This window comes from Morchella importuna, assembly GCF_003444635.1.
Source record: "Morchella importuna strain M04M26 chromosome Unknown Morimp01GS021, whole genome shotgun sequence".
NCBI lineage: Eukaryota > Fungi > Ascomycota > Pezizomycetes > Pezizales > Morchellaceae > Morchella > Morchella importuna.
The window spans coordinates 47,159-169,054 of record NW_025763418.1 but is presented as its reverse complement, the minus strand read 5'-3'; the positions used below and the strand labels follow the sequence as shown (position 1 = coordinate 169,054).

At 47.2% G+C, this 121,896-nt stretch overlaps 29 protein-coding genes across 29 annotated transcripts; 13 read left to right on the top strand and 16 right to left on the bottom strand.

Moving 5' to 3' along the window:
* Positions 1 to 246: 246 nt before the first annotated feature.
* Positions 247 to 1,642, bottom strand: LAJ45_06902 (uncharacterized protein; the record flags this gene model as incomplete). The annotated part of the gene is made up of 3 exons (XM_046116463.1): positions 247 to 1,164; positions 1,224 to 1,344; positions 1,437 to 1,642. The coding sequence occupies 3 exons, from the start codon at positions 1,640 to 1,642 to the stop codon at positions 247 to 249; spliced, it is 1,245 nt and encodes a 414-aa protein (XP_045970232.1).
* A 2,784-nt stretch (positions 1,643 to 4,426) lies between these two features.
* LAJ45_06901 (uncharacterized protein) lies at positions 4,427 to 10,097 on the bottom strand (the record flags this gene model as incomplete). Its single annotated transcript, XM_046116462.1, has 9 exons — positions 4,427 to 4,586; positions 4,889 to 6,065; positions 6,128 to 6,380; positions 6,442 to 8,560; positions 8,612 to 8,844; positions 8,904 to 9,367; positions 9,423 to 9,704; positions 9,801 to 9,803; positions 10,088 to 10,097. 9 exons carry the CDS (start codon positions 10,095 to 10,097, stop codon positions 4,427 to 4,429), a joined length of 4,701 nt encoding a protein of 1,566 aa, XP_045970231.1.
* A 2,635-nt stretch (positions 10,098 to 12,732) lies between these two features.
* On the top strand, positions 12,733 to 13,581 carry LAJ45_06900 (uncharacterized protein; the record flags this gene model as incomplete). The annotated part of the gene is made up of 2 exons (XM_046116461.1): positions 12,839 to 12,879; positions 12,942 to 13,581. 2 exons carry the CDS (start codon positions 12,839 to 12,841, stop codon positions 13,579 to 13,581), a joined length of 681 nt encoding a protein of 226 aa, XP_045970230.1.
* An 887-nt stretch (positions 13,582 to 14,468) lies between these two features.
* Positions 14,469 to 14,786, top strand: LAJ45_06899 (uncharacterized protein; the record flags this gene model as incomplete). The annotated part of the gene is made up of 1 exon (XM_046116460.1): positions 14,469 to 14,786. The coding sequence occupies one exon, from the start codon at positions 14,469 to 14,471 to the stop codon at positions 14,784 to 14,786; it is 318 nt and encodes a 105-aa protein (XP_045970229.1).
* A 1,422-nt stretch (positions 14,787 to 16,208) lies between these two features.
* LAJ45_06898 (uncharacterized protein) lies at positions 16,209 to 17,235 on the bottom strand (the record flags this gene model as incomplete). The annotated part of the gene is made up of 5 exons (XM_046116459.1): positions 16,209 to 16,226; positions 16,284 to 16,491; positions 16,642 to 16,658; positions 16,801 to 17,019; positions 17,200 to 17,235. 5 exons carry the CDS (start codon positions 17,233 to 17,235, stop codon positions 16,209 to 16,211), a joined length of 498 nt encoding a protein of 165 aa, XP_045970228.1.
* A 1,471-nt stretch (positions 17,236 to 18,706) lies between these two features.
* Positions 18,707 to 19,877, top strand: LAJ45_06897 (uncharacterized protein; the record flags this gene model as incomplete). Its single annotated transcript, XM_046116458.1, has 7 exons — positions 18,707 to 18,805; positions 18,854 to 19,152; positions 19,277 to 19,323; positions 19,385 to 19,450; positions 19,534 to 19,536; positions 19,628 to 19,748; positions 19,808 to 19,877. The coding sequence occupies 7 exons, from the start codon at positions 18,707 to 18,709 to the stop codon at positions 19,875 to 19,877; spliced, it is 705 nt and encodes a 234-aa protein (XP_045970227.1).
* Positions 19,878 to 20,166: 289 nt separating this feature from the next.
* LAJ45_06896 (uncharacterized protein) lies at positions 20,167 to 21,707 on the top strand (the record flags this gene model as incomplete). The annotated part of the gene is made up of 4 exons (XM_046116457.1): positions 20,167 to 20,558; positions 20,628 to 20,898; positions 20,973 to 21,351; positions 21,415 to 21,707. The coding sequence occupies 4 exons, from the start codon at positions 20,167 to 20,169 to the stop codon at positions 21,705 to 21,707; spliced, it is 1,335 nt and encodes a 444-aa protein (XP_045970226.1).
* A 2,299-nt stretch (positions 21,708 to 24,006) lies between these two features.
* LAJ45_06895 (uncharacterized protein) lies at positions 24,007 to 24,422 on the top strand (the record flags this gene model as incomplete). Its single annotated transcript, XM_046116456.1, has 2 exons — positions 24,007 to 24,087; positions 24,177 to 24,422. The coding sequence occupies 2 exons, from the start codon at positions 24,007 to 24,009 to the stop codon at positions 24,420 to 24,422; spliced, it is 327 nt and encodes a 108-aa protein (XP_045970225.1).
* Positions 24,423 to 24,718: 296 nt separating this feature from the next.
* LAJ45_06894 (uncharacterized protein) lies at positions 24,719 to 28,311 on the top strand (the record flags this gene model as incomplete). Its single annotated transcript, XM_046116455.1, has 10 exons — positions 24,719 to 24,880; positions 24,947 to 25,023; positions 25,080 to 25,657; positions 25,712 to 25,953; positions 26,013 to 26,482; positions 26,550 to 27,096; positions 27,156 to 27,363; positions 27,425 to 27,711; positions 27,767 to 27,912; positions 27,966 to 28,311. The coding sequence occupies 10 exons, from the start codon at positions 24,719 to 24,721 to the stop codon at positions 28,309 to 28,311; spliced, it is 3,063 nt and encodes a 1,020-aa protein (XP_045970224.1).
* A 2,019-nt stretch (positions 28,312 to 30,330) lies between these two features.
* On the top strand, positions 30,331 to 31,335 carry LAJ45_06893 (uncharacterized protein; the record flags this gene model as incomplete). The annotated part of the gene is made up of 1 exon (XM_046116454.1): positions 30,331 to 31,335. One exon carries the CDS (start codon positions 30,331 to 30,333, stop codon positions 31,333 to 31,335), a length of 1,005 nt encoding a protein of 334 aa, XP_045970223.1.
* Positions 31,336 to 32,857: 1,522 nt separating this feature from the next.
* Positions 32,858 to 34,474, top strand: LAJ45_06892 (uncharacterized protein; the record flags this gene model as incomplete). Its single annotated transcript, XM_046116453.1, has 6 exons — positions 32,858 to 33,004; positions 33,064 to 33,071; positions 33,150 to 33,166; positions 33,242 to 33,433; positions 33,490 to 33,993; positions 34,053 to 34,474. The coding sequence occupies 6 exons, from the start codon at positions 32,858 to 32,860 to the stop codon at positions 34,472 to 34,474; spliced, it is 1,290 nt and encodes a 429-aa protein (XP_045970222.1).
* Positions 34,475 to 36,099: 1,625 nt separating this feature from the next.
* LAJ45_06891 (uncharacterized protein) lies at positions 36,100 to 38,376 on the top strand (the record flags this gene model as incomplete). The annotated part of the gene is made up of 1 exon (XM_046116452.1): positions 36,100 to 38,376. One exon carries the CDS (start codon positions 36,100 to 36,102, stop codon positions 38,374 to 38,376), a length of 2,277 nt encoding a protein of 758 aa, XP_045970221.1.
* A 585-nt stretch (positions 38,377 to 38,961) lies between these two features.
* Positions 38,962 to 39,369, top strand: LAJ45_06890 (uncharacterized protein; the record flags this gene model as incomplete). Its single annotated transcript, XM_046116451.1, has 1 exon — positions 38,962 to 39,369. One exon carries the CDS (start codon positions 38,962 to 38,964, stop codon positions 39,367 to 39,369), a length of 408 nt encoding a protein of 135 aa, XP_045970220.1.
* Positions 39,370 to 41,102: 1,733 nt separating this feature from the next.
* Positions 41,103 to 41,969, bottom strand: LAJ45_06889 (uncharacterized protein; the record flags this gene model as incomplete). Its single annotated transcript, XM_046116450.1, has 4 exons — positions 41,103 to 41,368; positions 41,437 to 41,611; positions 41,669 to 41,841; positions 41,903 to 41,969. 4 exons carry the CDS (start codon positions 41,967 to 41,969, stop codon positions 41,103 to 41,105), a joined length of 681 nt encoding a protein of 226 aa, XP_045970219.1.
* Positions 41,970 to 44,583: 2,614 nt separating this feature from the next.
* Positions 44,584 to 46,439, bottom strand: LAJ45_06888 (uncharacterized protein; the record flags this gene model as incomplete). The annotated part of the gene is made up of 2 exons (XM_046116449.1): positions 44,584 to 45,183; positions 45,303 to 46,439. The coding sequence occupies 2 exons, from the start codon at positions 46,437 to 46,439 to the stop codon at positions 44,584 to 44,586; spliced, it is 1,737 nt and encodes a 578-aa protein (XP_045970218.1).
* A 2,423-nt stretch (positions 46,440 to 48,862) lies between these two features.
* On the bottom strand, positions 48,863 to 50,027 carry LAJ45_06887 (uncharacterized protein; the record flags this gene model as incomplete). Its single annotated transcript, XM_046116448.1, has 2 exons — positions 48,863 to 49,625; positions 49,864 to 50,027. The coding sequence occupies 2 exons, from the start codon at positions 50,025 to 50,027 to the stop codon at positions 48,863 to 48,865; spliced, it is 927 nt and encodes a 308-aa protein (XP_045970217.1).
* Positions 50,028 to 52,062: 2,035 nt separating this feature from the next.
* On the bottom strand, positions 52,063 to 54,129 carry LAJ45_06886 (uncharacterized protein; the record flags this gene model as incomplete). Its single annotated transcript, XM_046116447.1, has 6 exons — positions 52,063 to 52,576; positions 52,647 to 52,957; positions 53,014 to 53,151; positions 53,215 to 53,587; positions 53,662 to 53,866; positions 53,982 to 54,129. 6 exons carry the CDS (start codon positions 54,127 to 54,129, stop codon positions 52,063 to 52,065), a joined length of 1,689 nt encoding a protein of 562 aa, XP_045970216.1.
* Positions 54,130 to 55,299: 1,170 nt separating this feature from the next.
* On the top strand, positions 55,300 to 57,261 carry LAJ45_06885 (uncharacterized protein; the record flags this gene model as incomplete). Its single annotated transcript, XM_046116446.1, has 6 exons — positions 55,300 to 55,441; positions 55,496 to 55,579; positions 55,748 to 55,898; positions 55,951 to 56,401; positions 56,469 to 56,956; positions 57,018 to 57,261. The coding sequence occupies 6 exons, from the start codon at positions 55,300 to 55,302 to the stop codon at positions 57,259 to 57,261; spliced, it is 1,560 nt and encodes a 519-aa protein (XP_045970215.1).
* A 1,559-nt stretch (positions 57,262 to 58,820) lies between these two features.
* On the bottom strand, positions 58,821 to 61,693 carry LAJ45_06884 (uncharacterized protein; the record flags this gene model as incomplete). The annotated part of the gene is made up of 2 exons (XM_046116445.1): positions 58,821 to 59,776; positions 59,905 to 61,693. The coding sequence occupies 2 exons, from the start codon at positions 61,691 to 61,693 to the stop codon at positions 58,821 to 58,823; spliced, it is 2,745 nt and encodes a 914-aa protein (XP_045970214.1).
* A 1,438-nt stretch (positions 61,694 to 63,131) lies between these two features.
* LAJ45_06883 (uncharacterized protein) lies at positions 63,132 to 64,464 on the bottom strand (the record flags this gene model as incomplete). Its single annotated transcript, XM_046116444.1, has 3 exons — positions 63,132 to 63,138; positions 63,192 to 63,199; positions 63,253 to 64,464. 3 exons carry the CDS (start codon positions 64,462 to 64,464, stop codon positions 63,132 to 63,134), a joined length of 1,227 nt encoding a protein of 408 aa, XP_045970213.1.
* A 461-nt stretch (positions 64,465 to 64,925) lies between these two features.
* On the bottom strand, positions 64,926 to 68,321 carry LAJ45_06882 (uncharacterized protein; the record flags this gene model as incomplete). The annotated part of the gene is made up of 4 exons (XM_046116443.1): positions 64,926 to 65,900; positions 65,955 to 67,613; positions 67,904 to 67,985; positions 68,074 to 68,321. The coding sequence occupies 4 exons, from the start codon at positions 68,319 to 68,321 to the stop codon at positions 64,926 to 64,928; spliced, it is 2,964 nt and encodes a 987-aa protein (XP_045970212.1).
* A 990-nt stretch (positions 68,322 to 69,311) lies between these two features.
* On the bottom strand, positions 69,312 to 71,366 carry LAJ45_06881 (uncharacterized protein; the record flags this gene model as incomplete). Its single annotated transcript, XM_046116442.1, has 3 exons — positions 69,312 to 70,099; positions 70,233 to 70,677; positions 70,743 to 71,366. The coding sequence occupies 3 exons, from the start codon at positions 71,364 to 71,366 to the stop codon at positions 69,312 to 69,314; spliced, it is 1,857 nt and encodes a 618-aa protein (XP_045970211.1).
* A 3,561-nt stretch (positions 71,367 to 74,927) lies between these two features.
* Positions 74,928 to 75,410, top strand: LAJ45_06880 (uncharacterized protein; the record flags this gene model as incomplete). The annotated part of the gene is made up of 1 exon (XM_046116441.1): positions 74,928 to 75,410. One exon carries the CDS (start codon positions 74,928 to 74,930, stop codon positions 75,408 to 75,410), a length of 483 nt encoding a protein of 160 aa, XP_045970210.1.
* Positions 75,411 to 77,322: 1,912 nt separating this feature from the next.
* Positions 77,323 to 77,952, bottom strand: LAJ45_06879 (uncharacterized protein; the record flags this gene model as incomplete). The annotated part of the gene is made up of 1 exon (XM_046116440.1): positions 77,323 to 77,952. One exon carries the CDS (start codon positions 77,950 to 77,952, stop codon positions 77,323 to 77,325), a length of 630 nt encoding a protein of 209 aa, XP_045970209.1.
* A 7,730-nt stretch (positions 77,953 to 85,682) lies between these two features.
* Positions 85,683 to 86,641, bottom strand: LAJ45_06878 (uncharacterized protein; the record flags this gene model as incomplete). The annotated part of the gene is made up of 2 exons (XM_046116439.1): positions 85,683 to 86,313; positions 86,490 to 86,641. 2 exons carry the CDS (start codon positions 86,639 to 86,641, stop codon positions 85,683 to 85,685), a joined length of 783 nt encoding a protein of 260 aa, XP_045970208.1.
* Positions 86,642 to 95,517: 8,876 nt separating this feature from the next.
* LAJ45_06877 (uncharacterized protein) lies at positions 95,518 to 95,889 on the bottom strand (the record flags this gene model as incomplete). The annotated part of the gene is made up of 1 exon (XM_046116438.1): positions 95,518 to 95,889. The coding sequence occupies one exon, from the start codon at positions 95,887 to 95,889 to the stop codon at positions 95,518 to 95,520; it is 372 nt and encodes a 123-aa protein (XP_045970207.1).
* Positions 95,890 to 96,625: 736 nt separating this feature from the next.
* On the top strand, positions 96,626 to 97,375 carry LAJ45_06876 (uncharacterized protein; the record flags this gene model as incomplete). The annotated part of the gene is made up of 1 exon (XM_046116437.1): positions 96,626 to 97,375. The coding sequence occupies one exon, from the start codon at positions 96,626 to 96,628 to the stop codon at positions 97,373 to 97,375; it is 750 nt and encodes a 249-aa protein (XP_045970206.1).
* Positions 97,376 to 98,051: 676 nt separating this feature from the next.
* Positions 98,052 to 99,160, bottom strand: LAJ45_06875 (uncharacterized protein; the record flags this gene model as incomplete). Its single annotated transcript, XM_046116436.1, has 3 exons — positions 98,052 to 98,821; positions 98,875 to 99,012; positions 99,109 to 99,160. The coding sequence occupies 3 exons, from the start codon at positions 99,158 to 99,160 to the stop codon at positions 98,052 to 98,054; spliced, it is 960 nt and encodes a 319-aa protein (XP_045970205.1).
* Positions 99,161 to 100,655: 1,495 nt separating this feature from the next.
* On the bottom strand, positions 100,656 to 102,349 carry LAJ45_06874 (uncharacterized protein; the record flags this gene model as incomplete). The annotated part of the gene is made up of 3 exons (XM_046116435.1): positions 100,656 to 101,606; positions 101,667 to 101,782; positions 102,076 to 102,349. 3 exons carry the CDS (start codon positions 102,347 to 102,349, stop codon positions 100,656 to 100,658), a joined length of 1,341 nt encoding a protein of 446 aa, XP_045970204.1.
* Between the last annotated feature and the right edge of the window lie 19,547 nt (positions 102,350 to 121,896).

Genomic DNA, 121,896 nt, shown 5'->3' with positions numbered 1-121,896 from the left:
TAAAAAAGATAAAAATGCGCCTGAACATGAAATAGGTATTAGATATCGGCCATTACCGAAACCATCCACTGTGTATACGGGCTTCCACGAAGAGTTGGTCATGCTGAAATCCGAAACGGGCGTATCCGAAATTTCCCTTCCCCTCTCTCCTCTTTCCCCCTCAAAAAAAACCAAAAGTCCAATGGGGGAAAATAAAAATAAAAATAAAAAAACGCCCAACTCCTTCCTTCAAACCTCTCATTTCTTTTACAAAACGGTTACAATCTGGACGGCTCCTTCCGCCCCATTGTCGTATGTGATCCAGTTTTCCTTCTGGAGCCTCTTCCTCCACCTCTCACCCTCTCCCCTGCCAGCAACGACGATGAATCTTCCGGTTGGTTCCCCATCCCACCGCGCATCCTCGCCATCCTCCCTGGACTCGACCGTGGTGTTGATGGATGTCTGAACTATCACCTCAATGCGGCGGTTTCCGTCCGACATTGTTGGGCTTGGTGGCGCTGTCGAGGAGTTGGAGGCGGATGAGGAAGATGGTCGCGTGAGCTGTGGTGCCTCGATAGTTGTCGAAACGGTTGATTTCTTGAGCGCAGTGTATGTCCACCTTCCGAAAGCCCAGTTCAAGATATACCTCGGGGATGGTGGGAGCGGGGTCTCGAATGGAGGGGGTTCGTGAGACCTAAATGTGCCCTTAATTCTGTAAACTTCATCCTTAGGCGCCGTCTTGAGGAATCTTTCCAGCTGTGCAACGTCAAGGTATTTGCCTGCGCCATCGATCTGGTAGGGCAGCGTGATCGACAACACCTCAACCTCCCTCGAATGCTTGTCATTGTGGTCATGGTCATTGCCATTGCCGTTCGGCTGCAACAAAAGCTCCTTTGCCAGGCTGCTGTCAACCCCAAAGATGACGTCTTTTGACACACGCCCCTTATCGCTCTTCACGACCGGGGTCTCCTCGTTGACATCGCGGATCCGATCCATAACCTCATCGTCTCTTCGGGAATCGATGTTCTCCCATTTGTTGAGAACAATCAGGTCCGTGTACCGCGCTTGGAGCTTCGCCGTATATGATGTGTCGCTGTAGCCTGCCCAATTCTCGACATCGATGACGACAACCACGCCATCAAGGACAAACGCGCCGTTAGTTTCGGAGGCGATGCGATTAACCTCCTAGGGGGAAGTGTTAGCAGGGATCACCCAGATTTTGGGGGGGCCGGGGGAGAGCGAACCATCGCAAGGGTGGCCGGGAAAGCACTCCCGGAGGTCTCAATGACTATGCGGTGGGGCTTAAAATCATCGCGAAGGGCGATTAGGGCATCGCCGAGCTGTCCGACAAGATTGCAGCATATACTAAAGTCGCTCGGTGTCAATTGCGATGGTCAATGATATCAAGTGGGGGGTTTGGGGGTGGGGGCAGGTGAAGGGGGGGGGGTATCTCTAACCAGCCATTGAGCAATTCCGTAACTCCGGAGATTGATGCCTGCGAGGCAAGGCGAGAATCAATTTCGACATCGCCAAACTCGTTTTTGAGCAGGCAGAGGTTATATGATGCGGGGAGCTGGGGAAGTAGGGAGAGCAGCAGGGTTGTTTTGCCGGAACCCAAGAATCCAGTGATAATGGTAATGGGAATAGGAGGGGTAGCAGTCATCGTGGAAGATGTTGTTTGGGTTTGGTGAGGTAGCAGTTGCAGTGTTAGTGGTAGTGGGGTAGATTGAGATGAAGAATACTGTTGAGCCGAGTGCAATGTGGAGAGAAGTTTGATGTTTTATGAAGTTGAAGTTTACCAACGAGTAAGGATGGCAACGAAGATGTCAACGAAGAGGAATCTCAATGGTCGAGGATGATGAACGAGAGAGAATGATATTTGGATTTCAGCGAGAGGTGGAGGGGATGATGACTGGATAAAGTAGTGAAAGAGAAGGAAGGAGCAGAAGGGAAGGAGAAGAAGAGGAAGAGGTGGATGAGGATGAGCAGAAAGAGAAAGGATTGACAAGAGAAGATGGAAAAGAAGAACAAGAGCAACAACCCAACAACAAGGACTAGATTTAATTCGATAGGGATCAGATCAGAGAGGTCCCAAGCAGGCCAAAGCGATCAGATCAGTGAAGCCCGTGTCTGGCAAAGTATAGCCAGCAGCAGCAGCAGACACAGCTATACCCTGAAAAAAAAAGTCCCGATGTAGATGGGAGGACAGGCGCAGGAGTAACAAATGGGCACAGGCGAACAATAAGGAAAAAAAAGTGAAGGGTGTGAAAGAGTGTGTGAGAGTGGCAGAACGAGTGAGCGGGTGAGTTACTTGTGGGCAGCCAGACAGACTAACTAAAGGTGATGAATAATTAGAAGAGTGGGAGACGAGAAATACCTAACTAAAGGTGACAGTAGACAGCTAGAGTGCAGCAGGCAACGGATACACATACACACATTCCCTCCCTCCCGATACACAACCTGAACAGGATCTAGGCAATTGTTACAAACGGGTGCGACAAGCATCAATCAGAAGGAGAGAAAAAACGCGAAAGGAAAAAATAAAAAAAAAGAGATGAAAAAAATAAAAAATAAAAAACGATTATCGCTGTTTCTAGCACATCACATCTTCAGGATGAGAAAGAGAGACAGGCAGACAGAGACAGAGAAAAAAAAAAGAAGAAAAAAAGCAAGTTAATAGCACGGGACAGCCACTGGTCTTTTCACTACCATCACCCCCTCAATAATCCCGGACCCCCCCCCAAGAGAAAAAAAACCTCCCTCCTGGCCATGGACCGTATCCCCCCCAAACCCAACAGCACTCTGTGCCCTGCTTATTCGGTGAATGGATGGATTGGGAGCGTGTTTGAATGCAGGGCGAGGGACACAGGGAAAGAGTAAGAGATGGTTGAAGAGATCGGCCACATCGGCATTTGCCGATCATTCTTCTGCAACCCCCGAATGGGAACTCGAGGCCCTCAATTTAATCCCCCGAAAAAGAGGCTCCACCGTTGCAACCTCACATCAAATAAAACACTTACACCTGCATACAATACCTGTACCCATGAGTAGGAATTAATGTCATCTAGAGTCCATGCAGCTACTCTACTCTCTACTGTACATACTCCCTCTCTCTCTCTACCTGCAACGAACATCCTCGACTTGTAGATAGATGGATATACGTACGGCCATGCCCTCAAGGACTACACATAATATAATAAAGCCAAGTACAGCATGTCCATCCACCGCACCTCGATCTACCACCCCACTCCCCCCCCCCCCCCCCCACGAATTACAGGAGTGGAAGAAGTAATACAGTGGCCAAAATAAATAATACATGTTCCACACCTCCTATCCCGTTCGTGCCATAAGCACGCATCCACCGGTAAGATCGTGAGCTGTCCCGTTCCCGTTCCCGTATCCCGTCCTACGGGTCGGGTCAGGCTGTCTGAGCGGTGTATGTACTTACTCTATCTTCCCTCATCCTCCTCCTCCTCTGCTTTGGCAAAAGCATGTTCGACATGTGTGCTCTTCTATGGGTACGTTTACCAGCTTCTCAGGCATATGTGGTCCATATAGTTACAGATGTCCACCCTGAATCTCCACCTTCTGCTCCGGTCGAAAGCCCGAGAGTAAACTAGCTGGGGATATCGTATATCAGGTAAACTGGGGCAGGCATGGGGGGGTTTACGAGAAAACATTAATGTCAACTTGGCATGTGTTTAACCGGGCGAGACCTGGTGAACCAATCATATGCGATACAGGCAGTGCAGGTCACGTGGGAGTGGCTCGTGAATATGTCTAAGGGCTTGAAAAAGTACAGCGAGAGGTAGAAACAGGGGTCTAAAAACAGGGTTTCTGTGGCTGGGCAAGCCAATAGGACTCCTCCCATATTTCTACAATAATCTTACCGCAAGCTGTACTCGTATTTCTCTGACGTTTGTGGACGCGACTGATATTGCATGCCATACAAAAATACGCCAAGCTCATGATTTTGGGTGTATGCAATAATGGCCCAGTTCAAAAACGTCAGCGAATACTAGTACTGTCTGAATATTTTAATGCAGCCCCTACTTGGGTGCTGTCCAGTAGATACCTACATGTATACATAAAATACTTATCGTAAAGGTTGCAGTGTTCGCAACGCCTCAAACATGAGATATCTACTAGTGATGTAGGCATATAAATCGAGTAACGGGATTCTCCTTTTGATATACGCACTCTACCTACTATTACAGGCATATAAATCGAGTAACGGAATTCTCCTTTTGATATACGCACTCTACCTACTATTACAGGCCCCTAAGTTACAGCAAGAACAACCGATAAAACCCCCATTCTTCGGCTCTACCACTCATAATCATCCGATTTTGTTTCGCCCCCCGATTCATTACCATTCAATCTCATCTATTACAATGCAATTACTACCCTCATTTATATCCCCATACCTCGTATAAATATTCCCCATTTACTCCTCAATAGCAAAGAAATCCTCCCTTCTAATCTTACTCCTATCACACATGCCCCTAAATATGCCCCCTTCCTTCTCAAATAATGCCAATGGGGTGTCCATTTCAGCAATACGCCCATCGTCCATCACACAGACTCTATCGTATTTGATGATGGTTCTGTAGGAGAAAAAAATGATTACCGTTAGCTACAAAGTCCTATCAAGGGTTTTAGGTATGGGGTCCTGGGATGTGGATTTCCGAGACATTCGGCGCAATACATGGTTGAGGTGAAACAGCCTGTAGCAGTACCCAGTACCGTGGCACAAATAAAGTAGGGTTACACTTGCACTGAATGGGTATATAAAAGCGGGTGAAACAAAAAAACAGGCCCCGCAAGACTACAGAGGGTGTAAAGGGCCAAAAGCAAATAAAAATATAGAATTTTTCAAATGGAGTGAAGAAAAAAGAAATTGGCATACCTCAGCCTATGCGCGATGCACAATAAAGTCTTCCCCTCGAATCCTTCCACAATCGTTTTCTGGATTTTCCTATCTGTCTCAATATCCACACTACTTGTGGCCTCGTCGCACACGATGATCCTGCTGCCCCTCACCAGTGCCCTTGCTAGCGCCATCAGCTGCCTCTGGCCCAAAGAGAAATTCATTCCCTCCTCCTCCACAACCCCGTCTAATGTGATTCTACCACCGCTGGTACCGTCGGCTAATTCTTCAACCAGATTGGACTGTCGGAGTGCACCCCAGAGCTCTTCATCTGTGCGTTCGCCAAACGGATCTAAATTACTCCTAACGGTCCCGCGGAAAAGCGTGGGATCCTGCGGGATAATCGCCAACTTGCTGCGGAGGTCATGGAGTCCAATTTTGGAGATATCGACACCGTCAATCATGATGCTTCCCTCGCTGAGCTCTACCAGGCGGAACAATGCACTCATGATTGAGCTCTTCCCCGCACCAGTTCGGCCAACGATACCAATTCTCTCACCTCCCCTGACGTGCATGTCGAAGCCCTTGAGGACGAGTGGCAGTCCGTCTCTGTACCGCATCTTCACATCTCTCATTTCAATCTCTCCGTGCTCAGGCCATGCAGGGCGGATTGCACCTTTGTGTAGCTCGGCTTCTGACGGGAGGTAGTTCCCATAGTGATGAATGCGCTCAGTAGCGTTCATGGCGTTTTCGACCTCTGCGAGCTGGCGAATCATCCATTGGAACATCATAACGATTTGGAGAATGTATGATAGTACCACCCCAGAGATACTAGGGTTGACATCGAATCGGGATGTTACAACGAGGATACTTGTTGTAAAGACAAGCAGGTTACCAACCACATCAAGACGAAGGGATAACCAACGCTGATTGGCGAAGGTAACAAAGTATGCGGAGTTCATGCCATCGATAGCCTTGTCGATTTCGTGCTTGAAGCGCTCCTGGAGGCCATACGCGCGAATGCTGGCGGTTCCCGAGAGGGCCTCGCCGAATTTGGCGTAAACAACGGAGCGGAGCACAGATTCATGGCGCTTTACTTCACGCGCAGAGGCGCGGTAGTAGGAAGAGGCGAATATGAAGAAAATGGCGAGGGGAACAAGGGCGATTACGAAGTAATGGAAGTAGACAATAATAAGGACGAAGACGGACGAAATTACTAAATAAAAAAAAAAGTGAGTTAGCAAATAGACACAACATGCTTCGCCAAGGGCAACATACTAGCGATGGTAAAGAAATACATCCGAATGGCGTCTGTAAGATTGTTGTCCATAACGTCGACATCCTTTGAAAACCGGTTCACGATTCTACCGATGGGAGTCGTATCGAAAAATGACATTGGGGCTCGTAGTGTCTGCCTCATCGCAAGGTGCATAAGGACTCTGCTACTCTTCGTGCCGGCAATCGTTAAAGAAAATGAAAACAAAAACATGAGAAAACTTTGAGCGACTCCCAATCCCGCAAATACACCAATCTGATCATTACCCTTGTTAGTAAGTGCAATCATTGGTCAGGGTTAGGGTTAAGGTACTCACATAGGTTCCTCTTGACAGCCCATATTTACCGCTTGTCCAGTATCCAAGCCACATCGTAGTCATGATATTTGTTGCTTGCGAAAGGCAGAGAAGAAAGATGATAATCGGGGCGACAAGAATACTTCCGGAGGCTTTGATATATGCTTCGTAGACTTTCCATGGAACACTACTAACATTACGCTCCTCGGCCTGCATCAATGCTTTTGGTTGCTGGGGAGTCTTCTTTTCCTTCTCGCCCACTTCTTCGATCTCTTCCTCCTCTTCATTTTCTCCATCCGCGGCCTTCTCCACTTGGTTCTCTGTCGCGATCTCGCCCATCATCTTCGCAAACGCCGGATTCGTCCCCATAAGCTTATCGTATGTACCAACAGCTTGAATCTCGCCATCTTCCATCCAGATAATCCTGTCAACCTTGTTGATAACATGCAACTGATGTGTCGCCAAAATCCTACATTTGTTGTTGAGGAGCCCGCAAATTGCCTTGTCGAAGAGGTGCTTTCCGACATGCGCATCAACTGCCGACAATGGATCATCAAGCAGCACGATATCAGCATTGAAGTAGATGGCTCTTGCAATGTTCAACCGTTGTTTCTGCCCGCCAGACACCGTAATCCCACGTTCTCCGATTTCGGTAGCATCGCTATTGGGCAGCATGTCGAGATCCTGCTGCAATGCGCATGCCTCAACAACTTGTTGATACCAGGCCTCGTCGAAATCGCGGCCGAAGAGGATATTATCTCTGACAGAGGCGTTTTGAATCCAGGCGTATTGCGGACAATATGCAACTGTTGCTCCGCGCCTGATGACTCCACTGGTCTTCCTCATATCTCCTGCGAGGGCGGCAAGCAATGATGTCTTCCCACTTCCAACACCCCCGACAATAGCTATAAGTTCATTGCGGCCAACCTGGAGATCAATATTTTTGAGTTTAAACGGTTCCAAGGTACCAGCACTAGACAACGACGCTGTTTCCGGGTGCGCTTCACGCTCCTTGTCTTTTGCAGCTTCTTCCTTTTTATCTTGCTTGCGTTGTTTCCGATCTATTCTCCGTTGGGCTTTTGTTCTCTCGCCTTGAAATTTCTCCATCTCGTTCATGGATTTCTCCCACGTGAAGTCACCGCCCGAGATCTCAATTGCATGGGTCGAGTTATCGTCGATCTCCGCTTCATCTTTGATCTCCTCGGCGAGGAGGTATTCTTGGAGTCGCTGCAACGAAACCCATGCATCGATGGCCTGAGCAATAATCATTGGTAGTAAATTCAACGGCATTCTTAGACCATTGAAAAGTGCCAACGAAGAGAAGATAGAGGCAGGGTCAAGCGAGTTGTCGGTGAGCGAATAGGTGATGAAAGCCAACATACTAGCAAAAATAGGTAGTGATAACCCTACAGCTGTAACACCACTTCGAATACCAAGTAAAAACTGAATTGCGTTGATTTCACGACGACGAAGCTCTTCAAGACGTGATAGGAATGACTTCTCCCAGCCAAAGTACTTGACGAAACGAACACCCATTAGAATTTCCTGCGTTAGGGCTACTCGTTTGTCAGTGATCTTTGTCATTTTGCGGCGCCGCTTGGCGAGGGTCTTGACAACCATGGAGAGGATGGGAACCCCGCAGCAGAGAAGGGCAAACCCGGCAAGTGCTGAGTATGACAAATTGATGATAAGGAGAACGAGCGTGATAATAATTTGGATAGGTGAAGTCCACATAATATGAAACCAAGCAGCGCATTGATCGATTCTGTATGTATCCGTACTCATCAAATTCATGACCTTTCCATTAGACCAACCAATCTCATCATCACGGGTCTTCTCCTTCTTCATTGCCTTGAGCTCCTTTGCAGTCGGGGTTACGACCGGCTTGCTCGGGTCAATGCCACCAGCACGAGCTCGACCGGAGATCCTGAGAGACTTTGAATAGACCATCGCAATTATTCCTGCACGAGCTTGGCCGCCCACCATCATACTGTGATACATGAACTGGTTTACTGAAAGTGAGGCAACACATTGCATAAGTGCGATACCGAAAGCAAGGCCGACACCTTTTCCGATGTGGGGCCCAGCTGTTCCAGTTTCTTTAGCGACATAGGCATCGACAGCAAAACGAATGAGATATCTATGTCAAATTTAGAATATAGGTTTCTTAAATCTCGGGATAATGACTTACTTTAGGACAAACGGTGCAAGAACTAAGATGATATCTGCCATCATTCTACAAACTCCGGCAAACCAAAACTCTCGCCTGAAGACATCGTTGAGGGACCAGAGGAGGGGGTATTTGTCACCTCTCTCCCGTCGTCTGTTGAATGAAGCCGTAAGTTTCTCTGTAAGTATCGCCGATGACCTATCCGGCGCAACATGTGGGATATCCGTAGGTTCAAGAGGTCGTAGATATCCAACCTAAACACCAACGTCAGCAACCATTAAAACAAAATTTCAGTTCGAAACAGAGATCAAACCTTCATCAACGGCCCAATCCAGCTTAACGTAAGCTTACTGAAAAAGCCGGCAGCTGCCTCCCTGCTCACACTCTGCTTCTCTGGCACCGGAGGTACTTTTTGCCATCGCAGCGGGTTCAACTGCCTTTTCTTTCTCCACGCGCTGTCCTTCTTCGCCGCACCAGCGCCCTCTACATCATCCGCCGACGCGGGTGGAAGCCCAGCTATCTCCTTGTCATATGCATTTTTGCTCCATTCGTTGGAAGAATTCAGAGAAGAGCTATCGGGGGATCTGGTGGTTCCCGCGACATGAGCCTCTTTATTTTCTGGTGGTGGGATGTTGAAAGTGTTACCGGCGGAAGTAAGAGTATTGTCAGCTGGGGGAGCCACAGCTTCCGCGTGTGAAGTTGGTAATGACGCCAGTTTGTCGATTTTCACTAGTAGTGATCCGGAGCCGGAGGTCGGAATATGTTGGTACCGAAGAGCTTAAACAAGTGAGGCGAATACGAACTTTATCATGAAAAAGCGACAAAGTTACACTCTGGTATCCGCGGCGATGAGGGGCAAGAGGACAGCTAGAATTGATGTCGAGGGAGGAGGACAGTTTATTTTTCCTATCGACGTTGGTGGCGCCCCCGATGTTTTTATCTTGGCTATGATGATATAAACTCTCTTGATCTAAGGCGAGACAAGACTCAGATCTGCCTCGGCTAGCTTGCCAGGATCTGTATTGCTTTGCTATGTAAGCTTTTTTTGCGGTACGGGCAAGGGTTTGACCGCTTGCTATCGGCCGATAGAGGATCTGGCTTGTATAATTGTATCCTATTCGTTGAAGTTTTGTGTCAGACCCTCGCTCGGTGGATTATACTTGCCAGTAGCTAGGGTGGTAATTAATGAATCGTGACGAATTGTACACACCTACTAGTAGATATATAATCTTGATATATTGACGACGCAAATATCCTGATACCTTTCTGAACCCCTTATGACTCAAATACACGATCTGCTGAATCTCTTGAAGTACGCTGGCCTTGACTCACTGGTTGATGGAGCAATTAACTGGAGGAGAAGAACGGTTTTTTAAAGAATATAGAACACGTCCAAGATTGACTCAAAAGTCTATAAAACAGACAGGCAGAACCTAGTGCATGACCGCCCCCCTCTCTCGAATAAGGCTGCATGGGATCCAAATGAAGAGTACATACGACTGAGCATGATGGTTTGTCCTTCTCGATCATTCCCACCGGATAACACGGCAACACAATCGAATGCCAAGTTAAGTTGTTGCTTGCTTGCATCTTGAAGAAGGGGCCTCGGAGTCCGGACAAGGGGGCTCGGAGTCCGGACAAAGCATTCCGGGAGAGCGAGTGGCTTGAACCGAACGACATGGCTGGCTGGTGTGCGGTGCTCGCTCTCGCTATGACCGCCGTTCGATGAGGTGAACAAAATTGATTCCGGTACATACATGTAGTTATGTATGGACACACTCCGTCATGTTGGAAAATAAAGTATTGGGCTGGGCTTGGAAGCCCGTTTATTCGGCATTCTAGCGAACAGATGTAAGCTTATTTCATCAGATTGGTTCGTGGGCCTACACTTTGAACGTTTTGAATAGATCTTTTTACACTTTTTGAGTATTTTACTCTTGGTACTGCATGTACTACTAGAGTAGGTACCGAGATTGTGACGAGATTAATCTTTTTTGCCTACTCTACACTCCTCATAAATGACCATTGGCAGGGAATAAACGTACGGAAGCGCTCCCGCGACGCGGATATGCAGTGGCGTTTTGAGTGCTCTTTGTAGCCAATAAATAGAGCAGGTCCATTCGGCCTGCGAGTATCGGATCTGAGCCGAGTTTCGCCAGCATGAGTTGGCTGGTTCAGTTCGTAGAGTTTCACTGATTAAGTATGTACCGCTGCTTATCTCTGCAATTCCAACTAGATGGGTGGACGGAGTGGTAGAGGGAGGTACGGTTACAAGTGCACATAGGTTGAAGTTGGGGAATTCGCAATGTCAGGGAGGTTGGAGAGAAACTTGTAAGTACTTAGGTACTCTACCACAGGAAAAGAAAAGACCCGATGTAACGGCACTGGATCAACGGATATGACCGATCGAGGCTTGGTATCCGAACCCCGGGATTGGTAGAGCACCGCAACGAATGTGACAGGTTACATTGTGTACGGTATTCACCGCTCTACATGTGCATTTTTGAACATGATGAGCCGGTATCTCGGAATAACGAATTGGTAGTACATACATAGGTGAGAGAGAGTTTATTGGGGGGTCAAATCAAGCTGGGGAGTCTATATGCATTCTCGCAATCTAGAACTATTACATGTATGCATCAACCCGCCAAAAGCTGTTCCCCGAGTAGAGAGAGATACACACTACCTTGCGACTAGAATTATGAAAACGACATGTGAATTTCAAAATTGAGTAAATATATGTATATATCCCGATACTCACGCCGGTAAATGCGAAAACAAGGACAATTCGTAGATATTGAAGTTCAAGCATCGTATTTACCCCAATCATGAATTCTGATTGTCCCGATAATATACTTGATGAGTTGATAGATTTCGGGTGCGGATAGAAAAATTAAATCAACCAATGACTTCTGTTTATAAATGTGGCTGAATTTCATTGCTTTACACTGCCCATAATGCGGCTATTCGGCTTCGACAAAGATCAAGTTGAACGGGTCTGTATCACGAGGTCGTCGCGTCACTATATCATCTGTTGACCGCTAAACCGCCATTGACCGCAATCTCTGGCTCGAAAAAATTAAAGACTTTTCTAGATCGTGGGGGCCTTTAATTGGATTGAGTAGATGAAGTTCTTTGACTCCGGTTATAAGAAGGTGTATATACGATCGGTTTTAGAGGTTAATTCCGTGAGGAACGTGAGTGAGAGTTCATGATTTATGCTGGATGATGTAATCCAGGTAGGTGGGCTTGAAAGTGGACTAAGCCAGTTGCGGATGGAACTGATTCTTGTAGTGGGAAGTGCATGTACTCTACCTATCCTCCACTTGGCACTAAGGACCACAGCTCATGTGTTTAACCATCCTTCTCATCTGCTAAACCATCGTTAAAACTCAGCAGAGCAGACTAACACGCGGTTTGGCTGAAGACACCCAGCCGTTTGTGATTTATTGAGGTACGTAGCACCCAATCCATCATATCATGCACAACATTCCAGTGCTGCCTCAATCTTCTTGCTTATGCTGACAAGTACCTGTAGAGGACCTTCCGTCAATGACTTCACATGTCACAGTTCAGTTAAAGCGTGCGCAAAGCCTTTTATTTTATAATAAGTGCGGAGAGCCCATGAGCATGGCAACTGGATTCTTGCCAACTATGTCTATTTAAATTGCGGAACGCAAGTACTCGATCGACCTATGAAGAATTCATCTCCAATACGGGGCATCCTCGACACGCGTTGATTCGGGAATCCCTTACCTCTGAGTATATCTCCACCTCCAGAAGGACAGGCTTGGCAACACTGAGGACTCTGCAAGGCACGAGTCTATGATGATTGTTCCTTGCATAGCGGACGACGATCACCAACTCCCATAAGGGGAATTCACATTCTTCACATAGATTTGTCACAGGCTTCCCTTACTATTACAGAGAAACATGCCGAATGAAAACAACACATGCCGTGTTTTTCAGAACCCATAAATGTCGCACTATTCCGCACATCCTCTGTTGCAATCCCCTCTCATCCTATCGAACAGGCACTGGCAATTGCATTCTCTTTTAGTTTTTCTTCATAGTCACTCTTTACCTTTGCTCTGCAATAACTACACTCACTCATTACTCCAGAATCCTCCTCTCGATTCAAGATGCATTCTTCAATCATTACGCTCCTCGCGGTATTAACTGCTGCTGTCACCGTCACTGCCACCGCTGCGGAACCCGAAGTTGGTTATCCTTATAGTGAGGAGGACTATGACTATGGCTACGGTCTCCCGTATGCACCCCCGCGTACTGTAACCTCCCCCGGTAAAACCGTCACCCTCGATGGTAAAACCGTCATCATTGAGGCCACTAGAACTGCCTACTACCCAACCACAGTGCCAGTGCCAACCTACTACCCAACCAGTGTCCCATACACCACCAGTATCCCGTACACCACAAGCGTTCCGTACACCACAAGCGTTCCGTACACCACGAGTGTCCCGTACACTGTAAACTACACCAACACTTACAGCTACAGTTCATTGCCTTACACTGCGTGCTACACTACGGTCTACGATGCGATCTGTAAGACCGGGATGTGTCACAGCACATACACAGTCACGGAGCACTGTGCAACAGCCTGCCCGACGTACCGCGCAACTACGTCTATTCCGAAGGGCTTCACGACCACTGTGACAGTGTGTAAACACTGCGGGCCACAGCCAACCACTGTGACGCTTACTTACTGCCCTACCACTTACCCCACAGTATCGCCGAGCTACACGACAACCCCATCGTACACGACTATGACACACGTGCCGACCCACACTCCATGCCACAACTGCACTTACCACACAAGCATGACGATGACTCCGTCATATACTCGCCCAACTGTGAACACGACTACTCCATACGCAACACCATCGCAGCCAATGTTTACTGGTGGAGCTGCGGTCGTGGGTGTCAATAGTGCAGCAGCTGGTCTTATGGCGCTGGCCGCTTTCTTCTTGTAGGTGTGTATCTTGCATGGGGGGGGATTAGTATACTAGTGGTGGCAGGGGTAGAAGAGAAGAGGACTGTTTATTTTTCGTTTTAATTTTATTTTTTTCCTTCTTTTTATAAAGTACATGTGTCAGATGTTTTCATCATATTTTTGTTGGTGCTGTCCGGATTCTCACGGGCACGGTTCAAGCTTATAATTTTTTTTCTCTTCTTGCTAGTGAGTTGCGTGCTCAGCGGTAATTAAATGCAGATAATAATATAAGAACACGCCGCCAAGTAGATGAAGACTGGACATGGCGTTTCGCTTATTTTCTCTTCCTCATTGTTACTACAGTCATAACTGGTTTTCAGAATCTATGATATGGTCCAGCGAACTATTGGTGGGAAGTTCAAAGCAGTCCTGTGATTTACTAGTAGTGTCAGCGAGCTTAATGGGTGCCGATAGCACTGCCCATATAATGGTGATTAGTCTGGTGAGACACTATTCATGAAATATCACTCGAATGTCAAATTCCGCAGATCAGCAGAACCACAGGGTCTACCGTTGAAATTGCGGGACACGAGTGATCGGTTATACCGATATAGTCGACCTTGTTGTATTTTGGGTTCATATACAAGTGCATACCGCTGCTCAAGTCGCCAACCCAAGGAGTACATTCAAGAATCAAGAATCAAGAATGATGAACAATCTACCTTCAGTATCGCTAGACGTAGGGGATGAAAGTTTCTTCAAGCTAACTATCAACATCATCTTGATACCACAACACCCGTTAAAATGTCAATCTCCTCCAACAACTGAGAACCTAATCATACACCTACAATCACCACATCATCACTACAACCACAGCATCTCCATCAAAACATCCAACCACCAACTACAACCAAAAACTAACCCACAATGTCGCCCCTTGAGATCCTCCAAAAAGAGCTCCGAAAGCTCCACCACAAGCTCCACACCTGCCGCGAAGAGCACGCCAGGCTTTGCGCCATAGTCCCTGGCGAGCACCTCAGCCCCGAGGCCGCCGCGCTGTTTAGGCCGGGCACCGTTGCGCGCCCAGAGGAATGGAGGAGATTTAAGGAGGATCAGAAGAAATATGAAGAATGGGCAAGAGAGTATGAATGCACTATTGCGGCGGTTGAGGCGTTGATTCGTGAGTTGAGCGCGGCGCCGCGACACGTGAGGTGGGATACGACGGTGACTGAGTATGATTATTAAGCTAGTGTCGGATTTAGTATTAACCAGCTAGGTGACAGTTTGAAGACGCTGTTGGTGCAAGGGGGAAAAGGAGATTAGATCTGGCGCTTATGTTTGACCGTTTATGAAAATTAATGAGAAAAAAAATGGTGGAATAGCTTGACCAGGCGTGACGAAGCACGAGTGATAGGCCATGAAGGAATTATCCCCGCGGTTATTCATATAACTTTTAAAGCCATTCAACTCTAGGGCTGTAAAAGCACATAACTACAAAGCGAAAATCTCACAAAATGACGACGCAGAACGAAGTAATGTTGATTCGTAGTAGCCCCCATGCCACTAGTAAGACTAAAACCCTCCTTATTTTGGGTTTTTGGTAAATCGTCAAGATATATATTACGGACGCCCATGTCTACAGAATAATTACTTCACTTCTCAATAGTCTTCCTTACGATTGCCCTTCTAATATATACTGCCTCCTCTTGCTGGTGTTGATTTCATATATGATATTTTATTAATTTATTTCTTCATTGATTGTACCCGTGAAGCTGGCAATACCCACCGTTGCCTTGTTAAGTATATAGTACACCGCCCTAAAGATTTCTCTCAATATTTGTTGAGTCCTCTCAATATTTGTTGAGTCCTCTCAACAAACGCCTCAATTCTGCGGATTCAGTCACACTCTGCTCTCTCCTGTTAGCGTATTTCCAACTTCCTCAGGATACCGGTTTCTATGCGTACTTTTACTTATATAATTAATTCATTATCCGCATGGCATCGTTCTTGCTTAATCACGTGAAAAACTTCAGGGGAAATGGGTTAGCCTCTAAAAGAACATAAAAGAGCATATGGCCGGTTGGACAACGGTACCTACCCTATCGGAGGTAACATTTCCCGAGGTGGTGTTCCAGGTAACAGGCAGCAACCATATTAATCTATAATGGACGTCAGTGTACGTTTTTTCAATCTTTTCTAACCAGTCTCTGAACTAGATAGTAGTAGAGAATACTAACTTCATCTTGGCTGTCCGCCTTCTCAAAACGAGAACTAACAAAAATATGAGGGGATTATGCCATTAATGGCTATGTTTGCTTCGGCGATCGTGCAAAATTGTACGAGCCGTAGAGTTCGGGAAGCTTGAAACCTAGAGAGTACTCCCATGATTCAAAAAGACCCCGGCTCCGAGGACTCCCCTATGAAGGAAAAAAACCCGGTGATTCCCTTATGAGGGTGACTGATGATTGAATTCCCGAATGAATCGCTGAGGTTCAGGAGAAAAAGAGGGAGTAAGGTGGCAGTAATAATTACCTTGGTACTTGCGGCCGATGGTAGTATCATAGTCTACGCCTTGACCCTTTGGGATCTCTAAAACATCATTAATCCGGAATCGGTGCGGATAAGACCTTCAGGACTCTCTTATAAATGGGAAGAACCCCGAACCCCTTATGAATGACAGGTACCCTAACAATTCTCTTATGAATAATGCAACATTTAGGCTTGGGAGAGGTGGGGTTATACCTTGGTGGTGGCTATGTTTTGCTTGAAAATGATGCAAAATGGGCATCCCGCAGGGCTTCGGGGGACGTATCGGTATGTGAAAATCGAAGCTCCCCGCCAGCTCTGGAATAAGAAAATCGTGAGGGCAGCGGTTGAGGAAGGCCGAGAGGGGAGCTCCGGTAAAGACCCCGCTCTTTGATACCAGTGGAAGCTATGGTCAAACTTAAGTCTGCCCCCTCAAAATGAATCAGTTAAATCCATAAACCATAAACCAAAATCCTCCTACAAACTATCATGGAGATCGTATTGTTTCTTCGACTATCTGGGCTAACGCTGGGGGGAAGGGGGGGGGGGGGGGGGAGTGATGGTTGATATTCACCTGTAATTACAGACAAGCTGTTAACCGTGAAACTTTGTCTACTACTTAGGCTAAGAGTTGGTATCCCAACAGGCAGACGCCCAGAACCTATGGGGCCGTGGGCATGGTGATGTCTGTAGGGCGAATTCAAAGACGAATGTGATTGTCTTCGATCGGTACCGTTGGCCTAGTCCTGGTTTGGTTGTAGTAGCTGACGTGCAGCTGTTTCGGCAAGGGCAGCTCTTCTAGCTGGTCTATTTCTTTCCCCTGGGTTCCTATGATTCCAGCGGATATTGTCCATGTAGGGGAGAGAATGGGAATAGGGAGGAGAATATATGCGTTGATTGATGAGTAATTATCGAGCAGGAATTTGCTGGTCCCGAATTTTGCCTTTGTACGCTGTTTTTTTCGAAAAAATTTGCAGTACAATCGCCCTAAAAGAGATTGGCCAATCTCAGACCCCAAGAAATGGGTGTTGGAGATGTAATGATTAGATGGAAAGAATTAGGTTGAAAGTGAACCTATGATGCGAGTATATGAAAAGAAGGATGGGAATATGCAGAGAGTGGATGAACAAACCCCAGAGTTAGTGACTAAGATTGCTTTACTTGGCATGTTCGATAACAAAATGCACTAATTCGAGAGTTGTGTACCCTTATTATTGTTTGTACATACGCTAATTACATGTATGCAAGCGAACTGGTGCTGCTGCTTTCATTCTGAGCTGAGCAGATTTTATGTATTCATACGCTGATACAGGCCGCAACGTTTCCCGACAGTACGTGGTAGAAATCACAGCCCTATATATGCTATCTCAATCAATTAATCGATAATCATTAATCTATAATCATCAATCTATAATCATCAACCAGCCCTATGCTACCTTGACTACATGTATCTGATGGCTTTAATTAGCTCCATTTGTGCCTTGTACACGAGTAGTAGCAGGTTCGGGCGCGCGTATCTTTTTTTCATGTTACTTACTTACAAGTAAAGACTATCCCCATCTAATTTGCATATGTATTAACGCTAAAAGCAAATACTATATGGGAGTTTGTTTCACAAGATATCACTCGACCTATGAAGAACTGTCCATATCAATTCTAGCGGGATTCTATCATCTGCCATGGTACTAGAGATTTGCGAAATTTGGAGTAGCTGAAAATGCAGATGGGGAACCTTGATATTGCCTGTTGCTAAGCTACATATCAAATCCATGGCCAAACAACAATAGGTTCGGCGGCTATAAATGCCGATCCGACAATAAAAACCAATGACAAACTCTCTTCAGCCCAGCCTCTTTCAGTCTAAGATACGCGGTCGCTGTGGGGTAGAAGCACATTTCTGGAGTACATATATACAGGTAGATCGCAGGTTCTTGGTCTAATAGTGCGCTGCGGCTGGATGTATCGGATACATGTTACTTGTAGACCGATCATTTAAGTAATTATGCGAGAGGTAAGACTCATATCACCCCTTTTCGGTTCATCTGGAATAATTGAGTTCCATCATTTGGGGGGTGATTAGAGTATATACGCGTTAGATTAATTGTGTTATTGCAATCAACTTCTTATTACACGGGTAGTCGTGATTTGATATGCGAGGGCTTGGCGAGCCAAGTTCTAATGTATGGCATGATCCATTGTCCCCTTTCCTCTAATGGCTCTAATGGCCAAAGATCTAGATAGGTAGAGTCTTTCATGGCCATGCATAAGTCCTATGGACGCTGGGGGGATTTTGTCGGTATCTAACAGTCAGTATAAGCTGCTGGTAGAGTTGTCCGCAGTACGTAAGTACTACTTAGCTACTTCGTGCGTGTCTCTAAACTTATGGTTAATCCTTGTGTTGATGTTCGTCTATGACCAGCTGTATCCACAGATCGCACGTCCTGTTATATCCTGTTTCCCTGGAACGCCTATTAGCTACATCTCCCCAGATGTGTAAAATCCGGTACGACGAGTCCGGAATGTAGGGAAAACGTGTACGATGCAACAACACCAGCCAGATCATCCGCCCCCACGTAACCGCCGAATTAGTGGGCGTAATAAGAATAATCACTCTCTCATTTCCCAGGTATGTAGCTAGGATGGAGTCACCCAAAGTTAAGCTCAATAAGGCGCCAACGGCTATGTCGGCAGCTTTGTACCTTGTACTCGTTGAGAAAGCACATTTTCGGGCTCGGTTGGTATGATCCGGAGTCGAACGAAGCATGGTAAGAACTCAAATCATGAAGACAGCGGTGAAATTAATCCATCCGATGTTCTTACTTACTGCACCACCACCACCACCACCCACCACAGAGAGCAGAGCCTCAACTCCAAACCTTTGTCAGCCAACGTCTCTACTACTCCACCGTAACCGACCAACTGCAAGTGCTTGTGAGGGCTACCAACAACAACTTCCATATTTGTGCAGAGTAGAGTACTCTAATTGGCGGATATTGTGCACCATGGAGACTCCAAGGGCCGCCCTCACACCCGAAGCACAGCCGTTCGAAGCGAAGGTTTATTTTAATCCGCGAACCCCAAACCGGTTAAACCCTGTCGGGTTGAAACGCCAATAGCGTAAAGACACCGAAAATAATAAGGCTAATCTCTATCTGACATCTTGGGATGCGATAAGTGTCTTATGGGGGAAAGCTTAAGTGAAGGCACAGAGGACTGGGCTGCAGAGTTCAAGCGCTACATCTCGTCTATATCCCAGGTATCAAACATCAATCCGTTCTAGCAGAAGACGATGTGCGCGAGATACTTACCTACTCTAGGTGGTTGGGAGTGTGATTCTTCTGTAATGCATAATGCTGAAGCAAGACTAATACTACTCTGGCGTAGTAAGTAAAACGCACCTCTTCATGGGTTACAAATCAGGAATCTCATGTTTCATGCCTGATATAACTTACTAATAAACTGTCAGGACGTATTTGATCATGAAGAAAACCCCACAAATCTGCTGTGCCGGTTGATCTTGAGGGGGCTGGGGTCTAAAGGATATTTTTATCGACATCTAGCAGAGTATCTACACCCAGCACCGAAGAACCTGCTTCTGAAAAGATTTTATTGGACATGGATATGCATACGGTATAATGGAGGGGGTGGACTCAAGGCTCCCGGTGTCCAGTTACACATCACGTATTTATTTCGTATCGATCCTCAAACAAATCCGCTGATCGTTACCCACCTCATCATAGGATAGCTTCCATGCAGGAGCAGCAGTGTGCCTTGATGGCAAGGATACAGCAATATAGGGGCCCCAAGTAGCGGTATATCATCACAGCCCCTCGCTCGCTCGCTCGCACCATGTTTTTCCTCTGAGGATTTCCCCTACAGCCTTTAATTTGGATACCACCATCCTATCCGGCCAGCTTAGTCCCCGGTAAAAATTTGCCATATAATAATAATCGGTCCACACGTACCACTGGCCACCGCTTTATATTCTTACCATTGACTGGGGCTGCAACACTGCAACCAGCTGCCCATCAAGCAATAATAAACCCGTCTCTCCCAGGCGCTTTTATTCACGGTTCGCCCACCTCCCACAACATCATCAATGTCGCATTACGCCCAGAACGGAGAGGGGATGGAGGTCGATCTGACAAAGACTAGTCTTGGTCGATCGTCAAGTGTCAACCAGAAGATTCACTATGTTGGTGGCGAAAATGCACCAGAGGTGGTACCTCAAATGGAGCAGCAGCATGGAATGTACCAGGAGGGGGTTTATGATAATGTCTCAGCGCCGTCGTATGGGCAAGAACAGGTGGCGGAGAAGAGTGGGAAGGGGAGCACAATTTGTGGAATGCGGAAGAAATTGTTCTGGATACTACTAGGAGTACTGGCGTTGGTGGTTATAGTAGTGGTGGTGGTGGTTGCGGTAGTGGTGACGAAGAATAACTCAAACTCGAATGATGGATCAACCTCGTCGGGATCATCATTGGGATCAGGGTAGGCATATATACTATGAATGTGTAATGTGATCTATTCCATATACTGATATAAGTACTTAACCTATAGATCTGGCACATCAACAGCAACAGCAACCGCAACATCTAGTGGAAGTTCACCTTCAGCAACTGCAGGCGACATTATATCCGATGGGTCCGAATTCGCGGCAATAAAATCCGGAAATTCAATGCAATTTTTCTACCAAACTAATAACGGAAGTGTCTTCTATGAAGTCCAGACGGGAGAAAAGATCACCAGTGGGCCTAGTATCGTGCCCGGACTTACGGGGGCCAAGAGTGGGACACCGTTGGCGACTGTCAGTTGGAATGATGGAGCTGCGGTATGTGAATTTAAAATCTATATGTATATAGATTATAGAAGTACGGTTTTGCTGATTCTCGGGAATATGCACAGATCCGACTATACTATCTCAACAGCGACAATGAAATCCAGGAATATGCATACGATAACAGCACTGGCTGGTATAGTGGCTCCCTGTCAGGAGAGGGTATCCGTGCTGTCGACACCAGTCGGCTCGCAGCGATAAAGTATGGCGACAACCTTGAGATTAGGCTTTATTTCCAAGTCTCCGGAGGAGTAGTCCAAGAGTACACCTGGAAGGACGAAAGCTGGTCGATATCACAATCTCTACCAGTCGGAATCACTGGAACGGGCCTGGCAGCACTGTATTATCCGGACAATAACATTAGAGTTTACTACCAAACGAACGAGACAAGTAAGGTAATTCACGAAATATCATATGGATGGCCGAATTTAAAGGGATGGGATGAAAGTAAGCCTCCCCCCCAATTGAAGAATGAGATATTGCACGCGTACTGATATCTCCGCCTTTTAGCTGGTTTTGGGCCTGATAGAAACGCGGTTGCGACGGTAGGGAGCATAGCAGCTGTTTCATGGGGCGACACGTCCGATTGGCAGATGCGCATGTTTTACCACCCTCTCGATACACCAAGCTCGATAGCGACTTGGGCATGGAAGAATACGACGTGGGTAGGCCCAAAAACTATAGTTTCAGATACGACAATCGACAATGGGTCAATAAGCGTAATGAGCCCAGCAATCGACCAGTACAGGATTGTGTACCAGGATTCATCCAACTCATCCACAGATTTGCTGGTTCAAGAGTGATTTTACGTGATGGGAGTTGGGGTGAAGGGCTGCTTGCGGGCTACTTTTCGGTACATACATTCCTTCGTCATAGACATTTTTCTTTTGGCACTGGATCTTTTATAAGATTATTTTTTCTTTCTTTACCATCTTAATTTATGAAGACGAGAACGGACACCCTGGGGGTTGTGAACTATGTATACCATACCTATTTACTTAAGAGAGGTGAAAAATGTATGCAGGGACTCTGTTTGTATATGTGACTGTGAGCTCGATATGTACAAGGCTCTGGCATTAAGTGAGTGAACTAAATGGGGTGTTGACTGGTGAGGATCCATTCACTCACTTAATCCCAGAGCCTTGTACTAGATGGCCTACGCTTTATTTAGAAATCCCGCACAAACTTTGGAACCTTCTCAGTTTCATAAATGCGCGCATATTTCAAGTTTTATCGTGTGTACCACCTTACTCTAGGTATAAGAGAGGATTTGAAAACCCGAGCTTCCCCGAGTCCCCCGTCCCCGTCCCGGTCCCCCTTGAAGTGGGAAAAGTGAGAAAGATGAAGCCGAAAGTCTCTATAGAGAAACCTCCATGTTTTTCCTTGCGCCCTGCAGCCGTACCCTCGCGAATGGAATCTCAGTTGTGTACTACATGTAGTTGATAGCACTTTCTAGTAGCTTGTCGAGGTGTTTTAAAGACACCTGGGTACCTAATTTATGTTGATGTGAGTACATATATTAAGGTTTTCATGATGTGAGGACTTGTGCCGGCATGCGCGCTGCTCTGTAGCGGCCACGAAATAAGGTTTAATAGGTGCCTGAACTAAACTGCTTTCTGTTCGTAGTGTCGTGCCCTCTTTGCCAGCAATTGACAAATATTTAGTTACATGCGCACGTCACAATTCGAAAAAATACATGGCGCTAGCTGTCTCAGGTCGAGTATTGGGTAGATTACCGCCAAATCTCGGAGGGTTGCCAAGGGAAAAGCTGAGGATCTTCACAAAGAGAAGCGATCTTCAGGAAAACAACCCTCTTCTGCAGGATCTAAACTAAATGTGGTTTAGCAGGTGGCCTTGGCAACCCTCCGAATAACTCGTTGGGGTTCATTGTCCAGGGGCGCTCCGCCAGTAATTAACCTTTAGCGATTACATATTAAATTTAAACCTCACAGGTGCGAGGACAGATTGAGTTGGGATGGTCGCGTATCCCGAGCTTAATACCTCTAATTGCATCATTTGTAGAGCACACAGGATAAAATTATAAAGCACTTGATGACACAACATGGAGACAGGGCAGAACCGCTTCTAAAAACAATCATAATTACTTAAAATGACTTGGTCCAACTCGCAACATAAGAAATACACATGAACTTGGACACGAATAGTTTTATTTCCTCATCCCTTCGCTGGCAGCCAGGAGACAATGAAAAAAAGATATTCGCGTCAACTGGAGGCAGTGTAATACCAGTGACACAGTGGGACCATAGATGTGCAAGCACAGAGCTGTGGTCCCGAGGCAAACAAAAATAAGTATAATCAATAAATGGTTCCATAGAACCGTTTCAGAGATTAAACTGAAAAGAACAGATACTACACTTGATCTAAGCCACTGTGAGGGGGTTAGCAAGCATTCACGAGACATGATACATGGTGTTGAAAAGCCAAATGTTGGGGGTAAACTTACAAAGGCAAAGAGAGCTGGGGATCCAAGAGGGTGCGGGGACGAGGGGTATATATACCCCCATAGGACTTGGCGCCCAGCGAAAATTTGGCCGATGATTATGAATCGTGTTCCCTGTCATGCATGGGAACCAAGTGGTTGGATGACATAAGTACATGTATGTACTTACATGTATGTGCGTGTGCTGAGACACACACTGGCAACATTCAGCATTCGGAAGCGTTGGTTATTTAGAGCTGACAGCTGTCGATAAACTTGATCCACTGCGAGTATAATTCTTATTGCTTCGTATGCCAGATACGTATAGTAATTTGGATAGTTTTGCTCTGCCAAGTGCCAGGTGCCTAGGTAGAGTACATACACATACATCATGATCATAAGCACTTTATTATCTTGCCGGCATCATCAGCCGTTTCTCCAGACTAGCATGTGGGAAATCGACACCACTTCCCCGCAATCCTAACCTTCTTCCTTCCTAGATGACTTCGGTTGGCAGTTTTGTGAAGGGACGGCATGCACGCTGGACGTTCCGAGATAATAGCCACTACAATCATAGCCTAAGCAGTTGCTTAGGACGCCACTCCCGTACTTGGCTTCGAAATGATCGGCCGTGGAGCACGACGAACTTTGAAGAGGTCAGGATGAAAATACAGCCATTGAAAGGCGAGGGAGTATTGTCCTGCCTGAGCTTGCACGGTGTTCAACCTGGAGTTTGTCTGGTGGTACGTCTTGAGTGTAATCAACAATTGTTAATAATAACAGAGTAAGAATTAGGTTGGCTAACCTCCACCGACTTCGTTTTCGGGGACAGAGTAATTGCACTCGAAAATCAGCCCTTTTGAATCGTAGGAAGGAACGGGGATCGAGTCTATTCATCCTCTGGGTGTATCAGCTATCCCCGGTTCAAGTGGGAGCATTGACAACGAATATCGTACAACCCGATACTATAAAACCGGGGAAATCCTGTATTGGGGATATAGCCTGTGGAATAATATCCATTTCACACCTTATTTCCCGTAGATCCCTTTTGCCAAACCGGGATCTGACATTCGGCTAAACAGTGTAACGTGCTACGGTACCCCCGAAGCCTGGAAATGACATTTTTTCCCCGGGCTTGGTAAAGAGATTGATCGATCACCTCGGTGGAATGTTGTGGGGGATAGCGAACGGTTTGAATGGCGATGCGGGGTTTTCTCTATTGATTTTCGGGCTCGCCATTGTCCGAGTAGATATATCGGAAATCATTCAAATTGCCTTCAAGGTGGCAGTATAAAGTCTGTTGTTGACTCCATCACTTTAAGGTTTCCAATCTTCCCGAGCACGGTACTGTCGGTGCTGTCTTTATTGGTGAAAATGAAACTCTCAATGCGGAGTCTATACACCGCGGGATGCCTTTTGGCTCTCACTTTGGCCACGGTTGTGATTGCTTCTCCCACTGGTCATTCAAAGAGTCTTTTTGGAAGGAAGCCGAGTGATTATATCATTCAGAGAGATGACAATAACCTACAAACTATGGTAGGTGTCGATCAATGTTTCGAAATTGATCGAATTGTCTGCTGATAATTAGCTTGCTATAAAAAGGTGACATGGGACGAGCATTCTCTTCTCTTGAATGGCGAAAGAATCATGATCTTCTCCGGCGAGGTTCATCCTTGGAGGTAATTAAGAAGGGCTACCCGTGTCATGCAAGATTCGATATTGATCAATCCCTCAGATTACCAGTTGCTTCGCTCTGGCTCGATGTCTTCGAAAAGATCAAAGCCCTCGGCTTCAACGCCGTATCCTTTTATGTGCACTGGGGTCTTGTTGAATACAAGAAAGGCGATTTCAACTTCGACGGCATCCGTTCATACACCCCATTCTTCGAAGCTGCTCGCAAGGCCGGTATCTACCTTATAGCTCGCCCAGGGCCATACATCAATGCCGAGACCACCGGCGGTGGTTTCCCCGGATGGGGAATCCGAGTTGAAGGTGCTTGGAGATCTGAGAACGCAACATACCTGGCAGCCATGGAAGACTATGTGCGCGTGATTAGTGAGATTATCGCACCGGAACAAATTACGAACGGTGGACCTGTTATTCTGTTGCAGCCAGAAAACGAGTTTTCAGTCGGGAGTCCGTGGATCCCATGGCCCCAGTCGAAGTATATGCAAGTTCTACAAGATTGGTTCAGGGATTCTGGGATTGTGGTACCAATGATCTCCAACGATGTATGGGGTGGGTTCGCAAATTATGTTCCAGGCTCTGGAGAGGGTCAGGTTGATATTTACGGTTACGATTCGTACCCCCAAGGTGTGTCGTATGTCCTTAATCTTGAATGCGCATGCAGAAGCTGACCCTGTTAAGGTTTCGATTGCGCAAACCCCTACACATGGGTGGACGGCAAGATCCCAACGGACTTCTATGAAACCCACATGCGTGTTTCTCCAAACACGCCAAACTCGATCCTGGAGTTCCAGGGTGGTGCTTTCGACCCATGGGGAGGCCCTGGTTACGAAGCGTGCGCAATCCTTCTGAACCACGAATTTGAAAGAGTGTTCTACAAGAATAAGATCTCATTTTCAACCACCATCTTTAACATCTACATGGTGTGTTCTAGAAACCCTAACCCTATGGCGTCGAATAATCTCTAATCTCATTTCTTTAGACTTTTGGAGGTACCAACTGGGGAGGAGTTGCGTACCCTGGAGTATACACGAGTTACGACTACGCAAGTGCCATTTCCGAGAACCGTCGCATAAACCGCGAGAAATACAGCGAATTGAAGCTTCAGGCCAACTTCCTCAAAGTCTCGCCAGCTTACCTCACCACTGTCCCTCAGAACTTGATTCCAAACACCATTAACGGGTCCTTTACCAACAACCCCGCACTTGCTGTTACAGAAACCAAGGACGTCGTCGGAAACAAGACCGTTTTCTGGATTGTGCGACATGGAGCGTATAACTCACTCGAGAAATCAACCTACAAGCTCACTGTACCGACGAGTCTTGGAAACCTCTCCATCCCGCAGCTGGGCGGAAGCCTTACTCTTGATGGGCGCGATTCTAAAATCCATGTTACTGACTATACGTTTGGTGATAAGACGATTCTTTACTCATCTGGCGAGATTTTCACCTGGTAAGTCTTTTATTAACCCCGACTTTACTAATAATTGAAAGAGCGCAACTGACCATCTATATCATAGGAAAAAATTCGGCTCTAAGCATGTTCTCGTTCTATACGGCGCTTCAGGAGAAACCCATGAAACAGCTATCGCATACAAAGGAACAGCACCCACAATCAAGGTTGCCGATAAGAAGTCCCTCAACAAGACTCAAGCCAAGGACGGTGTACTCATCTTAAACTATGTGACCACCGGTCAAACTGTTGTGGAGATTGGAGACGATTTGCTTGTATACTTGGTTGATCGAAATGTGGCTTATAGACTGTGGGTTCCGGATCTCCCATCAGACAAGGGTGTTCCGGGTCCGGCGTTCAGCACGGATGATGCAGTTATTATCAAAGGGACCTACTTGATCCGTTCAGCGGACATTGATGGTAGCACTTTGCAGATTAGAGGAGACATCAATGTTACCGAGACTATCGAGGTAGTAGCCGGGTTAGATGTAAAGAAGGTCAAGTTCAACGGCGAGGATGTGAAGGTTGAAAAGAGTTCATACGGAACATTGTTAGGAAAATTGGTTTACAAAGAGCCTAAAGCAACATTACCAGCTTTGAGCAAACTTACCTGGGTACGAGTTTTGCTTTTCTTCTTTTCTGCTGGATTCTTGCGCTAATATCATGTTTGTAGAAATATGCGGATAGTTTACCAGAGATTGGCGACAAATACGATGACAGCAAATGGACAAATGCGGATAAGAAGAACACTACCTCTAGAGCGTTGACTACACCCGAGAACTTGTATGCAAGCGAGTATGGTTACCATACCGGAAATATCCTCTGGAGAGGACACTTTACCGCAACCGGAAAGGAAAACAGTTTTAATGCTTCTCTCATTGGTAGTTCACCGGTCATGAAATTTTATCTATTAAGCAAAATATTAATTGGTTCAATTTATAGGTGGTAATGCATTCGGATTCAGTGTCTGGCTGAACTCTGACCTTCTTGGATCGTGGTATGGATACGACTCTGGGGTTTTTGGAAATAAGACCTTCACTTTCCCCACACTCAAGAAAGGAAGCAAGAACATCATCACTATCTTGCAAGACCATCAAGGGTTGAGCGGTGACTGGAATGCCGGCACGGATGAGTTTAGGACCCCAAGAGGAATTTTGTACTATGACTTCAAAGGAAGCCCAGATACCACTGTCTCCTGGAAATTGACCGGAAACTTGGGAGGTGAAACTGTAAGTATTGATCAAAAATAGGTATGGTTGAGCTACACAGGCTAACAGACTTCAGTATATCGATCGCGCCAGAGGACCTTTGAACGAAGGCGGTCTTTATGCGGAACGTCAAGGATGGCATTACCCAGGATTCAACACCGATAAGTGGACCAAGAAGTCCCCCCTTGAGGGCATCGACAAGGCTGGTGTTGGGTTTTTCAGGTAAGCTCCTAATAGACTTTCTCAGTGTGTACAAGTACTGACACCCATCCCAGGACCGAATTTGACCTCAACCTGCCTAAGGACTATGATATCCCACTTTCGTTCAAGTTCTCCAATTCAACCTCGACCCCTAATTTCAGAGCCCAAATCTACGTTAACGGGTATCAATTCGGTAAATACGCCAACAACGTCGGTCCACAACTTGAGTTCCCCGTTCCAGAGGGAATCATTAATCATCAAGGAAAAAACACTCTTGGCGTTTCACTCTGGGCGATGGACAAGGAGGGTGCGAAGATTGACAGTTTAGAGCTTGTGGCAACTGCACTTATCCAAAGTGGGTTCGGGGAGGTTGAAGCGAGTGAACAGCCGAGGTGGAAGGAGAGGAAGGGGGCATATTAGACCTAAAAAAAATTTCTTTATGAGCTAGTCTATATATACTTTGAAAATATTTGTGAAACGGACGCCAAGACCTCTTTGTACTAGTTACTAATTCCAAACATAAGTCACGATAGTCATCTTGAAAGTGAGGAAGCTTCTTGGAGTAAGGTCCTTCGTAATATAAGACGGCCATGGCCAGATATCAATATTGAAAAATTCAAATATATCGGCAAATCTCTGGGATCTCTATCAAACCCGAAACAATCTAATAATTACTACTTCGTGATATCACTTCTTACTGAATTACGATGGGCTGCCGCCAGAGCAAAGCTACCTCCTTCTCCCCTCGTATATCAAATTTTACGAGTACTGCCAGACCACGCTTTAATAGTGTTTGGGGAAATAGCCAGTGCTAAGCGATAATTCTGTAGCGTTTAAACTGATGATATTGTAAACCGGGTTCCCTTGACTTGATGGTTGATGATACCCTCAAGTCTTCGGAGAATCAAGCCCTATTTATACATGTTGGAACCTATGCCAAGGCCCGCTTTCTAATACTAACTGATACAACGATAATAGAATAAGATAACGTTCCCGAAGATAACCCAGATAGAAAAGCGCCCCCGCATAGTCCCGTCCTCCATTCTAATTCCGACACGTAACCATGAACCTTGCAATTGCCAGTCATCGGGCTGTACCATACTATTATCCTAGACCTACTTCCCTAAGTAGAACAGCCTACAGCCGTAAGCCCCGCTTCCTATTCTATTTCCGGGTGAGACACCCAATAGCAAGCGTGCCGTCATAATAGTATAACACTAGTGTGGTAACATCGCGTGCTCCCACACTACCCGATACCTTTCTATGCTTGTCCTTTCGTTACCCGACCGTCCTCGCATCACAACCCGTCACTCGTATTCCTCACTGTCTTAAGTATTTAGAACAGTGTTCCGTAGTTCCTGTAACAAATAGGTCCACAGCCGCGGGCCAAAATAGACGAGTCAGCGAATATTCGTTTGCCAGGGAAGAGTGGAGGGAGTACTATAATAAACAGGCTCTAAAAGAGGGATATAGGTCACGCAAAACCACTAGTTTATATAATAATTATAGCTGAGCTTTATGTATCTCACTGGCTTTGGTTGTGTTTCTTTATTATTTATTCCTTTGATTTGGTATGTTGATAGCTGGTTTGGTGAACGGGGATTGTGAATCAATTTCTAATGATACGATTACCAATACTGTCGATAATTTCGGCTTGACTCGAAATCGCGTACTAGATGATTCGCGAAAGAGCTAGGAATTTATATACACTGCAAAATACATATAAATAGAAATCTAAGCGCTTGTCAATTAAGCATTCATTCACTGGTGGCTGCATTTAGTGCATAATCAACCCATTTTACCCCTCTCCAGATACAGTATGTATGCCTGAGTTTTAGTGCGGCCATGGAATATCGTTTGGCTCCTTAGTGAGGAAGGAGCCATTAGTGCCGTTACACTACATATGATATCTTATTAGATTTTCGGTACTTACTACACCCCAGCGCTCTACATGTTACGACTCGAGCGATGCTGACCTCACGCAGTTTAAACATGGGCACAGGGACAACTTCATCAATCTAAAGTATATCTCTCAAGAAGTCTCAGGTATTAGGCGTACCTATTCTACCTCTTAGCTACTCTACTCTATCCATACCTACTAGATCTAAGGTTCTGATCCCATAGAAAAACGCGCCAAGTCCACCATTTCATTCTACATAGTCTCATGCTCAGCGGCTGATCACATAAGACGTTGAAATTTCCCTATTTAGTTACTTTTGTCTTAGACTATACGCCCCCTAATCTTCAAGGCCGGACCCTATTGGGCACCAACCCTGCATAGCGTCAATGGATGATTGGTACCTCGCACTCCAACAACACAAGGCTAGCAACTGCGATGAATATATGTGGTGACCTTGCGCTCGGAACTCCCCGAAGACGAAGTCTATATAATCGTTAAACAACCACCCGAGAAATATATATCCTGCTACCCCCTCTTTCATGCAAAACCTTCAGTATCAGAATCAGAGTCCAGCGACATATACTTGCCCCTTCTCGAAGAATGACGAGTTGGTCGACGACCTAGAAAAATCTAATACTGGCAACACTCCAGTATGGAATGCGCAGAGCGTACGGGGTAAAGAAGCCGGCAACAACGAACCTGCTTTTATCCCAGGCCAACCCCTGTATCCGCTTGAGCACCAGCTGGAGGAAGTCACGAGATTTCTTGACAAGGACCTCAAAACAGAACTACTAGACAGCATGAGCCATATCCTCTGGCTGCTATCTAGTAAGAACAACATCAACCCGTTACACCGGCAAGCGATTAGGAACCGACAGATCCTGATAACGGAAGACCCTACACTCCATCTTGTCTGGTATTATGACCAGATATTTATCAAACCGATCCCTCGTTATCTCCTCAATTATGCCTTTTTCGAGACATATATATCCGGGTGCACTTCTTCAGAGATCCTCAAGGCTGCGAACGGGTTCCTTCGTACCTACTCGCGCCTAATAGTCTACGAGTCTGATTTCGAGATAGCAAAGGAAAAAGGGCTATTACCGAAGGACGAGCGTATCACTTGGCTAAAGTGGTGCAAGTTTATTCGAGAATTCCGAAACTTAGACACCGACAGTGTTACTGGTAGATATATGTATGGCGAGTTGCGACTTAGCAGGCTCAATTTTTATACCAAGGTTTTCGGTTATGGATGGAACTATTTCGATACCTACACGCAGTATTTGCAGTACTTTAGCCGGTTTATGGCGCCGTATTTGTTTTTCTTTGGAAGTATTTCTGTGATCTTGACGGCGATGCAAACATCTCTAGCGGCGGAAGCGTCACCTGAGGATATGAGGTATCATGTATCAGCAGCAACTTTTACAAGTTTTACTATATGGGCTACGGGTATTGGCTTGTTGTTTTTTCCGGCGCTTTATCTGTTCTTCCAGTTACGAGAGTTACTTTTTGCAATTACCACCGGGAATAATAAGAAGGATTGACCGGTTAGGTATTTCTTTCTTGTTTTCTTTTTCCGTTTTTCTCTCGTTTCTCTTTCATTTCGCTGGTTAAATTTAAAGAAGTCAGTTGATTTTCAGTTTTTACAAGTTTTGTTTAGAACTGTAGTCATATATATACTTAGAAATCTCAAATGGTTTTTGGATTATACGTTTTTGTTTAGAAAGGGCTTTAGAGAAAGCCAGGTTATTCATCTGTATTCTCACGCCTGTAAGGGCAAGAGACAAAATATCAATAGTAAGGAGGTTACAATCTGGTCTTTATTTGCGCACTCGAATTACGGTCTCCACGAGACGAGAAGCAAAGACTTTGTTGTGTGGAGCTTTTATTTCGGGCTTGGCTCACAACTACTCACTCGATGTCTCGAGATGAGTGAGACTAGATAAGATTGGGCCTGTAATTCACATGAGAGGGTGGAACTGGACTTGCCTGATGTTTCCTCAAACATTCCTGAAGAATGATATATCAGACCGCCGCCGCCACTGCCACGAATGGCTGCTTGAGAAGTACCCAGAATTGGGAACACTTGAATACAGCAAATTATATTAAACTTGAACCAGATTTCACAGCTTGTCAAGAAGCCCTAACCCTGTAAGCTTATTGCAAAATTTCGAGATGCTAGGGGATTACCACCTGGGCGCCGGGGTCTTTTCCAAAAAACATTTCTACTTTTAGAACATACATATATGTCCTCTGATATTGGCTCTCTTAGCTTAACTTTGTAGTCTCTTGAAGCCTTTTTTCCAATTGTAATAGACTACATCTAGCTTATATATAGCTCCTTTCAATGATCATAATGAGAGCGCCAGGTCTGGGGTTAGAGTTATAATACCGACACACTTCACTTTTCCTGACATATATACATCAAATTTTTTTATATCTATAAATACATGGAGACACGTATTATATACAGCCTCTCAGTCGCTCTTGTTTGTGAGCAAGACCAGTAAAATGACATGGTAATATCTAGATCTTTGTAGGAAGTGCCGAATGATGTCATGTCTTTAGAGAGTCTAGAATAGTGTTGAGTAATTTTCTTTTATCTTTCTTATGACTCTTCTAGCCCAGAGGGGAATGATGGGGAGAGGTTTTGTTTTGGTACTGCCCTGTAATATGTGAAAAGGTAAAGGACTAAAAATTAGTCAAACATAGATATACACCTGGCCGTCCGAAGTGTATCAAGCCATTCGCTGCAGGTTTCATCTGGGGGCAATCGAATGTGTGTATGAGCATTTTAACGAAAAGAACACATGTTCTCTACAGGGTATCGTAATTTATCTATTTATCAGGCGGCGTTAATTTGTGTCTTTGTCTTGACGCTACTTGTCCATTTCGCAGGTTCGTTGATTACGTCATCACTCATGCACCCCAGACTTTGAATTTAGGTGGCCTCATCCACTCTGTTCAGCTTAAGCTCAACACCCGCATTCGACATATAACACCCCCCGCGCTCCCCTTTGATTAAAACATACGAAAATCAATTCATTCGTCTATCATAATCGCATCATGGTTCTCCTCAGAGACGTTACCAGTGTTGTAGCCTTTTTGGCAATGGCACAAAGTGCCAGTGCCTTTTATTCAAAGACAAGTGGAGTCTTGAGTCTTGACCAAAAGGGATTCAAAAACGAGATCCTGCAGTCTGGACATGCTGCTGTAAGTCTTCGTGGAAAATGCAAACTTGGGACCTCAAACTGATCTGTTTTGGCACGCAGGTCGTAGAGTAATATAATTCTCACCCCACATTGTCACCTTATGCAAACCCAGATACAGAGAACTGACTTGTTTGCGATCGGCAAAGGTTCTATGCGCCATGGTGTTAGTGCCCCTCTATTAACTCTACCCCACCAAACTCCTACAATTACTGACCAAGCTCTTTTCTTCAAAAAACAGGCGGACATTGCAAAAATCTCAAGCCCGACTATGAGAAGGTTGCAAAATCACTGAAAGGCCTTGCCAAGGTTGCTGCAGTCAATTGTGACGAGGAGAAGAATAAGAATTTGTGCGCGGAACAGGGAGTTCAGGGTTTCCCTACGCTTAAGATATTTCAGCCTTCGGGGAAGAAGGGGAGTCCGTCTGTTATAGGTTTGTTTATCAGCTCTTTCCCCTTCAATCAAAGTTCTGCTACTAACTAAATTTAGATTACAACGGCCCTCGAACTGCAAAGGCTATTTCTGATGCCGTCGCTGAACGTATACCTAATCATGTTACCCGTGTCACCTCCAGTAAGCTTGACGATTTTTTCGCCAACAAAAATGAGACGGTGAAGGCGATACTATTCACGAACAAGGGCGTTACCAGCCCACTCTGGAAAGCTCTAGCTATTGACTTCTTGGGTTCTATTACTTTCGCTCAAATTCGTGATAAGGAGGCACAAGCTATTGAGGCTTTTGGAATCGACAATTATCCGACTGTAGTGGTTCTCCCCGGAGGAGACAAGGAGGCAATTGTTTACCAAGGGAAGATTTCGAAGGATGATTTGTTCGAGTTTTTCAAACAAATCGCACCTCCTGTGAAGGAGCCTGAAGCTTCTGCCAAACCAAAAAAAGAAAAGAGCAAGAAGACCGAGGAGCAACAGCCGATTGTCGTAGAGGTTAATGATGAAGATGCTCCAGTTAAAAACAAAGTTCCCGAACCGGAAAAGCGTATGAACAATCCTAACTCCTGATTACTCACGTATATTAAGGCTGACAACATTGAGTAGCCAAAGTAGAAGTTCCTGTTCTTGCCGACAAAGCTGCCCTGACTGAGGCATGCCTCTCTCCGAAGTCAAAAACTTGCGTTTTGGCTATTATTCCTGCCGAGTCAGAGTCTGAGACTTTCACTAGCATCTACAATACGCTTTTACACAGGACTGTCAATGCGTTCAACGTTTATAAGCTCGCATCTTCTTCGGAACACGCTCAGGAGCTTTTGGAAAAGCTGAACTTGGACAAGTCGTCCGGTGCTGTCGTTGCCGTGAATGCACGAAGGAACTGGGTTAGAAAATTCGAGGGCGACATTACGAATGAGGTCGAGATCTTGGCGTGGCTCGATGCTGTTAGGCTTGGAGAGGTGAAGAAGGAAAAGTTGCCAGCAGGCTTGGTTGTTGAAGATAAGGAGGAGGAGGAGCACGATGAGTTGTAAAACATTATTTATTCTTTTCCTTCTGCGCGTTTTGAGAAAAGTGTGATGAGAGAAACAAACTTTCTGTGGTTTTGATGCAATTTCCTTATATGATTTCTGCATGTTTCAATTGCAATTGACAAGTGGTGAAAGGAAGGGAATTTCACGAATTGCGACAAGACCTCGATTTAAGTAGGATGCAACAAAATTTCCGAATCACTCTAGTTCTAGTCTTACAATTTATCTACGTTTGCCCTTTAAATATCAAAAATTGTATCTTTGAAGTGACCAAGCTTTTGTAGTTACAGATACCTGTGTAGGCGAACCTTGGCATCGTTTCATCCTTTGCGGCACAGTAGGCACCCTGGTACTCTACTCAGGGCCCCGGGACATATGCAGGTAGGTATTGTAGGTACAGCATACAAATTATCCTTGCCCTGAGCAACTGCATTTTCTGGTTCTTACGCTGGTAAGCGTGTACATGTATATATGTAGGTACTGTCATTCACGGGGTATTGGCGGATACTGGGTGATGGTGGACAGGGCAAAAAAAGAGACAGCCAAGCCAAATTTTACCTGCAATTCGCCAATACCAATACCCCGTGAACGATAGTACTTAAGCCTGTACTACCCTACTTACAAGCCGTCTCCTTAAGAGTCAAGACCACGTTCGGAATCGGAACCCCCACTACTGTCTGCGTGCGTGGTCGTAGGAAGCGCAAGATTTATGGCGCATGTACGTACTTAGCGGCTCAAGGAAATTTATGAGGTATTATTCAAAACTACATGTATAATTAATATCTAACTGCACCTCAACCGCCTTTATTAATTTCAAGTCCTATTTCTTCGGAGTTAGAAGGATCTGGCTGTACTCCTAAAAATTGTCTAAGATACATATATGTAAGCATGTTACTAAATAAACTTCTAAGGTTACAGGGCTGAAAAGGTTACAGGGCTGAAACGGTCAAGGGGTGCAGCGCCCCAATCCCAATCGAGATCTACCTGCCTAGCATTCACTACTATAGAAGCACTTCAACCCACACAGATTGCGTAGAGTATCATAACATCTGCTACTATCACGGACATGGTCTCAGGCACAGGCCGTATCCTAAATCTGTAATCTAGCTAGTGCACTTCCGCAAATACCCTTGACCAATAAATCAGAGTCCCTAGTGTGTTATGCGTGTAACTATGTAGGTACTTAGAGCACTTTGTTTTTTGCACTAAGCAAGTCGATCCTTTCCTTTCTCCTTATCTTAACGAGAGCGTGATTCACTTCGCTGCCATCCTAGGTGTAGGTACTCTAAATTTTAGTTAGTGTGTGGAGTAGATGATTTAAAATACGTCGCCGGTAGGTAGGGAGTTGGACCAGGGTTCCTTGTTGGGTTAAGGTTAAGTCAAGTAGTTTATAGAGTACTACTCTCCCCACATTACTTGCTCTCTGACCGTCTTCCTCCAAAACATCCAGCAAATCTGGACTTCGAACCTATTTCCACATGTACAGCAGAGAGCGATCAGCAAGGTACCAAAGAATTAACCCCACCCCACCCCCCCCCCAAAATGCTAGCTGATCTTTTATTGCTATTAAATTTGATATTCAGGACATGCAGAACTGAACTAACCGGACGATGATTGACAGAGGAACGATGGCCAAACATAATCACACTCCAGTCCCTACAGTCGATACGGATCTACCATTACCACCCCCAAAAGACAATGTTGGCGGGGCCGGGTCTGCGGTGCCAGTGTTTAGAGAACCACGGGTAGCGACCTGGTTGAAGAGGACCGTAAACAAACTCGGCTACTGGCAAATGTCTGTTCTTATTCTCGGAAACATTGCTATCCTCTTTGCAGTCGCTGTTCTTTGCTATCTATGGATTTCGGTTAGTAGAAAGAGCGCGGAAGGAAAATCTGTCTGGGAAATGATCGTGTTCTCAGGCTGGATTTTGCGGGTCATAACTCTGACTTCCATTATCATCCGAACGGCAATGACGATGCAGGCGACGGTCTTTTGCATGGTTCTGGCCTCAATAACACTACAGCGCGGCGGTGTCCTTATACAGAATGCCGCAGCTGTGTCGATATACAGATTCACAAACTCGGGCCCACATAACATGATACTCCCACTGTTTTTTGCCCAGAGAGGATGGAAGTCGGATATTGCGATGGTTATGACCGCTCTGCTGTCCTTAACAACAGTGTGCAGTCAATTCACGTCGACGATTCTACTTATGGATCTTGGTCAGGCACGGATTCAGACACCAACAAGGAAGTTTGATGTAGCTTACGGCGCCAATGAAAACCAAAGTATGCTTTCAGGAGAATTCTACGTCAGCTCTTATACCAACAGTTGGACCGAGAGGCCGTCAAATCTACCGGTTTTTGCAGAGAAGACTAGTGAAAACATTGTTCTTCATAACCGGGACAACGACGGCGGTCTCTATGCAACGGGCTCCACCATTCGTGCATTCTTACCGCTCGACAAGAAAGATCGCGATGCACTCGCCGAATATAAAGGACCAGCGGCGATTATGGATTCAAGAGTTCTCTGCATGTCTCCTTACATTCGGGAGCTGAAATATTATGAAGCGGGGTTAAGTGTGATAAACGAACGTGGCGATAATTATACTTATCCCTTTATTGAAGCAACAGTTGGCATAGACACTTTTCTCGAGCACCAAGATGAACTGTTGTCCAAAGGTTTTCTGACTAGCGGAGTTGATAATCCGGCAAGAGATATCAAATTTTACTGCAAAACACCTCGCATATTGTCCTATCCTCCGCCATTCTATGAATGGCCACTCTCGCTCTGTTCTCCAGTTTACCCCGGGCTTCAAAGCCTCAATAGCTCGGGCGAACGCATCTTCGACGATACGTTTCAATATACCTGGGTAGTATTGAATATGACAGGCTACGACACTCTCTGGGCAAATTCTACAGTTATGAATTCTACCATTGTAAATGCTACAGCTGACGCTCAATCTGGTGGTTACGGCGACAGCGTCGATGGTGAATGGACGAAGTTCTCATTTCCCAGCCCAGACGTTGAGACGGCCGAGACACTAGACATGAGTTTAAGCCTTTGCTTCAGCGCAGTCACTTCTAGAAATGCCCTCATCACAGCAAGGGCTAACTGGAACCTTACTGAGCCGACGCTAGTCAAAGATGCCGACAAGGTCCGCTACAACTCAACTCTAATACGAAGATTCCTCGGCGTGGAAACCGGAACCAAGGATGACCTTGATCACGAAAGCCGTCAAATCGCTGATCTTGTCAACGTAGATGATGACAGTTCACTATTGGTGACCGATAATTGGATTACGCCTTCCCTGGTTGACGAGTTATTAAATCAGTACAACTTTGCTGCTGCAGCGGCTATGATGTGTATCTGGTGTTCACTCGATGTGAGTGTTCATGAAGGCTATATAAATCTTTTCGAAAACACCTTAAGAGCAACTACACATCCAGCACTAGCCATTCAAGCACTCTTGACCAGCCGCGCCCTGCAAATCTACGAAGGCCGCCGAACAGACCTTACGACCCCCGATACTGCTCTGTTGAATATCATTGAACCGTTTCAGGTCCCAATCAGGATATCTGGGCTTTCGTCTATCCTGGCGTTGATTGCTTTCCACATCCTGCTCATGATGTATGTTATAGTACTGTTCTTCAAAATAGAGGGACCTACGTCCTTGGGGCAGTCCTGGCAGGCAGTGGCGCAATTAGAGGGGGAGGAGACAAGGGAGACAATAGAATTTGCCAAGAAGGGGACGGATATAGAGGTTGGAAGCTGGTTGACGGAAAAGGGTATCCATAAGGAGAGGATGGTCATCAAAAAGGGGGCAATTATGAGGAAAAGCCTAGGGCCAACAGGAAGCTACGAAGAATACAGGCGCGCGCCGCATTCTGATAGCATGACGTGATTGCCTGTGGGGCATATATCTTGATGACTGACGAGCTATATAGAGTTTTTCTTTTTTCTTTTCATTTTTTCTATGTTTATTATATACCATATATAGTATACTATTTGTTTATATTTTATAGCAATCCCCTATTCAATCAGATATAATACTCACTGGGCCTTTCAATTTTAGGGTTCGGAACATATGACATAGCTGATCATGGGGACAATCTAATGAATTTATGGGTTGAGCCGGTCAAGTTCCTATGGGGTTGATTAGTACTTTAATAAGCGATCAACTAGAGCCCTGAGAGCCAAGACACATATAGAATGAGCTCAACAAGCTGTCTGCTACATAATACCCCGGGCCCAACTGCTAAAATTAAATTAAACTTTACCGCAACCCACAAAGTCCCACACGATTTACAGGCCAGAAGAGCACCATACACACAAGTGAATACTACCATCCTCCAACTGCACACCCCTCCTCACTATCACAAGCACCCCCACTAAACTCTCTAGATATCACACCAAAACACACCGCCAAGACCGAAACCAAAACACAAATCACTTCCTCCCTCCAACCCTTGCACCCACAACACACTCAATGGAGACAGTCTACACCATCGAGGAGCTCGACCGATTTCGCCTCAGCAACCCCGATTACGTCTACTCCCTCCGGAAGCGCTACACCACGCAGCAGGACCTACTTCTACGCCTCCGCTTGCAGTTGATCAGCAAGAGTCCATTCTACGGCTCGGGGAGCACGGAAGAGCTAAAGGATCTGCTGAAGGGATCAAAAGGTCGAGAGTCCTTGGTGCTACCGCGGAAGGATGATGTGAGGTGGCATACATTTACGACCAAGCAGCATAAAGAGGCGAAGGCGTTGGTTGGGGCTATGAAGGAGGGGGAGAGTGAGATAGAAAAGATTGTGGAGGAGTTGGAAAGGTTTGTGGTGGATTGTGGGTGGGAGGATGAGATCGAGGAGTGGGAGGGGAGTGCTGTGAAGAATTGAGAATTTTCTTCTTTCTCTCTATTCTACTTTTCGTTGGGCTTTATGGTTCGGATTTGGGTGGTTGGTTGGTGCTGATTTTATGCTGGCCTTGTTGACTGGGGCTCTTTGGGTATATTTATTCAATGATTAATGTTCTTTTAGAATTCTATTATAATTCTTGTGTAGCAGTTGGTACTTTTTGGTAATGGAGCTTTAGGCGAGCTATCAGAAATATATGCGGATATTAAAATTGTTGATTCCACTCGCAGACTCTAAATATCAAATTCGTTTTCCTATTTCAAGCTCTTAGTCCTGTTTTACCCCCCGCAAAAGATTAGACTTAGGTCTCATCACCATTGCTTGTTGAAATATAGCCCCCTAGACTAGGATCAACTATGTGGCCAATGTCACTATACATATATATGGTGTCAATAGTAAATGATGTCAACAGCTAGATAGTTCCTTAAGCCGTCGATGCTAACCCCACTATAACAGAAGAATTAGATTTGTATGAGAGATCTGTTATTTGACAAGAGAGATAACGGTAGGTAAAGCCACACCATATTTGCTTTTTGTGAAGGGGGTCAGCATTTTTGCAACAGCTTAGGAGATACCACAAGTAAAATGGTATCTAAGAACACTTATATTGTCACCATAACTCTGCACGCCTCTCTTCATATCTTCAAAGTCAATGAAGCGGTTAAGAAAATCTATGCGCCCCACTCCGGTACCATTTCCTACAATTGCTATAGGAGCCTTCGTCGAGTGATAATCCATGTCCCAAATCCTGAAGCAGTACTGGATCCTCCTCTGAGTGTAGGAATAACTTTTGTGGTCAAACTAAACGAGTTCTGTAAACTATGGAGGGTTTGTCATTCAAAAAGTACATTATCAACGCTCGACTTTGGAGAGAGAAACCTTCCGGATGCGAATGAAGCTGCTGAAAATTTCGAGGAGAGAATCATTATATACACCTAGTGTAGTCGACGAGCCCGATCGAGTCGAGTTTGAGGATTGGCTCGAGGCGCTCGTTGATTTACGAGGCCTGCTCTGCTCGACTCGTGAGATCACCTGTGATCGTGAGGAAACCCGAGTCCCCCAACAAATATGTTTAATACCTACATAATACCTAATCAGTCAAAGTACTGAAAATGATATTTGCGAAAAACAGATCTTCGGTTCCAATTTGACATAGTAGCCTTTGATCTATCAACATATGCTAAGATCCTATATGACTAAAAGGCTCGAGCAACTCGGGTCGGTTTTTATCAAGTGCTCGTGAGAGCTCTGCTCGTGGCCCTTCCTGCTCGTCCTTGCTCGAGTACAAAGCTCGAGCCGTGAACTCGAGCAGACTCGACTCGTCGACCACACTATATACACCCTCTTACTCAAAGCAAAATAGTATTTCTTCTGCATCTCACATGAAGGGCTCTCGGAAAAGGGATGCCAAACCCCAACTCAACCCTCCTCGAACCCAAGCTAGGTTGAGGTAGCTAAACCTGTGTTACGGAATTAGGAGGCTTTTGGCACTTATGACATACATGTTAAGATTTATCGGGGGATTAAGCTCCTGGACTGGGTCAAGAGTCCAACCCTTTATCATTCTCATTACCATCCTCGTATCTTTCCTTTCTCACATCTCGAATATAAAGTAGTAATCAATGTTTGGTCAACGAATTTGTTTTATCATTTCTTTTTACATGGCTTACTATTTAACAAAACTCTCCCCAAAGATTCTAGACAATGCAGCTAACTTAACCAGAGAACACAGCAGGCCCTGGGAAAGTGTAACTGGTGAAGGCATTATAGATGTTAACTGTGATACCAGGGTCAGTTGCAGTGATGTGTCCTGGAATCGAGAAGTAGCTTGGGCTCGCGCTTCCGCCTCCAGTAACCGTAATCTGGCCACAGGAGATGTAAAATTGAGGAGCACCGCCGGGGTTGTGGAGCGCGATTTGCTCAACACGAAGGAGGTAGTCTCCACTAGGGATGGAAGAGGGAATAGAGGCAGAGTATGTCTCTGTATAACACACATTAGCATCTAGCTGTTGTGAAAGCGAATATGGTTTAAGTTAAAGGGGGACGTACGGTACATGGGCCATGTAGCAGAACCACTGCTGAAGGTGGGGCCTTCCTGCTTGATCTTGATCCAGTTTGCACCTGAACCGTCCCAGGTGGCGGCAGTCTGGCCTGAGGGGACCTTTCCAAGATACCAAAGAATGGGGCCCTGGTGGTAGACTGCTTGATCAAGGTCAAAAGTAACCTGGATATAACGACATTAGTAAACATCTGGATAGCAGAGGGAAGGTGGTGGACATACAGTTGATCCAGCGGCGACTGTCTTGATGGTAGTTGCAGACCCAGTGGCGCCGACATTGCAGCGGATATCAGTCGAGGTAGTATCGGTAACTGGAGAGTTGTAGTTGGTGTTCGGACGAATATTTTCATATTCAGCACCCTTGACCCCTCCGGCGGTCAGCCAAGCAAAACGGTCTAGATGTAATTAATGTTAGCATATAGTCCCTATATTGGTATGATGTAGAGAGCGGTATACAATGAGCGGAAGCGACGTCGCTGAAGGCAGCAACGAGCACAGCAAGAGTAAGGGCAGAGAATTTCATTTTGAAGGAATGTAAGAGGCGTCTGATACAAGCTGTAGAATGGCGACTTGAGATTCAGAAAAAGATGGAGGGAATACCACCGTTTTTATACTGAGGATATCTCCATCTTTCTGGTGCCAATATATATTCACACACACCTCATAAAGTTTACTCTTCTCGGAGAAGCCCTTTAGAGTGTGTTCAAACAAGGTTTTAGGTTTATAATATGAACTAAAGGGTGATCCTTATAATTTTTGGGACGTAGTTCCTGCATCATTTATTCTCCGGGATGCCTAGTCTGCACAGGATATCAAAGCCGACGGGTGGGGATCCGATATGACATTAAACGTTCCCCACAGTTAGAAATGATGGTGCGGGGGACCGGGAGAGAATCCGGTCGGGAAGGATTCTCCAAGGGATTGATAGATCTTCTCAATATGCTTACTAGTTTGGGTTTTCTCGCCTTATGACTGAATTTAAACCCCGCGATTATAAGACCGCGTTCTCTTTTCGGAAAAGTAATATATTGTAGCTAGATAGATTATTCCAGGGCCGATAATCCTACTAGGCAAATATTACTGCTATATAGACTGTGCACTCCAACGTATCTTAATCTACCATTCTACAAAGTGTACTGCTTATTCCGACAAATATCGTCAGATACTATTAGCGATAAATCAAAGGTGTTATGCTTAAAACCTACTAGTTTTCATGCCTTAATGAGTTTAATCAACGGGGATAGCCCATTCCCTGTCATTCTCCCCTGATATGGATGAATTTCCGGATATGGGTAGGGTATGGTCTATATACCGGCACCACGGACCGGATGTCATACTATCACAACACCCGTTGACAGCCAATAGTTTCAGTTAAGCTTGTTATGCTCGGGAACAAGTGTAGTCGCGGGGCCGGATTGTGGGAATATCCTTGTTCGGATCCTTCCTTCCTTTGGTGTGTATCGGGAGCAGATCCGAGCGGGGGTAACACAGCGCCCTTTTGTCCGTTGGTAAATATCTTATGATGAAATCTTGGAGAGTTCAAGCGCAATTCTTCATAAATTTCGACTTATGTCTCCAGTGCAGTCTAGGGTTTCGTTATTACAAATGATGGATTATCTTCTGTCGAGGCACCGGGAAAGCCGTAGAATATCAGAGATATAAAGTACTCATAGTTATCATCTTTATTTCTGGTGAGGATGACTTGCGTATTTGATTGGCGTGGTTAGAGAAAGATAGTCTCGTGAGAATGACATCCGTTGCACTAGGCTGACTATGCGAATGAAGGGTAAAGATGTGGACTCTAGATGCGAGGACCCGAATGACGATTAGATATTATCAGGGATGTCTTCCTTGAGTGAAAAGTTCATTTGGAGGTGAGAGGCGTTCTCACGCAGTACGTGGAAACAAACGTTTTAGGGTCACATTTCAGTACCGCATTAATTCGTTCGAACGGCCGGTCACACAAGACGTCGAAGTTGCCTTTTCAAGCTAATATGAGGGAAGATTAGGGGGCGTATTCAAGACAAATAACCAAATACGGGAATCTCAACGTCTTGTGTGACCGGCCGTTCGAACGAATTACTGCGGTATTGCACGCCAAGACTTCAAACGAACGTTTCCGCCTCCAGCTTCGGCATGAAGCCCTGTATGATCCGCCGCTCTCCAGAGGCCCAGACCAGATTTTGCGGTATAATAATGTAATCTACGTATCTGTACGCGTAAGCACGGAAGCTCCAAAGTCAAGAACTGAAGTACTAAACTTTTACTCACGACCTCAGAAATCTACCAAAGAAAAGAATAGAAACATGGTGATGTTACGTATTAATCTGTAGTAAGACCTTACTCTCACTGTTTATATAGGTTAATTGTGAAAAAATTCTGCTTGGTATCCTGATATCTGGTTGCAGATGAAAATAGCTAAACCCCATTGAGCTACAAGATGACTGGTTGAATTAATGAATTAAACAAACAAAAAAAAGTATCTCAAACTCCGAGTGATAATTCATGAATACCACCACCACCAGATCTATACGACCCCACGGCCAGGAACTATGTTTTTCTTAGCAAAAAATTGTCCGACAACCACCCCGCGACCGTATCCCGTCAAACCCCAAGAACCACCGGGCCCCACGAGCCGCAGACCGAGGTGGCAGACCGAGGCAGCAGTGGTTGACATCTGCTTGGTTAAGGATCGAATGCAGCTTTGCTTCTCTTCATCTTTGGGTTTTAGACTTTGTTATTGACGAAATTAATTACCCCTGGCTTGGTTGATATAACCTAGATTTATTATCTTATATATAGGACACTATGGTTGGTCATTGTGAGCATTAAAACTAGTTTTTCTCCATAGAATTCTCGAGACATCCCTCAAGATTTTTCACGCAAGTACCAAGAGTCATACGTATCTCATACAACTGTTCAATGAATAGTAAATTGAATCTCTCAGACTCTATATCTATTGGTACAGTACGAAAGAATGAGAACTAAGAGAGGGTGCCGTACCAATACACTGTTGATTCATAAACTGAATTACATATAGCATCAAACCCACTCTAGAGTCTTCCTACTCTTTAGTCCAAGTAACAACCATAGCTAAACAACATTCATCACCTGATTCACCATCACCCACCATCGCCCTACCACTCTAGAACAAAGCTAGGTATCTCGAAAGAAGTATCGAGAAGACACGAGGCTTTAAACGCAGTAACCCAACCACCCACGGTGCCAGGCTCATTGTTTCCCGAGGGTTTCAACATGACCTCCGCCTGAAAAGGACACCCGTCATAGTTCATGAGCGCATCGCGAAAGCCCGGCGGAGCAATCCAATGGACACCACACGCATTTCCTCGGTGAGCACAAAACGTCACACCGCCGCCTAAGCTTTCTTGAGGCTTACAAGGGGTGACGCCTGTGGTGATTCGGTAGGTTTGCATGAGACGCAAGTCCGGATGGTTAGCTGAGACTCCGTAAGACGCGATGGCAAATGTCAATGGAAGCGCCTTGAAGGAAGTGAGCATCAAGCACATTCCAATCTCCAAGCGGGTGACCTCAGATCTTGACCCCTCAGGGTTCTCTCTGTCGGCCGTTCCGGTTTGTATCACCCACGAAGGACAAAGAGGCCTGACATCATCCGAATAACCAGGCTCTGCAAACCAGTTCCGATTATTGCGTCCAAATAGCTCCACGTACAGATGTTTGAGGTGCCGGAACTCACGAAACTTTGAGGGTGTATTGATCTATGTAATAATATCCGTTAGAGTCCAGTTTGGTCAGCGGGAGATCTAGGAAAGGAGGGCAAAGGGGTGAAGAGTCGAGTAAATAATTATATAAGGAGGTGATGATAGTCACAACATACGTATTCTTCCATTCTCACGCCAATTCTAATCTCCTCCAATTTTGGACACACTCGAGTAAGTTTCTCAATATCGTGACGGCGCATAGTGAATGTAGATGCCTCATTTCCATATCCCTCACATAGACACAGAACCTTCAACGTATGCCCATGCTTTCCTACTGCCTCGACAATATCTACCGCATTGACAACAGCCGCATTCGAGTCAATCTCTCTGTGATAGAATACGTACAATTCTCTCAATCTGTCACATGCATTTATAATCTCTATCATTTGATTCGGGGACAGGGTAGCACTCAGAGTTGTCAGAGCTGAAAGGCGGCCAATTCTTAGTAGGGTAGCTGAAAGACCGGGACAAACGGTTTCATGTACCAGTTGCAGTGACTCCAGGGCACTGAACCTTACGACCGTTCCTAGAGCTACTATAGTAGTCCAATCGAAAAAGCCAAGGCGAAGGTGCTTCAACATAGTAATTGATACAACACCCCTAAGCATCCTCATGATGTGTTCCTCGGCAACGCCAACCCTGCGAAACGACAGGTGCAACGTTTCAAGGCTTCCAGCAGATGGGAGTATGAGATTCCTTGGGCCACCAATATTTGCCGTTTCGCTGTCGGCGGTGCCATCACAATACACCACAAGTGATTTGAGTCTAACGTCTTGAAAGCTTGACTCCAAATGCGGGGCACACATGGGACCGTTTGTAGAGCAGGAAACATGACGGAGGTTCGGGAGTCCGCCGATTATATTCGCTAAATAAGTGCTCCCAGCCGACGGCTCCCAAACAACGCTCTCTATATTTACCATATCCCGGGCAATTTCGTTGAGGAGCGGCCATAATACGGCTGCCTCTGGTGTTATGTTATATCCACTGAATATTTTAAGCTTCTGCACCCATCCTGGATCCACCATTCGATCTGCCGGCGTGCGGAGGAGCATATCGAGTTGTCGGGTTATTGGGATATTATTCTCAGCTATCGCTATGCGCACTGAGCGACGCTGTACACGAGAAAGCAAGGGGAAAAGTTGGAGGAGAAAGCTTCTATTGCCGTCAACGACGATCTCGCGATAGAGAACTGGAGCTGATAGTGCATAAAACATGCTACTGACGCGGCAGAGCACGGCGAGATTACGAGACATTTCAGGTACAACCATTATATCTCTGTTTGTTAGAGCCATGGGCTCCTAGATCGAAGGAGAGAGTTAGATAGCTCTAAAGGTATGCTGAGGCGTGGGGAGAGGCAAGGGGGGAGGGCGGGGGGGGGGGGGGTTGTGCATACGTTGGTTACGTGTGTAATGCATTTAGCAATGATCTCTATTGGTAAGTAAGGTATCATTCTTTACTTCTCAGTGCTCGAATCGAGGGTATATATATATGGATGTGTGATGATTATTAGGATGTTGATAAGATGTGAAGAGTGGATGTACATGGGACCGGCATGGGTACGCTGGGTGCCTAGATTTGCATGTAAGTAACTGGACAAGTAGTGTGTTTACTACAAGAGATCTATCGACAGGGACTGCTGCAGCAGGTAACTTGCAGCTCGGCTTTTCGGATCTGTGTAGATACTGTGGCTCTACATGTGTATATATGTATCCTCAGGGGACCCAGGAGTAAGGTTCCTTACGTCGATCTGGATGCCATAGGTATATACAAAATCGAACTCTTCCATAATACAACGTAAAGTACATTGACTTATGTACTTGTAGCTGAGTATCAATCTTTTCCCAAAAAACTTTGTTGTAGCTTCTGTAGCTAAAACTCACAATACATCTAGACAGGTGTACCGGGGAACTTCCTGCGTGTACCACTGGATAGCACATGTATTGAAAAGCTTTTAGTTGCGTGCACAAGTGTCCACGCCTGGCTCAAAAGAGGTGTATTCCACCCAGAGACTTAGATACATTATACAAGTACATGTATATACTAGAATACACTCCTCTGTCATATATGTGTCACGTTGCAATTGTCTCTTGGTTCTAATACAGCAGGGAACGCTGTGCAGTATTTTCTCAATCTTGCATACGTATCCCGATTCGATAATCTAATGAATTATCAATCAATCAATCAACTGATTCGATAATCGATCCCGGTATCCCACAACATTTCCATGGTTATACAAGTACCTTAATCCACCCGGTGTCATGGTCTTGAACTTCTCCTACCATATTAGTACACATCCCGTTTACATAAGTGTCGCCTAGGACAGGCGATAGGCCAGAAGACAACTGCATACATCGAAAGAAAACACGTTAAAACATCCAACACAACACAATTCATCCCTAGAAATAACAGGCTTTCATCCCCCACAACTACAGACTTTCATCCTCCAAAATTTCTCCGATGCCAGAATTAGCAATTCCCAGGAATCTGGTAAATCAACCAATTTAAAAATATTCTAACCCGTATATTAAGCCACTGCATATGTTCAACCCCTTTCCTTAACACTCTTTGTTCATTTCGGACACTCAATTTCTCCTTTCCTACCTTAACAGCAATCACAAGATATCACTCTATACAAATAGATCTCTAGCACACATCCAACTCCTGTGTCCTACTTGACAAAGCAAACTTTAGGCTACTTTCCAAAGCGTACCTAAATAGTCCAACTCATAACTCGATAAATACCACCAACACTAATAATCAATAACAAAGATCACTGCTGTCTAATTCCTAGGCCAATCTCTGCCTTACACACATATCGACTCACACCCAGAGCTCTCCGGTATAATATCTAATCGCCCCGTGATCACCCCATTCCCACAGACCCCGGTCGAGTTATAACCCAACATACCATAACATCGCCGATCGAGTGACCGTTCATGACCGCCATCCCCACCGTGTAACACCGCGACCCTCTGGGCTACTGCCAATATAGCCCACCTAGAGTATCATATAAACAATGTGACGAGGTCTACAGAGTATGTGGCCCAGATAGTTTACCGAGACCCTTGTGTCCCGCAGCTGGGCCGGCTGGAGGGGCCATACCATAAGCAGGGTCAGTGGGTGCGGCGTGGCAGGAGATACCGGGTACGTCCCATCCCAAATTCAACTCGATACCTAGGATCTTTGCCGCAGGGATGTGAATCTCGACATCAAGTGAACGCCTGGACTTACGTCATAAGGTTTATATAGTTGTGGGTCACGGGTTATCACTCGGTGATGAGTTCTGGCTGGAGTGGGCTGTTTGGTATGTTTTGCGTAGGAATAGGGCTCTGGTATGTGGTATGGCGAGGATAGTCGCTTCGATTTGTTGAGAGGGAGAGGCTTTGGAGGACTTGGAAGAAAAGTTTGGACTAACTAGAGGATGGTGTATATGCAGAGTGCTTGGTTGAGACTGAATCTACCTGTGTCCAGGCTACCGTAACTACATACATATTGTAGTGATGACATGAAGAACACAAGAAAGAAGAATGATCGAATTTAAGAAAAAGATTACAAAAGAAATATACATCGTAAAAAACCATTACCACTTCTACACCCCAATAAGCATCCACTCCATCCCAACCCCTATGTGCCATTAATACATATACAGAAAAGCGCGCCGGCCCCCGACCTCCAACTAATTCTTCATCTTCCCGAAATCCCCCGGCGCCTCCACCGGCCGCTGCACATCCGCCATCAACTCCACCACCGGCTCCCGCACCACCCCGCCGTCAACCCCCATCTCCACAATCGGCCTCCCATCCGGCCCCATCATTCCCTGACTCGACACCGGCTGCGCCACCCTCGTTGCATCCTTCTCGGGTCTCTTCCCACGACACAGGAAAAATAGCAGCGCGCCGATCGCCAGCGTCCCCGCGAGACCGCCGACCGCAGCGCCAACAATAGCACCCGTGCTCACACCCCCACCGCCGGATGAGCTCGGAGGCGTAGACGTATTCGTCGAGGTGGCAGTACTCGTCTCTGTTCCTGTTGTGCTCGTCCCCGTATTTGTTGGAAGCACCGTCCCGCTCGTCGTTGTAGTGCTCGTCAGATTATACAGACACTCGCCCGACCACCACGTATCATACACCTGCGCATCCGCGGTCGTACAGTTCCCGCCGCACGCCGGCTGGCCGTAGGAGCAGACACAGTTCTTGGTGAGGTCGTTGACGCAATTGGTGTTTGCGGTTGTGAAGCAGGACTGTGCGCAGGTGGGGATGGCGGCCGTGTTGACGGCGGGGACGGACGGGCATTGGGAGGCGTACCAGGTCTCGGCGAGGGTCCAGCAGGCGGCGGAAACGGCGTTGTCGGCGCTGGTGGCGCAGGATAGGGGGTTGGGCTTGCCGCAGAAGCAGTCGGTGGTGGGGGGGTTGGTGGGACAGCCGAGGCCGCGCCAGCGGCTGGAGGGGTGTTAGTCAGTTGTGAATTGTGGATTGTGGGGATGGGAGATGGGGATGGAGAGTGTAGATTGAGGGGATTGGATAGGAAGTGTGGAGAGAATGGATGGGATGTATGGGGGAATTTGGGAAGAGGTATGTTAACTGTAAGGCTGAATGGGAAGTATAGAGAGAATATTGGTTAGGGAGTATCGAGTGATGAGATTGATGTAAAAGAATGGAACTGAGTAGATCAACATACGTTAGACAATGCGTTGCACATGCAGGGAAATTTGAAAAGTCCACTGTCGTCGCCGCAGTGGAGCTCTGCCTGGGGAGTAGAATGGCACGGCCGTAATCACCACCACCCGCAGCCTTCCCCAGGCCGGAGACCACAGCGAGAAGCAGCACAAGACTGGGCTTCATGGCTGATGTACGCTGCTAGCTGATGATGCTGGTAATGCAGATTGGGGGGGGATAATGATGATGGCGTTGGTGGTGATAAGGTTAATGTGGACGTGATCAATCTAGTGGGGAAGAAGAAGGAGACGATGATGATGATGATGATGATGATGATGATGATGATGATTCCTCTGTGCTACGAACAGACAGTCCCTACATTCCTTTCTCTTCTTCTTCTTCTTCTTTTTCTTCTTCCCTGGCTGGCTCGGATCCCGCTGACACTTTTGACGGGACTGGGTGGGTGACTACGCTAGTCCCCTCTCGGATAGAATATTAGGCGGTGTAACAACGAGTGAATACGGTGTGCCAAGACCTGTTAAGGCAGGTCCCGTGGTGGCGGTTATAACTGGATTTGCACCTCGAGTGTTATTGCACTTGGAGAAGGCGGTCTACTCCAACGAGCAGGTACACCACTGTCTGTCTGTCTGTACATCACTGTAGATGGGTACATGGAGTAACTCTACATGTATGTACTCAAACTTGAATTTAATTCAATCTATCGCCCATCCTCGTTCTCGGCCTCTCCGTGGACAAGCTTCCCCCCCAGGGCTCTCCCCTCGCTCTCTCCCCTCAAATTGATTGCTAGGCCTACATACATGCAAAGCACACTGCCATGAGGTTAAATACCTGGTTTCCCACAACATCCAAGTTGTTTCGTCTCTAATTCCTTCCTTGCCCGTCCTCGGATGCACCCGAGTCCGGACCAAGACGTCTGACAGCTTTGCCCTTGCCTGCCTCGTCAAACAATTCCCGATCCGACCGTTGCTGTGCCCCTGTCGCACCGTCGTACAAGGAAAAGGTCTGTACCACTGCAGAGTCTACTTATGACTTATGACGCTCCAATCGGGTGAGGGTTCGTGTGTGATTCTGCCTAGCGATTCTGTCGGTGCATTGTTTTACCTAGACGGGCTAGCTGGGAATTCTTTCTGGGGGAGCAAGGCTGTCTCGTAGCTACTCTACATACTCTACATAGAGGTACTTTTCTGAGTGGGGAGAACAGTAATCGATAATGCGCTGTTGTTCAAGTCAGTAGTGTTCTTCTTTACGAACCTCCTTGATTATGATGGGCCCTCCTCGAGGCACAGCGGAGTTCAAGAAACCTCGATTGGGGTTAAGGGGTATGTATGAACGATGTGTAGAGTAACAGAATTAACATTGCACACGGGGTCTCACTGTCTCTCTTTCTTTTTTTCCTTTCTTTCTTTCTTTCGACCCACCAACGTGTCTGAGGATGGCGTGACGGGAGAGCGCCTTTACCTTGGCGTCGACAAACGTGGTCATGCAAAATCGAAATGGTTGTGTTACATATAGCATAGTGGGCACACCAGCCAGCAGCCGGAATAGGTCAGTGTATCTCTATTACATACTGAGAAACACACACCCATCGCGAGATGAGGTTTGTATTATGTTGAAGTACGTATGTACAGTCGCTCACCTACTGACGGCGGATCCTGTCTGATGGTTCTGTTTGCAGTAATTTGCCCTTGGCGTCCAAAACCTAACTCTTTTATTGGCCTCAAATCCCTGACCGCCATCAGACAGGATCCGCCTTCACCCCGTGAGTGACTGTAGCCATCATCCAGCAGTCTTCAAATTACCATTATCATGAACATGCGTTATTAACTGCTCTACTTATCCCCCACACAAAGCGCAGATAATCGTTACACAGCGACGTGGGTATAGCCCAACAGCCTGAACCGAGAAACCCTTGGTTCTAGAGTGGATCCCTGTCGCGTCTTATCTTGACTTCAGCCCTTGCCAAGCTTAAATTCACTCCATGTCACTTGGACTCTGAAATGGCGCCTACTACTTAGCTCCCTCTCTCTCTCTCTCTTTTCACCCAGAAAATACCAGAGTTTAGATTCCATTTACATGACACATGCCCCGACTAAATTAACATCGTAAAACGTGAAAGAGAACAAACAAAAAAATAAGTATGTCAGAATAGAAAAGCGCACTAAAAAATATATATGTCGGCCCAAACCAGGTGTTGCCAAGACTATTGGGTTGGTGCATCATTGCCCGGGAGCTCATGGGCAACACTTGTCGGTGACGTGCTCTCCCCGTGCACCTCCTGTAGATCAGGGAATCCCGGTGTTGTGTAAGTGGGAGCTGGCGACTTTGATCCGTAATTCGGGGGATCTGTCGAGTAGACAGAGTCCCTGTGGTTGTAAGCTCCGGCATAGCTTGGATCATATGGCCCCGCATCACGGACTACGTTATCCATGGGTGGCTGCGTGGGTTCTGCCGCCGCCGCGGCCGCGGCCGCCTTCTGCTTATTGCGACGTCTCATGAAGAGGAAGCCACCGAGGAGAAGTACACCTGCTGCCACGCCTCCTACTGTCCCGCCGACAATTGCGGCGGTGGGGGTTTTCGTGCCACCTGTAGAGGAAGTATTATCATCTGCGCCGGGGGTGGTATTGTTCGTCTTAGTGTCATAAATATAGTCCTGGTTCCATGCGGCTTCGAGCCCGCTCACATAGGTGGGCTTAAGTGTTGATCCTCCAGTAACGCTATAAAGGGTTCAGAGGTTAGCAAAGAGCGCAGCTCAAGAAACGAAATATCGGACCAGGGGGCAATTACTCTCCGCCAATATCCTTCAGGACAAAATCTGGAATCTCGTATGGAGAAGTATCATCGACACCAAACTCTGTAGTGACATTTCCGGTATTCAGATCGACAATTTGAAGCAGCTGCACACAGGTAGTGGTGGCATATCCGGCGGCAATAAGCATTCGGTGATTCCCGAGCAGATTGCAGCTTGTACCGCTGCGCGGGTCTGGGATGAGCGGGCCTTTAGTCCACACGAATTGCGGGACGCTCAGGATCCAGTAGTTGTCGATGAGAGGGTCGTAATCTTTGTCCAGCGGGCGTGTACCGCCGTATACATGGATCTAAATGTTTCGTCACGATAAGTATTATTACTTAAGAGGCTGGCTGGGGGACGTACCTGGTGGCTGGAGCCATCACTTGCGGACGTGACTACTGCGCAGTTCGACTTTCGGTCTGGAGGGGTTCTCCCTGTGGTGGGCTGGAGATACCATTTATCTTCTGCAATGTCGTACACATGGATATCCTCCAGCGAAACCTGTTGAGGTTAGTTAATAAGTGGCTTGAGTTATGAGGTACATTTTGGCTGTATGCAACTTACGGGCGTCTCCAAGTCCGATCGCTCCACTCCTCCAATCATGACCAGCATTCCCTTTTTCCCTACTGGAACGAAGCTTGCAGAAGACCACAATTTGGCCGGCGCGTTATGCCTCGTGACATCTCCGCTGGTAAAGTTATATGCAAAGACTTCATTCGGATTATCCTTCGTTGTCGAGGGCATTGGGCCAGAAATATATGTCATCCCCAGCTGAGGAACATTTGCAACTGCTCGCGCACCGCCGGGAATTGCCTCTTCGGGGAGGTTAGACGGCCAATCGATGGTGCTCATTCCCCATGTGGAGGGATCAAAGGTTACCAAGTCCGAGCCAATGCCGGCGACGTTGAATTTCTCGCGGTATTGACCTTGGAAGACGCTGTAATCCCGGAGCTGTATCAGTATACCACGGCTCTGGAGCATTTGTTGTTGCGCCTTGGAATTTGGACTTACATTTTCGAGCCATCCCCACCCAAGAAGTAATCCTCATAGGCAAAATTTGGAGATACTTTCCACTCAATCTCATACTGGTCGGTCTTGAACGCAGTGCTCAGAGGTATCGTACCGATGAGAATCTCGATCTCGAACTGGAGGTTGGTGCTATTCGAGAGATCATTGATGTTGGTGAAGAGATGGATATTTTTATCGGTGATGATACCTACATGCGCTTCTTGTTAGTCCTAGATATTTCTTTCCTTCGTTCCTCCCTTCTTTCCCTTTTTTTTTTCCTTTTTTCTCTTTTTTTCTTTCTTTCTTGATGTCAAGATACTTACTTGTTGCAGAGATATTCAACTGTAAATCCAAACAGCCACGCTCATCTCTCCACTGGCCGCTGAGGTAGGTTTCGGCGACGGCAGATTGACTGACAGCGGTCCGAACAAGTGCAAAGAGGGCCAAAGCCGTCGTGAATGATGAAGCCATCGTGGTGTTGGAATTTGGATGGACAATCCCTCACTCAGGTGCGGAGTGTGTGATGATGCTGAAGGAGTTTTTACAGGTGAAGATAAAGGTGGTGAGTGGCAGGCAACTTTAGAGGACCAGCGCGGCTCGTAGCGTGCAGTTGAGGGGCAGTGTTATGCTTGCCTACAAAGGTGCGACTGACTGTTTAAAGATTGCTAACAGCCAGCCCCCCTTTGTCCCGAAGTACGATGCTCTATGTTGATGAACTGGTAACCGTTAAACCTGTTTGCTTTTTCTTTTTCACCTGTACGGAGACATCCTATCCGTATGGCGGCAGTGAGATTACATATGTATACAACTCTACATGCATGATTGCCAACGTGATTTTTTCGGATACCCACCAGACCACACTTTTAGGCTTTGAATACTGGCCTAACTTTTGTGGACTTGAAGTAGTGCGCCAATGCCTAAAGTTTAAGATGGAGAACGAGTCTTGGGGGATGTGGGGAAGGTGATCGCATACTTACACGATATCTAGTTACATACACCCGTATTCTACACGATCTTCTCTCGGGTTAATGCTCGTCATATTAGACTCTCGAACACCCATCTAAATAAATATTCGAGAAGACTCGGACATCTACAGCCCAAGATTCTACTTCCCCCTATGTACATAGCCTTGTATGAATGAGAGCTGGTTGCACGAATGTGGATAAACTGCTGATATGTAGGTTCCAAGAAGTGTTAGGTGCTAGTACTATTGGAGACCGACAGGGATGTGCCTGTGTAACTAGAGTGCAGTACATACCGTATTCTATTAATCAACTCCCGCCTGGTTTCAAATGTGGTGTTACACAGGGGCTTGTTAGATTGATTGCATGTCTTGCATGTGGGTTGCTTTCATACATGTAAATATAGAGGAGTGGGCACCTCCACGCATCGGGTCTTTGGTGAATCCTTTTACCCTCAAAACCTATTTTAATTGAATAACCGAAAGCTTACACAGTTAACGAACTGTTGAATAAAAAAATATGTTTTCCTGGATAGTCACTGCCAAGGACGACGCTAGAGCTCTTTCCCATAGTCGCATTATCCTTATATTCGTTTCTCTCCCTCATTCTTCGCTCCTGCACTCATTCATCGTTGACACATCCCCTGTCACAGAGAGTGTTGATAGGTGCTGATCTTACAATGTTGATGACAATGATGAAGACTGCCCCGCTGCTTGGGAGCTTGATATTTTCGATGCTCTCATCCACTTCCCTGGCCAGTGGCCTGATCAACAGGCGTCAGGACGCGACGGGAGATCTCTGTCGCATATGGGATCATCGAAGTAAGTACACGCTGGCTCAATTAAATCCCCATATTTCCTGCTAACGGCTGTCAGCTGTGATGATTGATGATTGGATTTATGTTGATTTCGGTGTCTCAACGTGGACCGGCGATAAAGACAATGAAATTATGCATTTGAGTAAGTTTGTCTCCGCTAGAAACACTTTTGGATGTCTTTGGCCGAGCCCGCAGACCAACCTTCAGGCGAACGACCTATTATTGTTAGCGGAATATGGGATCGGGGGGGTTTTTTTTTTTTTGACGAAGAGCCTGTGGTCATGATGAAGCCATTGCTAATCATGTGCAGTAAATCCCTTTGGTATCAATCTCACACAAAAATTCGATACCAAGACCATTGGTCACGAAAACGATGCATATACCGAGATCGCGATAAACTTAGACGTACCCTCTACAACTAAGAGCGTAATCTGGGCGGATAAGGATCAGAACATCTACAAGTAAGTAGTGCCGCCAGGTATTCCACTTCCCCCGACTTACACAAGAATACAGGTGGGGAGGTTTCTATCCATTGAAGGCATTTTGGGGCAACTATTCGCAATTTGATCCGCGCGGCTCGGAAGTCTGGAAACTTGATAAGAAAATTGCGAACTGGACTCAGCAACCCGCACCGACGGGGGGTGATGAAGTTTCTGGGACCAGGAATGCAGCCGCTGCTTACCTCCCTGAATTGGGCCTAGGATTTGCCGCCGGTGGACATGTAAGCAATGGGACGGATAAAAAGTTTGCCTCCTGGACTGATGGGCATGCGTTGATGTTGGACTCAATGGTGACATACAACATGGGAAACAACTCTTGGACAAACCATACTACGGGGATGACTCCCTTTACTTTGAGCGCTCTTGTACATGTGCCCATTGGTGAAAAAGGAATACTTATCTCTATGGGTGGTATTGATAATCCCGGTGGATATTATCAGGCGGGTGTGACTGAGATAGAGGCGGTAAGCTGAACAGTTTCCCTTGTCAGAATATTAAGGGATATGGACTGATTTTCTTTTTTCCGTATAGAGAGATTTTGACAGTGTGAGCCTTTACGATGTCGAAAGAGGCGCTTGGTCAACTCAACGAACAACTGGAGATACACCACCAAACAGGCTTTCGTTTTGTGCAGTAGTGGCGGTTGCTGCAGACAAATCGTCCTACAACCTCATTGTTCATGGTGGGGCTTCCAATGATGATAATCGTGCCTTCTCAGACACATATGTCCTCACTTTGCCTTCTTTCCAGTGGATCAAAATAGATGACGGCGCAAAGAATATGGAACGCGCAGATCATACCTGCCATTTGTCGAAAAACAAAATGATAGTAATAGGAGGGAGGGGTGCGGACCAAAGCAACCCACAGATCGACCCGCTCCCAAAGAACGGAGAGTGCGAACCCACTAGCTTTATCAACATTTTTGACGTAAATACTTTGAAGTGGGAGACAAATTGGGATCTGGAAGCAAGAGAGGATTTCAAGGTTCCAACTCCTGTCGCCGAGGTAATTGGCGGAGAGTAAGTTCCACCCATGCATTCCGGGTAGGCGAATTGCTGCTAACACATTCGGTTTCTGTAGCGAAAATGGATGTGCTACCGTGCAAGAGCCAGAGGCTGGCTGGAAGTCTGCGCGTATTCGGGAATTATTCACTAATTACACAGCTGCGTCTGATTGTAAGGTAATCCGACCAACTAGGACTTCTACCGGCAGCGGGGCATCAGCTACCAGTACACAGGAGGGCTCAAGCAGCATGATTAGTCCAAAAGATTCGCTGGTCTATCTTGGGCTCCTTTCCCTGGTTGCATATCTACCGTTTATTTGATACCCATATAAATGCCTTTCTCCTTCTCATGTTTCCCTCTACGAACACTTAATGCACCTGTATGTATATACGAGGCTTCTTATACTAGGATTCTTGTCTTTTTCCTTCGCGATAAACCAACCATAATTCATATTGGACCAATAAATAATTATTATCTGGGGCGTCTGCAAAGTTTTATTCCGGCCTTGCTTGAGTCTTAGAATCAATCGGTAGCTAAGAGTGGGGTGAGTGGTAAGGAGGGACTCGACCGCCCTAGAACCCGAGACCATAAGTCTAAATTATAAGGAGAGGTAGATTTAGAGAAGTCTCGTGCAACGTTAAATGCGTATAATAGAGTGCAGACTGATATGACGTTGGCCGAGACACATGCATAAAGGTAATGTGGGGAATCGGTCTAGGTATCGATTTATAGTAGCAGATACACGGCTGCTAAGGCCCTTAGAGTTTTAGAATTTTGACTGAGACTGTAGATCTGCATGGTCTGATAAGAGCGTCGATTCCGGGGGGACTTTATAGGTTCGACTAACAGTTCATCTGATAAGTATAAGACCGGCCAGATCCCAGCCGTGCACTCACCGGAACTTCTGGGTCAATGACCACGCAGGTATAGATTGCCCTTTCCATCATCTCTTATCTATCTACCTACATGTACTTCTACATACTACCCGCACCCCTGGACGGAAGGCAGAAAGGAAGATGCGTGATCGACCGTACATAGAAGTATGTGTAACATGCAGACGGATAACCTGAATTATGTCTCGGATACCCGGCAGGAAACAACAGGATCTGGTGTTGTAAGATCACCGCCCTAGTGATATAGTGATAACCTTATCTCAACATCATTATCATGTGACTGAGTATTAATTTCTAGGGGCCGAGTGTATAGTTGCAACGGCCGTATAGGTTCTGTTGGTGGAAGAGCCTTAGAAGAGATGGTGGGTGTTTTGGTGTAATCTACTTTTCTTCTGACTTTGGGCAATAGCATGGCGTGTCGAGCGCTTACATTCGGTTGCGAATTTGATATTTTCGAGTCGGAATATTATGTGTGTGGAGCGGAATATAGAAGTCGGAGATATTGACTTCTTATGCATAGGATATCACTCGGTATGTAACCCTAACCCATGAGTCTGCGCTTGGCACTGGATCTGATATACACTTGTTTTTATAGCTGCAGTTCCCGTTCGTTTCGAGATTCTTGCTACCAATTTTGGGCGAGTCTGAAGCTCAAGGGCTCGAAACCGACACTCAGTTCACTAGCACTAGGATTATTATAAGAGAAAGCAATCTTCGGATTTGCTACACTCGAGACTGTTGTAAATTGCGCTATCCAACCAATACACGTGCATGAAACTATTATTCGTGAATTTTGAATCGTTATCCCCCGTATCCCGTCTCGAAGAAACCTCCAGCTATACGAACAGAAAAGAAGAAAAACACAGGTATGAAATGAAACACAGACACGGCCCTCCCGCCCCCACCTTATTTTCCTCGCATTTCCCCCATCCCCCCCACCACTTTTTCCCCATTCCCCTTCTTGGCTTTATATTCCTTCCATATCTCTAAAGCAACCTGTAGGCATTTCCACCTTTGTGGATCACCGATCTCCGCTGGTCGTGGGTGTTCATGTGCAGATCCTTCCACGCCGCGTGGGTTGTGATACCACACAGGTCGCATTTCCATGCCTCACTCCTATGCGACTCCGTAGTCCGCAAAACCTCCTCCTGGCAGATCCCACACCACCCCGTCCTGATATTCTTGTCCATCTTTAGCACATCCACTACCAAATCGCCGCCGACCTTCGTCACTAGCATCTCGGTGGCTATCTTTCTTGGGGATGACTGGCTCGCGGCTCTTGACTTGGGAGGTGCCGGCGCAACAGGAACGGCAATGCCGCTCTGCTTTGCCGCGGCCTCGTTGTTTCTGTGCTTCTTGCCGTACTTGTGGTTCTGGTAGTCGGGCAGGGTCATAGTCATGTTGCAGAACGTGCAGTGGTAATGAGTCTGTAGCGGCGCTGGCGCTGGCGGCGGGGGCACAGTCAGAGGAGCGATAGTGCCGCTGCCGCTCGCGCCGGAGTTCTGGGGGGTAGACCCGCCTTGGGAAATGTTGGCGACGGCTTCGTTGTGCTTGATTCCTTTGATATGGGTCTCCTTGTTGTTGAAGTGCATGCTGATCCCGCATGGCTTGCAATGGAACTGCTCTACCCTGTACTGCATGGTCTGAGGAGCACCGGGACGTCCAGCGCCTGGAGTCGGGTCCCAGCTCCGTAAGGCGGGGCCGGAGTCCTGGCTGCTTGTCGACCTGGCTACGTTCGAGGTGCTAGCAGACTTCCGGTGGGTTCCTACCGCTAATTTTGCCTCCTTCTCCTGATGTGAGCGGCCAGCCTGGTGGTACGGCCAGGCATTTACACTGATGGTTCTCTTGCACGTCTCGCAGTATATCGTATCGGTCACACGCCCCGAGGCGGCAGACTCCGCCGACGGAACAAACTGTTCCCTCGCCTTTGCGGCCTCGCGCTCTTTATGCGTGGGGCTCGCGAGATGGGCGTCTCGGATGGCCAGGTTCACCGACGTCTGGCACAGGGCACAGTAGTAGTTCTGCGCGGCACCAAAGACACCTAGGAAGCCGCCGCGGGGGGGTTCGGACTTTGGCTGGGGCGCGGCGATCGGGGGGCAGAGGATCGGCGCTGGGCCTTCCTGGCGGCGTGGGCGGCGGCGAATTCTTGCTGTTTGGCCTTGTGCTTGCTGCCGGCGAGATGGCTTGCCCGGGAGTCTGCGCCCATCGTCTTGTCGCAGAGCTCGCAGTGGAAGCGCAAGGGCTTCGGAGGAGCGGGGGCGGCAGCAGCAGGGGTAGGAGAAGGAGGAAGAATAGGAGGAGGAGGAAGAGGGTGGACCATCGGCATTGCAGACATGGGCGTATAGCCCTGTGCTCTTGCGTTTTCCATGTGGTCCTTGCTAGCCAGGTGGGCGGCATGTTCATTGGCGTGGTATTCCTCGTCGCAGATTATGCACTCGAAGGTGGCCTCCGAGTGCTGGCTCTGCTCGCTGATGGGGTAGTCGGTGTCGCAGAGGTCGCAGTAGAATGTCGGCACCTGGATGTGGACGGCGGTCTGGGAGCTGAGCGGGTCCTGCGCTTGGTGGCTGCTGCCGGGCATCTGCGAGAGGTGCTGATTGTAGCGGGACTGGGACGGTGGTTGTTGTTGCTGCTGCTGCTGCGGGACTGGGTGCTGTGTGGCTTGTCGAAACAGAGGATGCACCGCTGGTTGCTGCGCTGGATATCTTGTGCTGCCCGCCGGTAGCTGCCCGGGATAGCCCATGGCCGCTGGTGTTCGAGCTGGGTACGACACGGCTGGGGGAGGAGGAGGAGGAAGTGGGGCCCTGAGCAGTTTCTCTCGCCCATAGAACCTTGAACGTTGAGGTTCGTCAGATAGAGGCCGGTAGACTTTTCTGTCTTCCACTTCCCAATCTTCGTCTTCTTCCACTTCCTCTTCCACTTCCTCTTCCTCTTCCTCTTCCTCTTCCTCTTCCTCTTCCTCTTCCTTTTCCTCTTCCTCTTCCTCTTCCTCTTCCTCTTCCTCTTCCTTTTCCTCTTCTCCCGGCTTGTAGGCTGCACTCTCTTCCAGCTTCTCTCCGCCACCACCAGCGTTTCCATCGGGCTCCCAATCATCGTGACCCTCTTCCCCCTTCTCTGGCTTGTAAACCGCACTCTCCTCCTCCTCGTACACCTCGCCCCCTGCCGGATACTCCTCTGTCTCCACGTCATCTCCCGCCAGAACCGCTTCCCCCTCCTGCGGCTTGTACACCGCCCTGTGCTCGATAAACTCCTCGGAAGGCGGGGCGTACTGGTAGTCCCCGCTCTGCTTGAGCTTCAGGACGTGCTTCTTCCCCTGGGTGTGCTCGGCGGTGTAGAAGATGTTGACCTCCTCATCGCACAGCTCGCAATGCCACATTGGCGTGTTTGCATCGGAGTCGGCCTTCTTCTTCTTCACCCTCCGTGCCCGCTTCTCTTTCTCTTTGGGCGGGTGCTCGCTGGCGAGGTGCTCGGTGCGGGAGAAGATGCCCATCCGCTTATCGCAGATGCTGCAGGTCCACAGCATCGACGACGGGCCCTGGTCTGGGATCTCTGGCCAGTCGCTGGGGATGTTGGCCGCCGGGTCGTCCTTGGCTGCTGCTGCTGCTTCCTGCTCCTCTGCGTCTTCCCCCTCATCCCCCTTCCCACCCCCCTGCTTCTGCTTCTCGGATGCGGTTTTGGTGTGTGTTGTTCCGCCGTTTCCCTCGTTTTCGGCGGTGCCCCGGCCGGCGACCCAGACCTTCTCGAATAGCTCCATGTTGTTCTGCGTGTAGACGTCGCTCTGGCGTTCGAGCTCGTTGCCGTAGATTGTGCAGTAGAGGTCGGCCGTGTGGTCGGCGTAGGATGTTGTTGCGGAGGAGGACATGGCGGGAAGGGAAGGCTCTCAGCGGTGTGTGGGGTGCGGGTGCGGGTGGCTGGCCAAGAGACAGGTGGGGAAAGCAAAGAGGAGGAGGCAGAACGAGACTACATAAACATTGAACGATAAGGCCTCCAACCTGAGGAGAGGATCAGAATTTAAAAACAAGCTGAGCGAGCGAGTGAGTGGCCGAGGACTGCTGCTCATCATCATCATGCATTGCTCACTCGCCCCGCATTATCAAGGCAGTGGGATGGATGGATGCCTTAATAACAACCGCGTGCCAAGATCTCGATTGGGATAACAAACAGCATCGTAACAAATAGCACCACTCATCATGAAGCACGTCAAGCTCGGAGATAGCACACTTTGCATGTTGTAGAGACTGGTCTTTGTAGCGGCTGGTCTTTTTTGTAGAGACTGGTCTTTGTTGTAGAGACTGGTCTTTGTTGTAGAGACTGCTCTCTGTTGTGGAGACTGCTCTCTGCTGTGTGGGTTAGGGTTGAGACAGTGTGCCCCCGTGCCAAGACAATGTAAGCCTTTACATGCATCGGGGCCGATAAGGAAGGAAACCAGCTCTGAGCACTGTCGGGCTGACTGTGGGTTGATCTTGGACGCTGCCTTAAACGCACAGGTTGCCTTAATCACAAAATATCACTCGAGGTCAGACACGACCAGCTGGGTGAGGTACATGCGACTGAATGGGCTGGTTTACATACGCGCACTCCACAAGGCCTCATACCACGCCGCCCATGAGACTTTCTTCAATCTGCTGGGACTAGCTGTTGTTTTTAAGGTCTTTGCTACCTGTCATCTGGCTGTCTGTTGGTTATAAAAGGAGTCTGTTAATTCCTTCTTCTCTCGTGGATGCCTCAATTCAATCATACACTGCCCCTCCCGTCTCTTATAAATTCGCGGACGTTAACTGCGTGTACCCGGGGTCCCGATAAGTGATGCAACGTTTGGCTTGGCAACACCGAAAGGCACAAAGGCTTCAACGTTTTGATACTGATTATGATAGATACTTTGATAATACACATGATAAGTGAGTCTTGAGGATAGAATCCGCGTTTTTTAAAGTCATTAATTTGGTGTTTTTTAGCCTACAAAAGGGCAACTTCCGACAAACAACAGCGATAAAAAAACAAGCAGCAGCTATTCGTGATAAGTCTTACCAAAACTGTGATCCTCACCCTCTAAAGTATCATAAATTCGCTTCGTATTTTGTTGGCTAGTTTCGTTGTTGAAAAATAGGAATTATATGATCGTTGCATCACTTATCGGGACCCCTGGGTACATGTAACCCTAACTAGACGCACAGAGCCCATTGAAGGCACTTGCAATCTGATCTAGTCTTTTTGGCAGTAATACTAGGGCTACAGTACATACTTGGATTAGCTGAAGTGGGATATATCAAGCACTTCGGTACAGGATGGTATTCTACACTTCAATTCCTATATACATGTATAAGCATCTTCCAAACAATCTATCCTACAACAAGACACACAATATGTACTCAAGCCCAGCGAGAATCAATCAAACAGATGCACCAATCTCCTTTGATCCACAAACCTCGGGGTCTGTCCAATCCTCTTCCACAACTGCAGTAGCGCCTCCACATCCGCCAGGTACACCGCATTTCTCACAGGTCGCCGCCGGGCGTGCACATGGAGAAAGCCCTGTATATGCCCGTCGACGAGCAGAACCTTATACCCAAGCTTCTTCTCCACCCGGAACATCTTCAACCTTCTCAACCTTGCCGTGAAACCCGCGAGGATCGTGGCCCAAGTTCTTCCAGGGCGCGAGAGGCCAATGTAGAGGATGGGGCACCGAGTCAAAGTCAGCTTCTCGAGCGTGGCGGAAACAGCGTCGGAGAGGATGACGCTCTCGACAAATTCCGGGCCCTTTCTTGACGAGAACATGATCTTCGACAGTGAGAGCTCACGGAGGTGCTTGAAGTGCACTCCTTCCCAGGGGGTAAAGTCGAGATAGGGCGACATGTAGAACTCTGACAGGATCTGCAGAATCTCCGCAGACCTGGCAGGGAGCACCCAGGTCTGGAAGAACTGGCGGAGGCGGGCGGCGGCCCTGTTGTGTGATTGTGGCTGGTACACCTCGATGACAACGAGCTTCAAGGACTTGACACGCCAAAACAGCTCTCTGAAACTTGGCTCCAGCTCGCGGAATTGCCACGCATGGACGGGATCGATCCCGTCGATGGTCAGGGAGTCGGGGGCGAGAGACTCTCTGCAGCTTTTGTCGATCCAAGACATGGCGCGGTCGAACATCTCCCGACGGACCAGATTGCGCTCGGTGCCTCTGAACTGCTGGTGCTCACGGATGAAGATGAGGCTCAGTGAGCGTATCCCTTCATAGTTGTCCACATGCTTGAAGTCCTGTAGCCGGAAGGGGAGCTGCACAACCGGCAAGCCATTGTGGTAGCGGATGCGCGAGAACCTTGTGCCGTAGAAGCTGTTGAGGCTCAGGACTAGCTCGGTCACATAGGGCCTGATGGTTGGAGGGCACATCCAGAGGCCCCATTCTTGCGGGTCCCGCGTCTCGTGGATTGGGCCAAGCTGGATGGCGTAGAGGCTGTGCGCGAGCTTGCGACGGAATGCCTGAGGACTGAGAAGGGCGCGGAAGTAGGGGGAGACGGAGGAGAGGTTGACAATGTCAAGGCGGGAGGGGAGATGTTGAGAAATGGCGAGGACAATCTCGGCGGGGCAGGAATAGAGGGAAGGTGCGTGACTGTCAGCGGCCATGACTTGGATGTCGCGCATAATAAATTTTAGTGTAGAGCAAAGTATTGATGTTGAGTCTCACATGTGCCTACGCCCTACGAAGATCCCTGAACTGATGAGTCATATATGCTTCGAGTTGTTGTATGCCGCCCTGGAATCTTTATTTGGACCCATACATCTCCACAAAGAGATATTTTTGGTGAAAGATCGGCAGATATCTTAATGGCTGCAGTGGATTAGGATATTGCCCTCGGGTGATATGTAGAACCCTAAAATATAGGTGATAAAATATCCCTGATATTGAATATTGCGTACATACAGCACTTGGGTCGAATGGAAAATGACCGGCTCAGCAAAACGTGGAAACAAATAGATTTACCCTCATATCATGCCGAATACCAATTGCAAGCGCACGACCAAGGTGAGGGAGAAAGAAAAAAGAAAAAAAAATAACAAAAAAGGATTCAACGTATACATCATACAAAGAACACTTCCACTCGTTAATTCGCAAGAGACACCCACCAACACAAAATACGTGTGCACTGCCCATCGACGTTGTTGAGTGTATTCAAGGCTAGTGAAGTACAAAAATCCACAAAGGTCAGGGAGCTGTAACGATAAAAGGCATCGCATACGATACTAATACAGCCGACGGTTACGGTAAAAGCGTAGCCCAGCCCATGAATGTACTCCTGCCTTACAAACCCCCCAAATTCCGGGGTCTGAGCTCTCTTGGGAACGATGAATGGCTGGTAATGCAGAAATAAAATCTCCCAAACCTGGGACACTACTTCACCGCAGATACATGCAGAATAAACAACTGGAGCAAGAGCGATGACCACGGCCCACAACACAAGCATCAGGGCTATACCGCCTAGATCTCTCCGTGCTCTGCCGCTGGCACCCCACTCAACCTCCTGGCTAACCTCTGTATTACCTCTAATAACCGGATCAACACCTTTCATGAGCGTTTCATGCTCTAGCGTTTGTTTCGCCTTGGTTTTGACACTAACATCCGGGCTGAAGCTCGAATTCAGTTCATGGCTCACCCCCCGGCTCCGCCCACCATTGGGATGAATTCCCTGGCTGACCTCCGCGTGTAGATCCTGGCTCGCTTCTGGAGTTACTTCCTCTCTACCCAAGGAGTCGTCAGCCGTAACGCATGGGTGGGATGGGACTAAATCTCTAATTTCTTGTTCGAGATCCGCTTTTTTCATCTTTGCAAAAAAGTCCATAAATTGCTTTTCGTCTGGATCCGACGACCCTTCTCCCTGCTCTGGCTTCGTTGGGCTCGGCGAAGAAGGCAGATCAAGCTCGCTCGGAATCCTGGTGCCTCGAATGTAGTCCGTTCGAGCAAATGCCCAATCCATATAGGCCATGTCTGGGTTTGGAGGGATGTCTGTCCGATTCGCTGCGGCCTCGGAATCATGAAATGACAAGCCTACAGGGACTGGAACATCTTCATCATCCTCGGGCTAGAGAGATCTTGGTTACTACTCCTGGCCAAGGGAAACAGGGAGTGAGCTTACACTGAGGAATTCCTTGATTCTAGCCGTCCTGGCGAGCTCTGGCTGGTGATGACCCTCACGGAGGCATCTAATGACCCGCTCTTCAATCATATCAAAGAAGGGTCGGTTGTTTTTCAAGAGATTGTCCAGAAAGCCTATTATCAACTGTTCCAAGTATACTTCCAAGGTGAGAGATCCGTCAAAAAGAGTTGGGATAAGTATCGTGCAGAACTTGAACAGAATGTAGGCCACATTGTCGTCTAGCTTGGATACCAGCCTTGCCGGTCGGAGCTCTAAATAAGTGTCCACAGTCTTTTTGATCATTTCAGTATGCATCTTTTCCCACAGCCGGTAGGATATACATTGGGGATTATGCCCCCTGTGCAAGGTATGATAAACCATAAGAGATGTTTCCCAGAAGGTACCAGGCTCGGTAGACAGGGGGGGAAGTCGGAAGGGGGGGATGGTGGTCTCTGGCTCGAAAGGCTGTAGGTTGAAGTGGACGTTTGGTCGGACATGGGGGTCCTCCGACAACCCTTCTGCGAGCGGTGCGAACTTGGGCTTTAGTTTATGATCAAACGCTCGGTTTTTGGCAAATTCGTCCAAGGTTCTGAGAGCGGCCTCTTTTGAGTGAAACGTAACTAGGCCCTTCTCCCTGACGTTGCCTAGAATGATTGCGTTGATGGTATGGGTGTCTTCTGGTGAGAGTACAGATATCTGAATTTCGAATTCATCGTCGGGATGGGCGGGTGCGGCTCCAGCATTTCCGTAAAGAAATATAGTATTCTCTGAAGAGAGTGGTTTGTTTTTGTACTTCACGATTGCCGCTGGATGGGGAGCGTTCAGCAGCATGGACATGCTGCGGTGTTTCTCGCTCAACTGGAATGGGTTCAAAAGATCTATAAAACCAGGCAGACGGCGGGTATCTCTGAGGCCTGGATGACAAAGAACAAGAACGATCCTAGGAGATATGACATAGATCCAGTGGAGTGGTCCAGCTTCGTCGGTTCGTCCTTCGTAGAGGCCGAATGAGTTGTCTGACATGAGAAACTCCTCGCCGGGGGCGGCCTCCCAGATCACGAGGAACATCTGCATATTGTTATAGTACGGGAGTGACTTCCACTCTTCGAGCTTTGGGTCAACTTTAGTAGCTTTAGCCGTAGCCTGGAAGTCGCGAATCAGGTTCTTGGAAAAGGAGCCCGGTCCAAGTTTGTCGAATATAGTTTCCATTGTCTTGGCTTCAGCCTTTCTACCTTCCTCCATAAGGTCATCATGCCCCTTCCGGAGGTAGTGTTGGAGGACATGGAGCCATATGTGCATGTCCTCGGGGGAGGTCGAAAGCCCGTATTTTTCACAATAATCTTTAATCCATTCCTGCAAGTTGGCGTTGTCGGGATGCGTTTCATTGTAGTACGTTTCCCCTACAGAGAGCTGGTGATAGTACATGACAAACATGAACTTGCGTAAGTTCTGCAAATACTTTCTCTTCTGCTTTATGCACAGTGGTGGCGGGATCGCGCCTGCGCTCGAGTTTTTACCGCGATTGTTGAGTGCATCCCTTATTTCCTGGAAGGATCTGCTCGCCTTGCCCTCGAGTTGACTGAGTTCCGTCTCGAGCTTGTAGGTGGCACTACCCGGTGCGCTATCGGGGTCCTTAAACAAACCTTCTTTCGCGTAGGCCTGGCTTGTAGAAATAGGGCATTGCGACATCGGTTATGTATGAAATTACTCATGTATAAGGGATGACTCATAGAAGGAACAGGGATTCAGACAAGGCTTAAGTGTCAGGGATTATGTAATCAGGGGATCACGTGGTATTAGAATATCTGTATATATAGAGCGCTCAAACACCCACATTGTCGCTGGAACTTTAGCGGCGCAATAGTATCTTCTTCGCACTACAAAACACATCCTCCTTCAAAGTCACGTGTTCAAACCACACTTAAGTCATTTTCTCCCATACACCGAACTTCATGGCTGACGAAAGGACGGGTAAGGTTTTTTTTATCCAAATCGAAGCAGTGAATTTCTGGGTCGTTAGAACGGCGAGATCTATATGGTGGTCGGTGTGGTGTGGTTGTAAGCCTTAATTTAGGGACACCAAAGGGACTCTCCTTCAAAATAAGGGATAGTTTCTCACCCCCCCTGCAAAGCAAAGTTCTTTAATATCCACCGTGGCACGAAATGGCAATTGGGGACCTTTGAGGCTGCTGTTTTATTCTTCGGTTTGCCGGTGGCTTTGGTGGTGGGGGTGCTACTAGTGCTGCTCTCACCACTGACTGGCGCGGCAGTGCCACCACTGGCATCCGTGGTATCCGTGATGGGTGCCTTAGCTGCGAGATTGGCGTCCCGGCGGGGATGGTTTTTGTTTTTCTTCCCTTTGCCCATCGATGCTTGTTGTTCTATCGGTAGATGTTGCGATCTGGGTTGAGTTGGGCGTAGGGACTGAATCCAGGCATCCAACATATATATATGCAGCGCCCGCATTCGGATCCGGAATATTACGTACTTAGTAATCAAATAATACTCGCATATCCAGAATGTATTAGCGCAAGGCTGACTAAACGCCAGCGTGACCTCGTTGAACCGCAAACTTGAAGTCTAGGACTCTGCGGAGGGGTAGCTATCTATCACAAGTGATCGTGATCCAGTAAAGTATTAGAGACAGGTATCACAAGTGATCGTGATCCAGTAAAGTATTAGAGACTTATATTCTGCTAGATAATCCAATTAATATGCGTGAGACAAGTGACGAAACAACGAGGACCATTGATAGTATACAAAATAGAACGGCGGCAGTAGTAAGGAACAAGGGGAGCCATTGTATATACAAAGTGGTCAATACTCTTCAGAGGCCGTAGTATCTACGTTCTTTTCATTTTGTTCTTAAAATACTTGTCATTTTTTCTTTTCATCTTTTTCTTGGTTCGGGTCCAGGCGTTGTTTCTTCTCACGCGGGTGTACAGAGACCGCCTCCTAGGCTCCCGGGAATCATTTAGCGTAGTCTTCAATGGGAATCTGGTGTGCTCTGGGCTTGAATCAATTATTAGGGAGGCTACGAGACTGAAGGGGTGTTAGGTGGTGATTGTGGGGAACAGACAACCACCTCACTGACAGGATAATATATATCAGAAATAGCAAAGTAGAGTTTGAGAAAGTGATCAATAGGCCCATCAGATAACAACGCCTTGCAGGGCGCGTCACCATTACATTGAGATCAGGAACCAATTTCATCCGGGAAAAAGGAAAAAGCATCAAAACGAAGCACATGGAGCTGACGAGGAGAGATCTGATAAAACCTCGAGAGCAGCCAACGAAACAACAAACTCCTCGCCCGCTCCGGGGGGTTCTTCGATATCCCAGGCGCGGAAACGCCCGCTAAAAGTGGGGAAAGTAGTCCTCCCATGGTGTGCTGTCATAAGAACCAAAGGGAAGGCTTCTAAGGCTCAGGAAAGACTCCACAAATAGATATGACCGCCCACAGAAGACAGGCAGAATAAACATGAGAATAACAAGTATCTGCAATATATCCTCCAGGTCTGCGTGCGTATAAGGTACATCAATCCGCCGCATCGCGTGGACAAGATCGTGTATACAGAGTGTGAACACTAGATAAAGAGTACTGCCGTGGCTGCTCATGTACAGCGCCTGTTGCCTGTTGTACAGTGCCCGGAGAAACAAAGCGTACGCGGGGATGACAGCGATCACTACGGAGGAGATTCGCCAAAGCAGGCATTCCACGGGCGATGGAAAATGGGTATTCCAAGCAGCTGCATGGCAGGCGCCGTACAGGAGGAGGATGAAGATGGCAGGAGACATATTTGAGATGCCTACATTCTCTATGACGTCGAACGCGTCGCCAGCGGAGGCGTGTCGCACCAAATCAACCGGAGGCAACTTAGGTCTCCTGCCAGCTTTGTAAGCATCGGCAGCATGTCTGAAGAACGCGAGTTCATCACTGGACATTGGGTAATTTTGACCCCAACTGTTGTAGATGCGGACGGGTCCGAGATCGAGCACATGACGGTGCGGGACCGCCAAGCACGCAGGGCCACCAGGATGGGGGGCCGCATGTGGCTTCTGTTTCCGGTTGTAACCTAAGAATATGGCGCTCTCTGTCGTGGGTAAAGGCTGGATAGGTGTGAAATCCTTAGCTTTCAAACCTCCTGCGGTACTCAGGCACAGTCAGTTGCAGGCAGGCAGGCAGAAAAAGGTACGTTAGATATAGACCGCAAGCCATGGCTCTCGGGGGAAGGGTGCGGGTGCGGGTGCGGGTCGGGGTTCGTTCGATGCCCTTACCATATAAACCCTCCTCGCCTCTTCTGTCCCCATCCATCCTCACTTTCAGGTTGCCGTCTCGGTTCTGGTGCACAACCTCGATGCACAACTGCGCCGGGTTACTGTTGATGCTGAGTGCAATCGGCTGGCCCACGTCCTGCGGCTTGTTGAACCAGAAGGCGTACATTCCGATGGCGCAGACGACATGCATCGCGACGTGAATCTCCAGCAGCGTGACGGGTAGGCCGCTAGCCTTGCGCACAGCGCACTGCACAAGCATCCACAGTGCCTGAAGGCACACCAGCGTCTTCCCCAGCATCTCCGCTTTGCCCTTGTCCTCGACATCGCTCCAGTGCACAAAGCTCTTACGTATAATCATCTCCTCGCCATCCCCCTCCACTATCACCTCCCTTTCCTCGGCACTCACCACCTCCTCCCCCTTCTCCCTCTCTGCTTGTTCAAGATCCTCGCCTTGTGTGCCGGCCGGGCAGCTGCTATGGGCTCCTCTCCCTCTCCCTCTCCCTGATGAACCGGCTTGGATCGGTCTAGTTCAACCAGTTCTAGTACAGCTCCCGTCGTCTTGGCTGCCTCGACCACCGCAGCCCCCTGCGACTCGTTCTTTTCTTCCGCATCGTATTGCCATCCGGTCTTGGTCCGGGCTAGCGTGAGGTAAGCATCTGCACTGAGAATAGTTTTGACCCCTCCCGGTGCCCCAATGGACACCGGTGTGACCGAGACCCCGCCCATGGTCACAAAGAACGCACCCTTCATACGAAGAGTGTCTCCCTTGCTGCCGGGCTCTATGCCATAAAGTTTGCACCACTCCCGGTGAAACTTTTGCGCCTCCCGCCACTGGTAGAACGCGACTGCGAGCACGACTTCTGGTGCCAACATCCCGATGACGACGAACAGAAGCCTATGTTTCACCCTCTGCCACGCCGAGGCCCCCGGCCTGACGTTTGGATGGATGGCTGTCCACACGCAGAGACCAAGAGTCAAGACCGAGGTAAGGATGATGCTAAAGGTACCCCGCCCCTTGGGCTCCTTCCTCCATCCCAGGCCGGCGACGGGGGTGACGGTGGTGTTTGGAGTGGGAGCCGCCAGGGAATATGCGGCCTGCCAGGCGAACGAGGCGAGGATGGCCGCGTTGCTCATTGAGGGTGGCCCCGTGGTTATAATAATCACTGCACAAGTTCGATTACGATAGTTGTAATATGGCGTCGGTGTCTAGGGTCGGGGTGGTTCGGATAGTAATCTTTGTATCCGGCCCGACTGGATTTCTATATATGCGGCTGTACTATCAGCAGACAAGTCTGTATCTCTAGTGAAGGCACCTACCGAAACTTGCAAAGGGAGTGATGCCGTAATTATAATATTGTCCCCTTATCCGCTGACTTTCGGCCACCTTGCTTGAGTTCTTGCGCTTGGGTCTTCAGAGTCTGCAACCTGCCGGGGAATAATAACACACCGCGAAAGAATGCTCACTTCGAGATTGGTGACACCCGACGCAACCCTAGCACAAAGGCAGGCGAGGGTGGGCCTATATATATAGGCGTTTGCTATGAGGTATCGGTTCGCTCAAACAGCCCCTCCGACCCTATGCGGCCCGTCTTTACTCATTTTGAAGTGTGCCCCTAGGGCAGATGTAATTGGCCTGGTCCTCCAAGTGCTTTCTTGGCATACATGAATCTTTCTCTCGGCGGTGATACATAGAGTACATGTAGGTAGGCGCAGCAGGTAACAGGTTTCCGAAAATGCAGGCCCTGATCTTCAATGGAGTACTCGGGGCAGGCAATAAGAACCTGAAAATGCAAGCTGTAAGTGGGTGCCCAATTTGGTGTAGCTTTTCGCCAGCCGCGAATCAGAGGTTGTTACCATCAAAAGTCATTTTCAGGTTCTTCTTACCTGCCCCGAGTAGAAGCGGGCCCGTCGTGATATATTTGTTGGTACATAATTCGGCAGGACAAATTCTGTCGGACCATTAGTAAGGGTTCCATTGCTTGCATGACCACTGTGAGCCTCGTCAGTCCGGGTCTCGGTTTTGAGACAAGACTCCAACACACCCAATGATCTTTTTTTTTACGGGTGGACCCGTGCAGTGCTGGCGAAAACAAAAAAACAAATCTCCCGCCGACTGCCCATGAGGATCCCCACGTGGAGATTTAATGGAGCTTGTCCCCCGCAACTGGTGCCCGAGCCACGTGCACAATGTACATGGAAGAGCTACAGTCGCTCACCTACTGACGGCGGATCCTGTCTGATGGTTCTGTTTGCAGTAATTTGCCCTTGGCTTCCATAACCTAACTCTTTTATTGACCTCAAATCCCTGACCGCCATCAGACAGGATCCGCCTTCACCCCGTGAGTGAGTGTAGCATACCACAAGCTTTGCACAGGTCATACCAAGACCCGATAAACCCTATGATTCGGATACAGTCGCCAAGAGAGTGGGGGCGGAGAATCTAAGGGCCCGTTCGGACAACCTTAGGGCCCGTTCGGACAACCTTAGATTATTTCTTCGGGTTATTGGACAGACTGGATTATCAGGTAGCGGAAGTGATAATCATAATACTCATAATAAGTGGATAATCTACATGTCCGGATAACGTTAGCTCTCAGGATATCTGTGTTGTGTGGGAATAATTACCTCCGAAGGTGATTGTTTTCTTGGCGGATTATTGGGATAATCAGGAGTTCCGAATGTTGGATTATTCAATTGCACGAACAGCATAGATTATTGTGATAATCCAAAAGTCGATAATCCGTCAGATTATCGCCAATAATCTAGATTATTGGGTTGTCCGAACGGGCCCTAACTGAAGGGCTTGTCCGGACAAATTAAAAAGAGGCCTGGACTCCGGTGATTGATTTGATTGGTTGTTGCCAAGGTTCATGAAGTCTCACTCGATCGCCAAGAATGGTAGTCGGTTGGATACCGAGTAGGCTATGAAAGCCAACAAAAGCAAGCAAGTGCGCACCGACGGTGACTGGCCCTTTGCCTTGGCTGGCGATCAGCCCGAAAAGCCGTCATTCGTGATCAAACTAGATTTGCTATTTGTCCAAGAAATGACAGTAGATTAGAATCAGAGCCTTGGCGTGCATGAGTGGCAACTAATGAAGTAGTAGAGTATTGCCAGGTACGTTGTGTTGCACCGAGGCCTGCATGGAGCGGAAAATCCTCGAATTAAAGCCTGAAAATCGTTTTTGCAGGCGATAGACTTGAAGTTATCCCCCGATTCCCAGCCCATTGATGCTTGTTGTTCTATCGGTAGATGCTGCGATCTGGTTTGAGTTGGGCGTAGCCGCGTAGGCGAGTGGCTCGGGCATGCAGCATCCGCATTCAGATGTAGAACATTGCTTACTTAGTACCTAATCGAACAATTGTGGTCTATGTATCGACGGGGTCCAAGATGGCACGCATTGTGATGTTTTCTACACATTACCCGTGCACATACCTATATGGAGTATCAAATAGTGTTATTATGATCATGATATACTACTTCGTTTCTATTAGGAACTCCGGATCGAGGTGGGAAGGGGAACCCTAGCTTTAAATCCCTGCAGGTTGCTCTTGGCGAGAGGAAATGATAATCACTACACCTTTTTGAACCATTGTCGGTATAAGGAAAACGGAGTTGACGGCCATCTTTATGGGGGGCGATTAAATAGTTTGTACAGGTATTTAAATAATTATTTTCAAGAAAGCCAAATAAGAGGCCCAGGATATTGCGTATAATGTACACTTGTGCGGCCGACACGGGGAACTGGAATCTGTGGAGTGACCACTTTTACCGCGCGCTTTCTGAGCTAGCGGTGGGTGCGGGGACGGCCATATGATACCCGCTTGCAGGGACCGTCATAGCGCGGTTGTGGGTCGTCGGCGTGATGTGTAAGCGCGCGGAGGCGATAGCTGGGGTTAGCCGTCGTCGTCGTCTTCGCGAAGGCAAGATGATAATCTCACATATATATACGTTGGGTATTGGAAGTGGGGGTTTAGTGGAAGCTCATTTCTGAGTGGCGGCGGCGGGGGGAGCGGTGCGTGGTGGTGCATGGTGCTGGTTCTGTTGGGGAGAAGTTATAACTAGTCCTGACACATGATATCCCACTATAAACAGGGCCAGAAAACATATCACAATCACAGAATAACACTCGACGAGATACTTTAAGACCACTATGTACCAAGAAATATATTACCCTACCGCCTAGCACCTCTAATAAGCCATGACCTGCTCAATCACAATAAGGTCCTGATTCGAGAAAGACAACCATAACCGCCGCGACCTTGCACCAGATGCCCGAGCTGACTCCTACCTCACGCACCATGTCTCCAACCATGACAGATAGCCTATATAACATCTAAAACTAATATCCAATTACTATAACCCGACGTACCAAAGTGGTAACAGCGCATGATGGAACAAAGAGTAGACGGCATTAGGTCCTGCGAAGCGAATAATGCAATCAATACATAGAGTAGTTCACTTTGCTATCTTAGACAGTGATCTGTTTACCATCCACTAACGGACTAGGCCCACTAACTCTTTACCGGTATTGGTTTTTTTGCTTATTCGGGGCGGGGTCAGCATTTGACGGATAACTTGAGTTTGGATACGAAGGGACCTGTGCGATCCTTCTGGATAACGGCGCTGACGTCAACTTTCAATGTGGGAAACGTGGTACCCCACTTCAGAGTGCAGCATGTGGGGGAGTGCCGTGGATGATCAATTTTCTCTTGGACAGAGGCGCCGATGTGAACCTGCAAGGTGGAACGTATGGTACCGCGCTCCAGGCCGCAGCATATCACGGACGCATCGGCAGTCTAGGCCGGCTTTTGACTGGTGGTGCAGATGTCAATGCTCAAGCAGGTACATACTGCACGGCCCTTCAAGCGGCTTCTTACGCTGGACATAAGGACATTGTACAAGCCCTATTCGTAGCAGGGGCGGATGCTAATTTGGAGGGAGGACGCTATGGGAACGCTGTGCAAGCCTCTGTGTCTGTCGAGTACGAAAATATTCCAAGCATTCTCAGGTTACCTGATCGACCACATCACAAAGATATACTCAAAATGCTCATTGATAAGGGTGCAGATGTAAATCGCAGGGGCGGGATGCATGGCAGTGCCCTGGCCGCTGCTCGTAAATTGGGCCAAGAGACACCTATCAAGATTCTTCAGCAGAATGGTGCGACTGATGAATAGTTGAGGGGCGAGAGATCGAGCCCATGTTCCTGGTAACCAACTTTGAGGGTATGCATGTATCGATCCATCACTGGGCTAGCCTACCGAACTGTCGTATTGTCTAGGTCTAACATCACTGTGGATCATAAGTGTATGGAAATGGTTTTCTTCGTTGCTATTGTTGTACACTACAGTCATAATGACACATGGGCTATCTGAAGTGGTGGCTATGCGGTGACATCATCAAACAGGACCGCCGGAGCAGTTAGAATGGGTGTGTACTGTGACTAGAGTTGAGTCCCGATAATAATCTTGCAAAGTCTTCTAATCGTATTGTCTGAGCACTCGATATGATAGCAAATACAAGTAGGGGGAAGTCTGTTCTGCCCAATTCGCCGGCGGTACCGATTCAACGGGATGTTTTACTATAACGTGCGCACGTCAGAAAATAAGAACGGTGACAGCAGTTAACGATTGTCTATGTGTAAAGTTTTTAGGAGCGCTATATGTATATGCTTATGTACTAGTCTTTTTACTCTATGAGATGATATGAAGAGAGGATTGAAGTAGAGGTCTTGATTAATTCTATTTAAGCCCTGATATATCGATGGTACTTTAGCCTCATTTTGTTCCTTAAAGAAAGTCACGGTAATGGTCAAATTAATTATGGAGCCTTTCACAAGTGGCCTTCTCAATCTCTTTTCTTCCTTCCGATACCAATCACCTTTTTTCAATGCTAAGTAGCTACTGTTAGGCCTAGACTTGTTCTAGCTCGACCCTTTGTTCTTTTTGTTTTTGTTTAATTCATTAATTGCATGTCGACACTTTGTTCCGCCATGTACGCTAACTAGGCCTTTCCACCATGGGAGCATTATTTCATTGGGTCCGGTGGTATCGGTTCCACAATTACACAAAAGTCCGATGAATGGGATGCCCATCCAGCGGACATCCGGAATATCCGAAGTGTCCATCAGATGGGATACCCAATTGATGGACGTCCGGTGAATGGGTAGCATATGCGAATGGGACAGAACACTCTGTGTGTACGCCGGAGCGATTACATCTGTAATAGTCTATAGCTGCCACACTAACGGCCAATGTTTGAATTAAACAAAAAAAAAAAAAAAACGGCCAATGTTAGGTCACAGGGTATCACTCGGTCTATAGGGCGATCTACAGACGGCGTACGATTTTTTTTTTTTTTTTGTTTAATTCATTAATTGCATGCAACTTTACAGTTATGGCAATACCCCTGAACTGCCCCTTCTCTTCCGCCTCCTCTCACGTATTTCTGACATAGGGAATGAAAACACTAGAGCCCTTTTTGTTCTATTCCTCGCTTCCATCGTCTTTCAGCGTCCCCCACCCATACCCTAGTTCCCTTTTCTCCTCTTCTGCGCTCTCTTCCTGTCCGTTTCTCTCGGACGGCGTACGATGCAATCACGCTTGGTCCAGTAGATTCTCCGACTCCGAAAAGGATTTTTTCCGCAGGATGATTGCTCTGCAGGGGTCTCAGCTACTACAGAACTATTTATTATTTAACAGTTGTGGGTCTCCAATTAGCGCTAGAGTCTCAGATTTCCCTCTATTTACATTTAGTATTTTGTGAACATATGCTTTTACACCATCACCCGATATATAGGGCCATACAACGATGTTTAGACTTTGATAGAGAAGCGCCTATCGATAGGTGCATTTGACCGACAGTGAAATCCATTCCTATACCTCCAAGGTCTAACAGCAAAACAAGACCCCGGAGAAATTAACCTTCTAAATATAAATACACTTGCAAAGACCAAAAAAAACCCCAAGTACAAACCGAAATCGCATGCCAACTAATAAAACGGATAACACCCCCAGAATTATATTAGCGTCCTACACTCCGCCCCACACCAGGAGTACACACGAATAAAAAGACTACCACGGCAACCGTTCACCTCAGCTGCAGCACCGGCCGCGCTGTCGGGCTGAGCACAGCTGCCGCAGCGGGGGTCCGCATTGACACCCACCCCCAACCCCACGCGGCCGATTTTGCCTGTGTGGCGCGCGGGCACGTGATGCCGCGTGCGGGCAGTTGTGGGGACGTCGGCTGCGGCATGATGTCTGGGCGAACAGTGGGTTTTCTGGTCATGGAGCCAGCAAAAGTTATGAGCTGCAGGACAGATGAGGAGGATGTGTCTACGCCGAGGAGATGCGGGCCTAGACGCTGGTCGCGGGCAGGCTGCCGATGGCGGCGGATGGGAGTGCGGCTGGGGCTTGTGTCTGTGTGGCGGCTGCGGCGGCGTTTCCGTGGCGGTGGTGGCGGTGATGGGGAGCGAGACAGAGACAGAGACGGAGACGGAGACGGAGAACTCGGGAAGTGTTCCCAGTCGATGGGCGGGATGCCAGAGTTTGGGTCGGTGCGGGGGTCGACGAGCTGGTCGTAGGGGCGGCGGTTGGCTACGGGCGTGGGTATGGCGGGAGGTAGCGGTGAGGTGGGGGAAATTGTGTAGGTGAATGTGAAGGGTGATGATGGCCGGGGCGGGGGGGCTGGGGCGGCGCGGGCGGGCAATATGTGGCGCATGTGGATTATGAGATGAGTTGGGGTTGGTGTTGGGTTGAGTTGAGTTGGTGAGACGACGGAGAGAGAGATTCACTTGGTGCACGGGAGGGGTCTTTTATATATACATTTTTTTACACGTACATATATGATGTATGTATTCAACGGTTTTCGTGTGTGTGGGGGGGGGGGGGGGGTGGGCGGGTTCGACACGCGCAGTGCGGAGATAGAGGAGAGAATTGCCGAAGAGATCCTCTGCCCTTAATTGTCACTCATTCACTGGCTGCACTAGCACATCGTACCACTGCTGCGATCGAGGCCCCGACAGGCAAAGGAAGTTTTGTAACATCTCCCCGACAGTGGACCAGGTTCCCGGGAGAGATCGCGGCTATATGCGAGAACAAAGCCGGATTAATAATTACGGATTATCACTGGTGTCTCGGAAAAATTATGGGTATTCCCCGAGACTGAGAGCTGACCCCCACGGGGCTGTCCGGTTAAAATGCTGCTGGTGCCGTCATTTGAGGGGGGGGGGGGGGAGGGGATGGTTTGTCTATCTGGGGCATTTCGACGTCCCCCCACATCGATCGACACTCACACTCACATCCACACACACCCCCCCCCCCCCACTCTCTTAGAATCGGTTAAAGGAGAGAGAGCTTGATCATGGAGTATCACTCGCCAGCCTTGTTCAAGGGTTCCAGCAGCAATTGGATGGTACTAGGACAGAGCGGGACGTTACACAGTACTCATATTCACCTATATATTCGGGAGCGTTCCGGTATTTTAGAGGATTTATCTATATAAGAACGCAATTCACCTCACTTCAACCTTCAGCGACAATGGATCCACTCAACGATCACGGATTGTCACTCGACAGACGCTTGGATCTTCGATTCAAGCAGGCCTTGTGGTACGAAAGAACTATATATGTACTTCTAGAGTATCAGTCAATTCATCGTCAATTTTTATCCATTGGCTCGAGCTGGGCTCAAGCCCTCGAGCCATTTATGAACAAGCCGAGCCCAAGCACTAATATCACGAGCAGGCTCGTGGACCACACTAGCTGCTCAACCACGACATCGCCCTCAACCCACGACATCAACTATGACAACTCCACAATCCCGACCCCCCCACTATACTACTAAAGCAGCTCTGCAGCAGACTGAGCTCCGGCTGCTCAACCTGAGCTTCAATAATGAGGTTACCTGCCTCCCAGTACTAGTAACCATGAAATATCACTCGATAGGTCCCCTCCGCTTCGCACTCCGATATAAAGGCACAACCTCACTACCATCGAAATCCCGCACCTCGACCTTCTATAGCACCCCTCCTACGTACGACATTATACAGTCGTCCCGGTACGAGACTACAGTATGTATGCTCGTCCTTACCACCACCCACCCGCTCTACCATCCGCCCGTTCTCCCTTCACCGCACGGCCATTAACCTTTCCACAGCTGACCATGTCGTGAACGATCGCCCTTACCCCCCGATAGCAGTCATAGATTGTCACTCGCACCAAACACATGTATGTACTGCTGGAATTGTGTTCCGAGCCTAGGAGCTAAGTCCTATAAATATTTATATGAGTGTCAGCATATATGTCAATATGTAGTCATATATAGACTGTTCTAAGCACGCTATTCTTGTATAAATAGGGCCCCCAGTATTGTAGTCAAGCAAGTCAATCAAGAAAGTCAGAAGTCTTCCGCCTTTATTACTTTGATTATTCTTTATTATTCTTCACTACTATTTATTTTCGGCATGTACACATCCTTCCGTCAACGCCGCCAATACTTGACAAAGTGCAGGGTCACCACATAAGTACTAAAGACTTTGCTTTGGCTTCTTTTTGCCAACGCTTGTCTCCACCACGCTCTCTTGGCCTCTTCTTCACTGTCATTGCTCGAAACCCTCTGGGCAGAAAGTCCTCACCAGAAAGTTGCAGATAGTGACGCCGACGAAACTAGGGAAAACAGTAGGTTCGGCCCTCTCCTCCACCTGGGGCTCTCCAAGGCCCCTTTCCTCCTCCTCCTCCTCCGAAAACCCCTATACTATGGGCACAAGGCCGCTGGCCACTGGTGCGATTTGTTGTGTTTCTTTTGTTTATGTACTTGGAAAATTTCTCTTTGGCGGGGCTTCTCTTGGCGTCAACTTTGTAAGAAGAGTGCGGTTGGTGTCACACCATAGTCACTATACCTGGAGGATCTGGGTTTTATTGGCGATAGGTTTTTATGCCATAGTCTATGACTGCGTGCACTGATTGTAACTAGGATCAAATCAATTTGAGTTGGAAAAAGAAAGAGAGGAAAAAGAATACATATTGTATGCACAAAACCCCACCACAACCTCCCTCCCCCCCACAGTACGCGCTCTTTCGGCATCTCTCCTACTATAGATTTCGGCCGGGGATAGTTTTACCTTGTCTATATGCAGCCTCACCGTGCTGGGAATCACTAAACCACGACCTCCACCTTAACCATATAATCTCACTCGCCCGCGCTATTGTAAGTAAGCATAAGTACCCAACACCGACCCGGTATACACGCGTGTTAGGGTTAGTTGTGAAATGAGGTTTTCTACCCCGTATATATAGGGGATCAGTCTTAGCACGGGTTAGATTTGTACGTAGTGATGGGCACGAGACGAGATGAGACGAGACCTGGCTTAATCTCGTCTCGTCTCGTCTCGTGCCCATCACTATTTGTACGTGTACATGTGTAATACATGCTACCTTTCAAAATAAATCTTGCCAGCTATCAAGCAGCGGAGGAAGCGGTGCATCTTATCAATCATCAGTTCCCCCTCCCTTCTCACGTCAACCTTTTCCGCGCTAGCTATTCATCCACCTCTTTAGAACACTACCTTCCGATTCTGTGGGCTTTTATAGAAGTCTTGTTACAAAATGGAGTCAGAATCCGAGTCCTGGATGCCAAATAGTAATGGCGATTATTCTCATGAATCTACACAGAAAGCTTCGCTAGGAGCGCGTGGAGCAGGCGACAAGTTTAGATTAGTTCCTACCGCTAAGAATAAGTGAGTATTTTTAAAAAAAAAATCCTGTTACACATAGAGGAATTCTGAACTGACAAACATCGTTTACATTTAAGGGAAAAGTTTGAGATTGCATCATTGAAATTCATTATAATTGTTAATGATCAGAAGCACCAAATTCTGACCAGGGCCGTATGGCGGTTGAATTTCTACCACTACCTCTGGCTTGCCTACTTTTCCAAGTGGGCAGTGATAATGGTTGTATCAACATACTATATATTTTCTTTCCTAATCGCTATTACAGAGGTTTACCCTGGGTCGATCAAAAAGCCGGCTAGTGTTATCGCGATTACAGCTGTGGCTGCCCCTTTTAAAGGCTTCCTTCATTTAATACTTTACCGGCTATCTGATGTTCCAAAGCAATACTACACCTACATAGTATGGCTACTGTGGGCTATGGGCATAATCGAAACTTTGTTTAAAGTGAGTGAGCTACTCTTGATTGCGAAATGGATTCCAAACTCTGAAATCAATACAGCTCTTGACAAATGGAATGTTGTTGGGGAGGTCCTGAAGCAACTAATTGTTTCAGTAATGTGCGCTTGGGGTTTCCATCGCCCCCAGACAATTTACCTAGGGAACGAAGGCCAACACTTTGAAAAAATTAATTCTAGATATGTTGCTCCATTGCTGAGCCGGAAAGAGAAATCAGAATGCTTGAACTCAATTTACCCGTATACGGATTATTGAACCCCCAAAATACATGTACTTTAACTCCAGAGTTGATATCATTAGTTTGACGAGGCTCTTGCAAGCCTATCATTCTTTGAAGCTTTATTAATACTAAGGCTTATGATATCTGATAAGGCTTAATTAGACGTTTATACATCAATGGCCGCCCGCCTGCCCCGTCCCCCCCCCTCCCTGCCTAACCACCTACCTACCTACATGTACCAACCTACTTTCCTACGCCTACCTGCGCCTCCCTCCCTATCTCTAAGCCTACCCGCCTACCCGCCTACCCGCCTACCCGCCTACCCGCCTACCTGCTTACCTGCTTACCTGCTTACCTGCCTACCTCAGGCTGCCTACCTGCCTACCTGCCTACCTCCGCGTGCTGCCTACCTACCTGCCCCCGCGCCTACATGCTACCCGGTAATCACACCATGTTAGGCTCACGACGGCGTTATGATAGACAAAAATTTAACGGAAAAGAGTATACCCCACTACCTTTTAGAGAAATCTTGCGTGACAAGTGGGTCCATCTTGCACCGCCAGCCGACATTTGCAGTTAGCTTCTACAATTTGACGTATGGTGAGCTAGTACTAATCACTACATGTTGTGAAAACGTATGAAGGGATATAGACAAATTTGCAAAGGGATGTACCTGCATGTCCGGATCTAGACTCGTACCCAGCCACTTCTCCTAGAGGGGCCGGAGCTATCCCTTCGTCTGTATTCAGGACTTGTGGCAATATGTGGTTCACCATACAGAATTCATGCCTAGCTGGAAGCGGTGGTCGGCGGTGCAATCGAGTAGTTCTGTAAACAATTGTCGTTAGCTTTGGTGAGGTCTTTTTCTGGAGGTAGGGGGAGCCCTCCGACGTCGGAGAGGCCGCTGGCAGAGGTCGGGGAGCTGTCGGGGAGCTGCCGGGGCCCAAGTTAGTTTTTTTATCTTCAAACATGGAGATTAAATTATAAAGCCTTTTTAGCCTCCAACATGAAAGTCAAGGTTTGTTCTGACTGCGATATTATAATTGAAACCCCGATATCACAATTCAGGCTCCGATATCACAATCCAGAGCATGGTATCATATTTTAGACAACATGGGAAATTGTAGGTGTCAGAAATCTTTCCCGACATTTGTCGGAAGATAATGTTCTAGTCCGGGCTACAGTGAGTAGTGAGCTGCTCGTAGGGGATGGGTATGAGACTACAGTAATACAAATGGTTTCTGGCCTTCGCCCGGTACTATACCCATGTATATCAAGAGCACAGGGCTACTGGGGCGAGCACAGGTGCGAATGGAGCTTCCTGGGCCAGCACGGTGAAGCACTACTGATATGGGTGCAGGAGGTGAAGGTGCTATGAGGAGAGATGAGAAAGCAACAAGTATCACTTGATGCGTGCAAAAAACTACATCGGCTTACGCCAGCTGTTTATCCTTTTTGCGACACCACTCATATACAATTTCGTGTTGAGCTTATGGATAAACAGTCGGAGTCTTATGCCCTTACCTCCAGAGGAATACGTTCATGGTACAGTAAGTCGGACAACCCTCCTCCTCTGTGATATGGGGCCTATTCGGTCTGTGTGGACAATAGGACGCACCTGCGAGGCCCTCAATTATATATCGTAGTGCCGAAACCCATTACAGGTCCGGGGATTGAACCCCAGGCACTCCGACATATGTCAGATGTTTATACTACTACACTAGGTAGCAATAGCTGTACATGTGTCCCAGAAGTTGATGGTAAAGGGCGGGGTGGGGCAAACCTTAATTATACCCTGTAAACCTTAATTTATATTCCTATACCGGTCAAGTGAAGTCAGCAACATAAGTAAATACGTGTCATACTAGCGATATCCCTAAGTTACGATATGTGGGTAATTCAGTTGATGGATAATTTCTTATTGACTGTAACTGGGTTCGTGTTTTGGTGCTCTGGTCACGACTATCACCCAGTCACGGCGAGAGTGCCCCAGTCATGACCACTCACCAGTAGAACGCCCCAATCAGGAGCGGTCACCAGGAGGCACACATCCACCGCTGGAACAGAGCATCTCCTGACCACTGAAGTCAAGTTGTTATTGGTCAAACCCTAGAAGACTAAGCTGCCTGGAAAAATCAAATCACAATCCACCATTCATGAGAAGTACATACATACTAGCAGTTAGCTGAGCTCGCGAGCGCGAGTTCCTTTTACCACATGTAGGTACTTAACTCTGCCTTTCGTGCCTCCCCCCCCTTTCTTTTTTCCCACTCAGGGTTCTCCCTCGCCAGTGAAGAGCGACTTAACCCGTTGCCAGTTGATGATTCGCCCATATACCATCGATACCCCCCCGGCCCGTTGACCTCCTCCTACAGATACCTCCTTTAACGCATGTATCGATCTCTTAATACCACCCAGTTAATGCAATTTAATGATTAATACAATTTAATGATTTACCTCACCGTACCAGTTAATTACTCAATACCACCCAGTATATTTTTTAAATGTTTATAGTTCAGTCTACGCAGTCAAAAGAAAGAAAGGCCTTCACCGATTTGACATACCATACCTTTTAAATCTGGGCAATTTGGGTGCTGGGCTGGTTGCTATGCAGGGCCAGGGTTTCCGCTCTCGACCACTCAGAGGGCGAGGAGCTGGTCATTAGAAGAAATTGTCTTTATAAACCGTCCCCATTAATGAAGGATTAAGAGGAACAGCATGTACGGCCTTCCCAACGTCAGGGTTTCCTCTTATGTTGCGCGCTATTATCCCATGGCCTGGTAGAAATTTAAAATTCCAGGACTTCCTATTTCAGCAGGCCCTCGATACCGACTAGAATTTCGGTCACGTGTAGGTTAAGTAGTGCGTAAGTGAGAGTAGAAACTGGTATGCCTTTTGCTACTCTCTACAGAGTCTGGTAGAATTATTGCGAAAGTCAGAGCTAAAAGAGTGGATTTGTTGGTCTGTGCTCGCAGCAAAAACCTTTTAAGGGCCAATAGGACTATCGGGTCACGGAGAACCCACTTTCGCAATAATTTTACCAGATACTGTAGGTCTATTGCCAAGTAAAAGCTGCCCATTAGCGCCTGGTCGTGAAAACACACGAAGGGATGGTACAAAATTTTAGTATCTTGAAAAATGTATCTCTAGGGACAGATAACTAGCTTCACTTTCTGAGACTAAACACGGAAGATTATCATTTCTTACCCTATATTCGGGATAAATACCGGCGTCACCATACTAATCGTTGTTCTACATGAGGGGTTGTATCCTTGGGCCGCATGTATTGTTCTACTAGCTCCCTATCCCTTCGTGCGTTTTCACGACCGGGAGCTAGTAGGCAACTTTTATTCGGTAGTACACCTAACCCTCACTCCGTGAACCTCTTTTGCTGTGAAGTCACCTTCTGTGACCCCTCCGATACCTATTCTGGTGTGTCGGCAATCTGTAGGTAGCTAGATTTTCTGAATATCACCACGCCGTCGTGGGCCTAATATGTCTCCGATTTGGCTATGACGAACGAAGGGATGGGTGTCGTTCTAGGAAAAGGGTACCTGTGTGGCAATGCAACAAGGCCTCACCAGTTCGCTACCGCACTCTACAGGCTCCAATTTATGGAACCGATGTCAGAAAAATTAATTCTGGGCTCTCACCAAGGTCCTCTGAGCTTTATGAAAATTAAGAGTTTATCGGTTGTGTGGTTCGTCGGAATAAGGATTTGGCTGTGCGGACGGTTTTCCTAGAACCACACCCATATGTATCAACTCTTCTTTTCTTGGTGGGTGGCTTGGGGTGGCGGGGTTCCAAGCATTATACACAATACCTCCTTCACCTTTGTGCCTTAACTTCTCTGAGAGACTTCTAGTATCGGTGCCTTATATCTTGATCATGAACTTCTTTTCGCATTACTTCTCCAAGCATTACGAGGCTCTCGGAAGGATGATAAATGTTGAACTTTGTCCTCATAAGATCAGTTTGCTATATGTATAATTATAAGCTTTGCCTACGTACATGCACCAAACCAGAGATATATAGTGGCCAACTACTTAGAGTGGTAGCTCATTCTTCTTCTTGGGTTGTTGCCCCTCCTATATCGATCAACACCGACCTGTATCGTCACGGAATCAGGCTCCATTAACCACTGAAGCTCCTGAAATATACTTTCATACTGGTCGATATTACTTTCGCTTAGCCATCTCTGCACAGCTCCTACCATCCTATCCATATCATCCTCACATCTTGCTGCCATATACGCACTGGTCACCCGAAACCCCATGTTGGATCCATACAGAATGGGTAGAAAATGAAATAAATCCCAAAGTTGGACTTCATCTATCACCTCACATAGGGCCTCCACACCCGCGAATAGCCCGCGCAGTCTGAGAAGGACTGTTTCCTGTGGAAGCGCTGGTTCAGGATCCGGAGGTAACCCATCGCCCCATTTGGTAAACTTTATATGATTTGTGATAGTTTGGGGGACCTTGCTGAGGAGTGTGGCAGGCGGTGAAGGTGATCCTTCAGGGAAATAGAAGTTGAGGAGAGAGATAGCTTGGGAAATAAGAGAGTCAGAGTAATGGTAAAGCTTATGCGCAAGATGATTGTAGTTCACTAAGGCCCGAACCAGGTCACCAGTGGTAATGGGCTGAGCTTTAAACGTATCGATGAAATTTCGCCTATGTTGGAGTAAGCGGTTAGTATCTTTGTGACGTTCACTGTATGCTTTCAAAGAGCTAGCTCATGAAGAAGACTGATTTTAAAATTTTCCTCCTTCCACGCACCGCCATTAACTTATATACCCACCGAATAGCAAAATACACAGGAACATGGCTAGAACGAGGGCAACGCTTACACAAACGGGGCTGACAAGATGGAAGTGGTTCCTCTGGCCGCTTCCTGACTACAGAATGCCCTCGCATTCAGTTCACGGACTATTCTTGTGAACCTCGCATCACCATGATGCACATCGAATGGCTCGAAAGGACTATCGGCGTTGGATGCCATAGGCGTTGATTGAGAATGTGTAGAGTGTATCAATGATTTGAAGAAATGTGTACTCTTGAAGTAGGCGAAAGCCGGAGGGTTGCACGTAGCAATGGTTTAGTAAGATGTGATGAGCTCATAGTTCGTTCAATTTCTTAGCGTTTCCGAACACGACCAATATTGCATGACATAGCAAATTAAAGGTGGATTTAGCGCTTTTTTGTATGGCATGCAATAGAAGTCGTGTTCGGAAACGTCATGAAATTAATAGTAGGTCGTAGGTACTCGCGGAGACAACTATAGTTCAACTTAGGGGCGCTGGGTAAAAGAAATTAAGATATTGTGAGGTTACGACTTGCCAATGTATTTAGCAACGGAAGATGTCAGGATCGCAACCTGGCAGAAATGAAATCTTAGGGCATGTAGCACATCAAGCCTTCAGAAGCTGCAACGGTGTGTCAATCAATGTAAATACAATAGTTGGGGTTGGGGAATTTGGTTGTGAACTTGGTGCTAGCGCGGTGAGGATTGATTGATACAAGTACAAGCTTGAATATTTTGGTCTGAGCAGAATATTTTAGATCGTGATATTGGGGCTCTAATAGGATGACAAATATCACAAAAAGTGGTTGCTCGAACACTACCTTCAGAAAGAACCTCATATATTGGGCTAAAAAGGCCGAATGTCGTGATATTCGTTGCAACAGGACGCGGCCTAAGCGATAGACGCACCATGGGGTGTAATACAGGTACATCCGTGTAGCATAAACCCATTGTTAGCATACGTGCCTGCACGTTTTGGAGCGAATAGGAGTTCTATAGATTTTGTTTTGATCCTACTTGATTCACTAACAGTCTCGGGCTCAGGCTCTGACGACAGAAAACAAGCTCGAATTCGCTATGAATGATGTAGGTGATGATGACAGAAGATAACAGAAGAGACGAGACTATGATACAGGACTAGCTAGTGTTGACACGGTTTCTCCTTGTGACCTGATTTGACCCGAGGTCTTGACATGATTCCACGAACGCCTCACCCGCGCCAAAACGTCGCTGGCTGTTATTGTATTTACAGTATCTGGTAAAATTATTGCGAAGGTGGGTTCTCCGTGACCCGATAGTCCTATTGGCCCTTAAACGGTTTTTTGCTGCGAGCACAGACCAACAAATCCACTCTTTTAGCTCTGACTTTTGCAATAATCCTACCGGATACTGTACTACATTACATAAGTACTAGCTTTAACGTTGGAACGGGTATTTCATAAGGCTGATTGGCAGACGAAAAGCCTTGTTTAAGCCTCTGTCACAAATAAGCCCAAATTTGGCCTATTTTGGGCATAATCGTGACCGTTGCTCAGGTTTACATATGCAGATATCAGGCTCTATTAAGACTTTTTCTAAGGCTTCCCATTAGCTAAGAATTAGAGAAATCCGTCCGGGCTTGCACCGGAACGGAGTGAAAGAAAGGTTTCGTGGGTTAGGGTTAGGCACTTGGCAAATATCAAGCCGTCTACGGACGTACTCATCTCCATCACCTCCATCTCTCCGTCATCTCTCTCCACCTCCGGACCATACAGTATCCGGTAGAATTATTGCAAAAGTCAGATCTAAAAGAGTGGATTTGTTGGTCTGTGCTCGCAGCAAAAAACCGTTTAAGGGGTCACGGAGAACCCACCTTCGCAATAATTTTACCAGATACTGTACACCACACCCACCATGCACTGTCCGCATGTGGAATTCGTCTAGGTAAACTACCCTTTTTACAGAGTCTGGTAGAATTAATGCGAAAGTCAGCGCTAAAGGAGTGGATTTCTTGGTCCGTGCTCACAGCAAAGGTCGTTTCAAGAGCCAATGGGACTATCGGGTCACGGAAACCCACTTTCGCAATAATCCTACCAGACTCTGTATAGGCGGGTACCACAGGCGGGCACGACAAAAGGAAAGGGGTTGTGGGTGCGTGCGGGTGACGGTTTGTGACTGCACCAGATATGTAAAAAATACCATAGTAGGAACCCGTAGTTCCAGCGCGCACCCTAAGCCCTACCACACACACCGGAGACACTCGCCCCGTGACACCAAAACCTAACCCTCACTCCGTGAACCTCTTTTGCTGTGAAGTCGCCTTCTGTGACCCCTCCGATACTTATTCTGGCGTCTCCACAATCTGTAGGTAGTTAGATTTTCTGAAGATCACCACGCATAGTGGACCTCGCCCCCATCGAGTCATTCACAACCAAAACTCCCACCGGAGAACAGCAACGAACACCGTCACTCTACCATCACCGCCCCCAAGTAAATCGCACCTTTTTATCTTCTTAGCCTATTATCATAGCCAAACAACCGATATATAGCAAATATATCACTCACAATATCCCTTCGTGCGTTTTTAGGACCGGGCACTAAAGGAAGGTTATGCCTCAAAGAGGTATTTTACTGGCTAGTAAACCTAACCCTCACTCCGCGAACCTGTTTTGATGTGAGGTCACCGTTTGTGACTTCTTCTTTAGTTGTTCTGGCGATTCCAGAGACTGGAAAGAGTTAGATTTAATGGCTATCACCACGCCGTCATGGTCCTAATATGTCTCCATCTGCGGAACACACGAAGGGATAGCTCATGGTCAGAAGCACAGCAACTGTCCCCCCCAGATCCGTAAGAGACATGTACTAGCAAGGTCGCTTAGAATATTGGTCACTTGGTGATCAATAAGATAGAGGTGAGAGTGAAGGTGGCACTTCAAACCCTCTGCGAACTACACGTGACCAATATTCTAGGCGACCTTGCTAGTACAGCAAGACATCCGAGATATTGAATCATGCGATAGCGAGTTAAAACTAAATCATTGCAGAAGCATTAGATGAATGACTATCTCCCCTTTGGAATATCATACCAGGCAGGCGGGCCTCCTACCCGCATCGAGCTTCTCTAGATATCTCGCTGCCCTTCTCGAGCTCTTTCTCTGGCGCAAAATACGTCGAACTGGCACTGTTATCCACAGTAATCTCTCCGCGCGGCCTGCCTTTCAGGGCTCCCGCGTTAGACAGTTCTTCCCACCATCGGCACGTTCCTATCGCTATAGTGAATATGGTGAAAGCTCGCCACCTCTCAACTCGTTATCTCCTCCCATCCTCACTCCCGGTATCAAATCCGAACTCCCAGCGATGGTGGGCAACATTATTCCAGCATTCATTCCGAACGCCGTCCCCGGTAGCCCCCGCATCTCTCCAGCTCTACGGATGAAGTTTTGTGAACAGTATCAACCTCTTTTGGCAGCCCCCATTCCCTCCCTGAGCGGATCCCTTCCATAAAATAGCGGTGCAGTTTCAGATGCTTTAAGGTATATCCTTAGTGTGGTCCATGAGCCGACCCGGCTCGAGCTTTGGGCTCGAACTTTCGGCTCGAGCTTTGGGCTCGAACTTTCGGCTCGAGCTCAGCGAGCCTCACCCTCCAGCGAGCCTGAGCCGGCTTGAGCCGTTTTCTTTAAGGCTCGAGCTTAGGCTAGAGCTTGATCTTAAGCTCAGTTTACTCGCTCTGAACTAGGCTCTAGAAGCCATCAAGGAAGCCAGGAGGAGATTTATGCCCACTAGAATGCTGAGTTAAGTAATAAATCCTTTCTCACGGCATTACTCCATGACATTAAGCTTATATCTGCCATTTTAGTACACTTAGTGGAAGAATAACCTGTTTTTCTCATCATTGACCACCGGCTCGAGCCAATTTATGAGCCTGTCACCAAAGCTCCAGCCTTGCGAGCCCCTGCTTCTCATGAGCCGAGCCAGCTCGAGCTTGTATGCCGGCTCGACTCGAGCCGGCTCATGGACCACACTATATATCCTGTACTCACCCCTCAGAACCCCTGTGGAAATTGTTTGGCGGGGCAACAACAGACCCCCGAACCCGGGAAAGGGGGGGGGGGGGCATTCATCCCTAAACCGTCATCTTAATACTCACCTACCAGGAGCTAACTCCTATACAAATGTACCAAGAAGCGTCGCTATCCCTCACGGCGGTTAATAAATCCCCTCCCAAAAAACCAAATCCTCCGGTGCAGGGGCGTCTCTATGGATAGCTTAAGTGAAACTGCTTATTGCCAAATACTCGGTGAGGTCCCCGAAGGCGAAGCAAACGTCTCATGGTAGCACAAGGTATACCCTTCAATTTGGCCGATGTACACCGATAAATGGCATATTCCTTGACTCGAGTCAAAACAACATATACCCTTCGACAGGCTTCCAAAACGGAGATACTCGATTCAATCGTAACAGTAGATACATCGATAACTGGTACATTAAAATACATATATTGAACAGGGTTTTCCATATATTCTATCCCTCCCTACAAGAATTCAACCTGCAGGAACTGAACAAGGAGGAAGGCGGGGGGAAGTGGAATAGCATTCAACAGCATTGGTTGTCTAGGCCTGTCCTCGCTTTGAGAGATGGATGATATATCACAGCGGGATAATTCACATACTCCTCCGTTTCTCTCGGAATCAGGTCGTTCAAGTCAGGTTGAGATTTCACCGGGTATTCTGATTAATTAATGGGCCAATCAGTACAAGATGATTCTCAAATATATCCTGTTAGTTTGGGGGATTGTGACTTTGGGGAGGATACAGAGGTTCATCGACCCGCTGGTGGTCGGGGGGATAATTTGAAACGTGGTGAACCCTCGGGGTTACGGTGACAGTGACAGTTGAACAGCTCTAAGAATTGAAACGGAAGAGAAATGCTAGGGAGGATTTGATCCGGCCATGAGCAACATATGTAGTTCTCAGTTGACTTTTGAAAATGTTAGGTTCCCGTATGAGCGTGAAAGACATACTTTTGACTGGGAGTTGATGCCAAAAAAATTAGAGCTTGCCCTTAAACAAACCGGATTGATTGTTAAATACAAAAAGCAGGAGTAAATTCCGTGATCCTTGTAAGGTAGTGCGAACCCCTGTCTATATTGCCCTGGAGTGATCGATGGTGGGTGACACATGCAGCCGCAAGATCTACCGACCTGCAGGTTGGCTGTGGGGTGCGGGGTAAAGTGTGGCGCGTTACCCGACCCTAAGCCCCGAGCCGCATTAATGTATCCACCTCCAACGCGCAAGCCACACCGTCAACAATCAATCGTCTAAAACGGGTCGAAATTAAACCTCATCTCAGCTCTACCCCCCCATGTTCTTCATCATCTTCATCATCCCCATCACTAGTCTCGTGCCCAGCCTGTGTTTTTTATTTCTCGGCGCACAGTCTGGTGTAATAGGTGTATGGCCTCGTACCCAGTCTGGTATTTTGTGGTTGCTGTGCCAAGACCTTCTGCAAAGTAAATCACGTGACTGCCAAGACGTTTGGGATGGGATCGAGCTCACCCCGGCGAACCTTAAGGGCCCGTTTGGGAGCATCATAACTCCGTTTTGCAAGAAATGTTTGTGTCTGGCATGCCTCCGTTAGGGCTTTGACACAGAGTTCCTACTTTTCAGCTCCGTTTCGTTGCAACGCTCAAAACCCCACCAAATCATTACCGCCCGGACGGGTAAGGAGATAAGCTTTATTCTGAGCTCTAAGACTTCGAAAAGGCCTAAATAAGGCTGATGTTTCAAAAAAGCAAAATATAAGCCTGTTTTGGCCGAAAGTATGATATTTGCTTACATAATATTGCCCCCAAATAAGCCTCTTTTAAGACTTGTTCCGGTATTAGATTTATTAAATAAATAAGAATAGGCATTTATAGTGCTGGATCTGGGTTAGGGTTAGGAACTTAGTAAATATCAAACTGTGTTCTTCGATCTGTTCTTTAATACCCGCCCTTCTACCTCCCTATCTCCTCCGTCCTCTCTACTCTCCGTCCCCTCCCCCCCACCTCTTACCCATCAAAATCAATATCAGACATAGGCTAATCAGAGAAGCAGCGAATCAAGCTGCGCAGCGAATGAATTAGCAGCGAATCAATTAGCAGCGAGTCAAGCAGGTACGTAGCTAAACACCAAATCAATACCAAATCGTCGACTAATCGCACCAAATTAATCAGTAGCAAATCGACGCCCAAATCGCCAGCAAACTACCACCCAACTGACGACTGACGGTGCACCAATCGACGTAAGATCAGCACCTATTTAGTATGTAGGCAGGCAGGCAGGCAACCGGATGATTAAATAGATTGCTTAATCGATGTACATATTAAATTCATTAATAAAATCTTCATTTCCGAAATTTACTATGGCGAATAAGTATAAAAAGAAATAAGGCCGAATTATCGAAAAAGGCTTTTTTAAGCCTGATATTAGACTTAAAACAATACTTGTTCGGGCGGTAAAGTATCCACCCTCACAACCAAACTACACTGCTGTTTGGGAAACCAAAACTCCGTTTTCAAAAATATCTGTTTGCACCCACCTAACGCAGCCGTTGCATAACGGAGTTGAAGTACCTCGATAGTAGGATAATGACTTGTATTGATGATGACTGTTAGAGGACGAGGAGTCTGTCTCGCTCTTATCCCCTAGCTCCTAATCTAACACTGGGGCCTAATGCCAAGCCTAGTGCCACTCTGCCTTCAACCGGCTACACTACTTGACACCTTGCACCGCCACTATAGTACTCCAATCTTATACAGATAATCAACCCTTACAGGAGTTTCATAACCACGAAAACTGCCAAACGGGCCCTAAATCTTTAAGTATTTCGAGGTTTTAAAATATCTCCGAACCCCTAGACTCTCCGAGAGCCCCCCGACTCACTTGGACATTTCTCGGAGGAAGTTCGAAATATTTTTGGCACTTTTACCCTAGACTGTAGCTGCACGCAGATAAAACAGTCTGGGAACGAGACTACATCCCTTCGTCTGTTCCCGACATGTTAGGCCCACAACGGCGTCGTGATAGACAAAATCTTAACGGAAAAGAGTATACTCCACCACCTTTTAGAAAACCTTTGCGTGACAAGTGGGCCCATCTTGCACCGCCAGCCGACATTTGCAGTTAGCTTCTGCAATTTGTATGGTGAGCCACCAATCGCCACATGTCGTGAAAACGTACGAAGGGATACCTCCGGCTGTGTCATTAATTAATTGGCTTCACGTGCACTCGCTCTCCCCTGCAACTGAAACCATCGCGCCACTGCTAGATAGTGCGATCAAGGCCCGGCAGGTGAAGTAAAGTCCCCGACAGCGGACCAGGTTCCCGGGAGAGATGATCCCGGCTATTCGAGGACATGTAAACCGGATTATAATCTAGGATTAATTACCACTCGTGTCTCGGAAAATTATCGATATTCCCCGAAACTGCACCGAAATTGCTGCTAGGGCGATCGCGCTCACCCTCGAGAAGCCGGATGAACTGCAAGCTGGTGCCGTTATTCGAGGGGGCTCTTTGTCTATGTACATGTATCTGTGGAACTACGCCCCCACCCCCCAGACCCCCACTCTCTTAGAATCGGGTGAGGGAGAGAGCTGAGCTTGATCATGGGGTATCACTCGCCAGGCGTGTTCAGGTGACCAGGCACTCTGCACGACTGCCGCCGGTATGCTGATGACTTGCTTTAAGTTAACAGAGATCCCCATTGACTCTGACCCTAAAGATTGTCAGCTCGGCACAACGCAAGACCAATACCACGATATTACGCTCAATAACGACGCGATATCGCCCTCAACCACGACATCAGCTATGACGACCCCACAATCCCGACCCCCCTGACTCTGGCCGATAACCACCTGTGACTTGGTATTCTCTAGCTTGTTTATACGATAGGGATCATAAGGTCGCGCTCCTCCCAAATTCGTTTATCCGGCGAAGAAGAATTAGCCGTGTCATAGAATATCACCCGACAGGCCAGCACGCTAAAAAGATATATATTTCTTTTTTGTTTAGTTGATTAGTGGCATAAGAGGATACCATAGGATATGCCGTCGCTCTCAAGGGACATTCATATTGCCTCCACAGGCCACATAATCATGGAGTTGGGGAAGAGGCGGATAATATCTAGCTCGATTGTTCTTCACCGGGTATGTCCACCACAATGATATAACCATTAATTGGGGAATGAATTTTGATGGAAACATGGACCTTGGTTGTCTCGGAATTCTGGGTGGTAGTCCTATACCTCTAGACACCTGGGCAATAACTAGAACATCTTGACTAGCCATGCGAGGCGAGACACAAGTGTAGTTCGGAGTCCACAACGTACATCCGGAGTAAATAGGTCCGGGGATGTTTTCAGCTTGCCAGATTAAGGGCTGCCCCCACATTTATCATGGCAGAGTACAATGAGATCACGCTTTCGAGATCGGGATCGCAAAGAACTAAATGGAAGAGTTGTTGGGTTACCATTACGAGGATATGGATTCGGATGGAAGGCTTTATCACTACACCAAGTGCAAAATACAGAAGAGTTGAGAAATAAAAAGTAATGCACACATCAATTGTAAAAAGATCACCGCAGTGGACGGAATCTGAAAACAGCCCAGCCTGAGCACGAAAGACGAAGAATGAAAAGGAAAAAGAAAAAAGAAAAAAACTGAGTAAAAGGGAGAAGACAAACAAGGCAAGTCACCAGAAGACTAGACAGAGGCGATCGTCCCGCCCAGATATTTAACCCCTCCTAATGAGGGGATCTTTCACCTCACTCAACCACCCTGGCACAAGGAACTGGCACTGGAACAGAAGGGGGCGGGTTCGGAACACGATACCGCGCGGGAAGAATATACCAAACAGAAGCCAGGGGGCCTGATAAAATTGAGCGGGGTAAAGTGTGAGTAGGAAGAAAAGTCCAACATCAGAAAAGGGAAAGCAAAGATGTCATGAAAAGGGAAAGAGAAACACATATCCCTCGCAAGAATGGAAACCACACAATCAATGAAGTAACAAACAAACAAGAATCGCAACTAACACTAATGGGCCGGGATGTTGTTAACATTACTGAATGGGCGGTGGAGCCGGCCGAGAGGAATCGAATTTAACACGTCTCGGCGGGGTACCTGGTCCATAGGAATCGAAGCTAATCCCACCGGCAGGAACGACCCTTTCGCTAGAATCAAATTCCCTAGATCTACCAGCACGCGCAGGAATGGCCTGCTTGGTAGAACCAGAGCCCATATATCCACGAGCACGGTCGTTGAGGACAATCGGCGTCCCCCCTACTCGCTCCTCGACAATTTCGCCTGCGCCGTAATGGGGCACAATGATGGGCGCACCTTCTTTAACCCCGCTGTAGGAATGCACGTTGTAGGGGATACCAGATAGAATGATCGGTGTGCCGATTTCCCGGGTTATGGTTGGAGAAATCATTGTAGGGGGGTTTTCGAAGGGAAGTGTACGAGGAGGTATCAAGTGAGTAGAACAGAGGTGGGTATTTCTTATAAAGGTGTAGGAATCCGGTGACGTACAGGTTTGCGCTGCTGCTAGACGGCCTCCTAGTAACCCTTACTCGAGTGCTCAACGCAGACTGGTTGGTGTTTGTGCCAATTTTTCAGGTGAGCGCAGGAGGGTGTTCATGTGGCTGCAGCGGGCATCTATCTGCTATTAAACCTCGGCCGCGGACTTGAGGTGTCCCGATGATATGTACCGGTTCTGTACGCAGCTCACTCACTCGAACAGCTACCCGGAATTTCATGAGGTTTCCGAACACGACAAATATTGCATGTCATATAAAATATTGGTCGTGTTCGGAAACCTCATGAAATTACGAGTAGATGACGTCAAGCATCAACTGTTTGAGCGAGGGAGATACGAGGCCCCGGAAAGGCGTATATGATCACTCGAACAGAAAATGATGATTGGTGAAATAGTCTAATTGAGGACGTAGGTATCATGGACAGTACAGAAACCGGTTACAAACAGCGTAGATCCTTTAGTTTCTCTTGGACTATTAATATATAGGGTGAGGATATCCGCCCATAGCTTCCCCCCGCCCCCACCTTCTCCCATTCTCCACCTCCCCCATCCAACCAGACCCAAATCAATTCCAGCATCTCACTCCTACACACTACCTCTCTTCAAAGCCAACAGCGACGACACCTCCACCATGGTCCTCTACTACGTCTACGTCCGCCTCAACTGCCCCTCAATGGGCGACAAGAACTTCTGCGACTATCGCTACCTCCTGGCATGCGCCTCACGCTACCAGGCCGACGAGTACTTCCGCGCTTTCCAGGAGCGCATGCGGTTCAAGCGGATCTCTGCCCAGTTCTGGGAGTATGAAAGCGAAGAGAGTCTGAGGAATACCATCACGAAAGCAGCCAACATCGACAGCTCCATCCACAAAGGCATCATGCTCTCGAATCTCCCCAACATGGGGGAACGCAATGGATTTGTGCAGGTCCCGCCGGAGGCCGCCCGCGACTGGATTAGTGGGCGTGCCTACTTCATACGCAATGTGCGGCAGCCGGATATCTACTGGTATCATCCTGCGGGAGGAGGTGAGGACCGGATCTTGGCGTCGAGGTGGCAGAAGACAAAGTTCTTTGTGAGGCTTGCGGAGGCGGATGAGAGTGAGACGGGGACGGTGCTGATTAGGAATGACCGGATACGGATTTCGACGGTGTCGCCGCAGGCGAAGGGGATGGTGGTGAGGATGGGGGAGAATAATAGGATGGTTATGGTTAAGCCGTCGGCTGCGGCGGTGGCGGTGGCGGGGAGTGATAAGGACTTTAGGTTTAGGGACTTGTTGGGAACATTTGGAACAGAGTGGGAGTGTAAGAACGGGGAGCCGTATGAGTATGTGACGTGGGGGGATCCGTCAGTGATGCACTTGGATGATTGGGAGCTCTGTTAATGGAGGGTCTTATGGGGTGGCTGTTTCTCTTCGTTACGAGTGTAAAGTCGATTTATTCAATCTGAATTCACACAAGAGATTCACATCGTCAGGATTAAAATGCCGCTGATCAGCTTCAGCGGATAAAGAACTCGCAATGGTCGCCTAGTGGCAAGTCGATTCATTTTCTTCAGGGTCACCGTTACCTTTCTTTCAGTGATTGTGCATTCCTAGATTAAGTCCTGGAATATCTTGAAGATAGCTGTAGGATATCTAATGAGTGTATTTGAAGTGCGATCACAGGTTATCCGGCAAACAGATATTACACATTGAAAGAGTACAGACATATGCTTTTTCGGGTCCGTCGGACACATATTTCGCCCCTCCATTGCTCAAAGGCTAGTGATAAGAACACTGACCCACATGCTGTTAATTGGTCCATCAATTGGTGGGTTGATGGATTGATGGATTGATGGATTGATTGCTCAATTACTAATCTACTACTAGCTGTTCTTATACTGTCTACATCTGCGTAGATAACAGCTCCCTACACCGCTCCAGCTAGTACGGAGGTGTATACGCTTTTTCAAAGGAGACCTAGTATGCTGAAGAGCCAACAATCTTCAGACCAGCAACGATACGAACAACTGTTTTTATAACAGAAAGGAACAATATATGTAACACTGGTCGAAATACGCTATTTACCGCCAGAAAACACCTTATTTGCGCCATGAACTAATGCGTAAATGACCCCTACCGGTGCAGCAACAAAAGCGGCTGGAGCTAGGACAATAGGCGCAGCAATAGCCAATCCAAGCTTCTCTGCAAACGTCATGTCAGCAGGGTTCTTTAACCGCTTCAGCAGGCCCTCGAGAACTCCAGCTTCTTTCTCCTTTCCTAGTCGCCTCAATCTCTCAAACTCATCAATGCCCTCAGCAAAGATTGTTTTACCGACAGTAGTCTCGCCTAATATGCCACCCGTTTTATGCATCTCGTCATGCACCAGAAGGTTGACGCGAGGAACAGCTAATAGTGCTGTAAGGATGCCCGCTGCCGCATCAACGTCGTCCTCGTACAGCCTGACTGTTGAATGGATACGGCTCCAATGCTCCTTCAAAATGTCGGCTTCCCGTTTTTCTTGCTCGGCGAACCGCTTGATGCTCCCTGGATACCACATTGTGGTCCCTACAATGACATTCCCCATTGCGCTTTTGCCACACATCTGTTGGAGGATTGACAGTGTTTTCTTCTGACTGCCGGAGAATCGCTTCTCGCTAATGTCGTGCAAGAAAATAACGCCGTGGAGCGGGAAGCTATCATCTTCACGAGCTAGATATAAGAGGTGCGATACAATATCTTCGAGTATGTCGATGTTGTCGCGCGCAGAATCATCGAAACCGGGAGTGTCAATGAGTATGACAGGTCTACCGTTGAGATGGCACTTGTACGGTGCGGCTTTCGTCGTGGCTAGTGCACAGATGATTAGCAGGTTGTGAATATAACGGAGAGAAGTACTGTACCTGAATCAATGCCGCTGTCGACATCTGGTTCCTTCCCAGTGTATAGATTCGTCCCACCGAGCAACTTAATGAAGCTGCTTTTACCTGAGCCCGTCTTTCCCAGCAACATGAAAACTGCGTGGGGCAGGGTTTGGCGCTCTGTGGAACACTAGAACTTAGCAGGGGCCCGTGTCTAAATATTGATACAAGGAATAGAAATTGAGGTGAATCAGGAAAAGAAATAATGAACACTACCTGAAGACGAAGCACCTGCCCTAGGGCCATCGAAATCTTTTACCATTCCCATCGTTGAGGCTGCTTGTATGAGGGGGCGGTCGGTAGACCTTTAACTGTGATAAGTGGGATATTTAACCTGTGTTATATGGGTAAAATACGTAGCTGATAGACGTAGTAGAGTGAGTGAGAGAGAGGTACGAGAACGTTGGGTGAAAGATGTACTATATAAATATATATTCCTTGATCGCCCTGAAACGAGAGAGACGGTGATGTACCAACATAGAAAGGTAACAGCAAGCAAGGAGTGTGCGGTACGAGCGCGTGGCTGCCTGAAGCAGTTGCCTGAACTTGGTTGCCTGAAGCTCATTGTCTCACATCAAAACGCTTCCAATATACTCGTGGCATAACTAATCGTAAAGTTCTAACCAAACTTTAGGTAAGGGGTGCCCGCATATGGAAAAGGTGGGATGCGATTGCTACATATTGAATTAACAGACGAAAATACGATGTAGTTTCCTTTTTGGGGTACTTGCTATCCGTCTACATCCTACTCCTGAAAAGCCCACCTGGCTGAAAGGAGTGGTATTCGGTAGGTATTAAACTCTCTAGGCGTTGCTTAATTGTTCAATAGTTCCGAGGTCTCCTAACCAAGAGTACGCCGACAAAGCCTCCTCCGAACGGTCGGCGTGAGTGGAATAAAATTGAATTCATATGGCTACTCGGGCCGCTGTTACGGCATATTCATGTATGTAATCACTTTCAGACCCTGAGTCAGTTTGTGGTAGATAACACAATGGCGGAAAATGTGATTAGAGTACAAGTAGTAGTCTTGCCCTGTGTACAAAACAGGGTGATTTAACTTAAACGGCCATCCACAATTTAGAGCAAACTCAAGGTCTCCCAATGATAAACTGTGTACTCGCCTTATGCAAACCTGTCACAGTTGTAGCAATACCCTAAGGAGTTCAACTTCGTAGCATATACGTTTAAAAATTGTTTAAAGAAAGCTTGGTACAGTTCAAGTAGAGCCGGGTCAAGTTTATATGGAACTATGTCAAGCTTTCTTTAAATAATTTTTAAACGAATACATGTTTAGGTTAAGTTCCCTCTGTTTACTTTAAATTCGGAGAACTTAACCTAAACGCCAGCAGGTACAGGTTAACTTGTACCCGTTTAACATAAAAACGGTAAACCTAACCTAAACTCTGTAACGATTAGTTTAACAGAGCTTTTCATGTTAACTAATTGTGAATCGGGACGGGTTTTTGTAATAAGCAAGTAAGATTTTTATTAGTAGCCAGAAATAACTAAAGTACACCCTTGCAATTAATTTACAATTATTTTTTGCAATTGCTTCTGACGAAGCAATCTCTTCGCTTTGTTTTCCTCCTCCACCCCTTTGCGTTCTGCTCTTGGTACCTCTATAAGCTGCTGGCTAGGCATGTGTTGTATCCTAGCAGACCTCCTTCGATTCTCAAGCGTAGATGTGTTGCTCAAGCCAGTGTCCGTACGTTGTGCAAGGCGAGAAGGATCTGGATCTCCAACACTAGAGGCCTAGGTTGACATCATCCCCAACGCTTGGGCAGTATTATTAATATAAATTTTATCCTCTTTCCGCCAACGTCGGTTTCATTCTTTGGATTAACGCTAAGTTCAATCTTTGTTGTCTTGGCATCAACTTCAACCTTTTTAGTTTTAGTGTCAAGTTCATCCTTTTTTGGGTTAACTTCCTTTTTGATACGATTCTCTTCGGTGGCAAGTTTTGTACGCTCCTTCTCCGAATCTTCTACTTCTGAGGCTCCAAATTCCGAGCTAATTAACTTTCTCGAGCCTCTGTATCGGTGTTTGCCACCGTCAAGCCCTGCCAGCCTACGCTGAATAGCTAAACTTGGAACAACGGTCTCCATAACATCCCGTGAAATTATAAATTGAGAGCTTGTGCCTAATTCCAAGCTGGATATTCCGCGGAGAACCGGCTTTGTTGGTGGAGGTGGAGGAGGCATTGTGATTTGGTACTGCTCAACGTTCAAATTGCTATATGTATTCCTTTTGGCCCTTTCCATAAAAGGTGTTACTGCAACCTGTGTAACGGTTGGTTCAACTTTCATGGTCTCGTAGTCCTCCTTGTAGCCAATTCCACCCCAGTCCCCTCTTTTAACAAGCCCGATATCTACCATATGGCGACCCTTAATCATTTCCTTCCAAGTGCCTTGGTTGAGTGGATGCGCATGAGGCCGAAAGCGAACTAGTAAATAGCACATGCTGTATTTTGAACTACCATATATCTGTAACTGAATCTCAAAGTATTTCTCAAATTCTTCAAAAGAAATTGTGTCGTCAACTCTAATGCGCTTGAGTGGAATCAACTCCTTGTTGTCGATAATATTATATGTGACAACAGTTCCTCGAATCAAGATGGTATCATTGATTGATATCAGAGTTGGCTTTTGGTACTTATGTGCCAAAGGTTTCTGGAGTGGAGCAGCAATGGGAGGTGGCGAGATTGACGTAAGATCCTAAAACAAGAATGAATTCAGTAATGCTTTATAACTCTTTCTGTCCGTAAATGTACTTACAATCATTCTCTCCCCTTTTAGTACGACTAGAGATATTTTACGCTTGTCGGCGCTCTTCGCAGCATCCATTACTTCAACTTTGACCCTCTTCGGGCGAGTGTCCTTGAATAACCATTCTTGAAATAGGGCGCTCGGCACGTTTCATAGTTCTGGAAGATTCTCATTATTTCATTATAGTATTTGTCATCGGTGTATGACTCACTTTCCTATTAGTCATTCCATCACTCACACATGACTCATTGTATTTCTTTTGTACTACCTTTCATTAGTATAAATACGGGGCATTCCCCCTTAGCTAGAATAATCAACACGATCAATTACTTTACTTCTCCTACACACTTTCTCTAACCATTAGTATGGTACCAGTCTTGAAATTTGTCCCCAACATACCTTATATGTGTCTTTATACCTCTTGTTCTCAAAATGCTGCGTCTCCTCCTCTCTGCGTTGAGCCCGTTTCCTGTCACTCTAATGGACTTGGCTTCCCTTTCCCGATGGAGCTTCTTCTCCTCCAGCTGCTGTACACTTTTCCTCTCGCTGTCTTTCAGCAACCTAGTTTCCTTCTCCTGTGCCCGCCTGTCAATCTCCTTATCATCAGCCTCCCGCTTTTTCTCCTCCTCTCTACGCTGAGCTCGCTTCCTTTCACTATCTCTCATACGCTTGTCTGCCACTCTACCAGCCATGGAGATGAATCATTTGATTCATTTCCCACCAAGCGAATTTCAGGAAACGAATCAATTGATTCAGTTCCCGGGGACGCTTGTGGAAAAGGCATAAAAGATTCATTTCCAATGCCTAAAATCTCTTTTCTTGATTCATTTCAGCTTATTTACTACCTATTCTGGACAAGCGTGCGTCGTGATCCTAAAATGTCTTTTCGGATGTCTTGATGCCTTTCCTTCACCCTTTTCCGCTGCTGTATCGGGGACCAGAAATGTATTTTCCTACCATGAATAACACAAGGTACAGAGCTTAATATAATCAATAGCATAGGTGATAAGATATGGGCTATCTAATCGCAATCACACGGGTTCAAACCCGACTCTTTTTTATTTTTATTTGTTAAGTATAAACTTATATATAATTTTCGATTCTGGGTAATGTGTTTATTAAAATAACATATGAGACTTAGGATTCATTTCGGGATTCATTTCCTATAGTAAAAAGATTCATTTCCTTGTTTACTTAATGAACACATTTCCGATGATTCATTTCGCATCAAGGTTTTACTTGAGTATAAGATTCATTTTTTGATTCATTTCAATAGTTAGTAGAGCATTCTCACAATTATGCCTGTCATTCTCCTGCTGTTCATCCCTTTTCCTGTCCACAGCACGTTGCTGATACAACATTTTCTGTTTTACACGTTCCTTTATCATCTCAATTTGCTGTTTACCCTTTTTCTACTGTTCCTTAATTTCTTGCAGTTGCTTTTCGTAATTGATTGATATTGACTTCGTGTAATGGCAATATTACCTGTTGGTTAGGATGATCGATTGGACCGTGAAGGGAAGGTATTGCGTAGTTGAATCAGGATTTGTAATGGGGTTTCTGTTATATTCTTTTGGTTTCCATTACGCGAGGTATGAGTCATCAACGAACTAGAGGCTGTATATATAAAGGGGTGTTGTCTCGTGCCTTTTCATATTTTCCTTCCTTTCCTCTTCTCCTCACGCAACTTCTTGTAGTTACCCCGCGCAACACCAAAACTTTCGAACAACAATAACTTTTGGCCTGCATTCTCGATAAAAACTTTTACTCGAACACGATCCTGTATGTCAATAGACCGCGTAATCTATCGGTATCTTATCGCACATCGGTTCGTACGCGAAGTTATTCACGCTCTAGTCCCTGAGTTGTGAGCTCCCACCTCTTCAAAAACCCTCGCTTAAAGCCTCGCGACTGCTGCGAAAACAACAACCAACCTGGCCTCTCCAGACCCAACCAACCCACCAAACTTTGCGGGCAGGAAGAGAACTCTATCAGAAGTCTTTCCCAACCCAATCTGATCCGGAACATCCGTGATGTCCCAGCAAGCCTCGTTGAGCTCCTGGTTCGCAGGGGCCCCCCCACCAGGAACCCCGGCACCCCCTCGCTTTCCCGACACCCAATCAACACAACAAACACAGTCCACCACAGTAGAACAGACCCAACTCGGTAACGAACCTTTTTCCATCTTCGCCGAACATACCCAATACAATGAACCATATGCCCCAAAATATGGTTATATCCACCCTAGCATCGTCCCTGAAGAAACCCACGCCAGAATGGACATGAACTACATCTCTTGGGTAGTTAGAAACGCCCTCACCGTAGCACTCGAACCCCTCAACCAAACGACTGAACAAATCAACAGGGACCTAAAAGCCACCATTGAAGTCCTATCCACCCAAAACGACTCCCTCAAGCACACCGTCGACGTCCTGGCCAAACAAATGTTTGAAATGACAAAAAACCAGGACAAAACATCGGAAAAACTCCACCGCCTCCAACAACAGCTCACCAACCTCTCTGTCAACAGGCCCAGCAATCAAGCAATCAATGAAGGAAGAACCGGTGCAATCGCCGCCGTCGCTGCTGTCACCATCACCGCCCCCTCCGCCCCCACCACACCTGCCAACAAGGCCAACAACCCCAACCACCCCAACCATTCCCAACAGCCAAAAGGGAAAGCCAAGGAAACACTGGCCCCACTGGCACCAAAATCCTATGCGTCCGCCGTGGCAGGAAACACAAACCCCGAATTCACGACTGTCACGAACAAGAGGAAAAGCAAACCCAAAGCAGACCCCCTGTTCAAACCTGAAATCACCAAACTAAACCGGGAAATAGTAATCGAAATAAACAAAGAACTCACAGCCACCCCATCGGACATCAGAGCCAAAATAAATGCAAAGATCCAGGACCCCGACTGCCAACTTAACGCCGCTCGGAAAACAACCAAGAACAACATCATTCTGGAATCAAAGTTCGCAACCCCAGTAACAAAGGTCCTCGAATACAAAAAGGAAATCGAAACTGCCTTGAACGAAATAAAGGTACCCTTCGTCGACATCCGAATTAACTCTAGATGGTCAAAATTCATCCTACATGGCATCCCCACCTCTATAGGCGAAGCCTTCGACGCAGGACAATGTCTAGCATCGGAAATCAGAAACAACTACGGCAACACTTTCGAACTGGCGCAAATCCCGAGATGGCTATCAAAACCAGAAGCCCGAATCGGAAAGTCGCACTCCTCCATGATCATTGCCCTCCCTGGACAATTCACCAAAGAAAACCTCGGCCTCCGATACCTTACCCTCTTTGACAGGAACTGCAAAATCGACAGTTACCTCCCAGCAAACCCAGAGACCCAGTGTGCCAAGTGCCTTGAATACGGCCATAGGCAGGAACGCTGCTCCAACAGCGGAAGATGCGGACACTGTGCCGAGGAACACCAAACCAAAGACCACCCATGTACAGAATGCGCTGGAGGTCTCAGATGCTCACACACACCCATCCGATGCTATCACTGCAAGGCCCCCCACAAAGCAACAGACGCCAACTGCCCAGAACGAACCAAAGTCTGAATCACAAACAGACCCGGACCAGACACAAACGCAAGCCCACTACCAACTCCCGTAGTTATCCCGGCCCAATACCCCCCACAAGAAGACGCAGCCATGGATAACACCCCATGAGTCACATCAAAAGAACCACGGCCATCGCACAGCAACTGAACTGTGCGAAAAACGAGCTCACAACAAAGTCAGTAGTGGAGGAAGCAGAACAAGACCACAACACACTTTTTCTTTTGTTACAGGAACCATGGAACAATAAGGACGGCCACCCACCGGAATCCCCCTTTTCTATCTATTCACAGCCAGCAACAAGGGCACCAAAGTCGCCACATACATCAGAAAACACGCCAATCTAAAACCAAAACACCATTACACGCACAACAACTTCATCGTCTCCGTCACGGTGGAAATCCAGAACCAAAAGACACAAATCCTCAACATATACTCACCAGGACGAAGCGGACCCTTCGCAGAAATCTCCCGCCAAATAACTACCATTCAAAATTGCCTCGTCATGGGAGACTCAATAGCCACCACCAACTCTGGTATGGACACAGATCCCACGACTACACCAACACAATCAGAGCAGACAAATCTGGATCCAAGAGACTTAAAAGGTGGATCGATCGACAAAAGCTATCCCTGCTCAACGAACCGGGCTAATTCACACACTTTCCCAGAAACAACAATAGACCAACCATCATCGACCTGACCCTGATCAAAGGACCCATCCTGGACCATGATGTCCGCTGGAACATCGACCGCCACGGCGCAGGCTCCGACCACGGGAAGATCATAGTACAATTACGGATAGAAAAACCCCCCCACATTCCCAGAAGACTATGGCACCGAACGAAATGGGAAAAACTGGAAGAAAACATCTCAGGCCTCCAATTCCCCCCCGAGGCGTGGGACTCCCAGGGTCACACAAAGCAATCAGTCGACTTCAAACTTGAACACATTGACAACCTAATAGACCAAGTCACCCCATGGAGCCAAGGACACATCAAATCCAAAAAATGGTGGACCCCGGAGCTGAAAAAGCTCAAAACAACCCTCAATACAGCGGAAAGGAAAGCCAGGAAAACCCAAAAAGATGAGGATAGAGAAACATTCAGGAAAACGAGCAGGAAATGTACATCACTGATCCGCAAAGCCAAAGCAGAACAAAGGGAGAAGGAACTCGCAGAGGCTAAAGGAAGTACCATCTGGAAGCTAGTCAATGCAGGGAGAAGAAGGGATGTTACAATCCCAACCATACAAGGTGAAGAAACGTTTGCGGGGAAGTGCCAAGCTCTAAGAGCTCAACTCTTCCCCACAAATTGGACGTCCCCCAACAACCCCCCACTCCAAATCAGACCCCCATCCTTTGACCTTAGTGACACTTTCCAGGAAGTCACACCAGAAGAAATTACATCCGCAATGAAATCATGTCCAACACACTCGGCCACCGGCCCCGACGGCATCCCATACCCATTCATCCAGGCTACGATCAAAGCAAACATCCAACTATTTCGAGACATGTTCTCAGCCATGTTGCGCCACGGAGTCCAACCAGACCGATGGAAAGTGGCAAAATGTGTACCAATCCCAAAACCAGGAAAACCCGACTACTCATCGGCCAAAGCCTACCGACCTATCTCCCTATTACAATGCTTCAGCAAAGTACTGGAAAAGATAGTGGCAACAAGACTATGCACCGCCGGATCCATCCTGGAGACACTTACCAAAGACCAATTCGGAGGCAGACCAACAATCTCAGCGATCGATGCCCTCCTCCGCACCCTCACACCCATTCAACAAAACCTCCTAATCAAACGAACCACAGGAACTACCCCAGACAGACCAGCCCTCCTCACAAATGATATACAAGGAGCCTTCAACTGCGTGGATCATCTCTTACTCGGAGAAATCATGACCCAACAAAAATTCCCGGCCTATCTAACCAACTGGTGCAAGGAATTCAACACCAACCGAATCCTCCAGTTCCAGTTGAATCATGAACTGGAAACCCCACAACCATACAACTCAGGACTGCCCCAAGGATCCCCCTTGTCCCCAGTTCTATTCATGATATACGCAGGAGTCATAACAGACCCCAGCAACTCCAACAAAGAACTCAACACTACCTACATCGATGATGACGCGCTCGTTCAAATCGCAAAGACACCTCTCTACGCCGCCAAAAGGCTAAACGAAAGAATGGCTGAAAGGGTAAGAAAGGCAACACGCCTTAACATCAAATATGAACCACAAAAATCCGATCTCATCTTCTTCAAACCCACAACATCAAAACTCCCTACACCAAAACACCCAGTCATAATCGCAAATGAGGAAATCTACCCCAAAGACAGACTCAAATATGTTGGAATATGGCTAGATTCAAACCTCTCATTCCGACCACACATCGAAGAAACCATTGCCAAAGGCCTCCGAGTACTAGGGCAAATCAGGAATATAGCATACCTCCTCGGATCAACAGTTAAAACCATACACCATCTTGTCGTCCAAGGCCTCCTCCCTACAATCCTATGGGGATCAGAAGCATGGTCGACAGGAGCGGACCACGTTCTAAGATCACTCCAACCACTATACAACCAAGCAGCCAGGGTCATAGCCGGCCTGCCCCGCTGGACAAAAACCGCAAAACTACTCAAAGAGGCAGCACTCCCACCATTAGAACAACTCCTCACCCATAAGACACGTAAATACGGCACTCGGATTCTTTGCTATCCGGCTGACCACCCCCTCAACGAAGAACTCATCCAACTCCTCCCCAGCAAGATAAAGAACACAAAAGGCACGGGACTCCACCGAGTCGCAACACTCATGCTCCCGTTCCAGGAACCAGGAAACCGCAGAGAAAGATGGATACAGAACGATCTCATCACCAAGCGCATGCTGAAGGAATGGAACTCCATTCCAATCACCAACTACCACGAACCAGGAACCCTCAAAGTCAACCCTAAACGAGCAAATCTCCCAATCTCCAAGGCAAAACTGATACACCGCATACGATGTCAGGTCACCAGACTAGACAGACATGCAGCATACACAGAACCCGAGCCCTGCCAATGTGGCACAGAACAATCTTCCAAACACACCATAATCGAATGCCCCTGATGGACACAAATCCGGAGGCCATTGATGGATAAAATCCCGGGACAACCCACTTGGGAGAACTGGCTCTTCACAAACCTAAACATAGACCTTATACTACAATTCGCAGCTAAAAGAAACCTACTGGACTGGTACGAGATGGACGAGGAGGAGGAGGACCCAGAGGATTAATAAAGGTTTTTCTACTTTCCTGTACTCGTTTTTCGTATCTCCTTACTCGATTCTTTTTCTTTTTTGTCTTTCGTTTCGTCTTTCTCCTTTTGTGTGTGGCGGAGCTTGGTGGCGTGCGATAAGTCTTGTACTTCAAAACAATATAAATTATCTATCTATCTATCTTGTAGTTACTCGCGTCCGACCGCGCGAGGGTACTCGACCCTCCCGTTTCGACATCCTGATTCTCGAATTGCTTCAGGCCCTGAGCGAGACGTCCCCCTATCTACCGAGTTGAACCCTCTCACGAGGATGCGTCGTTCTTCTCACCCCCTCCTCAAACCTGTCGGCGCCCCCGATCGCGACACCCAAACGACCAGCCCTTCGAGGCTACCCCTCTCTACGTCGTATTGGCACTCTGTCAATAGTCTGGAGGTCAGCGCAGACCTATTGCCAAAGCCTACGATAACCCACGGTGTTAGCGACCTTACGGTCGCGAAACATTCGTTCCTTACCTTACGCGAGGTCCCTTCGTTGGGCCTTACCCCACTTTACGGCCCTAGCCAGGCAACCCATTCAACCGAGTCGGCATTTCCGCTCACCCAACCCCATCGGCCTGGCACTACAACCGAGGCCACCCCATCAAAACACGGTCGGCACTTACGATTGCGACCACAATATATACTACGGAAATCGAGTTCGAAGGTTACCACTGTAAAGACCACCAACAGGTTGCGGCTTACGCTTACCATCCTTAATGGCCTGCTGCCCGACAAGCAGACTCCCAGGCTACCCTACCTTAACACACCCCTTTCGCTTTGGCACCTCGTTCTTCTGTCGGCCGGCCTGCTAGTCAAGAAGGTCACGATGATGCTACCACAGCCCCAGATTAACCTCCTACGATAGGTGACACTTGAGTTGGTTCTGGAATACGCTAAGTGTAGTAAGACGCTTCGCGACGCCAGGTTTGGACAAGGTTGTAATTGGGAGAAGCGTTTGGATTTTCTACCACGGGAAAGTTTCTTACTTTGTCGGTTCGATTCTGCTTACCTGTACCCCTTCTGTCTCGCGTTCCTTCGTGTTCGCACCAATTTTGTATCGTAGCCTTAGTTAGCTGCGACTTTTTCGCTTTCCTTTGTCTTTTCCTTTTCATGTTGTCCGGTTGTTCTTCTAGGTCTTTTTGACCCTCGCGATAAGCTTTGTGCTTCTAGTCGAGTAATAAAATATCTATCTATCTATCTTGTATTTACTCTCGCAACACCAAAACTTTCGAACAACAATAACTTTTGGCCTGCATTCTCGATAAAACTTTTACTCGAACACGATCCTGTATGTCAATAGACCGCGTAATCTATTGGTATCTTATCGCACATCTTTTCGTACGCGAAGTTATTCACGCTCTAGTTCCTGAGTTGTGAACTCTCTACCTCCCAGCCCTCGCCTAAGCCTCGCGACCACAGTGGAAAACAACAACCAACCTGGCCTCACCAGACCCATCCAATCCCCCAAACATTGCGGGCAGGAAGAGAACTCTATCAGAAGTCTTTCCTAACCCAATTCGATCCGGAACATCAGTGATGTCCCAACAAGCCTCCCTGAGCTCCTGGTTTGCAGGAGCCCCTCCACCAGGAACCCCGGCCCCCCCTCGCTTTCCCGACACCCAACCAACCCAACAAACACAGTCCACCACGATTGAACAGACCCAACTCAGCGGCGAACCATTTTCTATCTTTGCCGAACACACCCAGTACAATGAACCGTACGCACCAAAGTACGACTACATCCACCCCAGCATTGTCCCCCAAGAAACCCATGCCAGAATGGACTTAAACTACATCTCCTGGGTAGTTAGAAACGCCCTCACCGTAGCACTAGAACCCCTCAACCAAACAATTGAACGAATCAATAAGGACCTAAAGGCTATGATTGGAGTCCTACCCGCCCAAAACGAATCCCTTAAAAATACCGTCGACATCCTGGCCAAACAAATGTTTGAAATGACAAAGAACCAGGACAAAACATCAGAAAAGCTCCACCGCCTCCAACAACAGCTCACCAATCTCTCCACCAAATGGCCCAGCAATCAAGCTCTCACCGAAGGAAGAACCTCCGCAATTGCCGCCGTCGCTGCCGCCACCAGTACCCCTACCACCGCACCCGCAAACAATCTAAACCATGCCCAACAAGCAAGAGGAAAAGGCAAAGAAGCACCAACCCCACCAGCACCAAAATAATATGCCTCCATCGCAGCAGGAAACGCCAACTCTGAATATACTATGGTAACGAACAAGAGGAAACCCAAACCCAAAGTGGACCCCCTATTCAAACCAGAAGTCACCAAAATCAACAGAGAGATCGTCATCGAAACAAACAAGGAAGCACCGATCACCCCCTCCGATATCAGAACCAGAATCAACTCCAAAATCGAAAACTCAGACTGCCAACTTATCGCTGCTAGGAAAACCTCAAAAAACAACATCGTACTGGAAACCAAATTCGCCACACCGGCTTCGGAAGTCTTCAAATATAAACGGGAAATCGAAGCAGCCCTGAACGAACTCAACGTACCCTTTGTCGACATCAGAGTTAAGTCAAAATGGTCTAAATTCATTGTACATGGAATCCCAACAACAATCGGAGACGGCTATGAAGCAGGACAAGTCATGGCCTCAGAAGTCAGAAGCAACTATGGCACCACATTCGAAATGGCACAAATCCCCAGATGGCTCAGCAAACCCGAAGCCAGAGTGGGGAAAGCACACTCGTCAATGATAATCACACTCCCAGGACAATATACAAAGGATAACCTCGGACTAAGATACCTTACCCTATTCGACCGACAATGCAAAATCGACAACTACCTCCCAGCCAGCCCAGAAACCCAATGCTCCAAATGCTTAGAATATGGCCACCGACATGAACGATACTCTCACCAAACTGGGAGATGTGGACACTGTGCAGAGGACCACCAACAAAGGAACACCCATGCTCCGAATGCCCAGGAGGCGTCAGATGCGTCCACACACCCATCCGGTGCTACCACTGTAAAGCCCCCCATAAGGCAACAGACGCCGATTGCCCAGAACGTACCAAAGTCCGCATTACAAACAAACTCGGACCAGACTCAAACCCAAGCCCGCTACCAATTCCCGTAGTCATTCCGGCCCATGACCCCCCACAAGAGGATGCAGCCATGGATAACACCCAATGAGTCACACCAAAAGAACCACGGCTATCGCACAGCAACTGAACTGCGCGAAAAACGAGCTCACAACAAAGTCAGTAGTGGAGGAAGCAGAACAGGACCACAATATACTATTTCATTTGTTACAAGAACCATGGAACAACAAGGACGGCCACCCACCGGAATCCCCCCTTTTCTATCTATTCACAGCCAGCAACAAGGGCGCCAAAGCCGCTACATACATCAGAAAACACGCCAATCTAAAACCAAAACACCATTACACGCACAACAACTTCATCGTCTCCGTCACGGTGGAAATCCAGAACCAAAAAACACAAATTCTCAACATATACTCACCAGGGCGAAGCGGACCCTTCACAGAAATCTCTCGCCAGATAATCACCATCCAAAACTGCCTCGTCATGGGAGACTTCAACAGCCACCATCAACTCTGGTATGGACACAGATCCCACGACTATACCAACACAATCAGTGCAGACAAATCTGGATCCAAGAGACTTAAAAGGTGGATCGATCGACAAAAGCTATCCCTGCTCAACGAACCGGGCGAATTCACACACTTTCCCAGAAACAACAATCGACCAACCATCATCGACCTGACCCTGATCAAAGGACCCATCCTGGACCATGACATCCACTGGAACATCGACCGACATGGCGCAGGCTCCGACCACGGGAATTCCATAGTACAATTACGAATAGAAAAACCCCCCACATTCCCAGAAGACTCTGGCACCGAACGAACTGGAAAAAATTGGAAGAAAACATCTCAGGCCTCCAATTCCCACCCGAGGCGTGGGAATCCCAGGATCATACAAAACAATCAGTCGACTTCATACTTGAACACATAGACAACCTAATAGACCAAGTCACCCCATGGAGCCAAGGACACATCAAATCCAAAAAATGGTGGACCCCGGAGCTGAAAAAGCTCAAAACAACCCTCAATACAGCGGAAAGGAAAGCCAGGAAAACCCAAAAAGATGAGGATAGAGAAACATTCAGGAAAACGAGCAGGAAATGTACATCACTGATCCGCAAAGCCAAAGCAGAACAAAGGGAGAAGGAACTCGCAGAGGCTAAAGGAAGTACCATCTGTAAGCTAGTCAATGCAGGGAGAAGAAGGGATGTTACAATCCCAACCATACAAGGTGAAGAAACGTTTGCGGGGAAGTGCCAAGCTCTAAGAGTTCAACTCTTCCCCACAAATTGGACGTCACCCAACAACCCCCCACTCCAAATCAGACCCCCATCTTTTGATCTTAGTGACACTTTCCAGGAAGTTACACCAGAAGAAATAATATCCGCAATCAAATCATGTCCAACACACTCGGCCACTGGCCCCGACGGCATCCCATACCCATTCATCCAGGTCACGATTAAAGCAAACACCCAACTATTTCAAGACATGTTCTCAGACATGCTCCGCCACGGAGTCCAACCAGACCGATGGAAAGTGGCAAAATGTGTACCAATCCCAAAACCAGGAAAACCCGACTACTCATCGGCCAAAGCCTACCGACCAATCTCCCTATTGCAATGCTTCAGCAAGGTATTGGAAAAAATAGTGGCAACAAGACTATGCACAGCTGGACCCATCCTGGAGACTCTTACCAAAGACCAATTCGGAGGCAGGCCAACAATCTCAGCGATCGACGCTCTACTCCGCACCCTTACGCCCATTCAACAAAACCTCCTAATCAAACGAATCACAGGAACCACCCCAGATAGACCAGCCCTACTTACAAATGATATACAAGGAGCCTTCAACTGCGTGGACCACCTCCTACTCGCAGAAATCATGACTCAACAAAAATTCCCGACTTACCTAACCAACTGGTGCAAGAAATTCAACACCAATCGAACACTCCAATTCCAGTTCAATCATGAACTAGAACCCCACAACCATACAACTCGGGACTACCCCAAGGATCCCCCTTATCTCCAGTCCTATTCAAGATATATGCAGGAGTCATAACGGACCCCAGCAACTCCAACAAAGAACTTAACACTACCTATATCGATGACGACGCGCTCGTCCAGATCGCAAAGACACCTCTCTTTACCACCAGAAGACTAAACGAAAGAATGGCTGAAAGGGTAAAAAAGGCAACACCCCTCAACATCAAATACGAACCACAGAGGTCCGATCTCATCTTCTTTAAACCCACAACATCGAAAATCCCCACACCAAAAAACCCACTCACAATCGCAAATGAGGAAATCTACCCCAAAGACAGACTCCAATACGTTGGAATCTGGCTAGACTCAAACCTCTCCTTCCGACCACACATCGAAGAAACCATTGCCAAAGGCCTCCGAGTACTAGGGCAAATCAGGAACATAGCATACCTCCCTGAATCAACAGTCAAAACCATACACCATCTTGTCGTCCAAGTCCTCCTCCCTACAATCCTATGGGGATCAGAAGCATGGTGGACGGGAGCGGACCACGTTCGAAGATCACTCTAACCACTATACAACCAAGCAGCCAGGGTAATAACCGGCCTGCCCCGCTGGACAAAAACCGCAAAACTACTCAAAGAGGCAGCACTTCCACCATTGGAACAACTCCTCACCCACAAGACACGTAAATACGGCACTCGAATTCTGTGCTATCCGGTTGACCACCCCCTCAACGAAGAACTCATCCAACTCCTCCCCAGCAAGATAAAGAACACCAAAGGCACGGGACTCCACCGAGTCGCAACACTCATGCTCCCGTTCCAGGAACCAGGGAACCGCAGAGAAAGATGGATACAAAACGATCTCATCACCAAGCGCATGCTGGAGGAATAGAACTCCACCCCAATTACCAACTACCACGAACCAGGAACCCTCAAAGTCAACCCCAAACGAGCAAAACTCCCAATCTCCAAGGCAAAACTGATACACTGCATACGATGTCAGGTCACCAAACTAGACAGACATGCAGCATATACAAAACCTGAGCCCTGCCATTGCGGCTCAGAACAATCTTCGAAACACACCATAATCGAATGCTCCCGATGGACACAAATCCGAAGGCCACTGATGGATAAAATCCCGGGACCACCCACCTGGGAGAACTGGCTCTTCACGAACCTGAACATAGACCTCATATTACAATTCGCAGCCAAAACAAACCTACTGGACTGGTACGAGATGGACGAGGTGGAGGAGGACCCGGAGGATTAAAGGCATCTCTACTTTCCTGTTCTCGTTTTTCCGTATCTCCTTGCTCGATTCTTCTTCTTTCCTTTGTGTTTTCTTCTTTCTTTGTTTCTTTCTCTTGTTTTTTTCAATCGGCGGAGCTTGATGGCGTGCGATAAGTCTTGTACTTCAAAGCAATATAAATTATCTATCTATCTATCTTGTATTTACTCCACGAATATAATTCTTGTTCTACGTCTCGTCATAGGGTTCAACTGGTTGATCATACCAGGCAGAGCCACCTCATAGTCCATAGTCTCGAATACCTATTGTTATGTCCTTGCCTCGGTTGTATTCTTTGGCACTATAGTTCCTACGCCCATAGACCCCGTTACACTTCGAGTTCCTTGGTATTGGCATATCTAGCATACATATTGTTAACTTCACGTTGATAGTCCTAAATCTTTCTAGGCCTACTCTCTTCATTTTCTTCCTCGGTAATACCGATACATTCAAACTCTATTCTTTCACTCTCAACCTTTCCCAATACAAACCTTGCAGCTTCCCACTCCTCAACTTGCAATCTTTCTGCTTTAAATCTTTCAACCTCAAATTTCTCCATATTTAGAGAATCAGCCATGGGCTTCTATCCTTCTTTATATTTATATTTTTGTTTAGAAGCATTCTCATAATTATACTCTTCGGGGGGTCGGTTCTTTTGGTTCTGGTTTGTATTTGAGTTTTGTTTTAATACTTGTTATCATTTCACCTCCGGAAGGACAAGGCTATTATACAAATAAAATCAAGTAACTCGCATTACTCACAGCAAAATATTGCCAGCCTGACGCATTCTGATTCCCATACAAAACATGCGGACAGCACCATGCTGTTATGAACAATAGAAACACCTGTGACACCTGTTCAGCTACCTATCCACTCTCACACACTGCCGCCAGTAGCAACACTTCCTCATATAAACTCTGTCATCTCTGTATACCCAACCACATATCCTCATCACCTATAGGCTCTCACAGGCTACACGCTGCCATCAACTACGTGCAGCCATCAGCTAGTATATGCCGCCACCAGCTATATGCAGCCACCAGCTATATGCAGCCACCAGCAGCACATTATCATCAACATTAATCCAACAGTGGAACACTGCCATCACTATATGGCCAGCTACATGCTGTCACGAGCAGTACAACGGCAGCAGCAAAACACCATCAGCAGCAACACTTGACCAGCTATGCTTGGACATCATTATCTGCTAATCTACTTGCCGACGCCAGCTATAATCCGTTATCCCTGTATAGCTAGTACTCCAGTTACACCCGCAATCAACTACACATTGCCACCCCCATACGGCCATCTTTATGCTAACACCAGCTACAAGCTGCAAAGCTTATATTGCTAGTACTCCAGTTACACCTACCAACAGCTAAATACCGCCATCACTATATAGGTTAACTACATGCTGCCACCAACTCCACACTGCGAGTAGCAACACTCCCCCACCAAAGCTCTGACATCACTATATATTCAGGTAATAACTGTTATCAATCAAATCCCACTATCATTGTATGGGAAGCAATACGCCGCTATCTGCTAGATGCTGCCACCAGCTACACACCCCCATAAGCTACATGCCACTATCACTATATCATCAGCAAGCTTGGTTATTACTTAGGGCGTACTAGTAACTCCTTTGTCCTGACCGGCATTCCACACCCTGAGTGCCTGTCGCCTCTGCAACTGCGAGAGTAAAACCTTCACGCCAAGTCCCACCACAAGACCGCACAATCTTGCAGGACTTTCAGAAGATATGGCTCAAATCCGGAGAGCACTTGCCAATGCTTCAGTTGCCTCAAACCTCCATGAAATTCCCCCTCTCGCCCTGGCGAGATACTAAAATAGAGTGACCCTGCCAACAGCAGTTATAGAACTTTTGCTTCCTTTGATTACGTTAGTGGTACAATGTGACCACTTTTAAGTCTCTCACAGTTTTCTTAAATGCTATCGCGGCACGACATTTGCTCTCACGGTATGGGATATTTTCTCACAGAAGGGTGAATTTTCTTATGGCACTGCAAATGCTGCCACCAATATTGCTGCAAGTGCTTACAGCAGTATGCTCCCGCATGCATCCATGAGTGCTACTAGAGCACTTACCAGTGCTTATACAGCTGTGGGGTTCATCTCAAAGGGATGAGTAATGCGTATTCCACAGGGTATGAGGGGTGGTTATATGACTGGGAAGTTAGCCTAGAATAGGGGTCCTGAGGGAATCTAGTATTAGTGATGGGTGACAGAGTAACAGAGTAGTCATGCAGTGGTTACAGTATCCTTAAGAGAGGAGAGAAAATAATATTGTATAGCAGTAGAGAGCGTAGATACTACAGAAGATGGATAGATAGATAGATTTTTATATTGCTTTGAAGTACATGGCTTATCGCACATCCCACTCCACCAACATGATAAAAAGAACGAAGACAGAGGAAAGACAGACAAGAAGACGGTAGATATGAAAACCGAAAATCATAGAGTTAGATATAAGAGGTTCAGAGGTGGAAAGACGAAAGGAGAGAGAGGAAACTGAGAGCACTAATCCTCCGCTCCTTCACCGAGTTCGTACCCGTCAAGTAGTTGTATTTTCCCCACAAATTGTAAAATTATTTTGATGTTTAGGTTTGTGAACATCCAGTTCTCCCAGGTGATCGACTCTCGGATTTTCACGATGAGTGATCTTCAGATCTGGGCCCACTATTGGCATTCGAGGAAGGTATGTTTGCCGGATTGTTCCATTCCACATTGATATCCTTCTGCTTGCCTGTATGCTGCGCGTCTGCCTATCCTCAAAGATTGGCATCGTATTCGGTGTATGGGTTTCGCATTGAATATTGGAAGTTTTGAGATTTTGGATAGGGTTTTAGGGCTCCAGAGTGGTAGAGGTCGGTGGTGTCTCTAGAGTTCCATTACTCTAAAATTCGTTTGGTGAGGAGATTGTTTTGTATCCATCGTTCACTTCTATTCTACAGTTCCTGGAAGAGGAGTATTAGAGAAGCGATACGGTAGAGGCTTGTGCCTTTAGTATTTGCCTTGTTGGGTGATATTAAGCCCATGAGGTCCGTGTTATTTAGGTGGTCAGCTGGGGAACATAGGATTCTTGTACTGTATTTTCTGGATTTGTAGTATAGGAGGTGTTCTAGTAGAAGGAGGGCTGCTTCTTTTAGAAGTCTTTCTATTCCAATCCATCGAGGGAGGCCTGTGATGATCCCAGCTGCTTCATTGTAGAGGGGGGAGAGGGAGTGGATGATGTAGGCTGCTCCTGTCTGCCATTCTTCCGATCCCTATAGGATAGTTGGGAGGAATCATTGATTAGTAAGGTTGTGTATGGTTCGTACAGTGCTACCTGGAAGGGAGGTAATGTTTCTGGTTTTGCTGAGTATTCGAAGACTTTTGGAAATGATTTCCTCGATATGAGATCAGAAGGAGAGGCTAGAGTCTAACCAAACTTATCCATATCTGAGTTTGTTTTTGGAGTTCACCGTTGTTTCTGAGAAAGTGACTGTATTCGTTGGTTGAGGGGATTTTGATGGAGGTTTGAAGAAAACCAGCTCAGACTTCTGGGGTTCATATGTGATATTAATCGCTTTTGCTTTTAATGTCCTTTCTGCCATTCTCTCTTCCAGCCTTTTGGCGATTAGTGCTGGGATTTGGCGATTTGGGCAAGAATATTATCATTAATGTATGTGGTATTGAGTTCCTTTGGTGATGTTAAGGGGTCGGTTATTACTCCAACGTATATTATAAAGCACACTGGTGACAGCGGGGAGCCTTGTGGTAGGTCCGAATTGTAGGGTTGTGGTTCCTCTAGTTCATGATTAAATTAGAATTGAAGGATTATGTGGTGATTGAATTCCCTGTACCAGTTGGTGAGGTATTTTGGGGATTTCTGCTGGGTCATGATTTGGTTAAGAGAGTCATGGTGGACACAGTTGAAGGCTCCTTGTATGTCATTTATCAGGAGTGCTTGCCGGTATGAGAGTTTCTATGTGGCTTTTTTGATCAGTATGTTCTGTTGGATGGGGGTGAGGGTGTGAAGGAGGACATCCATTGCTGATATTGTGGGTCTGCCTCTGAAGTGGTCTTTGGTAAATGTTTCCAGGAGTAATTCTGCTGTGCATAGTCTTGTTGCCACGATCTTTTCAAGTACTTTACTGAAGCACTGGAGGAGAGATATTAGTCGGTATGCTTTGGTTTGTGAAGAATCTGGTTTCCCTGTTTTTGAAATAGGGATGCATTTGGTGGCCTTCCATCTATTGGGTTGGATTGCAAATCGTAGCATAGCTATGAAAATGTTTTGGAAAAGTTGTGTGTTGGTTTTGACCGTTGCTTGTATAAATAGGTAGGGGATGTTGTCAGATCCTGTTGCTGAGTGCGCTGGACAGGGTTTGATTGCCGATAGTAGTCCTTCTTCTGTAACCTTTTGGAATGCGTCATTAAAGTCAAATGAGGGGGATCTGATTTGGACTGGGAGGTTGTTGGGCCGTAATCAGCAAAAAATTACACATCGTCTCGGGGCACCTGGGCGTCCAAGATACGCCAGATGCCCCAGATGCCTCAAGCCTTTTGCTTGCTTTTAGAACGACGCTTGTGCGTCCAGCAATAAGCACCCTGTGTCTTTTTATAAATTGACAGTGTCGCGATACGTTAAAACATAAATTCATCTTTTGCCTTCTCCAGACTGCTATCTTTGGCCCGGTTTATGGCTCTCTCTAGTATTTTTTGCTGGGAGAATGAAATCACTCGGCAAAAGGTACATCGATTAGGACATTGTTTCCGCGTGCCAGTCACATATATTCGTCTATCTATCTATCTAATTCTCTATGTACATATTTGCTAGTACCCTACCTACCTCCGTGCACTGCCTGCCTGCCTCTCTGCCTGCCTGCCTGCCTCTCTGCCTGCCTGCCTGTCCACCAGACTGCCTGCCTGCCTATATAGCAATTAGGGATTCAATAAACTTCGATTGAGTGCACCGTCAGTCATCAATTCAGCATAGATTTGGGTGTAGATTTGGGTATAGATTCATTCGTAGATTAATGTGTAGATTATGTGTGATTAATCGATGATTTAGCATCGATTCGGGGGTCAATTTGCTGCTATTTAACAGTCTGTAGCGGTGTCAGTACAGGCGTCAAAACACGGGTAGGTAAATACATATCCAGGCATTACTGCAGGTATTTCAAGAGTGTGGGTAGCGAGTATTCAGCAGGATACGTAGTATGATGGTAGAATCTGGCAGATTAGTCTTGTAACGGGGGTCTATGAACGTGGGGACTATGGTGCCAAGGAATACAACCGAGGCGAGGACGTGGCAATAGGTGTTCAGGACTATGGGCTATGGAGTGGTTCTACCTAGTACGACAACTAGTCGAACCCTATGACGAGACGTAGAACAGAAGTAATATTCGTTGAGGTAAATACAAAGGTTCCGTGAAGAGAAGAGGAAAGGAAGGAAAACATGAAAAGGCACGAGACAGCACCCCCTTATATATCCAACTCCTAGTCCGTTGATGACGAATACCTTGCGTAACGGAAACCGAAAGAACATAACAGAAAGCCCATTAAAAATCATAGCCCACTGCGCGATTCCTTCTCTTCACAACCCAATCTATCACTTTAGCCGAAATGTAATATTGCCGTTACAGACTACGCCCCCCTCTAAGGCCTACCTCCTGGTAGGCTTAGGTTTCTGTGGATAGCGTTCATGGAATCGTCGAACAATGTCAGGTGAATGCTCAAGGTCCGATAGCGGTTCCCAAGAGGCATCATCGTATCCAGTGTATCGTACCAGGTACTCAAAGCCACCCCTTCGTTTCCTAGAGTCCACAATATCTTCGACTTCCCATTCTTCCTCCCCTTCGATCTCAACTGGAGGTGGTGGTGACTGTTGTTGTCCAGGTAATGGGTTACCCGCTTCAGGTGATAACAATGAAACGTGGAATACTGGATGGATCTTCATGGAGCGGGGAAGTTCTAGCTCATAAGCATAGGGGTTGACGATTCATTTAATGCTGTAAGGACCAATCCGTTTCCAATCAAACTTCTTGGAGGGTCGCTTTGTTAGAATATGGCGGGTCGACAAGAAAACTTTGTCTCCTATACAATAGCGAGGAGCAGGAGAACGATTGAGATTAGCTGATTCCTCTTGTATCCTTTGCGCCCGAAACATTTCGCTCTTCAGAAACTCCACCATGTCCTTCATCTCCTTTGCAATGCTGTTGGCTTGATCTTCCGCTGTCGTTTTACCGTGTTCCAAGGGACCAAAAGTTATCCTGAGATTTCTTCCCGAGTTGGCATAGAAAGGAGAGACTTTTGTTGTTTCCGAAATATGATTATTTGTTGCGAACTCAGCCATTGCCAACAGCCGGGCCCAATCATCTTGCTGATAGGAGACATAGCTTCGGAGATATTGTTCCATTATGGCATTGATCCTTTCAGTTTGTCCATCGGTTTGGGGGTGGAATGCGGTGGAGAATCGTGGAGATATTTCCAGGCGTTTGCAAAGCGACTTCCAAAATTCCGCAACGAATTGTGTTCCTCTATCGGACACCACCATATCAGGTAGTCCATGTAGCTTCCAAACATTATCGAGATATAGCCTTGCTACTTCCTTCGAGTCCACCTCTTTAGTTGTTGGTATTAGGTGTCGCATTTTGGTTAATCTATCAACAACAACTAGAATCGCATTGTAACCATCACTCTCCGGAAGGTCGGTAACAAAATCCATCGAGACATCCGTCCATGGTCCATCGGGTATTGGCATGGGACGAAGTACCCCATAAGGCGCATTACGTGGTGCCTTGCTACGGACACACATATTGCAATTCCTAACATATCGATCGACATCTTTTCGCATTTGTGGCCAATAATATTCCCGACTTAGGAGTTCCAAGGTCTTTGCTCTACCCGGATGGCCTGCCGATGGTTTGTCGTGATGTTCCTTCAAGAGTCTTAGCCGGAGGTCATTATCCTTTGGTACGTAGAGTGCATC